The sequence below is a fragment of the Oncorhynchus clarkii genome, chromosome 12, assembly GCF_045791955.1.
Source record: "Oncorhynchus clarkii lewisi isolate Uvic-CL-2024 chromosome 12, UVic_Ocla_1.0, whole genome shotgun sequence".
NCBI lineage: Eukaryota > Metazoa > Chordata > Actinopteri > Salmoniformes > Salmonidae > Oncorhynchus > Oncorhynchus clarkii.
The window spans coordinates 32,414,882-32,530,509 of NC_092158.1; the positions used below are offsets into that span (position 1 = coordinate 32,414,882).

At 43.8% G+C, this 115,628-nt stretch overlaps 1 protein-coding gene across 2 annotated transcripts; it reads left to right on the top strand.

The window, feature by feature from the left end:
• The first annotated feature begins 38,021 nt into the window (after positions 1 to 38,021).
• LOC139423080 (nuclear receptor-interacting protein 1-like) lies at positions 38,022 to 99,014 on the top strand. Of its 2 annotated transcripts, none has more exons than XM_071174710.1 (2): positions 38,022 to 38,254; positions 92,378 to 99,014. In XM_071174710.1, exon 2 carries the CDS (start codon positions 92,847 to 92,849, stop codon positions 96,699 to 96,701), a length of 3,855 nt encoding a protein of 1,284 aa, XP_071030811.1. In that variant the 5' UTR covers positions 38,022 to 38,254; positions 92,378 to 92,846; the 3' UTR covers positions 96,702 to 99,014. The 2 variants fall into 2 exon arrangements, with proteins under 2 accessions (XP_071030811.1, XP_071030812.1); XM_071174711.1 differs by lacking the exon at positions 38,022 to 38,254 and adding an exon at positions 71,145 to 71,588.
• The last annotated feature ends 16,614 nt before the right edge of the window (positions 99,015 to 115,628 follow it).

Below are 115,628 nucleotides of genomic sequence, written 5' to 3' on the forward strand. Positions count from 1 at the left end.
GTCTATTGACACACCCATGTGTCAATCTAAGTAACATACTAAAAACATCCCCATCAATATCTGTCAGTTTAAGTTAGAGATATCAGTTTTGCATGGGCTGCGTCTCAATCCACGGCATCCGCCTGTCTTTCGCATCTGCAGGGGAAGGTGGCCGAGCTACAGAGGTGTTTGCCAGACCTTGAAACATCCCGAAAATTGGTCTTCTTACGAAAACATCTGTAGCGTCTGAACAGTGTGGAATACAAACTATTATGGAAAGGGGAGACTCTCAGAAACACAATGGTCTCCGTTTTGCTCTACGACTCCCACAAGTGTCACGGGACTCGTCTGAGGGAAACCCATACAAACTAATAGAAGTATGGAGGTAGTTTTGTGCTTTCTTATATCTCCTAGATAAAGGACAGACTCTTCTAAATATGATTTCTTATGATTTAGTTTTTTACCATTCATGAATTTGTATTATTCAATGCATTTCTATGGGCTATAGTAAGTAGCAAAGGACAAATGCAATATTTTAACAAATCATTTTCAAATATATATTTTTTATATACCTAAAGGGGTCCTAAAATTCCAAATCAAATAGCTCAATTATCCAGGGTATGACCATCTTAAAACAATTCCATATGCTTAGACTTTTAGAGGTTAATGAATTATGATGACTTATCTCGCCATTACCATTTCAAAGTGGTGGTTGTATCCTGTTTGTGATCGTCCACACAGGCTATTCCTGTGTGCAGGAGGTATAGCCATCACGGCTAAAGGTCAGGGTTAGAAAAAGAAAACTGGGAACCAAGCCAATCATTTATTCTGAGATAAAGTCATTCACACTTTAGTCGTTTACCAGATGCTCTTATCCAGAGCGACTTACAGTAGCAAGTAGGGTTAAGTGCCTTGCTCAAGGGCATATCAACAGATTTTTCACCTAGTCGCTCAGGGATTCAAACCAGCAACCTTTCAGTTACTGGCACACAGTGCTTAAGTGCTATGCTACCTCCCACCCTTATTGATGTCAATCCCCAATTACTGGAAATCTGTCTGGACATTTAACCGATCGCTGGGGCTGTGCATATACTCAGTATTTCAAAAGTAAAGGTTTTGGTCATCAACACAGCAAGGTCAGTAATAGATCTTTGTGCATTTCACTTTTATGATGTTCTGTCCTACCCTGTAAAGTCCTCACACATGTTCTCTATGCATGGGCGATTTTAATTTATTTAAATGTCTCTTTACTATAGTTATGTATAATATTGTATTCATTATATATTTATGGAGCTTAACCATGTGACTTGTTTACCCCGGTTAACCCCTGACACTTGATCAAATCCTCTCATACTATATAGAAGATAGTATGTTTGTCAATCTTGTTGTTTTCCTCAGCTCTCATTTATTCACTGGTATTATTGATCGAGCAGTAGGAACTACAGCAGTACAGTAGGTTAGATTAGTAGGGGCTGACAATGCTGTCCAGATGGTAGTAGAGGTGAATCACAGGACACTGGTAGTTGCCTGGCTGGTGTTGGCCTACCCTTGAGCAAGGAGAACCTAGCAGTTGGTTAACAGTGCACAGGGTGTTTAGGACCAACACACAACACAACACACTGTCTTGAGAGATGACTTGCTGTATGTTAAAGCAAATAGTGCAATGTAAACCAATTTCCCAAACATCTCGTCGATGGTGATTTAGCAGGACTTATTTTCCCATAAACAAAAAAATATGTCAGTTTGAAATCCCATCTCCATGAAGTTGACAATGCATACGCAATCACACACAAACACACACACATACATACACACAGCGAGTTTTGGACTGTTAATGCACGTAATTAGACATTGCGTAACTGACATCTGGAACTTGCTGACACTCTTGTAATTTTCAGCAAATGCAGCAACTCTTGAGGCATCCTATACATCAAGGGGCTTGTGCTGCTAACCTGGCAAGGCAACGCTGTTTTAGCTGCTGCCTTCTTTAGCGTCAGATATTTCACAGCTCAAAGAGTCTGGGAAGTTTTTAATGTGACTGTAATGTCTGCTCTGTGTCTCTGGCGTTCTCTGGGCTTTGAACACACTGGGGTATCAGACACATCAGTGCCATCACGATGTTGTCATGAGGAACGCACACAGGCACACAGCTTTAAATAACACTAGCAGACTAACGTGTTCAAGGAGCCTGCCATGAAAGGATGACAGAGGTATCAAAGGTTGTTGAGTAAATGTTGCTCCCGTGTTCTTTTTTTTAGTGGCACATGTAGACATAGACTGTAGTGCATAGAGAGGAAGAGGGGGGAAAGGCAGAAAAATAGAGCTAGTAGGCAGTAGAGAAATAGAGAGAAGAAAATTGAGCGATTGAGAGACACAAAGGGAGACAAATGCTGTAGATGAAGGATAGACAATTGAAAGGGGGACAGAGAAGGAGTGAGCTAGAGAGGAAGAGAGAGAAAGACTGGGATAAGAAAGCAGTGAGAGACAGGCAGGGTGTGGTGGATGAGAACGTGTGAGAGACAGGCAGGGAGAGGGGGATGAGAAGGTGTGAGAGATGGGCAGGGAGAGGGGGATGAGAAGGTGTGAGAGACGGGCAGGGAGAGGGGGTTGAGAAGGAGTGAGAGACAGGCAGGGAGAGGGGGATGAGAAGCAGTGAGACATAGGCAGGGAGAGGGGGATGAGAAGCAGTGAGACATAGGCAGGGAGAGGTCGATGAGAAGCAGTGAGAGATAGGCAGGGAGAGGGGGATGAGAAGCAGTGAGAGATAGGCAGGGAGAGGGGGATGAGAAGCAGTGAGAGATAGGCAGGGATAGGGGGATGAGAAGCAGTGAGAGATAGGCAGGGAGAGGGGGATGAGAAGCAGTGAGAGATAGGCAGGGAGATGGGGATGAGAAGCAGTGAGAGATAGGCAGGGAGAGGGGATGAGAAGCAGTGAGAGATATGCAGGAAGAGGGGGATGAGAAGCAGTGAGAGATAGGCAGGGAGAGGGGGATGAGAAGCAGTGAGAGATAGGCAGGGAGAGGGGGATGAGAAGCAGTGAGAGAGGCAGGGAGAGGGGGATGAGAAGCAGTGAGAGATAGGCAGGGAGAGGGGATGAGAAGCAGTGAGAGATATGCAGGAAGAGGGGGATGAGAAGCAGTGAGAGATAGGCAGGGAGAGGGGGAAGAGAAGCAGTGAGAGATAGGCAGGGAGAGGGGGATGAGAACCAGTGAGAGATAGGCAGGGAGAGGGGGATGAGAAGCAGTGAGAGATAGGCAGGGAGAGGGGGATGAGAAGCAGTGAGAGATAGGCAGGGAGAGGGGGATGAGAAGCAGTGAGAGATAGGCAGGGAGAGGGGGATGAGAAGCAGTGAGAGATAGGCAGGGAGAGGGGGATGAGAAGCAGTGAGAGATAGGCAGGGAGAGGGGGATGAGAAGCAGTGAGAGATATGCAGGTAGAGGGGGATGAGAAGCAGTGAGAGATTGGCTGGGAGAAGGGGATGAGAAGGATAGACTAACTGTCTGAAGGACAAAGCTAGTGACCCGCGGATCATTTAGAGGATTGCCTTTCAGTTTCACAGCAAGGTCAGGCTGCTTATTTTACCTCAGTGTTTTCACTAATCTGCTTTTTGTCTGACGCACACAAACACACACGCAGCAGGCCTTGCACACACTGTAGACACAAACACTGTATACACTCACCCACACTCACTGAAACTAAGCCTGTCTCCTACTGTTTTAAAACAATAAGAGCCTTGGTAATATGCATTGTATCTATAAACATTAGAATGAGGCTGTGCAACTACATGAGCATAATAGTGCAGTACATGGCACTTGCCATGATTTTCAGTTGAGTCCCACACACCACTTTCTCAATTCTAATGGGTATAATAATATTTTCAGGGTTTCTTTTTTTAACATTATTACATTATTGTTACACATCTGACTTGAGGTGTTTGTATAATAATACAATGAGTTTAAAAAAAAAGTACCATCATGGCTAGCTAGCAGGAGACACTACATTTCTGTCAACACATTTAGTGATGATGATCAGGGAGGCTGCTGCTAAGCACTAGCATTCCCTCAGGGCCTAACGGTGGTGCTGCTGGAGGATTCGTTATTTGTACTACTGGGCTTTAGGCTCACTCTCCCTCTCTCTCTCTGTCACTCTGATTTTTGTTTCTCTGTCGCTCTTCCTGTCTCAGTTTCTCTCTTTTTCTCTCTCTAGGTTGCTGTTTCTCTCTCTCTCCTGCTTTTTCACTCAGCCCTGAATTAAAACCCTACAGAGAGAGATTAGCATGATATCCGTCCTACAGTCCGTACAGTCCTTACAGTATGGGCACGTATTATTATTTTACAGTAGGGCCAAATCTCTCCCGGAGCACAGTTAGTTATTTGAACCCAATATGTGTGTCCCATGCTGATCTGATAATGACTGAGCAGGGTCAATAGTAGTGATGGGGAGGAAGAACCGATACAGTTACATATCGCAATATTATTTTGGACTAGCTAGTGCTAGTCGGATGTACCTGCGCACAAACTCCGGTATTTTTAATCCAGTATCTTCTTTGTAAATATCCAATACATTAAAAACTCAAAAATTATATTTGGAGAATAGCAAAAACAAGCAAAAATTACCCCAGCCATTATTGGTTGATATAGCTTAATTTACCTCAGTCAACCTACATACTGTACACATAGCCAATAAGCTATACAATTAGCCGCTACACATTAACTCACATTAACTCAGCACTAGGATATTTATCTTTTTTAACAATACAAAACATACACATACAAAACAACAACACACAGACACACACAAACCTCCACAACATCACCCCAGCCCAGACCCACCTCCTCACACACTCATCTCCAGCGCCCATAACACTCTCTGCCATATGGCTTCAAACTGCACCATTTTGTTACACTCTGTCACCCACGCACTTTCAACATTTAGATAATAAAGCATTTGACCTTTGCATTGTGTTAACGATGCAGGATTGATTTCCAGTTTTTAAGTATACGTTTTTTCAAGATGATTGACGAGTAAAGTCCAACCCATCGGGTAGCTCCCGAGTGGTTCAGCAGTCTAAGTCACTGCATCTCAGTGCAAGTGGTGTCACTACAGTCCCTGGTTCAAACCCAGGCTGTATCACATCTGGCTGTGATTGGGAGTCCCATAGGGTGGCGCACAATTGGCCCAGCGTCATCCGGAGTAGGCCGTCATTGTAAATAAGAATTTGTTCTTAACTGACTTGCCAAGTTCAGTAAAGGTTAAATAAATAAAATATCTCATTGCACCCTAATATCCCATATAAAATATTAGCCAATCAACATTGACATCAACTGTGAATGGTCCAGGTGCACCAAAAAAAAGTTTCAAGGGAAGCCAGTTTGGATTTGGCATCACTCCTATCACAGAGATATATTTCATTGAGAGAAACAATTTGAATTGTGTTGTTGTCCTCCGGTGGCTAGCTAGCTAAAATTGATGCTTTCCTAAGTTAGCCATGGATGGAGATGGGGATTTGGAATTGTGGTTTAATTTAATTCACCGTACTAGCCAAAGATTATAACGGCGATTCTGATTCAACCATAAGAAGCATTGTACCCCTGGATTGAGAGGATGGAATTTCAATATGTAGCTAGATGTAGATGGTTAATGTTAACTAGCTAACGCTGCCCATGAAAGGAAGTTAGGCTAGCGAGCAAGCATTTTAGCCTAGGACAAAAAAATAAAAGTGTGTACAGACTCATAGACCAAAAAAATTAAAAATAAATAAATGTCATCAATATGAAAGAGAGGAGGATGGCATGGCGTTTATCTAAAAGTAGGGTGAGTCAACATGTTTTTTCTACTTGCATGAACACAAACACACAAAAAAATCAGAACCATGGTCACATCATACTTAGCTTACATTGATTGGACTAAATCGTTTTTGGCATCTTTTAGTTGTCACTGTATTAGAGTAAGCATAGTTGATTTGATGATGTTGAAATGTTAAAGTTGAAATGGTGCAGGATTTTTTTTAATATATATTTTTTATTTAACCTTTATTTTCCCAGTTAGGCTAGTTAAGAACAAGTTCTCATTTGCAACTGTGACCTGGCCAAGATAAAGCATAGCAATTCGACACATACAACAACACAGAGTTACACATGGAATAAACAAAATATACAGTCAATAATACAGTAGAAAAAAATTAAACAAAATAATCTATATACAGTGAGTACAAATGAGGTAAGATAAGGGAGTTAAGGCAATAAATAGGCAATGGTGGTGAAGTACTTACAATATAGCAATTAAACACTGGAATGGTAGATGTGCAGAAGATGAATGTGCAAGTAGAGATACTGGGGTGCAAAGGAGCAAGATAAATAGCTGCTCTGACAGCTGGTGCTTAAAGCTAGTGAGGGAGATATGAGTCTCCAGCTTCAGTAATTTTTGCAGTTTGTTCCAGTCATTGGCAGCAGAGAACTGGAAGGAAAGGTGACCAACGGAGGAATTGGCTTTGGGGGTGACCAGTGAGATTTACCTGTTGGAGCGCATGCTACGAGTGGGTGCTGCTATGGTGACCAGTGAGCTGAGATAAGGCGGGGCTTTACCTAGCAGAGACTAGTAGATAACCTGTAGCCAGTGGGCTTGGCAACGAGTATGAAGCGAGGGCCAACTAACGAGAGCGTACAGGTTGCAGTGGTGGGTAGTAAATGGGGCTTTGGTGACAAAACGGATGGCACTGTGATAGACTGCATCCAATTTGTTGAGTAGAGTGTTGTAGGCTATTTTATAGATGACGAAGTCGAGGATCGGTAGGATGGTCAGTTTTATGAGGGTATGTTTGGCAGTATGAGTGAAGGATGCTTTGTTGCGGAATAGGAAGCCGATTCTAGATTTAATTTTGGATTGGAGATGCTGAATGTGAGTCTGGAGGGAGAGTTTACAGTCTAACCAGACACCTAGGTATTTGTAGTTGTCCGCGTATTCTAAGTCAGAGTCATCCAGAGTAGTGATGCTGGACGGGCGGGCAGGTGCGGGCAGTGATCGATTGAATAGCATGCATTTAGTTTTACTTGCATTTAAGAGCAGTTGGAGGCCACGGAAGGAGAGTTGTATGGCATTGAAGCTTGTATGGAGGTTAGTTGGACACAGTGTCCAAAGAGTGGCCAGAAGTATACAGAATGGTGTTGTCTGCGTAGAGGTGGATCTGAGAATCACCAGCAGCAAGAGCGACATCATTGATGTATACAGAGAAGAGAGTCGGCCCGAGAATTGAACCCTGTGGCACCCCCATAGAATAGTGGAGGCAGCTCCTGTTTTCTTTGCGACTTGCAGTAGTAACACCCTGCGGTTCTAAATCAGTAGTTGTTTAGTAGTCTGAAAATGTCGGAAACATTAACTTTCTTGACCATGCTGTAGGTCATGTAACTGTTTGTTACATGCAATATGCTTTGTGGACTTCACAGGACAGAGGTTGGTTTTATGATGAAACAAAGGTGTGATTGAATTTATTCTGCCACTGTGTCTTCTTATTGTCTCGGCCTTAGACATATATCACGGTCACAAGGCAAATTAACTAACAGGTTATAGGGCACACAACGCAATTATAATAACACATATGTTGTAATATGGCTTTTTTTCTGGCTTGGCTTCCCCAGTGATTCTCCAGAGATTTTATCCACACACCGCTACTGTCACGCCCTGATCTGTTTCACCTGTCTTTGTGATTGTCTCCACCCACCTCCAGGTGTCTCCTGTTTTCCCCATTAGTCCCCGATGTATTTAACCCTGTGTTTTTTGTCTCTCTGTGCCAGTTCGTCTTGTTTTGCCAAGTCAACCAGCAGTTCTCCTATTTTTCCCAGTCTCAGTTTTTTCCTAGCCCTCCTGGCTTTGACTTTTGCCTGCCCTGACGCTGAATGCACCAGCCTGACCACTCTGCCTGTTCTGACCTCGAGCCTGCCTATCCCCTGGCACTGTTTGGACTCGGACCTGATTTATGAACTCTCGCCTGTCCCGACCTGCCTTTTGCCTACCCATCTTGATATAATAAATATTGGAGCTCAACCATCTGCCTCCTGTGTCTGCATTTGGGTCTCGCCTTGTGCACTTATAGCTGCTGCTTCTGTCAGCCAACTTTATAACTCCGCCCATAACTTTTGGACTTTATTACATTCCCAGAAGGCATGGATTATTGAGTCACTGTTAGTTTTACACTTAAGAACAACTTTGCCATTGTGCCGTAGAATTTGTGAATTTTGTCTCTTATGTCATGAGACTAAATTAGTATATACTAGATTAAACATACATTTTTGTTAACTGTAAAATTATTATTATTAATTATGTTCCAACATTCCCTCCATCTTGTGCCAATATCAGTTATTTTTAAGCCTTGGTGTAATGTTTGTCGTCAGAAGGAGACCAAGGGGCAGCGTGGTAAGTGTTCATGATTCTTTAATTACTCAGAACACCAAGCAAAAAGAATAATAAGAATAACGAACGTCATGTTCTGCAGGCTTCACAGAGCTAACAAAAAACAAAATCCCACAAACACCAAAAGGAGAATGACAACTTATATGTGATCCCCAATCAGAGACAATGATAAACAGCTGCCTCTGATTGGGAACCACACTCGGCAAAAAAAAAAAAGAAATAGAAAACATAGAAATAAAGAAACTAGAATGCCCACCCTAGTCACACCCTGGCCTAACCAAAATAGATACTAAAAGACTCTATGGCCAGGGCGTGACACTTGGTTCCAGTAGTTTGTTTTTTCTAAGAGATTGTCAGTTGGATAGGCTCTCTGAAAGGTTTTGTATATCTTACTTATATGAATATCCTTTTCTGACTGAAATAGGATTCCTTCAAGATTGCTCTGATTTCATGATATGAAACTTTTATGTTGCATGTATTTGAAAATATCTACATTGGTCAGTCCAAAATTGTTTTTTAATTCTCTCATGGAAATATATGTATTTCCTATTACAAAGTAATTTATGGTTTCTGAGCCTTTAGTTCTCCATGTGGGCCAATTTATCAGTGAATTCTGAAAAGCTATCCAAGGATTGTTCTACAGGGTTGTGTTTATAGGGAAAGATATTGGTTCTAGTAGAATACATTTTATTTTTTTCCATATTGTTGTGTTCTTAACTATGAAGTTGTTCATTTTCTTAGCTTTATCCTTTGAAAATAGACACGTGAAAAGATTCTAGGGATGAGCATGCGCATCTTAAATATGTACCCATTATTCCTCTTTAGTGCATTTGTTACGAATCCCTTTTGGCCCGACAGTCTAGGGGGGATGGTAGTGAGACCCATAACATAACTCATGTAAATTATAATTGTGACAAAGTAAGTGTGAACGAAATAACCACGACAACCGAAATAATACCGTCAAACTCAGGGTTTCTTTATAAACACACGGTAATGGGGGGAGCAGGAAAAGGGGCTGAGCTGGACCCAAGGAAAGAAACAATAAGTATTCAAAACACCCCTAAGCTAGACTAGCCTATTTCAACAACAGCTAACTAACTAACCAAAAATACAGTGGGTGGTCCGCCCAGTTCTAACTAGTGTATTTAACAAAGGTCACCTACGGGTAGTGTATGCCCATGGGCGACTTGTCTTGGTTTCCCCCTTTTCCCACCAGCAACAAACACCATAACCAAAACAATACTCACAGGAGATGACAAAGTGATTTGGAGGTGCTCAAACAAAAGAAGAGGTTAAGACGCAAAGAGAGAGATCTACATACATGGCATTTACAAAGAGATTGAGCTACTGAAATCTATATAGAACAGAGATCTACCAACATGGCATTACAAAGAGATTGAGCTCTAGAGCAAACAAATGATGGGGTTTTTAAACCATGGGGAAGGAACTGTGATAGGGTAGGAAACAGGAGGAGGTGTGTCTTCTGATTGATGGGTTGATTGTTGACTGATTGGGGAGTGATGATTTTCACCTGTGAGGGGAGACGGAGAGAAAATAAACACACACAGGATACACACACACACACAGGATAATGGTATCCGTAACACTCCCACCCTTAAAAGAGCAACCCTAGGGGGGATTGCGATCACAGTATTAATGAATACTCACAACAACAAAGTTACAACCTTGCAAAACATACAAAAATTATTACACACGAGACAAAGCATCCGCAAGCACATTATCAGAACCCTTTTTGTGGCGGATCTCCAAATTATAATTTTGTACAATCAGCGCCCAACGCATAAGGCGCTGGTTCTGGTTGTACATTCGGTGGAGAAAAACTAAGGGGTTATGGTCAGTATACACAATCACTGGTAGGGCACTGGAACCAATGTATACTTCAAAGTATTGCAGAGCCAACAACAAAGCAAGAGCTTCTTGTTCTATTGTCTCATAGTTTGTTTGACATTTATTAAATTTACGGGAAAAATAACAAACAGGATGATCTACTCCACTCTTGTCCTGCTGCAGTAGAACAGCACCAGCACCTCTGGCACTAGCATCTACCTCAAGCTTGAACAGTTGTTCAAAATCCGGAGCAGCAAGTACAGGGGTACTACATAAGAGTGCTTTCGCTGATTCAAAAGCTCTCTTACAATCAGGGGACCACACAAATGGTCTTGCCGGACTGAGCAAATCAGTCAATGGAGCAACTACCGCAGAGAAATTTTTACAGAAGCTACGGTAGTAACCAACCATCCCTAAAAAGCGGCGTAGCTCTCGTCTAGTGGTAGGTGCAGGGAATGCAGTTATAGCCAAGACCTTGGCATCAACAGGGCGCACCTGTCCATGGCCAACCTTTTTACCGAGATAGGTAACCGTAGCCTTCCCAAACTCGCACTTTGCCAAATTCAGGGTTAGAGAAGCAGCTGCCAACCGTTCACATACTATCCTTAGCAAGTCAACATGATCTGACCACTCAGACGAATAAATCACTAGGTCATCAAGGTATGCACTACAATTAGGAACGCCAGCTAATACGGAGTTAACCAGTCGTTGGAAAGTGGCTGGTGAAATTTCGCATCCCAAAAGCCAGGAAACAGGAGGAGGTGTGTCTTCTGATTGATGGGTTGATTGTTGACTGATTGGGGAGTGATGATTTTCACCTGTGAGGGGAGACGGAGAGAAAATAAACACACACAGGATACACACACACACACAGGATAATGGTATCCGTAACACTCCCACCCTTAAAAGAGCAACCCTAGGGGGGATTGCGATCACAGTATTAATGAATACTCACAACAACAAAGTTACAACCTTGCAAAACATACAAAAATTATTACACACGAGACAAAGCATCCGCAAGCACATTATCAGAACCCTTTTTGTGGCGGATCTCCAAATTATAATTTTGTACAATCAGCGCCCAACGCATAAGGCGCTGGTTCTGGTTGTACATTCGGTGGAGAAAAACTAAGGGGTTATGGTCAGTATACACAATCACTGGTAGGGCACTGGAACCAATGTATACTTCAAAGTATTGCAGAGCCAACAACAAAGCAAGAGCTTCTTGTTCTATTGTCTCATAGTTTGTTTGACATTTATTAAATTTACGGGAAAAATAACAAACAGGATGATCTACTCCACTCTTGTCCTGCTGCAGTAGAACAGCACCAGCACCTCTGGCACTAGCATCTACCTCAAGCTTGAACAGTTGTTCAAAATCCGGAGCAGCAAGTACAGGGGTACTACATAAGAGTGCTTTCGCTGATTCAAAAGCTCTCTTACAATCAGGGGACCACAAAAAATGGTCTTGCCGGACTGAGCAAATCAGTCAATGGAGCAACTACCGCAGAGAAATTTTTACAGAAGCTACGGTAGTAGCCAACCATCCCTAAAAAGCGGCGTAGCTCTCGTCTAGTGGTAGGTGCAGGGAATGCAGTTATAGCCAAGACCTTGGCATCAACAGGGCGCACCTGTCCATGGCCAACCTTTTTACCGAGATAGGTAACCGTAGCCTTCCCAAACTCGCACTTTGCCAAATTCAGGGTTAGAGAAGCAGCTGCCAACCGTTCACATACTATCCTTAGCAAGTCAACATGATCTGACCACTCAGACGAATAAATCACTAGGTCATCAAGGTATGCACTACAATTAGGAACGCCAGCTAATACGGAGTTAACCAGTCGTTGGAAAGTGGCTGGTGAAATTTCGCATCCCAAAAGCCATGACTGAGTACTGTAGGAAGTTGTCTGGGGTCACAAAGGCAGAAATCTCTGAAGCACGTGAAGTTATCGGAACCTGCCAGTAACCTTTTAAGAGGGCCAACTTAGTTACATACTTAGCAGCACCAATAGTATCGATACAGTCATCCAGTCTGGGTAACGGGAACGAATCTGGCATTGTGACAGAATTTACCTTTCGATAATCCGTACATAACCTGGACGTACCATCAGGTTTAGGAACCAGAATGCAAGGAGAACTCCAAGGGCTTGAACTTGGCTTAGCCAGGTCATTCTCCAACAAATATTTCACCTCATCCCTCATTATCTTCCTCTTGGAAGCGTTGATACGATATGGGTGTTGCTTGATAGGTGTAGCATTTCCAACATTAATGTCATGTTCCAACACATTTGTGCGAGTAGGAACGTCATTAAAGAGACATGGAAAACTGTGTAGTAGCCTCACAATATCATTAGCCTGTCCATCCGTTAAATGAACCAGACCTGACTGGATAGACAGCAGCATTTCTGAGTTGGGCAATCTAACACACTGCTGCTGAGTATTGCGCAACTCCAAGCCATCAACATCATCAATTTGACAGTCCACTATCATCTCAGTAGTAGCAGAGGAGACAGCAGTACCTTCCTCTGTTTTTGAACTAACTGTGTGATGGGTCGGGTGTGGTATGCTTTCAACATGTTAATGTGACACACACGAGATTGGCGTTTTCTATCAGGAGTTTGAAGCACATAGTCAGTTTCACTTATTTTCTTTTCAATTAAATAAGGACCAGAGAAACGAGCTGACAGTGAAGATCCTGGAACAGGTAATAACACCAGTACTTGGTCACCTGGCTGTAGTGGACGAGAAACAGCCTCTTTATCATAGTGTCTTTTCATGCTCCTCTGTGAGGAAGACAGAGCTTCCTTTGCGAGAGCACAAGCTTGGTGTAGGCGCTCACGAAAGCGACTAACATAGTCCAACACATTCTCATCTCTGGTACACAACTCTTGGGACAAGAACTGTTCTTTAAGGACTTTCATTGGTCCTCTCACTGTGTGACCAAACACTAGTTCAGCCGGGCTGAAACCTAGGGACTCCTGCACAGTTTCACGAGCAGCAAACAAAACTAGAGGAACTCCCTCATCCCAATCTTTCTCAGATTCCAAACAATATTTACGTAGCATAGACTTCAGTGTCTGATGCCATCTTTCAAGCGCACCCTGAGACTCTGGGTGATAGGAGCTTGATACACGGTGCGTAATTGATAAGGATTTCAACACCTGCTTGAAGAGCTTGGATAGGAAATTGGTACCTTGATCGCTTTGTACCACCTTAGGTAACCCGAATGTCGTGAATAATTTAGGAATAGCCTCGGGGTATCTTGTAGCCATACAGATTATCATTAACAAAAACTGGTTACCCGATTTTGTCTTCGGTAACGTTCCGACACAATCAACCACCACATGCTCAAATGGTTCACCTATGACAGGTATGGGACAAAGAGGAGCGGGAGGAATAACCTGATTTGGTTTTCCTGTTATCTGACATGTGTGGCATGTCCGACAGAACTGAGCCACATCTTGTTTTAAACCCGGCCAAAAGAAATGTCGAAGGATCCGATCATACGTCTTTGTAATTCCTAAATGACCAGACCACTGGTGATCATGAGCAAGGGATAACACATTTTGTCGAAAGGCTGTAGGAATCACTATTTGGTAAACAGCATTCCAATCTCCACCCGCGTCAACATGGGATTTCCATTTACGCATGAGGAGATTACCATCAATGAAGTAAGACACGTTCTTCTTCACATCTTCCAATGAGACAACACTAGTAAAACATTTAGCAAGTTTGTCGTCAACCTTTTGGTTAGCAATCAGCTGCTCACGAGTGACTGGTAACTGTATTGCATCAGCAATAAGTTCAACGTTCTTTGATTCTTTCCTGGGCTGTTTGTCAGAGGTGATCAACTTCTCAGAGGTATCACACAATCCATCCTCTTGATCATCCTCTTTGAACAGAACAGTGTTCAACAAATCTATCACGTCACCCTCTTGTAGTGTCCAAGCACGAGTGACAGCACAAGCGGGGAACACATGTGGATAACTCTGTGCCAACTCATTCGAGAGAGAGTGGTCACTTTTATCCAATACTTCCAATACGGGTACTACCTTTCCTCCGGCAATATCGTTACCCATTATAAAGGTCACACCTTTCACTGGCAACTTAGGACGTACCCCCACTCTGAATATTCCACTGATTAACTCAGAGTGTACTTTCACAAAGTGCAATGGCACTGGGACAAAACCCATTTCAATACCCTGCACTAACACACTGGAACCACAGTATGTATCGTCAGATAAGGGCAACACATCAGACAATATAAACGACTGCGCCGCACCAGTATCTCTAAGGATTTTAACCGGACGCTGAGACGCTTCGTCATTCGTTAGGGACACAAACCCCCTCGAAAATGAATGGTTCATAACTGCGGTCGGGGACTGAGACTTTCAAACTGCAGTTACCCTGAGGCACCTGTTTTGTTGCAGACCTCACAACCGTACGAATTAGACCAACACCTGTTGGTGGCTTGGCACGAAGAGGCATCCCTTGTTTGCGTTTAAGCAGGAAGCAATCATTAATCATATGTCCTACTTTATGACAATAGAAACAGGGACGCTCATTCTTCTGGCGTGCTTGATATACTACTGCTGGCCGACTAGGGCTAAAGGTAGGAAACTCAGTGGCTCTACTCTCAGTTTGAGCTGAAAACACACTCTTGTGCGTCAACAAACTCGTCTGCCAACACAGACGCTTCTGCCAGGGAGGATACTTTCTGTTCGTTTAGGTAAACTACAATGCGTTCGGCTAAGCATTTTTTAAACTCTTCCAACAAGATTAACTCCCGGAGAGAGTTGAAATCAGTTACCTTACTAGCAGCATGCCATTTATCAAACAGATTTCCCTTGTCTCTAGCAAATTCCACATAAGTCTTACTAGAAGACTTTCTATGAGACCTAAATCTTTGTCGGTATGCCTCAGGCACAAGCTCATAGGCACGAAGAACAGTAGCTTTGACTACTTCATAATTCAAACTGTCCTCTAGAGGTAGCGCTGACAAAACCTCTTGGGCTTTACCAGTTAATTTACACTGAAGTAATAGGCACCATACCTCTTCAGGCCACTTCAATGCTACACGCTCAAATACACAAAAATAGGAGTCAACCTCCGACTCTCTGAACAAAGGTACTAAGGCAATCTGCCTACTAATGTCAAACGTGTTTGAGGACACAGCTGGTGAGGACGACTCACTAACAGTGACAGCAGGAACGAAGGCTAGCCTCGCTGTCTCTGCCTCCAGTTCCATCTGGCGCATTTTAAACGTCATCTGCCTCGTTCTCGTTCTTTTTCTGCCTCAATTTTACACATCTCCAAATCTAAATGCCGCTGTTCTTTTTCTGCCTCAATTTTACCCATCTCCAAATCTAAATGCCGCTGTTCTCGTTCTTTTTCTGCCTCAATTTTACACATCTCCAACTGGAGAGTCTCTCGCCTAATTTGGGCTCTCTCTTCCACCTCTAGTTGGAACTGTGCTAAACGGACATCCCTCCTGGCATCACCGTTTGACAGTGGGGAGAGTGGTTCAAAATGGGACAATGTGGCTGGTGTTTTAGCCTCGCCCTCATTCTCAGATACCAATGGGCTTACAGGAGCAGCAACATCCCCTACAGGGGTAGTATGCTCAGGCAGCGGTAACACAAGCACCTGCTCTTCCAACAATACATTTGACACCAGCTTTTTAACCTCCGACTTAACTACATTCTGTGGAATCGATACTGAATAATGGTCAGCCAAGGTCATTAAATCAACTCTACGACATTTGTCAAAAACCTCCCACGAAGGGTTATCCAAAAAGGATTTCAAATCAAAAGTAGCCATCTTACACTACTTCACAAGAGCCAACGAAAATAGCAAACACTAATGCTACTTCAGCTATGACGCGCAACACTGAACTATACCACTATCAACAATCTACATGAGCGGTATGGGTGTCAGTAAAGACAGATCCCGGATGAGGCTCCACTTATGTTACGAATCCCTTTTGGCCCGACAGTCTAGGGAGGATGGTAGTGAGACCCGTAACATAACTCATGTAAATTATAATTGTGACAAAGTAAGTGTGAACGAAATAACCACGACAACCGAAATAATACCGTCAAACTCAGGGTTTCTTTATAAACACACGGTAATGGGGGGAGCAGGAAAAGGGGCTGAGCTGGACCCAAGGAAAGAAACAATAAGTATTCAAAACACCCCTAAGCTAGACTAGCCTATTTCAACAACAGCTAACTAACTAACCAAAAATACAGTGGGTGGTCCGCCCAGTTCTAACTAGTGTATTTAACAAAGTTCACCTACGGGTAGTGTATGCCCATGGGCGACTTGTCTTGGTTTCCCCCTTTTCCCACCAGCAACAAACAAACACCATAACCAAAACAATACTCACAGGAGATGACAAAGTGATTTGGAGGTGCTCAAACAAAAGAAGAGGTTAAGACGCAAAGAGAGAGATCTACATACATGGCATTTACAAAGAGATTGAGCTACTGAAATCTATATAGAACAGAGATCTACCAACATGGCATTACAAAGAGATTGCACTCTAGAGCAAACAAATGTTGGGGTTTTTAAACCATGGGGAAGGAACTGTGATAGGGTAGGAAACAGGAGGAGGTGTGTCTTCTGATTGATGGGTTGATTGTTGACTGATTGGGGAGTGATGATTTTCACCTGTGAGGGGAGACGGAGAGAAAATAAACACACACAGGATACACACACACACACAGGATAATGGTATCCGTAACAGCATTTAACTATGTCACAAGTAAAAGCCCTGGGTGGCAAGTTGATACAATTCCAAGTCTTGAAGGTTAAAACCACTCTCAGACTTAGGAAGATGTAAAATATTCAATTTGATTCTATGTGTTTTATTTGCCCATACCATTAAAAAAAGTCTTATGACGGAGTAGACTTTTTTTAAAGAATGTCTTCGTGGGGTAATTGGTATTACCAGGAATGAATATGAAAACTTTGGGAGCCATGCAATTCTGAGGTTTATTCTACATGTAAGATTAATGGAATGATTGTTCCATTTAATTAGATCTGCTTTTCATATTGTTGAGTAATGGAATAAAGTTACTATTATACATTTGTTGTTTGTTGTCACTTATTAAGCATCCTAAGTATTTGATCTTTTTTGTGCCCACTTAAAGGTTTGCTGTAGATCATGAGTTATTGTTTTTTTCTCCTATTGCCATTATTTTGTTTTATATCCTGAGATTTTAGAGTATTCTGAAAATAAAAAACAGGGTATTGAGTTTTCAATATTGGTCAAGTATATCAGGAGATTGTCAGCATATAAATGTAGTGTATATTCATGTTTACCAACGCTGATACGTGTTACGTTTGGTTCCTGCCTAATTCTTTCTGCAAGCGGTTCAATTGCCAGTGCAAACAGGAGGAGGGAGAGGGGACATCCCTGTCTTGTGCCCATTCCTAAAGTAATTCCATCAGATAATGTTATTATTTGTGTATATTTTTGCTTTAGGACATTTATATAATATTTTTTATTACATTTATTATTTCTGCTGGAATGTTGAAAGGCTATTCAAGATGGTCAAATGCCTTTTCGGCATCAACAACCATTATTGATCAAATTATATCTTGTTTTTTAGCATATTGTATTAAATTGAAACATGTCCTTGTATTTGTTTGTAAGTGTTTATTTTTATTAAACCCTGTTTGATTGATATGTATCAAGTCTGGTAAGACTTGGTGGGACTAGGAAGCACTGGTGGGACTAGGAGTCTGGTGGGACTATGAAGCACTGAATTGAGTGACGTGTTGTCATTTGTGTAAATAGAGCTGCTACAAAAATGTTAAATATAGGAAAGCCATCCATTCCAGTGTCTAATATTTATTTCTGGGTGATCTCTGTTTTTAGTGATTATTTTTTGTCTGCTGATAATTGCTTCAGGGTTGTTGAGTCTAAGAAGGCCGTAGGATCAGTCTGACTGTTGTCTAATTCTAACTTATATTGATTTTCATAGAAGCTTTTAAAATGGTAATTCATCACATTGTTGTTTCTAATTAACACATTGATATCTTTATCTTAAAAAAATATAACTGATTTGGCATGTACTTGTTTTGTGAGGGCTGAGAGATGTTTTCGAGGTTTATTTGTCATTAAGTAGTATTCTTTATTTGAGTTTAACCTGTAGTTGTTGGCTCTCTGTATTGAATACTCAGGGAGAAAAAGGTGTAGATTCACTTGTAGAGCACAGCAGGTGTTTATTTCGTCTTCGCAGGAGGCAGGAATCGTGGTAACAGGCAGGCAAAGGTTATACACATGTAGGCAAACAGGTAGGTGAATCAAAACTAGGACTGAAGGCTATAACTGGTTCTCACAAATGAGCTAGTAAAAAGTTAAGTAGAGTCAAAAATGAACAATGCCTCACAAAGGCACGAACAGAATGAACTGAACTAAATAAGGAGCTGATGAGACCATGTGAGTAACTAACACAGGTGAAATCATTGAACAAAAAATGAATGACAGGGCTACATTCACGAACACAAAGAAACAGGGCTACGTTCAAGAACCCAACCAAACAGAACACAAGGTTGACTAAGAAAATAAATACAGAACCTTACACTCTCCAAAAATAAAATATCATATTCCTGCTTATGTTCAGATATTGTACTTATTTTTTATGGGCTTGTGAGGGAGATATGAGTCTCCAGCTTCAGTAATTTTTGCAGTTTGTTCCAGTCATTGGCAGCAGAGAACTGTAAGGAAAGGCGGCCAAATGTGGTGTTGGCTTTGGGGATGACCAGTGAGATATACCTGCTGGAGCGCGTGCCACGGGTGGGTGTTGTTACCGTGACCAGTGAGCTGAGATAAGGCAGAGCTTTACCTAGCAAAGATTTATAGATGACCTGGAGCCGACAAGAGCATATAGGTCGCAGTGGTGGGTGGTGTATGGGGCTTTGGTGACAAAACGGATGGCACTGTGATAGACTGCATCCAGTTTGCTGAGTAGAGTGTTAAGCCAAGCTTGTCCCAATCTCCCATCCTTGCCCACCCAAGCTTGTCCCTACCTCACATCCTTTAAAAAAATGTTTAACCTTAATTTAACTAGGCAAGTCAGTTAAGAACAAATTCTTATTTACAATGATGGCCTACCGGGGAACAGTGGTTTAACTGCCTTGTTCAGGGGCAGAATGACACATTTTACCTTCGTGATTTGATCCAGCAACCTTTCGGTTACTGGCCCAACGCTCTAACCACTAGGCTACTTGCTGCCCCAATTCCTTCACCACCATTAACCAACCAAGCCACGCTTGTGCCAATCTCCCATCTTTTCCCACCATCCCTATCTCTCAGACACACTCACCCATCCATCTATTGACTTACTCATCCATTCTCATTCCTTCCCACCCAACATATGCATTCACACACCCCTTCTCTCCCTCCCACCCTCCTACACATATTCATATTCACCATCCCTCACTCTTCCTTCACACTCCCATTCATATACACAAACACACACACACACACACACACCTACACTCCCACACGCACACATCCATTGAACAGTTATTGACATACATGCTATATTTTACCCTTTGAATGATCTTTTCAGTGTCCATGTAGCCTATTGGCATCAGCTACTTCTATCGTTACTTCATAGAGAAGAACAGTTATTTGGGGAAAGTAGAGTATAGATTGTATTGGGGGAGGTGGAAAGGATATTGTCTTAATTTATGATAAGCTGGTCTTAGGCATCAATGTATGTAGCCTAGTGAGCTCATCGTTTCTTCCTACTTTGTCCTATTCTCACAACAGGGGGCTCTCCTCCTTCAAATGGGAAGGTTTCTTGTAGCTTGATTAGGGCTTCATTGGCTGTTATGAACTCCATCCTTTGCGTTTTCTTCCATACCGCAGCACAGCCTGGAAGCGGAGCTGAGACTTGATCCTCTTTTCCTCCAGCGACTGTCTGATCGGAATGTATTCCTTGCGTCTCTCTCTCAGCTTAGCAGAGGTCCTGGAGGAATCTAATGGACCGGCCGTGGATTTTGATCTTCTTTCCCCCCTGTGCCCTCAGAATGTTTATTTTGGTCTGATAGTTCCACAGTTTAAAGATTACCATGCGTGGGTATTTAGCATTCTTCTGTTTCACGTCAATCCTATGGCATCATTCCAGATCATCTAGTGATATATCCACATCAAGTTCCTCTGATATCAGTTTGACCACGTGGCTGGAAAGGTGTCCTTTTTCTCATCTTCCGGCAAGGACAATATTCTTATGTTGCTTCGTCTCCTTCTGTTTTCTTGCTGGTCCAATTAATCTTCTAAAGTTTGCAACTTCGTTTCCAAAAGGCGCATTTTGTTATCTTGTTTGTTCATGCACACGCCTTGTTTGTGGGTGTCTAACGTGATAGCCTCTATTTTCTTTTGAGTGAATCTGCTTTTGTATTAACAGATTGTAGCAGTTTGTTTGTTTTGGTGTGCATTGAGAGAATTTTAGCTATGTTTTCGCTATTGTTCACATTTGCATCTCCAAGTTACTCCTTGTCTTTTCCTCTGGGGGAAGCCATGGCTTGTTGGATTCGTGTCTCTACACCCGCTTTACCAACTGATTTGTTCGCTGTTGTACATAACAAATCTCTCACACTCTCCCATTTGTTTGTGGATATGTTGATTTATCGATTTTAGAGGCTTAATTTAAACTATGTTGTCTGATTTCTACTCACTCCCCATGCGTCCTATTGGTACGCGCATGCACCTCTTCTGATAAGTATTTTATTAACAAAAGTTAAACAAATATGTTTGCTTTACAGAACTTTTTGTTGCAGTTTTACTGCTAATTTCCTGAAATTCTACATATTTTGCCATGACTTATGTCATGTGGATATGATATCTTAGTCAGAGGGACTAACAAAATCAATGGGGCCTCCTGGAGGTCAGGGCACATGGGCACCTGCCCTGCATGCCTGACTGGTCATTTGCCCATGATTACCACAAGTTTAGCTAGCTGGCTAGACTAACTAGACTCATTTACCAATCACCAATCTAAATTTGTTGTACTGACATGGGCTAATTGGGTGACTGTCAGTGAATGACATATAACAAGAGGAAAACTGCTGATGCACAGCCAAGTTTTGAAATTGCACCTTGTGTATTCTACTCTCAACAGTAAAAAAACATTGTCACCAAAAATTACGAGGTCCGGAATTCAGTGTCCTCATATGTGGCTACAGCCCTGAATAGAATGTTAACATCCCCGTTTGAACTGGTGGAGGAGGGATGGGTGGAGAAGTGGATGGGTAGGTGGGTGGATGGAGGAGGGATGTGGCCCCAGCTAGTCAGCCAGGGCTGGGGAGCCAACAGTGTTGTCTTTGGGTGCTCGCTCTACTGTGTCTGTGTGTTTGTCCCATTCAGGCAGCAGGAGGAGGGAGGGAAGGAAGGGTGAGGTGCCTCTGTCCCTGACATTTGACTCCCCTGTGCTCAACCCCCTCCCCTCCCTCACCCCTTCCTCTCATTAAAGGCCTCAGTCAAACCAAGTAGAAGGTAAAACCAAAAACATCTCTCTGAATGAATCAAAGGTCTTCGAAAGCCAAGTCAACAAACAGATCACTGACCATCTCGAATCCCACCGTACCTTCTCCGCTGTGCAATCTGGTTTCCGAGCCGGTCACGGGTGCACCTCAGCCACGCTCAAGGTACTAAACGATATCATAACCGCCATCGATAAAAGACAGTACTGTGCAGCCGTCTTCATCGATCTGGCCAAGGCTTTCGACTCTGTCAATCACCATATTCTTATCGGCAGACTCAGTAGCCTGGGTTTTTCTAATGACTGCCTTGCCTGGTTCACCAACTACTTTGCAGACAGAGTTCAGTGTGTCAAATCGGAGTGCATGTTGTCCGGTCCTCTGGCAGTCTCTATGGGGGTGCCACAGGGTTCAATTCTCAGGCCGACTCTGTTCTCTGTATATATTAATGATGTTGCTCTTGCTGCGGGCAATTCCCTGATCCACCTCTACACAGACGACACCATTCTGTATACTTCTGGCCCTTCCTTGGACATTGTGCTATCTAACCTCCAAACGAGCTTCAATGCCATACAACACTCCTTCCGTGGCCTCCAACTGCTCTTAAACGCTCGTAAAACCAAATGCATGCTTTTCAACCGTTCGCTGCCTGCACCCGCACGCCCGACTAGCATCACCACCCTGGATGGTTCCGACCTAGAATATGTGGACATCTATAAGTACCTAGGTGTCTGTCTAGACTGTAAACTCTCCTTCCAGACTCATATCAAACATCTCCAATCCAAAATCAAATCTAGAGTCGGCTTTCTATTCCGCAACAAAGCCTCCTTCATTCACGCCGCCAAACTTACCCTTGTTCTCAACTAGCCTACCTGGTTAAATAAAGGTGAAATAAAATAAAAAATTAATTAAAATAAAATAGTTATTTTCACTGTATTTGCTCTTTCTGTGTGTTATGTGCCCACCTGGAGCATTAGCAAGATATGTCCAATCAATTCACTCTTACAGTCAATTCTAACATTTAAAAAAATGACAACATGTTGTTGAAAAATAGGTTGAAGTACAGACATGTTGGCAATTCTAGTAGTTCAATAAAACATAATTTTTAAGCAAATTCAAAGATTTTTCATCCACTTGACTTGAAGACAGATGGCTTCATCCACTTGACTTGATTTGGCAGTGTATACATTAATGGTATATCTATAGCTCATTATACTTGCAAATGGACCGGGTAAGGGCCATAAAGCACAAGGTGAAAGAGTAATTAGATCACCCAAATATAAGTAATAAAACCTCACACACAAGACAGCATGTCACTATGTATCACTAAGAAAACTCCCATTATATGTGTAAACTGATAGGGTAGCATTTATAGCTGTGTTATCTGTGTTATGGGGTTAGGTAGATGCTGGTGCTACGTAACCAGGTCCATGTACTATAATATGTACTTACCGCTCGCACAGTGGCCTACTTGCATACACGCAAGCACACACACACACACACACACACAGGAGGAGAGAGAGAGGGTCGTGTGATCTTTGGTAAACAAGGCCAGGTAAAAGGGAGGGAAAAACACAACAGGAAATATGCCTTGGTTTTAGTTCTGTGGTTCCCGTAATAAACTGGGGTGTCAGTATCAGACCCAACTCAGCTAATAAGATGGCTGCCATTCAAGGCTAACAAAGGAGAAAGAGAGAGAGAGAGAGAGAGGGAAAGAAGAGAGAGAGAGAGACAGCAAGGGGGCACTGAAAAAACATTGTGTGTTGTGTTGGCAGGCATTCCAGTCAAATCCCTTGGCAGTTCAGAGATGGTGTGAGGCCCCGCCTTTGCCATCTGATATTCAAATGTAGGGGAAACCGGAGCAGAGCTCCTCCCAGACCACCCGCAGAACTGCCAGGGATTAGTCAAATAGCACCAAGTAGGTCAACAAGATGCAGGGGCCACTGCACGTACAGGGGGACAGACAGGCAGTGCAACTCACCCAAAATGCAGGCTGGTCTAGGCCAGCTGGAGTCACTCCTCACTTCTCACACACACACACGCGTTCATGCACACTCACACACACACAATGCATGCTCCTACACTCAGTCCCACACTCACATGGTTAGGCAGTGACCTGTTTTTCTCATTTTGACAGTGATCCAGAAACAGCTCTAAAATTCCTCTTGATTTGTGAAAGCAGTAGATATGGGTTAAGCACTGGATGTGATGTGTAGAAAAGCATTGGGAGATGTGAACATTCCCTCTGCTATCAGCAGTTTCAAATTATGACAGAACACTCTGCTTCTCCGAGGCAAAGGAAAACGTCAATGAGTACACTGAATTCACTTTTATACTATACTTAATATTCAACAAGAAATCAATAGGGTTTATACAGTATGTGTTTAACAATTTAGTCTGTTGATTAGCAGCTTTTCTATTGGTGGTTGTTTATGTTGATTTTTCACTGCTCATGTATGTGCATCAGACAAGAATATCAATCACATTTTCTTCACAAGCTTTATTTCAGGTACAGAAAGAAAATGGTTTCATGCTAGATGGCCTTGGTGTTTTACATAAACTAGAGTGCTTTGTGTTGCCTTTCCTTTCCATGCCAATACCACAGGGGAAGAGGTGTACAATGAGAAATGAGACATCAGTCCCAAACATCATAATATCCCTCACAGAGCAGCGTGTGGAGTGCAGATCCCTTCATAGAGATCAGTAACCCTCAGAAGAAATACAACATGGAAAAACACCCATCACACTGTCACGAACCTCGCCGAGGTTGGTGCCTCTTCCTGTTCGGGCGGTGCTCGGCGGTCGTCGTCGCCGGCCTATTAGCTGCCATCGATTCCCTTTCCGTTTGTTTTGGGTTATTGGTTAATTGGGTACACCTGTTTTGTATTAGGATTTGTTTGTAGGGTATTTAAGGGCACTAGGCCCGCTGGGTATTTGTGCGGGCTTGTTTTTGTTACTCTGTGTTTTGTTGGTGTGATTTTTTATTGTATTTATTCTCCGGACTGTTTAGTCCTGTTGTTGTTTTGGACTAGCAACGTATTTACGCCCTGTGTGTTGGCGTGACTGTTTTTGTTGCGCTGGGGAATAAATGTGAGGAAAACGACTGAACCCTGCTCTCTGCGCCTGATTCCACCCACCACACCTAGTAGATCGTAACAGAAGCCCGCACCTACCTGAAATGGAGTCAGCAGGAGCAGCGACCACTCCTCTCCCCACTATGGAGGAGCGCGTTCATCACCATACAGCTGTCCTCCATCGGATTGGTACCGCGATGGACCAGATGATGGAGAGGATGGAACGATGGGAGCGGAGTGGTCTCCCGACATCTACCCCAGCTCCCCCACTCCCGACACCACCTACTCCACCTACATCGTCCTCTGGGTCCGGCGCACTACGTCTCTCCCCCCCGAGGGAGTACGATGGAGCGGCTGCTGGGTGCCAGGGATTTTTGCTCCAGTTGGAGCTCTACCTGGCTACCGTGCGTCCGGCTCCCTCGGGTGAGGAGAGTGTGAGCCTCCTCGTCTCCTGTTTAACGGGCAGGGCCCTGGACTGGGCTAACGCAGTCTGGAACAGTCCAGACTCAGCTCGGGACAACTACCTGGAATTCACTCGCCGTTTCCGAGCAGTGTTTGATCATCCACCAGAGGGTAAAGCGGCGGGTGAGCGACTGTTCCACCTCAGACAGGAGACGAGGAGCGCGCAGGACTTCGCGTTGGAGTTTAGGACCCTAGCTGCTGGTGCTGGGTGGAATGACAGGGCCCTGATGGACCATTACCGGTGTAGTCTCCGGGAGGACGTCCGCCGGGAGCTGGCTTGCAGGGACACAACTCTCTCCCTGGATGAACTAATAGACATGTCTATTCGATTGGACAACCTGCTAGCTGCCCGCGGGCGTTCAGAAGGGGTCCTGTTAATTCCACCGTCCAGCTCTCCCACTCCCACTCCGATGGAGTTGGGAGGAGCTGCATCTAGGGGGATCAGAGGGGGCTCCTCCTGCTCCTATTGTGGACGGAGAGGACACACTTCGGACCGGTGTTGGAGGAGTCCCTCTGGGAGTCGAGATGGTCGGCAGAGCGCTCCTCGGCCACCCCAGGTGAGTAAGCACCAAACTCACCCAGAGCTCCCTGTTGGCCACATGTTTTTGTTAATTTTTTTCCCTGCATTTTTCCCCTCTCTTCAGCATAAGGCGCTAGTCGATTCAGGCGCAGCTGTGAGCTTTATGGATCGTGGACTCGCCCGTAAATTGGGTATTCCGTTAGTGCAGATAGACCCACCTGTCCCCGTGCACTCCTTAGATAGCCGACCGCTAGGGTCAGGGCTGGTCAGGGAGGCCACGATTCCGCTGGACATGGTAACGCAGGGGAATCATAGGGAGAGGATCAGTTTCTACCTTATTGATTCACCTGGGTTTCCGGTGGTGTTGGGGGTTCCCTGGCTGGCTATTCACAATCCCCTTATTTCCTGGAAACAGGGGGCTCTTAAGGGGTGGTCAGACGAGTGTTCAGAGAGGTGTTTAGGAGTTTCCATCGGTGCCACGACGGTGGAGAGTCCAGACCAGGTTTCCACCGTGCGCATTCCCCCAGAATATGCCGATTTGGCTATCGCTTTTAGTAAGAGGAAAGCGACCAAATTACCACCCCATCGACGGTGGGATTGCGTGATAAACCTCCTGGAGAACGCTGCACTTCCCCGGAGTCATGTGTACCCACTGTCACAGGAGGAGACGTTGGCTATGGAAACATATGTCACGGAAGCTCTGAGACAGGGGTACATTCGGCCCTCCATGTCACCCGTCTCCTCGAGTTTCTTTTTTGTGAGGAAAAAGGAGGGAGGTCTGCGTCCGTGCATTGATTATCGAGGTCTCAATTCGATCACAGTGGGTTTTAGTTATCCGCTACCTCTCATCGCTACGGCGGTGGAATCATTCCACGGAGCGCGTTTCTTCACAAAACTGGACCTCAGGAGCGCGTATAATCTGGTGCGTATTCGGGGAGGAGACGAGTGGAAAACAGCATTTAGTACCACATCAGGCCACTATGAGTACCTCGTCATGCCGTATGGGTTGAAAAATGCTCCAGCCGTCTTTCAATCCTTTGTAGATGAGATTCTCAGGGACTTGCACGGGCAGGGTGTGGTAGTCTATATTGATGACATCTTGATTTATTCTGCCACACGCGCCGCGCATGTTTCCCTGGTGCGCAAGGTTCTTGGGCGACTGCTGGAGCATGACCTATACGTCAAGGCTGAGAAATGTGTGTTTTCCAAACCAGCCGTTTCCTTCCTGGGTTATCGCATTTCCAGCTCGGGGATGATGATGGAGTGTGACCGCGTTAATGCCGTGCGTAATTGGCCGACTCCGACCACGGTAAAGGAGGTGCAGCGGTTTTTAGGGTTTGCCAATTACTACCGGAGGTTTATCCGGGGTTTTGGCCAAGTAGCGGCGCCCATTACCTCACTGCTGAAGGGAGGGCCGGTGCGTTTGCGGTGGTCAGCAGAGGCTGATGGAGCCTTCAACCAGTTGAAGGCACTGTTCACTGGGGCTCCCGTGTTGGCGCATCCGGACCCTTCGTTAGCCTTCATAGTGGAGGTGGATGCGTCCGAGGCTGGGGTTGGAGCCGTGCTGTCTCAGCGCTCGGGTACGCCACCGAAGCTCCGTCCCTGCGCTTTCTTTTCTAAGAAGCTGGGTCCGGCAGAGCGGAACTATGATGTGGGGGACCGGGAGTTACTAGCTATGGTAAAGGCCCTGAAGGTGTGGAGACACTGGCTAGAGGGGGCTAAACACCCTTTTCTCATCTGGACTGATCACCGTAATCTGGAGTATATTCGTGCAGCGAGGAGACTGAATCCGCGCCAGGCTAGGTGGGCCATGTTCTTTACACGTTTTAGATTTACGATCTCTTACAGACCAGGTTCCCTCAACACTAAGGCCGACGCGCTGTCCCGTCTCTATGACACTGAGGACCGGTCTATCGAACCCACTCCCATCCTTCCTGCTTCTCGGCTGGTGGCCCCAGTGGTATGGGAGGTGGACACGGACATCGAGCGGGCGTTGAGGGTTGAACCTGCGCCCGCACAGTGTCCGACTGGCAGAAGTTACGTACCGCTTGGTGTTCGTGATAAGTTGATTCGGTGGGCTCACACACTACCGTCTGCGGGTCATCCGGGGATCGATAGGACAGTGCGGGGTCTTAGAGGGAAATACTGGTGGCCCACCTTAGCTAGGGATGTGAGGCTCTATGTCTCTTCCTGTTCGGTATGCGCCCAGAGTAAGGCTCCTAGGCACCTTCCTAGAGGGAAGTTACAGCCCCTCCCGATTCCACAACGGCCATGGTCCCATCTCTCGGTAGATTTCCTTACTGATCTTCCCCCTTCTCAGGGGAACACTACCGTTCTGGTCGTTGTGGATCGGTTCTCTAAGTCCTGCCGTCTCCTTCCATTGCCTGGTCTCCCTACGGCCCTACAGACTGCAGAGGCTCTTTTTACCCACGTCTTCCGGCACTATGGGGTCCCAGAGGATATCGTCTCCGATCGGGGTCCCCAGTTCACATCTCGGGTTTGGAAGGCGTTTATGGAGCGTCTGGGGATCTCGGTCAGCCTTACCTCTGGTTATCACCCCGAAAGTAATGGGCAGGTGGAGAGAGTAAACCAGGAAGTGGGCAGGTTTCTGAGGTCGTATTGCCAGGACCGGCCAGGAGAATGGGCAAGGTACGTCCCATGGGCAGAGTTAGCCCAGAATTCTCTTCGGCATTCGTCCACGAATATGTCGCCATTCGAATGTGTACTGGGTTACCAGCCGGTCCTGGCTCCGTGGCATCAGAGTCAGACCGAGGCTCCTGCGGTGGAGGAGTGGGTACAGCGCTCTAGAGAGACCTGGCGGGCAGTCCAGGATTCTCTCAGGCAGGCCAGTGAACGGCAGAAGAGAGACGCTGACCGCCACCGCAGTGAGGCCCCGGTGTTCGCACCAGGGGACAGGGTCTGGCTCTCGACCCGAAACCTGTCCCTCCGCCTGCCCTGCCGGAAGCTGGGGCCGCAGTGTGTGGGGCCATTTAAAGTCCTGAGGAGGATAAACGAGGTGTGTTATAGATTGCAACTTCCCTCTTATTATCGTATTAACCCCTCGTTTCATGTGTCTCTCCTCAGGCCGGTGGTAGCTGGTCCCCTACAAGACAGTGAGGTACCGGAGGTCCCTCCACCCCCTCTGGACATCGAGGGGTCCCCGGCGTACACAGTACGAGCTATTCTGGACTCGAGACGCCGGGTGAGGGGCCTGCAGTACCTCGTGGACTGGGAGGGGTACGGTCCGGAGGAGAGGTGCTGGGTACCGGGGAGGGACATTTTAGATCCTTCCCTCTTGAGGGATTTCCATCGCCTCCACCCGGATCGCCCTGCGCCTCGTCCTCCGGGTCGTCCTCGAGGCCGGGGTCGGCGCGCTGCGGGAGCCGCGCGTCAGGGGGGGGGTACTGTCACGAACCTCGCCGAGGTTGGTGCCTCTTCCTGTTCGGGCGGTGCTCGGCGGTCGTCGTCGCCGGCCTATTAGCTGCCATCGATTCCCTTTCCGTTTGTTTTGGGTTATTGGTTAATTGGGTACACCTGTTTTGTATTAGGATTTGTTTGTAGGGTATTTAAGGGCACTAGGCCCGCTGGGTATTTGTGCGGGCTTGTTTTTGTTACTCTGTGTTTTGTTGGTGTGATTTTTTATTGTATTTATTCTCCGGACTGTTTAGTCCTGTTGTTGTTTTGGACTAGCAACGTATTTACGCCCTGTGTGTTGGCGTGACTGTTTTTGTTGCGCTGGGGAATAAATGTGAGGAAAACGACTGAACCCTGCTCTCTGCGCCTGATTCCACCCACCACACCTAGTAGATCGTAACACACACAGAGAATGGATCCGTGAGCCTTGACGTACCATGAACTTAGAATGTAGCGAGAAATGTCATATTTCTAAGTATAAAGCTGTGGTAAATAACTCCACATCAATGTGTTAAAAATATATTTGAAAACAGATTTTATCATTTAAAAAAATCACACATGCTTCTATGTTCCAAAGTTATTTTTATGTACTTGACCTGCCACCATAGCAAGCTTGGATTCCAAGACCTGTGTTATTACACATTCCAGGAACAACTGATAGGGATTCTTGTGGGAAAAGAATGAGGTTATGGTCATGATGCAAAGTCAAGGCTGACCTTTGTGTTGCTCCCCACCATCTTAGATAATAAGTCTAGCATAGATAGTATATTTTCCCTTTCAGATATGCAGTCAACTAGAGGAGAAATATCTAATGTCCTCACATCCTCCCCTTTTCCTTACCAGAGAAAGATAAAAGAGGTGACACAAGTGTCAAATAGCTGTCCATCAACTAGGATTAATTTGTGCAAATTGGTAAATCCAGCATGTTTGCATGAGTGCTTATATTCCATTATTTAACACTTACACCATAATGACAGTAGCAGCAGTTGATGGACTTCCGTATTTTTTATTTGCCTTATATACTTTACATAGATCCTCAATTATGTTGGACTCATTGTTAATTAATCCATTCTACCATAGATGCCAGTCAGGGTATTTATTAAAAAAGATTTCCTTCAAGGAGGGAGAAGTCAAATATTCAGAACTTCTAGAAAATGTTAGATGGTTGTGAAGAATCTCTGCTAGTCACAGTGTTATATCATCTGTGTGTATTTACTATTTTTCCTGTCCTTTGTTTGGTGCACCAATAAAGTCAGTTTAACTTGTTAACGAGTAATCCTCTCCTTGTGAGACCTAGAACCGTAGAAATTGGGTGAGTAGACAGTACACAACTTTTAAGGTCAGTATTTGATGGAAGCCAAACAAATTATGTTGGTTGAACTTTTCAAATTGGGAAAATATTGAAAACGTTTGATATTGATACAGTCAATCAGTCTACAGTCAGTAAGGTTGAATTCCAGACAATTTTCAATAAAGTCTCCATAATGTTCTAGTCGATTAAGATTGTAAATTTGATCAAAACAGAACCTCAATATATTCTATTTCCACACCTCAAGTTTAAAGGTCAAAGTACAGCTCTATCCATTCTATTTATATACATGGGATGTCACTATCATTCTTTACTAATTTGAGTCCAAAGGTTACAGTATATTGTGACTTTCAAGAGTCCTTCTCCTATCCCAGTTTGCACCTGCCTGCCCCTCCCTCCACTCCAAACCGTAGGAGACGTTCTGGCTGAAATTGGGGAGTAGAGACAATCAGGCATCTGAATTTCAACTCTCCTCTGTTTGCAATACTGGATTCAGGAGACCAGCGGTGGAGCACCACATACCTTTTGTGTAAAGGTGGTTTTAGACCCCATCATAGCACTGAGACTGCACATGTGAAGGTGGTAAATTACCTTTTAATGGCATCAGACCGAGGCTTTGCTTCTGTCCTCGTGCTCCTAGACCTTAGTGCTGCTTTTGATACCATCGATCACCACATTCTTTTGGAGAGATTGAAAACACAAATTGGTCTACACGGACAAGTTCTAGTCTGGTTTAGATCTTATCTGTCGGAAAGATATAGGTTTGTCTCTGTGAATGGTTTGTCTTCTGACAAATCAACTGTAAATTTCGGTGTTTCTCAAGGTTCCGTTTTAAGACCACTATTGTTTTCACTATATATTTTACCTCTTGGGGATGTCATTCGAAAACATAATGTTAACTTTCACTGCTATGAAGATGACACACAGCTGTACATTTCAATGAAACATGGTGAAGCCCCAAAATTGCCCTCGCTAGAAGCCTGTGTTTCAGACATAAGGAAGTGGATGGCTGCAAACTTTCTACTTTTAAACTCGGACAAAACAGAGATGTTTGTTCTAGGTCCCAAGAAATAAAGAGATCTTCTGTTGAATCTGACAATTAATCTTAATGGTTGTACAGTCGTCTCAAATAAAACTGTGAAGGACATTGGCGTTACTCTGGACCCTGATCTCTCTTTTGACGAATATATCAAGACTGTTTCAAGGACAGCTTTTTTCCATCTACGAACATTGCAAAAATCAGAAACTTTCTGTCCAAAAAATGATGCAGAGAAATTAATCCATGCTTTTGTTACTTCTAGATTAGACTACTGCAATGCTCTACTTTCCGGCTACTGGAGAATGCACTAAATAAACTTCAGTTAGTGCTAAATACGGCTGCTAGAATCCTGACTAGAACCAAAAAATGTGATCATATTACTCCAGTGCTAGCCTCCCTACACTGGCTTCCTGTCAAGGCAAGGGCTGATTTCAAGGTTTTACTGCTAACCTACAAAGCATTACATGGGCTTGCTCCTACCTATCTCTCTGATTTAGTCCTGCCGTACATACCTACGCGTACGCTACGGTCACAAGACGCAGGCCTCCTAATTGTCCCTAGAATTTCTACGCAAACAGTTGGAGGCAGGGCTTTCTCCTATAGAGCTCCATTTTTATGGAATGGTCTGCCTACCCATGTGAGAGACGCAAACTTGGTCTCAACCTTTCAGTCTTTACTGAATACTCATCTCTTCAGTGGGTCATATGATTGAGTGTAGTCTGGCCCAGGAGTGTGAAGGTGAACAGAAAGGCTCTGGAGCAACGAACCGCCCTTGCTGTCTCTGCCTGGCCGGTTTCCCTCTTTCCACTGGGATTCTCTGCCTCTAACCCTATTACAGGGGCTGAGTCACTGGCTTACTGGTGCTCTTTCATGCCATCCCTAGGAGGGGTGCGTCACTTGAGTGGGTTGAATCACTGATGTGATCTTCCTGTCTGGGTTGGTGCCCCCCCTTGGGTTGTGCCGTGGCGGAGATCTTTGTGGGCTATACTCGGCCTTGTCTCAGGATGGTAAGTTGGTGGTTGAAGATATCCCTCTAGTGGTGTGGGGGCTGTGCTTTGGCAAAATGGGTGGGGTTATATCCTTACTGTTTGGCCCTGTCCGGGGGTATCATCGGATGGGGCCACAGTTTCTCCTGACCCCTCCTGTCTCAGCCTCCAGTATTTATGCTGCAGTAGTTTATGTGTCGGGGGCTAGGGTCAGTTTGTTATATCTGGAGTACTTCTCCTGTCTTATCTGGTGTCCTGTCTGAATCTAAGTATGCTCTCTCTAATTCTCTCTTTTTTCTCTCTCTCGGAGGACCTGAGCAATTGGACAATGCCCCAGGACTACCTGGCATGATGACTCATTGCAGTCCCCAGTCCACCTGGCCGTGCTGCTGCTCCAGCTTCAACTTTTCTGCCTGTGATTATTATTATTTGACAATGCTGGTCATTAATGAACATTTGAACATCTTGGCCATATTCTGTTATAATCTCCACCCGGCACAGCCAGAAGAGGACTGACCACCCCTCATAGCCTGGTTCCTCTCTAGGTTTCTTCCTAGGTTTTGGCCTTTCTAGGGAGTTTTTCCTAGCCACGGTGCTTCTACACCTGCATTGCTTGCTGTTTGGGGTTTTAGGCTGGGTTTCTGTACAGCACTTTGAGATGTCAGCTGATGTACGAAGGGCTATATAAATACATTTGATTTTATTTGATTTAATTCCTGGATGATAAAAAAATCTAATCTCCTGTGTATCTCATCCAGAGATTCGGATGCTAATCTGCCCCAGTAACCACTCACTGATCCCTTGCTCAAGTGGAAGGTTAATCACAGTTGAATGGCTATTTTCAAGTATTTAATGTAGGAATTTAGGTAGCCTAGCATTTAAGAGCGTTGGACCAGTAGGTGAAAAATCTGTCGATGTCCTTTGAGCAAGGCACTTAACCCGAATTGCTCCTGTAAATCGCTCTGGATAAGAGCATCTGCTAAATTACTAAAATGTTATAATGATGAGAAATTCCACAATTAGACATGGAAAACAACCGTGCTAGTTACCTTTATGAAACAATTTGTCATTTTAACACTGATAGTTTGGCTTCTTGTGGGGTTTTCTTATAATATAATGTTTCCTTTAAGTTTTAATTAGTTGATGAGTAAGCACTTTGTTAGAGAAAGATTAATAACATTCTACACAAGAATACCAATTATCTTTGTGATTTCCACGTTTTATTTTTATTGTATTTTTTATATTAATCTATTATTGTTTTGTATCACATCAGCTATTCAGGATTCTTGCATTGCTTTATTTGGTATCACAGTTATTTTGGTAATGTCCCATGATACAAAATCTAAACCTAACACTTTTGAGTGTTCTGCATGACAGAGCAAGCAAGTGTGTTGGGTGTTAACAAAATTGTAACTAGTGTGTCCTGTAAAACATCAGAGTGCATTTACAAATGGCTCTTAAATGCCTTTTTAATCAGCCCCCTTAAACATCCCATACTTTCTCCTTTTTTCTGTCTTTTGATGTTTGCCACACTCCCACTAACGTCACGGTTATCCTTATGACTGCCCTGATCGACTTCACCCTCACCACTTCCACAGTAGAATGTATCAAACAAAGCATCATGTCTATTACCAGAGACTTTGTTTTGTGTGTGATTATTTTCCAGTATTACTCTGTTTACCAGCAGACTTCTTAATATGGCCACAAAAACAGTTGGGTCAAAGTTGGTGGTTCTTTGAACCACATTTCTGTGAAAAGCTTTGGGGCAGAGGTCAGGGGAGTTCTGGTGGGGGAAGGAATGAAAGGGAGGATATTATGTCTCCATTCATGTGGCATTTGAGGTCAAAGTTCAAAGATGAAAGGTCACTTAAGTTCAGACAGAGGTTACGAGATACTGTTTAAATTGCTGAGGCAGTTTGCTGCCCCTAACCTAAAGTCTGCCCTCTCAGTGGTCAGGAAGAATATTCTAGATGTATTGTGCACATTTAGTTAGACAATTAATTTGCATACATCTTTATTCACATAAGGATATCAAAGTTACGCCTGTTTCAAGTGTAGTATCTAGTCAGACAGTGCTAGCCATCAACTGAGTGAATACAAGGTTGATATGAGTGCCAGTTTGGACTGAACTTTAATCTATGAGGCCTACATTAACCTCAGTTACACTGTAAAATGCAAACTAAAGGTAAGACATGTCGTGAACAATGACCTTGTAAAGTGCTATACAATTTACCTCAGTGACAAGTTGAGTGTCAGTTCTGTATATAAAACTGACATTTAATTTAATTGCTGTATAACCACTATGGTGAGGTTACATTTGGTTATGAGGCATAGTATCCATTGGTTACCTAAATGCTGAAGCTTTGTCTGTGTGTGTGTGTGTGTGTGTGTGTGTGTGTGTGTGTGTGTGTGTGTGTGTGTGTGTGTGTGTGTGTGTGTGTGTGTGTGTGTGTGTGTGTGTGTGTGTGTGTGTGTGTGTGTGTGTGTGTGTTTGCACATGCACATGTGTGTGTGCTCGTGTGTATGTATGTATGTATGTATGTACAGTATGTACACTACTGGTCAACATTTTTAGAACACCTACTCATTCCAGGGTTTTTCTAAATGTTTTACTATTTTCTACATTGTGGGAACTCCTTTAAGACTGTTGGAAAAGCATCCCAGGTGAAGCTGGTTGAGAGAATGCCAAGTATAAATATAAAATATATTTTGATTTGTTTAACACTTTTTTGGTTACTGGTAGTGTATGTGTGTGTCCTGTTTTAAAAAAGCCAATAACATGGAATGATAAAGATAGTAAAAGATCAGTGAGGAGGGAGAAAACTGCACTGCCCATCACACCTGCCCACCCTCAACAACCCCCCGTCTGAAAATAAAAATAAAATATTTTCTCTGGAAGAAGGGCTGTGCATAAGAGAAGTAGGTTATGTTGTTGTGTTTTTATTCATGACAGAACACGGAGATGTTCCCCAGGTTCTCTGAGACATTTTGTTCAAGGCTAGATGAGATAGAAGACTGTCTGTGGGCCATCACAGTAGATACCACAGAGATTGTCACGACATGCCACAAAAAAAGGAACTAAGGCTAAGTAATAGTAGAAATTCACAAAGTACCATAATAAATCGCCTGTGCAAATTCTTTTATTTTTTGATTGGAATATTTCCATTCAATTTCACTTGATGTCATCCTATAATGTGATTCTTTGTAGCTCAGTTGGCAGAGCATGGTGCTCGTAATGTAGGGTAGTGGGTTTGATTCCTGTGACCCCCCATACGTAAAATGAATGCACACATGACTGTAAGTCGCTTTGGATAAAAGGGTCTGCTAAATTGCATATACAGTACATTTGGAAAGTATTCAGACACCTGAATACATTTTGTTACGTTACAGCGGTCTAAGGCACTGCATCTCAGAGCTAGAGGCGTCACTACAGACACCTTGGTTCAAATCCAGGCTGTATCACAACTGGCCGTGATTGGGAGTCCCATAGGGTTGAGCACAATTTACCCAGCGTTTGGCTGGTGTAGGCCGTCATTGTAAATAAGAACTTGTTCTTAACTGACTTGCCTAGTTAAATGAAGGTTAAAAAAATAATTATAAAATGGCTCAAATAATTTTTTCCCTTCATCAATCTACACACAATACCCCATAATGACAAAGCGAAAAAACATATTTGTAGAATATTTTGCTAATTAATTAAAAATTAAAAACAGAAATACCTTATTTACATAACTATTCAGACCCTTTGCTTTGAGACTCGAAATTCATCATCCTTGAGATGTTTCTACAACTTGATTGGAGTCCATCTGTGGTAAATTCAATTGATTGGACATCATTTGGAAAAGGCACTCACCTGTCCATATAAGGTCCTAGAGCTAGTGCATGTCAGAGAAAAAACCAAGCCACGAGGACTTGTCTTGTCTCGGAATTGTGTTCCGAGACAAGATTGTGTCGAGGCACTGATCTGGGGAAGGGTACCAAAAAATGTCTGCAGCATTAAAGGTCCCCAAGAACACAGTGGCAACCATTATTCTTAAATGGAAGAAGTTTGGAACCACTAAGACTCTTCCTACATCTGGCTGCTCGTCAAAACTGAGCAATTCAGTGAGAAGGGCCTTGGTCTGGGAGGTGACCAAGAACCCGATGGTCACTCTGACAGGGCTCCATAGATCCTCTGTGGAGATGGGAGAACCTTCCAGAAGGACAACCATCTCTACAGCACTCCACCAATCGGGCCTTTATGGTACAGTGGCCAGACAGAAGCCACTCCTCAGTAAAAAGCACATGACAGCCCACTTGGAGTTTGCCAAAAGGCACCTAAAGGACTCTCAGACCATGAGAAACAAGATTTTCTGGTCTGATGAAACCAAGATTGAACTCTTCGGCCTGAATGCAAAGTATCACGTCTGGAGAAAACCTAGCAACATCCCGAAGGTGAAGCATGGTGGTGGTGTGGGGATGATTTTCAGCAGCAGGGACTGGGAGACAAGCCAGGTTCGAGGGAAAGATTAACAGAAAAACGTACAAAGAGATCCTTGATGAAAACCTGCTCCAGAGCGCTCAAAATCTCAGACTGGGGTGAAGGTTCACCTTCCAACAGGACAACGACCCTAAGCACACAGCCAAGACAACGCAGGAGTGGCTTCAGGAGAAGTCTCTGAATGTCCTTGAGTGGCCCAGACAGAGCTCGGACTTGAACCCGATCGAACGTCTCTGGAGACACCTGAAAATAGCTGTGCAGCGACACTCCCCAACCATCCTGACAGAGCTTGAGAGAATCTGTAGAAAAGAATGGGAGAAACTCCCCAAATACAGGTGTGTGAAGCTTGTAGCGTCATACCCAAGAAAATCTGTTTTTGCGTTGTCATTGTGGAGTATTGAGTGTAGATTGATGAGGGGGAAAAACGATTTAATCCTTTTTAGAATAAGGCTGTAACGTAACAAACTGTGGAAAAAGTCAAGGTGTCTGAATACTTTCCGAATGCACTGTATATCCTTTCTGTCCTTCAGGGTTTGTAAGTAAACCCAGTTTATAGAAAGTTAATTAATTGATATTATTTGAAATTAGCCATGTGTATACTAGGGCTCCCGAGTGGCTCAGCATCTCGGCGTCACTACAGACCCTGGTTCAATTCCAGGCTGTATCACAATCTGCCGTGATTGGGAGTCCCATAGGGCGGGCACAATTGCCCCAGCGTTGTCCAGGTTAGGGTTTGGCCGTCATTGTAATTAATTTGTTAATAACTGACTAGCCTAGTTAAATAAAGTGTAAATAAAAAAGTATGAACTAATATAAAAAATATTATAATTATGCAACGTTTGAGTTGTATTGTATTTATAAGTAGTTTATAATGAAGTCTAATGATACAGTACATTTGGAAAGGAGCAGGAATAGGTTGCTAAAGCCACTGCTCCTTTAAGGGTGGTGTCAGCAGCAGAGAGTAGGAGTGTCGCCTCTGCTGAGTTCTCGGGAGCAAGGGGATTCCGAGAATAAACAATTCGTCAGACTCGACTACAGGTCGCAGAGCCTGATTACTTCGATCCAAATCGTTTTGAAACAAATCTACCGTTTGATATTCATTTTTCATCATCAATGCGCGTTAGAGAAATGCGACCTTTTTACTGAGACTATCGGATGGATTTCCTCCTGTCGAATAATGATGCGGCTTTTCGGTTGAGTGGGGTCCACTGCCAGCCAGCGGTGTAGACAAACCCAAGCAGGTAGGTAGCTACGTGCCGAGCTAAATGTACAGAATAGGCTGTGAAATTATTATGAGTCTGTAAAATCCGCAAGCACACAAACGGGATGTGTGTCATGGATTTAACATGTTTACACGATGTTTTCATGGATTGAATGATGTTTATCTCTCGAGCCCGAGTCTATGGGCGCATACTGGTTATAGCGGTGTGGACGCTGCGTAAAGAAATCGGAATAAATCAGCCAGTGCTGTGGTGGTAGTGTCGTTTCCATTTTGTTAAATGGCATCAACGATACATTACAGCCAGTTTGAGTTGATTTCCTTCTCACCGCCCCCCCCCCCCCCCCCCCACCCCCCCTCCAAAAAAACGAATCACCGCACGTAGACATTTTATATTTAATATTTGCCATAGCAAGAGCCTATGTTTTTGTCGCCAAAATCTAATGCCACAAACATGAATCATTTAGCTTGCTCGTGCTGGCTACTTTGTTATTCCGTATTTTTGTCACATTCTTGCATTGTCGTTACAGTGTTGTTACAATGTGAAATTGTTGTTACAGTGTTTGTTGTTACGGTGTTACAATTGTTGCACTGTCCTCGCTGTAGTCTAGTTTACGTATAAAAATTATACAAAATGATAGGCCACAGATATCTGTTCAGTTTAACCTGCATTAAAATGCTGCATAGGACTAGTAGCCTACTAAGTAACCAGGTGTATAGCCATTACCTACTGATACAGATAATGAAAAGTATTTCTATGAACATTAGTAAATAGGCCCAGTAGGCTATTGATATTATGACTGTATGACTGTCAGCATCAGCTTGGCTCTTTCGTAATGTGCTCCATTGTATCCAAATTAGTCATAATTTCAAAGTTTTGTGTGGTGGAGTCTAGCATTTTAAATGCATTATAATGCTTCATATTTAAACTGGATTCACTCTTGCTGATGATTCTCAATGAATATTTTGTGCTTCCTTATTCCTTGTCAAAAGTGACACAAATGTTTGGCATTGCATGCCTCAAATGTTAATTCAGCATTGGTACACTGCCTGGAATAATGGACAATAGCAAAATGTACTCACTTTATTTTTAGAGGATTATTTGATATTCAGTTCATAAACCAGACTGTACATTGTGGATTTCTACACAGCATGTACTGGTGTCATCGTATTACTACTGCTTAATTATTTTATTATTATTGGTGGAGTTGTTATCTACATGTTAGATCATCTTTATTTTGCTATGGTTTAATTCACAATCTAAGTAGTAGGCTAATGACAATTGACAGGTAGACTGGATTTGAACTATTCCAGGGTTTGGAACAGTGACTGGTTTGGAGTAATCATCACAAGATGTCATCTTGTTTCTTTTGACCATGGGATCAGTGGAGAGACAAAAGGTCAGGGGCTGAAGGTTGGCCGGGGGGAGTCACAGGGGAGCGAGAGGGCAGGAACACACTGTTAGTTCAGGTGTGCTTAGCCTTAGCCACCCTGGCTAAACTTCCCTCCAACAACAAAGCTGTTTACTTATCATGATTTGGAACACATCAGCACATTCATATGTGTACTAAATGTACATTTACAGCAAACTTGGGTGGATTAGTCAAACATAGGCCTGAGCTTTGTTGAAGTGAACTTGTCTGACTTTTGAAAAGTTTAAATACTCTGTCTGTCTGGGGTTCTGGCTTTTAGTCCTCCTTTTGTGAAGTGTTTAAGCTGCTTAATTATTTGACCTGATCTTGTACAGGATGTTCAAGGGTAACTGCGTATAGTGCTCTGTACTGTACTGGAGCCATAGATAACTAAAACCTCCACATTTAACATAGCCTTTCTCTTGAATAATCTGTCTTCAATAATGTGGTGCACATGCCAGCCATCTTCCTCCTTTACTGAGCTAGAGTACTGTACTTTACACAACTTGTTTTGTTGTTGCTATGGGTTGTCTAAGGAGCCACTGATGATGACTGATGTGCAGTATCCCACCACAGAATCAGAAGATATGTAAATGACAAATATGCAAATTATGTTAGGTCTGCTGAACGGTCACAATACTGGACTCTGGACCCTGGTCTGACAGATCAAGGGTCTGTCTTCTCAGGACAATACATTCATCTGCATTCATGAGCGCTACTTTCAGAACTACTGGCTAAAAAGTATGCAAAGTACTGGAGAATCTCTTTAATGCACTGTCTTTGCTATAGTTTATGTATTCAAATAACACAGAAGAAATATACCCCAATTGGTATATTAAGGGTCAAAGAAATATGCAATTGTAGAGGAAGGTGTTTATAGGCCTATACTGTTAGAGTGTGTGTGCATATGCGTGTGTGCATACATCCATTCCTGTGTGTGTGTTTGTGTTGTGTGCTGAGCCACTGAAACGAGCTAGCTGTGTTTGGATTACACTCAGTCTCATGTGTCAGGACAGTGTAAGGTCATTTGTCAACTATCTGCATACTGTAAACTACTGGGTATGACAGGTGTCATAGTGTGTCCATGATAGGTCTGTGTAGGCCTTATGAACGTGTGGTCGGAGTCAAGCATTTACTATCAGGCCTTTAGGTTGTTGTAGATTAAATCATAATGCTGATTGTGTTGCAATGACTAACCTCTTAACTGTACAATACTATAGTACGGTCATTCAGTGGCTACTCATTAGACATGTTGCTTGGGTAAAATACACTCTGATCTCTAACAGTAGGCCTAGATGGTGAATTAGTGGAGTTGAAATACATTGTCATGTCGATCATGCTTTCACACCATCACTCCAACTCTCCTAGGCTGTCTTTTCCAATCTGGGAGAGGGCGGTAGGGAGGAAGAGAACCAAAGTCAATGGGACTCATTTTGATGACACGGCAGGAGCAGCTAAATGCGTCTTTATTGCTGTGGCTCCTGAAGGCAGGCAGGCAGGGTGGAATGATGAAATGGAGGGATGAAAGATGGAAGGAGGCTAGAGCAGGCAGGAGGCAGCCCCGCTCCCCCCACCTCACCCCCCCCCCCCCCCCCCCCCCCCCCCCCCCCCCGCACCCTGGCCTTGGAGCACTGACAGGGCCTCTCAATTATCCACACACATTGATTGTTACTGATTGCGATTGCAGTACATTATTTATCACTCCCAAAGTGATCCACAGAGAGAGGGAGAGATGCAGGTCAGATAAATGAAGCATGTAACCCACACGAAAACGTTGCACCCCATTTCAGAAACAACAGCTGTGGAACCTAACTGTGCCGATCAATAAAGCAGGGACAACGAGAGAGCAGAACAGTGCTACGTTGTACTATTAAACACATACTTTTGCCTTACTACTGCTGAAATGTGGATATAAAGCCCAAACCTACAGGGTGATGTGAGTAGACCTAACTGTCTCCTTGGGTTGGTTAGTGTGGTCACAACAGAGGAGTAGGGTAGAGTTGACTTTCTCTCCCTGCTCCTGAAGTAGAGATGGTGGCCTCAGGCTGTGGAGGTACAGCAGAAAGCAGAAAGCTTATCCTATGTGTGTGGCTGCTGCAGCAGGGAGAAGGTCTCTTCACTTCTTACTTTATCACAAACAGGCCAATTTTACTGGCCAGGTAGAGTGTGGGTGCACTGCAAATTAAACAGGATCAGACACTCATGAATACAATAGAATACACTAGTTGTAACTGTAGTTGTTTTGGAGCAAATTAGGGTTAAGTGCTTTGCTCAAGAGCACATCGACAGATTTTTCAACTTGTCAGCTCGGGTATTCAAACCAGCGACCTTTCAGTTATTGGTCCAGCACTCTAACCGCTAGGCTACCTGCTGCAACACAGAAGAGCACAGCTAGGAGGTTAAAGGTTAGCACAACAAGTCACAAAGTCCGATTAGGATGTCAGAAACACCACAGGATTCTTGCGGCCTTAGGGGAGTGTTACTCAACTGTCTTATTTTAACCAGGTTATGTGCAGGGACTGAGAGCAGAGCAGATTTCAGAGCTTGGGGAGAGAGAAGCTGTCCAGGCTAAGTGAAAATGCCACTCATTGCTGACGAGTCCCTGGCCTTGTGAAGGTTAGTGGCTTGTCTTTGTAAGCTGAGGGATTGATGCATGAGTCTGTCTGGCGAAGAATTCAAAGTCCAAGGCCATCGCAGGCAGGCAGGCAGGCGCAGTCCCAGCACAGCGCTCCCTCCCAGCCAGCCTATCACAGGGGCCCTGTCCTTCCCAACTTCTTAGCAGCCTGTCCTTTTGGGACCTTGAAGCAGCCCAGGCAAGGACACAGCGTCTGGTGCAGTAAGCCTGTGCAGGGGGAGGCTTTACGTAACGCTGCCTGCCCGGCTTGCCTCTGCTTTAAACATGGGCATATGTGACTTCCTGACACCACGTAAAGTAGCACAGAGCAGCACACGTCCCCCCGGCCCCCAGCCTAGCCCCCTGGATAAGGAGGGGGCAGAGAGATCCCGGTAACTTTATATCTTTCTCTTTTAAAAGCTTTCGTTTGAAATTAAATTTCCCAAGTAATTAACTAAAGAGGAGTTTTCAGAGTTGATTAATGAATGATTGATATATTGCACAGGAAGACAGGAGAGGAAAGGAGGGGGTGGAGGGGTGCATATACTATATGTGCTGTGGGATTGTGTCTGATTTATTTCCCTCAAGAAGGGCTGCGTTCGGGAAAATTGAAATGGTGTAAAACGTTATCCCTTGGGTAGTTAGCTGTAATACTCCAAGACCAAGAAAGAGCACCGACCAGAGAGTTCATAGTGCACAGTGTGGCGGTCAATATATGTCAACCCACGCTCACACATACACAGACACGCACACCTTGTTGTCTGACACTATAGGCAGACTGAAATCTGAGTCATAAGACTTTGCAAGTGAGATGAAAGAACAGAGCTAGGGTCAAGTTCAAAGGGAGTAGGATAATGATGACATCACAGTGACTGTGTGTCTGTTTGTGGTAGTAAGAGCTGCTAGCTGGGATTCCCCCAGTCAGTCGGTGCTTCTTTCAGACACACATCCTTTATCGTTTTAGTGCTGTGGAAACAACCTGATCCATTTTGTGTACTGTACTCCCCAACACCTCCACACCACCAACTGTAATTGTATAACTTTTGTGAGCTCTTTTAGGCTTTTAGTGATGATGCAAGCTGTTGCTGGGCAACAGGGGACCTTGTGCAGGTGGCTGTGCTGTGGGGAGTTTGAGGAGATCTACAGTATAGCCTACTGCACAGACATGCACTGAGAGATAAATGGACTATGGCATAAAACCAGCGAGAATTTTAGCTTCTAAGTAAAACAAAAGAATCCTAAATGGTTTATTCACCTACTGACTGCATACCAGTAAATGCGTTATTACATTTTGGAGTGATACTTTATACATGACAAATGTAACATGTTGCCCCTTGCTTTTCAGACAAGAGTTCATATGACGTTACAATATCTTGCCTGAACATGCATAGCCTCTCACACATTGATGAATAGTATTTTTCAAGACAAATAACATTTTATTGGTCGCATACACATTCACTGAGTATACCAAACATTAGGAACACCTTCCTAATATTGAGTTGCATCCCATTTTGCCTTCAGAACAGCCTCAATTTGTCAGGGCATGGACTCTACAAGGTGTCGAAAGCATTCAACAGGGATGCTGGCCCATGTTGACTCCAATGCTTCCTGCAGTTGTGTCAAGTTGGCTGGATGTCCTTTGGGATACTGTTGAACATGAAAAACACAGCAGCGTTGCAGTTCTTCACACAAACCGGTGCGCCTGGCACCTACTACCAGTGGTGTAAAGTACTTAAGTAAAAATACTTTAAAGCACTACTTAAGTATTTTTTTTTTGGGGGGGGGGGGGTATCTGTACTTTACTTCACTATTTATATTTTTGCCAACTTTTACTTTTGCTTCTCTATATTCCTAAAGAAAATAATTAACGTTTAACTCCATACATTTTCCCTGATACCCAAAAGTACTCATTACATTTTGATAGGAAAATGGTCCAATTCACACACTTATCAAGAGAACATCCCTGGTCATCCCTACTGCCTCTGATCTTGCGGACTCACTAAATACAAATGCTTTGTTTTTAAATTATATCTGAGTGTTGGAGTGTGCCCCTGGCTATCCGTCAATAAAACAGAAAAAAAGAAAATGGTGCTGTCTGGTTTGCTTAATATAAGGAATTTGAAATGGTTTATACTTTTCCTTTTGATACTTAAGTATATTTAAAACCAAATACTTTTAGACTTTCTCAAGTAGTATTTTACTGGATGACTTTCACTTTTACTTGAGACATTTTCCATTAAGATATATTTACTTTTACTCAAGTATGACAATGATGTACTTTTCCCACCACTGCCTACTACCATACCCCATTCAAAGGCACTTAATTAAATATTTTCTCTTGCCCATTCACTCTCTGAAAGGCACCCTTACACAATCCATGTCCCAATTGTCTCAAGGCTTTAAGTTGTCTCCTCCCCTTCATCTACACTGATTGAAGTGGATTTATTAAGTGACATCAATAAGGAATCATAACTTTCACCTGGATTCACCTGGTAGGTACATTCATTAGTAGAGTAGTGATACTAATGCAGTCGTTGTGTGCATCCCAATCAAGGTCTGCTTCTCTGCCTGCCCTGTGCAGCGTGAGAGAGAGAGGCCATTTGAGAGAGGAGAGAAGGTGTCTGCAGGCAAGCGCTATGACCTATTACTTAGTGAGAATGGACTGGTGACCAGAAGATTGCTGGCTCATACTCTGCTGTTCTCCTTAACCTGGATTCGGCCAGTAAATATCTAGCAGCCCCCCCCCCCCCCCCCCTCTTCTGAAAAGTACAATTTTTCAGAAGGAGATGTAATCATGTGACACACTTCACCCAACATTAACATGACTAAGAGGGGGCGGGGGGTGACTGACTGACTGTAGCATGCAAGCAGAGCATGCAGCTGTGGGTGTTGTCCCCCTGTTGGCCAATCAAACCAGTCAACGGTTGAACATGGTGGAGGTCAACTTGTTAGAGCCAGGCATCCCCTAGTCTCTACCCCTCGGGTGACTCCTGTCATGATCTGAGCTGGAGCAAACAAAATGAAGCCCCACTAGTCCCGCCTGAGCCCTGGGCCCTGCATGCATTATTGTAATGGCAGCCAATGGCAGGTCAGGCAGGTTTAGTCAACATCTCGATCACTGATCCCAGGGCATGTCAGTTTGAAGGTCAGTCTGTGACTAAAGTGATTCATGTCCTTGCAGGATTCATGTTATTACAGTTGTCTTGAGTCAGTCCTCTCAGCTACTGCAGCTGTCCCACTCTTTAAACTGTACCTGCTCCTGCCATACTTCCGCTTTCTTAGATGCTGACTGCTTTTCAGAGTATTTTTACTCAGTCATTATAGTATTTTTGCCCTTCTGATGTATTTGCCATATGTGCTGCCTAGTGAATGGAGCAACCTGATCTCTGTGTTAACACCACATTAACACGTCCCAATGAAACTCTACGATTTCCATGAAGTGTGTAATGATACATTAGGCAGCAATCTCTCACTCAGTATTTCTCCTCTCTTTCATTCTCTCTCTCTCTCTTTCTCTCTCTCTCCGCCTCCCTCTCTTTCCCCTCTACCCTTTTCTCTATCTACACAAATGTAGTTAGTTTGAGGTTATAGGACTTTGGCTCAAGGGTTAATTAGATGTTAAGTTCTTTTTATGGAATAAAGTAGGCTTTATGAGCTCAACGCATATACAAAGTGGACGGAAAATCTGTATTTTCTAAGGTAATACTTGAGTGATAACAGAACTGGGTAACATAAAAGGGGTATTTTCAGTATGTAACCTAGGTGTTTTTCATACAGACAGACAGTCAGACATACATTTTAATAGAAGGGTTAACATGTAGGGTTAGTAGCCCATGAGTAACCCTCAGCTTGTATACCTTGTTAGCATGTCAAGATATGGCAGTAGCGCTGCACAAACACACAGCAGCTTGTGCAACTGTATTTACAGTGGGGCAAAATAGTATTTAGTCAGCCACCAATTGTGCAAGTTCTCCCACTTAAAAATATGAGAGATGCCTGTAATTTTCATCATAGGTACACTTCAACTATGACAGACAAAATGAGAAAAAAAATCCAGAAAATCACATTGTAGTATTTTTAATTAATTAATTAATTAATTAGCAAATTATGGTGGAAAATAAGTATTTGGTCAAAAACAAAAGTTTATCTCAATACTTTGTTATATACCCTTTGTTGGCAATGACAGAGGTCAAATGTTTTCTGTAAGTCTTCACAAGGTTTTCACACACTGTTGCTGGTATTTTGGCCCATTCCTCCATGCAGATCTCCTCTAGAGCAGTGATGTTTTGGGGCTGTTGCTGGGCAACACAGACTTTCAACTCCCTCCAAAGATTTTCTATGGGGTTGAGATCTGGAGACTGGCTAGGCCACTCCAGGACCTTGAAATGCTTCTTACGGAGCCACTCCTTCGTTGCCCGGGCTGTGTGTTTGGGATCATTGTCATGCTGAAAGACCCAGCCACGTTTCATCTTCAATGCCCTTGCTGATGGAAGGAGGTTTTCACTCAAAATCTCATGATACATGGCCCCATTCATTCTTTCCTTTACACAAATCAATCGTCCTGGTCCCTTTGCAGAAAAACAGCCCCAAAGCATGATGTTTCCACCCCCATGCTTCACAGTAGGTATGGTGTTCTTTGGATGCAACGCAGCATTCTTCGCATGGTTCTGGGATTTTGCTCACCGTTCTTGTGATCATTTTGACCCCACGGGGTGAGATCTTGCGTGGAGCCTCAGATCGAGGGAGATTATCAGTGGTCTTGTATGTCTTCCATTTCCTAATAATTGCTCCCACAGTTGATTTCTTCAAACCAAGCTGCTTACCTATTGCAGATTCAGTCTTGCCAGCCTGGTGCAGGTCTACAATTTTGTTTCTGGTGTCCTTTGACAGCTCTTTGGTCTTGGCCATAGTGGAGTTTGGAGTGTGACTGTTTGAGGTTGTGGACAGGTGTCTTTTATACTGATAACAAGTTCAAACAGGTGCCATTAATACAGGTAACGAGTGGAGGACAGAGGAGCCTCTTAAAGAAGAAGTTACAGGTCTGTGAGAGCCAGAAATCTTGCTTGTTTGTAGGTGACCAAATACTTATTTTTCACCATAATTTGCAAACAAATTCATAAAAAATCCTACAATGTGATTTTCTGGATTTTTTCCCGTATTTTGTCTGTCATAGTTGAAGTGTACCTATGATGAAAATTACAGGCCTCTCTCATCTTTTTAAGTGGGAGAACTTGCATAATTGGAGGCTGACTAAATACCTTTTTGCCCCACTGTACATGTCAGGGAATGGATCTAGCATTTGAGTAGCTAACGCACATCTCAAGTATGTTTAAATCAGGGACGTGCTCAGGCGAAAATATTAATCAAGTGCCAAATAAAGCGGCTTAGACTTTAATGAATGAAATAGTTAACCAATAGCTAGCTACCCGTGCTATCTGCAATGACCCTTTTTGCACTAACTCTTTTGACTCATCACATACGCTGCTGCTACTGTTTATTATCTATCCTGTTGCCTAGTCACTTTATCCCTACCTGTATGTCCATATCTACCTCAATTACCTGGTACGCCTGCTCATCGTCTCGGTACTGGTGCAGTGTGTACATAGCCAAGTTAGTGTTACTCATTGTGTTTTGATTCCTTGTGTTATTATCATTTTTTTCTTCTATTATTTCTGTTTTTTTCTCTCTGCATTGTTGTGAAGGGCCCGTAAAGTAAGTTAGTATACACCTGTTGTTTAACCAAGCATGTGATAAATAAAATATCATTTCATTTGATCCGTTACTGATGCTAATGTACAGCTTTTGTAACATGGTTTGTCTATACCAGAGCTGTTCTATGTCGGTCCTGGTTTTTGTTTCTACCTGGAAGTTAATTGCAATCACCTGGTGTCCCAGGTCTGAATTAGTCCCTTATTAGGAGAGGACGAAAAACAGAAGTGTTTTGGCTCTCCTGGACCGACATTGAACAGTCCTGGTCTGCACGCACGCACACACACACACACACACACACACACACACACACACACACACACACACACACACACACACACACACACGTGCTTGTGTCTTTATGTGGTTTAGCAAAGCCAGGCCTCTCTCTCTCTCTCTCTTTCTCTCTCCTTCTCTCTGTGTAAGCCACCTGCCGTTCCATTCAGCAGCATTGACCTTGGTGATTATGAGATCAGGCCTGACCTACACCCCAAAAACAGGTTTAGATTGTTCCACTTACTAACTTTTCCTAGGGAATGTCAACCATCAGAGGCCACATCAACCTATCTGACACACATTCACCCACAAGAGAATAAGGCCATGTTCCTCTGTTCTCACCTGCTGACGTTGCTCATTCACATCAGTTGTGGGTGTCTTGTGTTTTTGTCCAGTGTTTTGAGCCAGGATAGGCCAAGCGTAGGGAAAAGTGAAGCAGTAGCAGGGTTCATGATGATGACTGTGTCTCTGAGGCTACATCAGGTCTGTGTATTAGCAGCAGCAGCACAGTAGGTCACCATTAACACGCAGATGCTTAGCACTCTGCTGCTGAAAGTTTAGCGCTGGGTCAACCTGCTCTCTTTGCTTTTAAAGTAGAATGTCAGGCAACGGCTAATGCTATTCAGTTCACATGCAACCACATAGCAAATGCGCTGCTGCTTCCACCGGTGTTACTCGGGTGCTAGTCCACACTGGGATGAGACATGGGCTGAACTAGGGATTCTAACATATAGCTAGCTAGCTTACCCACCACTGGGTAAAATCAATATGTTTGACGAGTTATCGCTGAGTGCTTTGTGAAAACGAATGATCACGTTAGCAGATAATTGTGTTGTTGCTTGGTACTCTAATTGCCTTTATAGCAACATGCATGTGTCTCTGGCTGACATTCGTTCTGCCTCACATTATACCAGTCCTGGATTCTCTTAACCGTTATCAATTCAAACAGTGTCAGTTTTGTTTCTTAGACCGTTGAAGTGCCTTGAACTTTGTTGTTGTTTTTAAATATGTTTTATTGCGTTACAGACGTTAAGTAACATGCAATCCCTCATGCACTAGTGCCTGTTGGGTAGTGTCCCAATTGGCACCCTATTCCCTATTTAGTGCACTGCTTTTTGTTTTCAAAAGCCGTGTGGCTCAGTTGGTAGAGCAGGGTGCTTGCATTGCCGGGGTTGTGGGTTTGATTCCCATGGGATCTAGTACCCAAAAAAATTATGACAAAAAATGTCAAATGTAGATCATCCTCAGGAACAAGAGGAGTTGTTGTCATGTTATCTGCTGCTGTTGTCACTACAGCTAACTGAAAACCATGGCTAATTCAGGGGAGAACTCATGCATGACTGAATGCTGGTTAATGAAGAATTGTGTAATGGTGGTGATACCATGAGCTAAAGTGTCAGGTATTACATTGAGGGGCTAGAAATGCTACTAATTATTCTTGTCCGATGGCATGTCATACCTACCTGTACGGGTGTTAATAAATTAGTAAAAAAGCACTGTTTTAAATAAGGCAAAGGATCCCATTTAACATTCTGAGTAACAGATGAGCAAATGTTCACCTCCGAGCTGAGTAGGGATGGGGTGGGATGGGTGTGTGTGTGTGCATGCATACGTTCATGCATGCATGTGAATGCAGTAGACTGGCTGGTGTTTGTGCCCTGGGAGCAGTAGGTAGTTGTTTAATGAAGGCGTGGGAGGATTGCTCTTCCTACTGTACATACAGGCCAGGCCAAGCTGATAAGGGTCAACTCTGCTTCAAAGGCCACAGGAGCGAGGTCTCACAAACACTAGCGCTCATGAGGGTAGTCTCTTGTCTCTTTCTTTCTTTGTCTCTCTCTCTACCCCCCTCTCCTTGTCTCCCTCCCCCACCTCTTTGCGCTCTCTCTCTCTGTCTCCCTTGATCATACTCTGCAGAACTCCTAGCACAGTCTCAGGGAGAAAAAGAAAGAAAGAAAAGTGGGTCAGGGCGACCTATTTTTTCCCACAGTTCACGGAGGCAGAGAGTGGCAGAGTTATCATCAGTTAGACTGTAGAGGAGGGAGGAGAGCCGAGCAGAGCCTGATAGGGAGGCAGGGCCCTGGCTGTCACGAGACACAGGCAGAGGCAGCCACTCAGAACTGGGTCAGCAGCAGAGGCTATGTCTTGTAAACGGCTTGTCATACAGGGTAGAAAAGCTGCAAATGAACCATAGATTATACGCCCCAAGCTGAGCGCTGAGGTCTCTCCTCACCATTCCTCAGCCCTACATCACACAGAGACACACACCACCACACACACACACATATACACTACACACCCTACAGAGAAACACACACACACGGATGGCCTACAGTAGTGTATGAGTCTGTGAAGTACTGCCACCTCCTTCCTATAAGCTCCTCTGTTCTCCCCTTCATCTCTAGTAATAGCATTTGATTACTGCAGTCAAAACTGACAAGCTCAAAGCCAAGCCAGTCAAGCCACACACACTCAGAAGAAATGAAGCTCTTTGCATTCTCTTCTTCTGACCTCAGCTTGTTATTTGTCTAAAAATATCCCAGATTTCTCCCAGAATACTTCCCCCCTAATCACATTCAGGTAAGGGTATTTACAGTGCAGTTGTCCGTGTTCAGTGGTAGCTAGCTCCTGGTGGATGGGTGATGGGACAATACTAATGCCTACTCCACCTGAAACGATAACCATGCATATCGTTTGTATTTCCAAACAACTGTCATCTGATTCTGGATTCCCCTGTTATGTAATAACTGATAGGTCAAGCAGCACACTCTTAAAAATAAATGTGCTATCTAGAAGGGTTATTAGGCTGCCCCCTTAGGAGAAACCTTTGAAGAACCCTTTTTGGTTCCAGGTAGAACCTTTTTGGGTTCCATGTAGAACCCCTTTGTGTTCCGTGTAGAACCCATTCCACAGAGGGTTCTACATGGAACCCAAATTAATTATCCCTGGAACCAAAAAGGTTCTACCTTGAACCAAAAAGTGTTATCCTATGGGGACAGCCAAAGAACCCTTTTGGAACACTTTTTTCTAAGAGCGTAGCATGTGTATGTATGTATACTATCAGTCAGTGTGTAAGCTAAGCCTTCGTCTGATGTCATCATCTTACATCCAAGGCAATCTCCATTCTCCATCGAGGAGCTAAATTATGAAGGCCATTGATGCTATGGGAGATTGACTACTGAGCAACACCAGCCCATGCTGATTCCTCTCGCATCCTCATTAGTGTTGGAAGATATTACGATAGTATCCTCTATCGGCAATGATTGCCAGCCATCGACAATGATTGACAGCCATTGTTGATTGTGACGAGGTTGTGATGTGACAGATGATGGTTTAGCCTATTTGAACTTCACTGGCGCCATAGTCGGATACAAGAGACATTCCGATTAATTTGCCTATTCCTATTTGCTATAGCCTATTTTAATAAATATGTTAAATACAGAATGCAAGAGGGGAATGTAGGCCAGAGAGAGAGAGAGAGAGAGAATTCCACCAAAGCAGCACAATGTCGGATGCGTAGGCCTCATACCCTAAACCTATTCATTTTTTTAATATAGGCTATATTACGGACACTCCTTAACTATCGCGCGTCTAGCAGTAAAAAAAAACGTATATTCCCTTCTATCTCCATTCGATAGGCAATGAATAGTACTTTGAGCTAGGCTACGCTTTCATAATTTCATGCATGTATGGCTTTCTCCCGATCAAACAATGAATGAATCCAACAGAGTTCCATCTCAAAAAGTTATTTGAATAGCCTAAAAATGTAAGGTAGCCAGAGGACTATTAATGAGAGAGGACATACAATATCAATAGCCAATAGAAAAATCGAATGACAAGTTTAAATTAGTTTCAGCTTATTAAGAAAGAAATTATCTGTGTGGGGCGGAGAAATCTCTCCATGCGAGGTTGAAAACCAAATGGCCCATCCAATCATAAAAGCTTTAAGAGAAGTAAAAGTTATGAACAGTAGCCTATTTCCCAAATATTCGAATAGCCTAAGAGTGTCCGTCCGAAAGTTGCCACTTTCAAAAATAACAAGAAGGAAAGTCAGAGTCTAAACTCAATTATAGCTTTATGAGACATTGAACAAACGATAATAAGAGTGGAGGATTAGGCAAATAAACTATTATTATCCAGTTCAGAAGACGGTAGATTTTGCTTCTATCCAGCCCATGCTTTATAACCTAACTCGGCAAGACAGCCTGTTCCTCATTAGTTGACTGTCACTTTGCTTGGTGATGTGCTCGCCAAACAGACACAGACAGACACACTCAAACCTGTTTCATGCTAAAGCTCCACCAGAAAGGAATATTAGAAAAGATTTGCCTGCACTTAGCCTCTGTCCAAGCTTTCAACAACATTATCTTTCGTCATGATTCGTCCAGTTGAAATGCGATTTTTGAGCTATAGCCTAACAGTGATTTTTAGCTGTTTTATTTAAAACATTTCACAGGGGAAAAAAGGTTGGCGAATAGGGGGGCGATACCATCAATATCACAATGTTTTATAAGTACATAATCATGATAGGACAAAGGTTGACATCGCCCAAACCTAATACCCATTTAAACCCTGTGAAATACACCACAGTCACTATAAGTTATTGGTATTGACTTCAGCACAAATGTATTAATTCACTTGGAATTGTTTATGTCTCCAAAAAGACAAAGCAGGATAAGCAGGGGTTGACTTGACAAAATGTTTTCTTAGAAAATAATTGCCTGACTTTGCTGAGCTGGAACCTTGGAATTGAAATCAGGGCTTATCCTTGGATTGGATTTGTTTATGGGCCAATTCAATGTTCAGACAGTCCGGTAGCTCTCATTCATATTTCACTATGTGGAACAGAACTGCTTGTAATGAATCTCCTAGGCATTATAGAAGAGAGGTTCCACACCCCAGTCTGATTTTAGGCTTCTCGTCCTCCACAGTTTGAGAATACTTTTGTCATATTGAAATTTGTGATTATTATCATATTAATAAACACAGAGCTAATTTCTCCACTGTTTGTAACTGTTGATAACCGTCCTAGGATAGCTAGTGGTAATTAGATGTTTCACTAACAGCAACCTCATTACGCAGTGGCACTAACAACACAACATAGAGTCATGTCCTGAGGTGGGGAGCTATACATGGAGTGTGTAGTGTAGGATTAGCTCTTAACTCTCTCTCTCTCACATGCACACACACACACACACTGCTCTATGAAGTAGTCTCGCCTCCCTTTGCTTGTTATTCCTAGCCTCTGAACTTGTCTCGGTAAGAGAGCACCTTCCACTAATTGAGGAGTCTGTTTGTTGCTCATGTCACCAAACAAGAGTCCCTGAGGACACTCATATGTCACTGTGTGTCTGTCTACATGTGTTGTGTGTGTGTGTCATGTGCGTGGCATTTGTGTGTTTTTCTATATTTGTGTGAAGGTGAAACATACTGAGCAGTAAACCAGTTAGATCCAGAGCTGGGCCTGGCCTGGTCTCTCCAGCCAGTACCAGAGCAGTGTTTAGTGAGGGGGCTACAGCCGCCATGGTGCCTCTAGCAAATGGTTTCCAGCAGGCCTGCCTGCGTATGACATGTGATAACATTACAGTCATGAAAGGTCAGGCATGAAGGGAGCTGCAGGGGAGAGGGCTGGGCCGGTGGTGCGGGGGGGGCTAGGCCTGTCTCTCTCTGCTGCTCCCCCTAGTACACCCCTCAACACAGACCTGGCACACACACACACGCACATTGACACACAGACACTGATACACGCACACACACAACACTGAGATTCCTGGAAGTTGTATTAGCTTTAAAGGCGAAAAGTCCACCCCGCATTTCCTTCTAGTTCACATATTGAAACAGCATCTCTTGGTGCAGTGTAAATATTAGCTCTATTCCATGAAGCTGGCTGACCTGCACTGTGCATCATGTTGAAAGGGAGCAGTGCTCTGCCTCTGTGTGCTTTACAGTGGCTTAGGTTGAGTTTCCAACCCAGGTGAAAGTAGCAGTAATGAATGGCTAGTATGACAGTACAGAATGAGAGGAGGACTTGGTTCAGTGAACCTTGGTGTAGGGATGTGTACAGTTGTTTGAATATCCGAACGGACGTTAGTATTCAAATACTTTTTATTTTGTATTTAACCTTTATTTAACTAGGCAAGTCAGTTAAATAACAAATTCTTATTTACAATGAAAGCCTACTGGGGAACAGTGGGTTAACTGCCTTGTTCAGGGGCAGAACGACAGATTTTTACCTTGTCAGCTCGAGGATTCAATCTAGCAACCGTTTCGGTTACTGGACCAACTCTCTAACCACTAGGCCACCTGCCGCACTAATACTAGTGTGAGTTTTCATTTCTGCGGGCCAAAAAATGTATAGGCTTATTTTAACACTGAAAATACTTTTTGTAAATTAAAATAAAATATTAATGTGGTGTTATTACGTACAAGGATATACCATGATCAATTTAATAAATAAAACTTTCCAATGTAGTTTTTAGGAATTGTGCCCCCCATAAAAAAGACTTGGAGCTCTCTGGTAGTCTTCATGTGTGAAGCTTGTTGTTTATGTTGGCCAATCAAAGCAGCTCAATTTGTAGCAAGTGTAGTGAGAGTTTACTAACGCAATGCAAGATGGAATAACATTACAGAATTAAAAGTTAGCTAAAGGAGTAGGCTACAATGAGCAACCAACAGGTAGGCTGTTGGCATAAAATATGGCCTCAATTAGCCTACCTAGCAAACTTCTCTTGGCTACTCCAGTCAAGATAGGCACTGTTATATGGTACGATAAATAACACAGTGGCTGTTACAAGTTAGGTAGCCTTGGCTGTCTGCCTCCCTCTGCTCGCTCCCATCTCACTGGCACCTCCCCAGCTGCACTAATAGAGCGCAAGCCTCAGCCTCACCCTCGCACAGCAGTGCTCAATATCCGGATACCCGCCAAAAATGTATGATACTATTCTAATAGTGAAATTATTTAAAATCCCTACCATGGTGTTGTTTACCCATGTAAATGTCACATTTCTTCACCATGACCTAGCCTTCCTGCCAGTCACCAAGGTTTGCCTGTTCATATCGACTGCCAACTGTTTAGAGGCTTCTCCCCTTTCTAGTTAGTTAGAGAGGCAACCTCTTCAGCTGATGATTCAACACAAAGCTGTCAGATATCTAAAAGAGAGAGCAATGGGATGTTTGTTGGGAGAACCAGTACAGCGTCCTTGTGCCAACAGCCCGGAAGTGAAGGGGGGAAAACATTCTGGGATTTCCTGGTATGTACCCAGCTAACAACAAATGTTCCCACAACTTTAGAGGACGTTCCCTTAAGAGCTGTCAGATATCTAAAAGAGAGAGCAATATGATGTTTGATGGGAGAACAAGTACAGAGTCCTTGTGCCAACAGCCCGGAAGTGAAGGGGGGAAAACAGTCTGGGATTTCCTGGTATGTACCCAGCTAACAACAAATGTTCCCACAACTTTAGAGAATGTTCCCTTAAGAGTGTCATTAGGTCAAGGTTTTCATAGGAATATTCCTGTGATGTGCAAGTAATGTTTCCAAGAGACTATTCCCTTAATGTCAAATAGAACTTACCCAGAACCAGGTTGCCATGTTTTCAGATCATAAGATATTAATTCATGTGGGGGCAGCAGGTAGCCTAGTGGTTAGAGCATTGGACTAGTAAACAAAAGGTTGCAAGATCAAGTCCCTGAGCTGACAATGTAAAAATCGGGCATTCTGCCTCTGAACAAGGCAGTTAACCCACTGTTCCTAGGCTGTCATTGAAAGTAAGAATTTGTTCTTAACTGACTTGCCTACTGAAATAAATGTGTCCTGTTTTCTCTGGGTTTGGAGAATTTTCCATCAACGTCCCACCAAACATGGTTGCCATGTTCTCAGAACATAAGATATGAATGGTTTAAACACGTTTCATTGGAATGTTGCAAGAACATTTGTGTCCAAAGAAAAATGCATGACAAGATGTCTTGTTACTCTTGCCGAGCCAACCGTGATTGATGAACCACGGATCCATTCATAGCTCTTAGTCTATTGGCAAGGGATAATCACACACAGCACTTTTAACATACACATCTTCAACACACTTTGACATACATGATTGCATTGTGCATGTTCATTTATACAGTAATTATTATTCAACATGTCCACACAAAGGATGTGAACTCACAACCTCCTGGTTATGTTACCCCAATCTTCCTGCTACGTCACCATGTCCGTGTCAGGTCTAAACTAATCTGACTATTCTCTAATCATTGATTTTATTTACTTATTTAAGCAATTGAAGGGCTTCCTGTATAGTTGTCTAATGTTGGTGGGGCATATTAAGTTGTTTTCATGATACTCCTGAATGACTATTATCAATAAAATATTTTTAACAGAGCTGAGATTTACTTCAAAGTGCATTCACAATATTGTTTAGACCTAACATGTTGTTTCAGATCTACACAAGTGCCTAGGTAGGAGGGTTTGGGTTTCATCTGGACAGGGCCTAACTATACTAACCCAATAAGCACATGCCCTAGAGATATCCCTTATTGGGACAGCGGTTAGGGCATTTGATGTTGGTGGCCTGGGTTGGAGACCTGCTAGGGAAGTCATCCTATTCTCAAATTCTATTGCACATTATACCGAAACTTAGGTACACTATATATACAAAAGTACGTGGACACTCCTTCAAATTAGGGGATTTTGCTGTTTCAGCCACACCCATTGCTGACAGGTGTATAAAATCGAGCACACAGCCTTGCAATCTCCATACACAAACATTGACAGTAGAATGGCCTTACTGAAGTGCTCAGTGACATTCAATGTGGCACCATCATAGGAAATATTTGTCCAGGTAAAAATGTATTTGAACCCGCTTATCACGATCTGACATAACGGTAGCCTACTTTTTGGGCTTTACATTGGAGATTTGCAATTTTTTCATGGTTTTAAGGTCGATTGCATTTTGAACAAAGAGCCATTTGGGAGCCAAATGAGCTAGGTCTGTTATGTGAATGGATCCAAATGAGTTGGCTAACCAAAAAGCCCATAACTAATTCACTAGCCACAAAGTCAGATTCCACAGCCATGCTCTGCCTCACGAATGACGTCATCCCTTTCTTAAAGAGAGAGCGCACACTTTTATAAAAGAAGAGCTTGCTTCTTCTATGCAAATGTTGTTGATCAGTACAATAAAATAATATTTTCTCCTAACAGTTTTCAATAAAATAAGTCCTAAATGGAAGGGATTGTTTGTCATTTGTAGCCCCATGAAATCAGCTAAAACAAGCTTAACATGCAGCGTTTATCAACTTACTTATTTGACACCCTTAGATATACTTTACACTGAGTGTACAACACATTAGGAACACCTGCTCTTTCCATGATATAGACTGACCAGGTGAATCCAGGTGAAAGCTATAATCCCTTATTGATGTCACTTGTTAAATCCACCTTAAGTCCATGACTTTGTTTTTACCAATCTAACTACAGAACAATATAATGGTAATAATTTATTTGAATGATAAATCTCTATTGCACCTATTATACAGGTGAATGAATATTAAATCAAATCAAAAAAAATTTGTCACACACACATGGTTAGCAGATGTTAATGCAAGTGTAGCGAAATGCTTGTGCTTCTAGTTCCGACAATGCAGTAATAACCAACAAGAAATCTAACCTAACAATTTCACAACAACTACCTTATACACACAAGTGTAAAGGAATGAAGAATATGTACCTAAAATATATATGAAAGAGTGATAGTACAGAACAGCATAGGCAAGATGCAGTAGATGGTATCGAGTACAGTATATACATATGAGATGAGTAATGTAGGGTATGTAAACATTATATGAAGTGGCATTGTTTAAAGTGTTAAGTGATACATTTTTTACATACATTTTTACATTATTAAAGCGACTGGAGTTGAGTCAGTATGTTGGCAGCAGCCACTCAATGTTAGTGGTGGCTGTTTAACAGTCTGATGGCCTTGAGATAGAAGCTGTTTTTCAGTCTCTCGGTCCCTGCTTTGATGCATCTGTACTGACCTCGCCTTCTGCATGATAGCGGGGTGAACAGACAGTGGCTCGGGTGGTTGTTGTCCTTGATGATCTTTATGGCCTTCCTGTGACATCGGGTGGTGTAGGTGTCCTGGAGGGCAGGTAGTTTGCCCCCGGTGATGCGTTGTGCAGACCTCACTACCCCCTGGAGAGCCTTACGGTTGTGGGCGGAGCAGTTGCCGTACCAGGCGGTAATACAGCCCCACAGGATGCTCTCGATTGCGCATCTGTAAAAGTTTGTGAGTGCTTTTGGTGACAAGCCGAATTTCTTCAGTCTTCAGAGGTTGAAGAGGCGCTGCTGCGCCTTCTTCACCACGCTGTCTGTGTCGGTGGACCAATTCAGTTTGTCCGTGATGTGTACGCCGAGGAACTTAAAACGTACTACCCTCTCCACTACTGTCCCGTCGATGTGGATAGGGGGGTGCTCCCTCTGCTGTTTCCTGAATCCACGATCATCTACTTTGTTTTGTTGACGTTGAGTGTGAGGTTATTTTCCTGACACCACACTCCGAGGGCCCTCACCTCCTCCCTGTAGACCGTCTCGTCGTTGTTGGTAATCAAGCCTACCACTGTAGTGTCGTCTGCAAACTTGATGACTGAGTTGGAGGCGTGCATGGCCACGCAGTTGTCGGTGAACAGGGAGTACAGGAGAGGGCTCAGAACGCACCCTTGTGTGGCCCCAGTGTTGAGGATCAGCGGGGTGGAGATGTTGTTACCTACCCTCACTACCTGGGGCGGCCCGTCAGACATCCTGGTCCACGACGGGGCTGGTTTTCTTTTTGTAATCCGTGATTGACTGTAGACCCTGCCACATACCTCTCATGTCTGAGCCGTTGAATTGTGACTCCACTTTGTCTCTATACTGACGCTTAGCTTGTTTGACTGCCTTGCGGAGGGAAGAGCTACACTCTTTTTATTTGGTCATGTTTCCGGTCACCTTGCCCTGATTAAAAGCAGTGGTTTGCGCTTTCAGTTTTGCGCGAATGCTTCCATGAATCCAGGTTTTCTGGTTTGGGAATGTTTTAATAGTTGCTGTGGGTAAGACATTGCCAATGCACTTGCTAATTAACTAATTTTACCAGCCCTGGTTGCACAATCTATATGCTGATAGAATTTAGGGAGTCTTGTTTTCAGATTAGCCTTAAAATCCCCAGCTACAATGAATGCAACCTCGGGATATGTGGTTTCCATTTTACATAGAGTCAAATGAAGTTTGTTCAGGGCCATCGATGTGTCTGCTTGGGGGGGAATAAACGCAGCTGTGATTAGAATCAAAGAAAATTCTATTGGTAGATAATGCGGTCGACATTTGATTGTGAGGAATTCTAAGTCAGGTGAACAGAAGGACTTGAGTTCCTGTATGTTGTTATGATCACACCACGTCTCGTTAATCATAAGGCATTACACCCCCGCCCTTCTTCTTACCAGAGAGATGCTTGTTTCTGTCGGCGTGATGCGTGAAGAATCCAGGTGGCTGTACCGACTCCGATAGCGCGTCTCGAGTGAGCCATGTTTCCATGAAGCAAAGAACATTACAGTCTCTTATGTCTCTCTGGAATGCTACCCTTGCTCGGATTTCATCTACCTTGAGACTGGACATTGGCGAGTAGTATGCTCGGTAGCGGTGCGTGATGTGCCCGTCCCCGGAGCCTGACCAGAAGACCGCTTCGCCTGCCCCTTTTACGGCATCGTTGTTTATGGTTCGCTGGCTGGGAATCGATCCATTGTCCTGGGTGGTGGGCAAAACAGAGGATCCGCTTCGGGAAAGTCGTATTCCTGGTCGTAATGTTGGTGAGTTGACGTTGCTCTTATATCCAATAGCTCCTCCCGTATGTAATAAAATCTAAGATTACCTGGGGTACCAATGTAAGAAATGACACGTAAAAAAACAAAATACTGCATAGTTTCCTAGGAACGCGAAGCGAGGCGGCCAACTCTGTCAGCGCCGGATATATTATTTAATAGGAGTGCGTGCATGCATTGAAAAATTCTATGCATACACGCAAGTGACATCAGTAAGGGATAGGGTTGCACATTTTGGGGAATATTCAGAGGTGGAAACTTTCCGTGGGAATTAACGGGAATATATGGGATTTAACTGGAATATGTGAAAATTAATGGAAATATAAGCAAATTAATATTAATACCATTTAAATGTAAATGTTTTTTGCATTGGATATATTTACCATATCATATGGAGACAGAAACATAAACCTTTACCTTATCATAAGTAGACATAATTGCAAATGATTAAATCCTTCCAATAGAAAAAAATGTAATATTATTTTTCAGAATTTAACTTTAATTAAATGAGTTGACTCTTCACATGGGATAATTTCACTGAACAACAAAACGGAATATTGAATGATCCCCAATGATCCATCGCATCTCCCAAAAACATTTTCAGCATACATCTGTAAAATGATAGTCTAGAAACTAAAGCTTTGGTTGTCTTCCTCTCAGGCTTCCATGTCTTCTCCCTGGACCTCCTCAATGTCCACCTCTTGAACATCAGACTCTGAGGCCTCATCTTCAGTCACTTTCCAACCTTGTTGAGGATGGCTCGTTGTCAGGCTCAAAAAGCCTCAAATTTGCCCGGATGGCGACCAATTTTTCAACCCTTGTATTTGTCAGCCTGGTGCGTGCTTTGGTGTGTGTTCCCAAACAAGGACCAGTTGCGCTCTAAGGTGGCTGATTTTGGTGGGATTTGGACGATGATGGAGGCAACAGGGAAAAGAGCCTCAGGTCCACAAAGTTCCTTCCACCAGGTAGCTGATGAGATATGTTGGCATGACTGCCATATTGCATCTACATCCTAAAGCCCTTGCTTGGAAGTGTACTTCGCCAGATTGCCAAGAACCTTGCCCTCATCCAGGCCAAGGTGGCGAGACACGGTATTGATGACACCATAGGCCTTGTTGATCTCTGCACCAGACAGGATGCTCTTGCCAGCATACCTGGGGTCCAACATGTACGCTGTGGTGTGTCTGGTCGTCAGGGAGTCTTCACGCTTTTTGATGTATTTCAGAACTGCAGTTTCCTCTGCTTGGAGCAACAGTGAAGTGGGCAGGGCAGTATGGATTTCTTCTCTTACATCTGCAAGCAGAGTCTGAACATCGGACAGGATAGCATTGTCTCCCTCAATCCGTGCAATGGCTACTGCTATAGATTTCAGGAGTTTCAGGCTGCTTACCACTCTCTCCCAAAATGTATTATCCAGGAGGATCGTCTTGATGGGGCTGTTCGGCAGACTGTGATATATCCATTTCTTGGAGAGACTCCTTCCCCCCAGGGCAGCATCAATGTGGTGTTCTTATTCTCACTTTGCTTGGTGAGGTAGATTGATGCGATAACTTAATGACCCTTCACATACCTAACCATTTCCTTGGCTCTCTTGTAGAGTGCATCCATTGTTTTCAGTGCCATGATGTCCTTGAGGAGCAGATTCAATGCATGAGAAGCACAGCCAATGGGTGTGATGTGAGGGTAGGACTCCTCCACTTTAGACCAAGCAGGCTTCATGTTCGCAGCATTGTCTATCACCAGTGCAAATATCTTCTGTGGTCCAAGATCATTGATGACTGCCTTCAGCTCATCTGCAATGTAGAGACCGGTGTGTCTGTTGTCCCTTGTGTCTGTGCTCTTGTAGAATACTGGTTGGGGGATGGATATGATGTAGTTAATTATTCCTTGCCCACGAACATTCAACCACCCATCAGAGATGATTACAATACAGTCTGCTTTCTCTATGATTTGCTTGACCTTTACTTGTACTCCCTATCCAGCAAATGAGTAGATAAAGCATGTCTGGTTGGAGGGGTGTATGCTGGGCGAAGAACATTCAGAAATCTCTTCCGATACACATTGCCTGTGAGCATCAGAGGTGAACCAGTTGCATACACAGCTCGACCAAGACATTCATCAGCATTTATCTGACTACGTTCCTCCATTGAGTCAAAAAAACGTCTGATTTCAGGAGGACCATGAGCTGTTGCTATCGATAAGGTGTCTGATTCATTATTTTCACCTCAAATATAAGTAGATTGACTTTTGCCAGAGGTTTCTTGTTGTGAGCCCTGAGGGAACTTTATGCACTTGGCCAGATGATTCTGCATCTTTGTTACATTCTTCACATATGATTTGGCACAGTATTTGCAAATGTACACAGCTTTTCCTTCTACGTGCCTGTGGCATTTTCCTGTAAAGATTAGAAGAAAAAAATTTGTAAAACAAATACAATTCCATGTACAAATAAATAGCTAAGCAGTTAGATTAAACAACTCCTTTGTAATAAATGTTTTAAAATGAAACATATATGGAAACAGGTGAATTGACACTCCTCGGTTAGCAGGCTCAAGCAAGCTAAAACCCACATGGTAGCAAAAACTAACTAGCAGAAATTGTTAACAAGTTAAAAATGATTTAAACACACTTTGCTGTAGGCTACTATTTACTAGTTAACAAAAAATAATGTATGTCATATAAAATATATTCACCCCACCCAGTATTGTAATAAAACCTTACCAGAAAGCATGTAGTCCTTAGCTCAGACACATATAGTAGTGTGGGCTCAATAGCATCTCATTAGTGTACAAGATCTTGAGAATCAGCTGTACATGTGATGGAAGAGTTCACTGTGCATGCAGAGGGTTGCAATTCCATTGAATTGGGGATAGTTTAACCAAAATATGCCACAAGACCTAGAATTGCCTTATGTGTATCCCACAAAAAAGTTTCACTGTTATAAGCTAACATTTTTGATGAATTTAAGCAAAATTCCCCAAATTCCTGGGCTTAACTTCCCATGGAAAATCTCCGGAAATATTCCTGGTGTTCCTAATGTTTTGTACACTCAGTGTACAGTATGTCTAAGGGTGTCAAATAAGTTGAAAAGCCTGTATGTTAAAAGCACTGGGTGTGTGTGTGAGAGTATCCCTAACTTTGGCAACAGACAAAAAGAGCTGGGAATCAGTGGATCAGTGGTTCACCAATCAGGGTGTTGATGGGCTTGGCAACAGTAACAGGGCATGATGTGTAATGTAACACATTTTGGGGGGGAATGTTTCCTTGGCACCATCAGGCGACGCCCTGACAAATGATACACATAAATGTTCTTGCAAAGTTCCCATGAAACGTGTCAAGAACATTAATATCTTATATTCTGGGAACATGGCAACCATGTTCTGTGTATGTTTAGTGACGTGTTGTTGGAATATCAAATCAAAATCTAATTAAATGAATAAGTCACATGCTAATTAAAGAACAGGTGTAGACTAACAGTGAAATGCTTACTTCCCAACAATGCAGGAAAAAAGAGAAATTATAGAAAAATAGAAAAATCATAACACAAGTAATAAATACACAATGATTAATGATAACTTTGCTATAGAAACGGGGTACCAGTACCGAGTCGATGTGCAGGGGTACGATGTAATTGTACATATAGGTAGGGATAAAGTGACTAGGCAACAGGATAAATAATAAACAGTAACAGCAGCATATGTGACGAGTCAAAAGAGTTAGTGTAAAAAGGGTCAACGCAAATAGTTAAAGTGGAACTGACAGCGGTTTAATTACTTTGTAATATATGAAACAAGCAGACAATCATAATTTCAAAATTCCCATTTTATTCTACCAACCCAACTTTATAAGAGGTTTTAAAAATAGGTTCTATTTGACTCAAAATGTAATAACGTACAGCAAAGCCTTGTTGGCAGAATAGATGGATGCAGTTCAATCCATGATTAATATTAAATCACCAATAGTCCCAAAAATATTGCCATCAGGTTGTAAATCACAGCTGGCCTGGAACATTGTTTGCTTCCTCCACCCATTCGGAATGCATTCAGATGTATTTTGTGGCTTTTGACGATAGCTTGCGAATTATCTACATTTGCGCTGTTGCTACTTTCTGTAAACACACTCCAGTTCAAAGTGAATGATGGCAGTCCCGTGTGGCAAATGACTTATTTGCATAAATAAATTGCTCTGATTTGCTATGGTGCAGCGTTCTGCGTAGACTCCAGTCCTGGATGAGACAGATGTTTTTATTCGGTTTTATTTACTGCAGTGTCTATTAATTGTCCAAACACACGGCCAATTTCCCACTCTGTATTGATATAGAATTGTCACAAATGTCTGACTGTACGTCATTCCCAAACATTCTATGAATTCATGAAAAATGACCATATCTAAGGCCTTCCTTCAGAAAATGTTTTTTTAAAAGGTGTCCTATTGTCATGCCCTGACCTTAGAGAGCCTGTTAATTTCTCTATTTGGTTAGGTCAGGGTGTGATTTGAGTGGGCATTCTAGTTTTCTATTTCTTTGTTGGCCGGGTATGGTTCCCAATCAGAGGCAGCTGACTATCGTTGTCTCTGATTGGGAATCATACTTAGGCAGCTTTTTCCCACCTTTAGTTGTGGGATCTTGTTTTCTGTTTAGTTACTGTTGCCTGAGAGAACTGTGCGTTCTCTTTTTCTATTTTGTTAGAGTGTTTTGTGAAGTAAAATCATGAACACTTTCCACGCTGCGTCTTGGTCTACTCTTTCTACCAACAACGAGAGCCGTTACACCTATTCTTTCTGGGGGTGTATATGAACATATTTTAATAAGATTTCATGTGGCTAAAACGCTGTCAGTTCCAATTTAAATAGTTAACCAATAGCTACCCTGGCTAACTATTTAGCAGTCTTATGGCTTGGGGGTAGAAGTTGCTCAGGGTCCTGATGGTTGGTTCCAGATTTGTTGCATCAGTACCACTTTTTTCACCTTTATTTAACCAGGTAGGCTAGTTGAGAATAAGTTCTCATTTACAACTGCGACCTGGCCAATATAAAGCAAAACAGTGTGACACAAACAACAACACAGAGTTACACATGGAATAAACAAACATACAGTCAATAATACAATAGAATAAATCTATATACAGTGTGTGCAAATGAGGTAGGATAAGGGAGGTAAGGGCAATAAATAGGCCATAGTGGCAAAATAATTACAATATAGCAATTTAACACTGGAGTGATAGATGTGCAGAAGATGAGTGTGCTGGTAGAAATACTGGGGTGCAAAGGAGCAAAATAAATAAAATAAATAACAGTATGGGGATGAGGTAGTTGGATGGGCTACGTACAGGTCGAATCTCTGAGCTGCTCTGACAGCTGGTGCTTAAAGCTAGTGAGGGAGATATGAGTCTCCAGCTTCAGTGATTTTTGCAGTTCGTTCCAGTCATTGGCAGCAGAGAACTGGAAGGAAAGGCGGCCAAATGATGAATTGGCTTTGGGGGTGACCAGTGAGATATACCTGCTTGAGCGCGTGCTACGGGTGGGTGCTGCTATGGTGACCAGTGAGCTGAGATAAGGCGGGGCTTTACCTAGCAAAGACTTATAGGTTACCTGGAGCCAGTGGGTTTGGCGACAAATATGAAGCGAGGGCCAGCCAACAAGAGCATACAGGTCGCAGTGGTGGGTAGTGTATGGGGCTTTGGTGACAAAACGGATGGCACTGTGATAGACTGCATCCAATTTGCTGAGTAGAGTGTTGAAAGCTATTTTGTAAATGACATCGCCGAAGTCAAGGATCAGCAGGATAGTCAGTTTTTTTCTAGATTTATTTGGAGATGCTTAATGTGAGTCTGGAAGGAGAGTTTACAGTCTAACTAGACACCTAGGTGTCCAAAAATACCGATTACCGATTGTTATGATCGGCCATTCCGATTAATCGGTCGACCTCTAGTCCAGAGTATTGATGCTGGACGAGCGGGCAGCTGTGGACAGCAATCGGTTAAAGCATGCATTTAGTTTTACTTGCATTTAAGAACAGTTGGAGGCCACTGAATGAGAGTTGTATGGCATTGAAGCTTGTCTGGAGGTTGGTTAACACAGTGTCCAAATAAGGGCCGTAAGTATACAGAATGGTGTCGTCTGCGTAGAGGTGGATCAGAGAATCACCAGCAGCAAGAGCAACATCGTTGATGTATACAGAGAAAAGAGTCGGCCAAGGATTGAACCCTGTGGCACCCCCATAGAGACTGCCAGAGGTCCATACAACAGGCCCTCCGATATAGCACACTAAACACTGTCTGAGAAGTAGTTGGTGAACCAGGAGAGGCAATTATTTGAGAAATCAGGGCTGTTGAGTCTGTCGATTTTTATTTTTTATTTCACCTTTATTTAACTAGGCAAGTCAGTTAAGAACAAATTCTTATTTTCAATGACGGCCTAGGAACAGTGAATGACAGATTTGTACCTCAGCTCGGGGGTTTGAACTTGCAACCTTCCGGTTACTAGTCCAACGCTCTTACCACTAAGAATGTGGTGATTGGCAGAGTTGAAAGCCTTGGCCAGGTCGATGAATACAGCTGCACGGTATTGTCTCTTATCGATGGCGGTTATGATATCGTTTAGGGCCTTGAGCGTGGCTGAGGTGCACCCATGGCCAGCTCGGAAACCAGATTGCATAGCAGAGAAGGTACGTGGGATTTGAAATGGTCGATGATCTGTTTGTTAACTTGGCTTTCGAAGATCTTAGAAAGGCAGGGTAGGATGGATATAGGTCTGTAGCAGTTTGGGTCTAGAGTGTCTCCCCCTTTGAAGAGGGGGATGACCGCGGCAGCTTTCCAATCTTTGGGGATCGCAGGCGATACGAAAGAGAGGTTGAACAGGCTAGTAATAGGGGTTGCAACAATTTCGGCAGATCATTTTAGAAAGAGAGGGTCCTGATTGTCTAGCCCGGCTGATTTGTAGGGGTCCAGATTTTGCAGCTCTTTCAGAACATCAGCTATCTGTATTTAGGTGAAGGAGAATTGGGGAAGGCTTGGGCAAGTTTCTGTGGGGGGTGCAGGGCTGTTGACCGGGGTAGGGGTAGCCAGGTGGAAAGCATGGCCAGCCGTAGAAGAATGCTTATTAGTGCAGTGGGCAGCTGGGAGGAGGTGCTCTTATTCTCCATTGACTTTGCAGTGTCCCGGAACTTTTTTGAGTTTGTGCTATGCAAATTTCTGTTTGAAAAAGCTAGCCTTAGCTTTCCTAACTGCCTGTGTATATTGGTTCCTAACTTCCCTGAAAAGTTGCATATCGCGGGGGCTATTCGATGCAAATATAGTACACCACAGGATGTTTTTGTACTGGTCAAGGGCAGTCAGGTCTGGAGTGAACCAAGGGCTGTATCTTTTCCTGGTTCTACATTTTTTGAATGGGGCATGCTTATTTAAGAGCGTATGGAAAGCACTTTTAAAGAGTAACCAGGCATCCTCTACTGATGGAATGAGGTCAATATCCTCCAGGATACCTCGGGCCAGGTCTATTAGAAATGCCTGCTTGCTGAAGTGTTCTAGGGAGCATTTGACAGAGAGAGGTGGTCGTTTGACCGCAGACCCATTGCGGATGCAGGCAATGAGGCAGTGATTGCTGAGATCCTGGTTGTATTTGGAGGGCAGGTTGGTTAGGATGATATCTATGAGGGTGTCTGTGTTTACAGATTTGGGGTTGCACCTGGTAGGTTGCACCTGGTCATTGATCATTTGTGTGAGATTCAGGGCATCAAGCTTAGATTGTAGGATGGCCGGGGTGTCCCAGTTTAGGTCACCTAACAGCCTTGGGCTCTGAAGATATATGCGGAGCAATCAATTCACAAATGGTGTCCAGGGCACAGCTGGGGGCAGAAGTTGGTCTATAGCAAGCGGCAACAGTGAGAGACTTGTTTTAGGAAAGGTGGATTTTTAAAAGTAGAAGCTCAAATTGTTTGGGCACAGACCTGGATAGTAAGACAGAACTCTGCAGGCTATCTCTGCAGTAGATTTCAACTCCGCCCCCTTTGGAAGTTCTATCTTGTCGGAAAATGTTATAGTTAGGCATGGAAAATTCAGGGTTTTTGGTGGTCTTCCTAAGCCAGGATTCAAACACGGACACCACTTGCCATGCAGTAGGTGAGAGAACAGTCTATGACTTGGGTGGCTGGAATATTTGCCAATTTTTAAGGCCTTCCACTGACACCGCCTGGTATAGAGGTCCTGGATGGCAGAGAAGTTGATCCCTTTGATGTACTGGGTCATTTGCACTACCCTCTGTAGCACCTTGTTGTCGGATGGCAAGCATTTGCTTTACTAAGCAGTGATGCAGCCAGTCAAGATGCTCTCAATGGTGCTGCTGTATAACTTTTTGAGGATCTGAGAACCATGCAGAATGTTTTCAGCATTCTAAGGGGGGAGAGGTGTTGTTGAGCCCTCTTCACAACTGTTTTGGTGTGTTTTGGACCATGATAATTCATTAGTGAATTCATTACCTGCTCAACTACAGCCTCATCATTGTGGATGGAGACATGCTCGGCCCTCCTTTTCCTGTAGTCCACAATCAGCTCCTTTGTCTCACTGACGTTGAAGGAGAGGTTGTTGTCCTGGCACCACACTGCCAGGTCTCTGACCTCCTCCCTTTAGGTCATCTCATCGTCGTCCGTGTCAGGCCTACCACCGTTGTGTCGTCTGTAAACTTAATGATGGAGTTGGAGTCATGTGCTGCCACGCAGTTGTGGGTGAACAAGGAGTACAGGAGGGGACTAGGCACACACCCCTGAGGGGCCCCCGTGTTGAGGGTCAGCGTGGCAAATGTGTTGTTGCTACCATCACCACCTGGGGGTGGCCCGTTAGGAAGTCCAGGATCCATATACAAAGAGAGGTGTTTAATCCCAAGGTCCTTAGCTTAGTGATAAGCTTGGAGGGCACTATGGTGTAGAATGCTGAGGTGTAGTCAATGAACAGCATTATCATGCAGCTGTTAATTTTGTCCAGGTGGTAAAGGGCAGTGTAGAGGGAATTAGAGATTACATCATCTGTGGATCTGTTGTGGCGGTATGCGACTTGGAGTGGCGCCAGCGTATCTGGGATGATGGTGTGGATGTGCGCCATGACCAGCCTTTCGGAACATTTCGTGGCTACAGATGTAAGTGCTACGGGGTGATAGTCATTTAGACCGGTTACCTTGGTGTTCTTGGGCACAGTGACTATGATGGTCTGCTTGAAACATGTAGGTATTACAGACTGGGTCAGGGAGAGGTTGAAAATGGCAGTGAAGACACTTGCCAGCTGGTCAGAGCATGCTCTGAGTATGGGTCCTAGTAATCCCCCTGGACCTGCAGCCCTGTGAATGTTAACCTGTTTAAAGGTCTGACTCACATCGGCTACTGAGAGCGTGATCACACAGTCGTCCGGAACAGCTGGTGTTCTCATGCATGGGTCAGCTCATCTGGTAGGCTCCCTTCACTGGACCGATAGCTGCTGGGTTTCCCTTTGTAATCCATGATAGTTTGCAAGCACTGCCACATCCGATGAGCGTCAGAGCCAGTGTAGTAGGACCCGATCTTAGTCCTGTATTGACGCTTTGCCTGTTTGATGGAGGGTGTAGCGGGATTTCTTATAAGCATCCGAATTAGTGTCCCACTCCTTGATAGCAGCAGCTTTAGCTCAGTGTGGATGTTTCCTGTAATCCAGGGCTTCTGGTTGGGATATGCACGTACGGTCACTGTGGGGATGATGTTGCCGATGCATTTATTAACGAAGCCGATGACTGATGTGATAAACTCCTCAATGCCATCGGATGAATCCCAGAACATATTACCAGTCTGTGCTAGCGAAACACTCCTGTAGCTTAGCATCCGCTTCATTGGCCACTTTGAAAGCATCTCTGTGTGTGGAGTAAGGGTGATATAGAGCTATTTCACCTCTTGTTGCACAGATGATATGCTGGTAGCAATTAGGTAAAGCAGAGTTCAGTTTTCCTGCATTAAAATCACCGGCCACTAGGAGCGCCGCCTCTGGGTGAGCATTTTTTTGTTTGCTTATGGCCCTATACAGCTCGGTTGGTGCGGTCTTAGTGCCAGCTTCGGTTTGTGTTGGTAAATAGACAGCTACGAAAAATACAGATGAAAACTCTTGGTTAATAGTGTGGTCTACAGTTTATCATGAGGTATTCTAGCTCAGGCAAGCAGAACCCTCAGACAACTGGACATAGGAATGTTCTTGCAATGTTCTCATGAAACGTCTAGAACCTTAATGTCTTATATTCTGAGAACATGACAACCATGTTTTCTGTATGTTTCATGTGATGTTGATGAAATATTCTAGTTACCTTCAGTGGATAGAATGTTCCCCTAACTAACACAAAACTAGACACTCAAACATTAGCGGAATGTTACATTACATTACAAAAATGTTCTCTCTCCCTAGAATTGTTAGCTGGGTAAATAACACCTCAAGTGGACCCCTGCTCTGTCCTGGGTCAACCAGCCAGCTAGTTATCTTACTGCGCACGCACACACACACACACGCACACACGCACACACGCACACACGCACACACACACACACACACACACACACACACACACACACACACACACACACACACACACACAGTGTATTCCAAAAACACTCCTCTCCTGAAATGGCATTGGTGCTCCAGCCAGTAGAATGAGGAGGAGGGAGGTTTAAAAATATATCCACACAACCAGGCCGTTCAGACATTTTGATATTCTGTCTCTATCTTGGTCCGATCGGGAGGTCTTGATAAATCTCTTCCCACCGTGGGGACAGATAAGAGCAGCGCAGATTGAATAAAAAATAGCTAGGGAGAGATGGAGGGAACAAGAGAGAGAGGGGTACAGAGGAGGTCTGAGATGTCTTTTAAGTTTGTTTTGTCTTGCAGATCCAGTTCAAGGACGCCCGCAGGCGAGGCAGCGGCAGCTCTCTCTCTTGCCGTGCCAACGATGCCACTCAAGGTCATATGAGCCAGCCCTGTGATATTAAACAGGAGGGGGGAGGGGTGACAGCAAGGGAGAATGAGGGGGGGCATAGAAAAACATCGCCCAACCAACAACTCCCTTCCCTTTCTACTGAGTAGCAAGGAGAAACAACCTTTAACTCACTCCACCATTCAATTTCCCAACATTTGGTTTTAACGTGAGTTTTGTTGGAGTGGGAGTGTGACTGAGCTGGTTTGGTGATCATGAGTAACCTTGCCTGAGACCTGAACAGTTGCATTGGCACCATGAGTCACTGCCAAGGCTTTGGCATGGTGGCCTATTACGCTCTTCTGGCATACACTGCAGGAGTCTCAGGTTTGAACCTTGTTGATCACAGGGGCACAGGGCATTTTAAGGGCTGTAATGAGTGTCTTATTCTCTCTCGCCTCAGAGCCCAGAGATGATTGGATAACTACTTATCCAACTGTTGTTGTTGCCAGCAACACACACACACAGACAGAGCTATTTGAGTGTGATAAATCAGGTGATGGAGGGATAGTACAGAAAAGGTCTTAAAGGTTCGATGCAGACATTTTTATCTCAATATCAAATAATTTCCCTTGCACTGCGCTGCTTTGTAACCTTTTGCTTAGTTGTTTCGGTGGAGTGTCCCTTGTCATCTCTTCTGTAATTAAAGTAGTCCCACAGTTCGCTTCTGCAGCTGCTGGTGTGGAGGTATGTTTTCGTTTGAAGAAGCCATTATGTCTGCATTTCTCTCTCTCGCATGCTTCTCAAAGGTGGCTCACGCTGTGTCAGTTGCATGTGCAAGCGTAGCCTGGCTAGCTACTGCCCACTTGAAAAGATTCAGATAAATTACTAGACAGACTCGATCCTCTCAATTTGTATATGACATGAGACACATTTGACAGTAGAACTGAAAGTAATACAAATTCCAGTACCAAACCGTTTTTTATGTACTAGTATCAGCAAAGCACCAACGCTTTTGTATACTGTGCAACACTGAAAGAGGCCTCTTCATTGTATCCTTGCCATTATGGTGTCTGTGACAGCATTGAAGCTATCTCCATTTTGAAGTAGTCCATTTTCATCTTCACGATTGCCTGATCGCTCCTGATGACCCAGTTGGACATGAATCTAACAGGGTCACCAGGAGGGATCAGCCAATGAAGTTGGAAGTCCCACCCAGTTGACTACATTAAAATGGTGGAAGCCCTCATTGGCGCTGCCCATGCTAAGACTGCCTTTTGACCACTAGAGGCCTCTATCATTCTCTAAGGTAACAATTACTGTAAGCACCTTACTGTGATTGTTTTAAATGAAAATGGTCACAAAGAAACAAAAATAGCTTCTTAGCAAATAGTATCTGGGAATGGTCTGTCTGGGAATGGTCTGAATGGGGAGGGGAAAACTGAAAACTAGTTGTTATCGGCAGAGAGGTTTGGAACTCTCTTTCTTATTGGTCTATTAACTACACTGAACAAAACATAAACGCAACATGTAAAGTGTTGGTCCCATGTTTCATGACCTGAAATAAAAGATCCCATAAATGTTCCATACACACAAAAAATATATTTATCTAGAATTTTGTGCACAAATTTGTTTACATCCCTGTTCATTAGCATTTCATCCTTTGTCAAGATAAGGAGCTGAGGAGTATTTCTGTCTGTAATAAATCCCTTTTGTGGGGGGGGGGGGGAACTCATTCTGATTGGCTGGGGCTGCCTCTGCAGTTGGTTGGCCTGGCTCCCAAGTGGTTTGGTCTATGCCCTCCCAGGCCCATCCATGGCTGTGCCCCGGCCAAGTCATGTGAAATCCATAGATTAGGGCCTAATTAATTTATTTCAATTAACTGATTATATGAACTGTAACTCAGCAACATTTTTGAAATTGTTACATTTTGCTTTTATATTTTTGTTTAGTATGATTTACCACCTGGTAGACCAAAACTAAGCTCTTACACTAAAAGTGCATTATAATAATTTTCACAATTTCACAGTATTATTCCTACCTTATAGTGTGGAAATATATATATAACACAGGAAAATCTAGTTTTAGGCTGTGCTGTGCATTTAAAGTTCTTTAAAGATCCAATGGTTGTGGTCTCCAAATCCTCATCTGTTGACTTGTGTAGGCTGGTAGGAGTTAGAATACTGAAGGGATAACCCATTCATTCTGCTCTGGACAAACTGGAGCTGCTAACAAAAGAAAGTCAACAGGGTGCCTATTCTTGCTTCAAGAAACCTTCTGATGTTTTACTGAAGACTAGGCTGTTTCTCTTTTTAGAAGAAGCATTATACCAAAACTGAGTAAATCAACCTTGTCTACACAGACTAACTACAGAATGGTGCTTGAGGGGATGGCTGCTGTTTTACGGGCTCCTAAACAATTATGCTATTCTGTGTGTTTTTTCGTGTTGTTGTAATCTTTTTTCTGCCACCATCTCCTATGACCGAAAAGAGCTTCTGGACATCAGAACAGCGATTACTCACCTCGGACTGAATTTAAAAAATGTATTCAGAATCAGAGGCGAATCAGAGGTGAATGGATAATCCCCCTTTACCATCTGTCCTACTGGCGAACGTGCATTCACTGGAGAATAAACTGGATGAGCTCTGTTTGAGACGATCCAACCAATGGGGCATTAAAAACTGTAATATCTTATGTTTCACCGAGTCGTGGCTGAACGAGGTCATAAATAATATACAGTTGGCTGTGTTTTACGAGCATCGGCAAAACAGAACTGTAACCTCCTGTAAGACTGGGGTGGCGGTCTGTGTCTATTTGTCAACTTAAGCTGGTGTGCGATTTCTAATATTAAAGAAGTCTGAAGGTTTTGCTCGCCTGAGGTAGAGTACCTCTTGATAAGCTGTAGACCACACTATTTACCAAGAGAGTTTTCATCTGAATTTGTTGTATTTGTCTATTTACCTCCACAAACCGATGCAGGCACTAAGACCACACTCAACAAGCTATATAAGGCCATAAGCAAACAAGAGAATGCTCACGCAGAAGCGACACTCCTAGTGGCTGTGGACTTAAAACTAAATCCGTTTTACATCATTTCTACCAGCGTGTCACATGTGCAACCAGACGGGAAAAAAACTCTAGACCACCTATACTCCACACATAGAGACGCGTACAGGCTCTCCCTTGCCTTCCATTTGGCTACTCTGACCTTAATTCCATCCTCCTGATTCCTGATTACAAGCAAAAACTCAAGCATGAACTACCAGTGACACGCTCAATACGGAAGTGGTCTGATGACACGGATGCTAAGCTACAGGACTGTTTTGCTAGCACAGACTGGAATACGTTCCGGGATTCATCCGATGGCATGGAGAAGTATACCACATAAATCACTGGCTTCATCAATAAGTGCATCTACGACTTCGTCCCCACAGTGACCGTACTACGTACACTACCATTCAAAAGTTTGGGGCCACTTAGAAATGTTGTTGTTATTGAAAGAAAATCACATTTTTGTCCATTAAATAACATCAAATTGATCAGAAATACAGTGTAGACATTGTTAATGTCGTAAATGACTATTGTAGCTGGAAACGGCAGATTTCTTATGGAATATCTACATAGGCGTACAGAGGCCCATTATCAGCAACCATCACTCCTGTGTTCCAATGGCACGGTGTGTTAGCTAATCCAATTTTATCATTTTAAAAGACTAATTGATGATTAGAAAACACTTTTGCAATTGTGTTAGCACAGCTGAAAACTGTTGTGCTCATTAAAGAAGCAATAACACTGTCCTTCTTTAGACTAGCTGAATATCTGGAGCATCAGCATTTGTGTGTTTGATTACATGATCAAAACGGCCAGTAACAAAGAACTTTCTTCTGAAACTCATCAGTCTATTCTTGTTTTGAGAAATGAAGGCTATTCCATGTGAGAAATTGCCAAGAAATTGAAGATCTCGTACAACGCTGTGTACTACTCACTTCACAGAAGAGCGCAAACTGGCTCTAACCAGAATAGAAAGAGGAGTGGGAGGCCCCGGTGCACAACTGAGCAAGAGGACAAGTACATAAGAATGTCTAGTTTGAGAAACAGACGCCTCACAAGTCCTCAACTGGCAGCTTCATTAAATAGTACTCGCAAAACACCAGTCTCAACATCAACAGTAAAGAGGCGACTCCAGGATGCTGGGCTTTTCGCTACAGTCACGAGTTTCAAGATATTAATTATGAAGTAGATTGTTTTAGTTTTTTGGCACCTGCCCCCTGAAAGGTCTGTGCACGGACCTAATCGCTAGTTGAGTCATACCAAAGACTTGAGAAATGGGATCCGATGCCTCTACTTGGCACTCAGCATTAAGGAGATGGATTGATTGTAAGGCCCTACTTACATCAAGCTGCCTCACTCTACAGAAACAGTAGATAGGCTCCTGCCCTATGGGCCATTCTGGTTCGGACAAGGCTACTTAGACAAGAAGACGGAAACAAATCTTCGGTAACACTTGGTGTATATAGTCCCCAATAGATGTTTTATAGATGTTTAACTAGTTAACTTAACAAATGCTGCTACTTTTCAAACTAGCTAAACATGCTGAAACCGAACCACAAACAACCTCCCCCATCTCAGTCAGTCTCACTTGTTCGATTTAGATATTTTTTGTTGTTGATAAAACAGAAAACAATTTAGAGAAAACAATCAATAAGAACAATGGTGGTTGGCCAGGGCATAAATCTTGCTGCTTCCTGTTTGGCAGGAAGTACTCATTGTATAATTTCTGCTGATTACTTCTTCCATTACTCAAAACAGATGTATTGGGAGATGATGAGATATCCAATTAGGGGCTGTTTGTCAGCCATTTGATATCTGGTGTACTTCGAGACACAATGTTAAGTCCTCTATCTCGCTGTCTGTCTGTCTCTCTGTCTGTCTGGTGGGGCTTCCTCAGAACTTCCACACCAGCATGGCTGATTAGACAGATGGTTTAGTGTGGATAAATTGTGGGACAGCTACCATTAAATTTAGAACACCCTATGATTATCCTCAACCAAGGGAGAAAGCTTTGGGAAACTTGCTGTTCTTTCTTTCTTTCTTTCTTTCTTTCTTTCTAGACAAGTCTCCTTCTACCTCTCCTTTATCATTTCATCACATCTGCAGGCTATTGATAGAGAGGAGACATTGTCATTGACAAATCTCCCAGGGAGAGAGAGAAAGAGAGGGGGGGGGACTCTTTGAAATGTCAAACTCAGACCCAGTGGAAAGGCTGTCAGTGAGCTCTGATAATGTCCAGTGTTAGTAAGAGAGAATGGCATAGGTGGTGGTTTGATATTAAACGTAATGTAACGCAAATAGTGACTTCAAAACCCTTCCTGACCCATTCCTCCTCCTTCTCACGTTAGAGGTCAGACACACCGAGAAAACTGACGGCCGATAGGTACTTAGCACAGTAGGAAGCCTTCTTTCAATTGCTAGAACAAAAGACGTACCTGCTGCGTACCGCCCTGATACCGATGAACCTTCCATTTCTACTTGTAAAATTGGCCTGCACGTCAGTGGCCGACAACTTGACTTTGAGCCAATCAAAGAGCACAAACCTCCACGAGGGGTGGCCGACCGGAGTGATGAGAAAAAGTACAAAAAGAGGCTGTAACCCACCCCCTTTTCATCATAATTGTTCTAACTAAAACAATAAACATGCATAATACATCTTACTTTTCTAGACCACGTTTTTAAACAAACATTACAATAATTCACTGTGGTAATTTAATGATAATTCTTCTTCCGGTGTTCTCTGCATTGTGCATCGCATAAAGAGTGAAGAAATGCAAGATACAAATCAATACATAATAGTAAATAAGGTTATCCAAACAATAATTATATCCCTAGAGCAGTAAAATAATATACATACATATGCATACATACATACACTACCGTTCACAAGTTTGGGGTCTCTTAGAAACGTCCTTGTTTTTTAAAGAAAAACATTTTTTTTGTCCATTAAAATAACATAAAATGTATCAGAAATAGGGTGTAGATATTGTTAATGTTGTAAATGACTATTGTACCTGGAAAATGATTATTTTTAATGGAATATCTACATGGGCGTACGGAGGCCCATTATCAGCAACCATCACTCCTGTGTTCCAATGGCACGTTGTGCTAGCTAATCGAAGTTGATCATTTTAAAAGGCTGATTGATCATTAGAAAACCCCTTTGCAATTATGTTAGCACAGCTAAAAACTGTTGTCCTGATTAAAGAATAGCAATACAACTGGCCTTCTTTAGACTAGTTGAGTATCTGGAGCGTCAGCATTTGTGGGTTCGATTACAGACTCAAAATGGCCAGAAACAAAGAACTTTCTTCTGAAACCCGTCAGTCTATTGTTTTGAGAAATGAAGGCTATTCCATGTGAGAAATTGCCAAGAAACTGAAGATCCCATACAACGTGTACTACTCCCTTCACAGAACAGCGCAAACTGTCTCTAACTAGAATAGAAAGAGGAGAGGGAGGCCCCGGTGCACAACTGAGCAAGAGGACAAGTACATTAGAATGTCTAGTTTGAGAAACAGACGTCTCACAAGGCCTCAACTGGCAGCTTCATTAAATAGTACCCATGTAAAACACCAGTCTCAACGTCAACAGTGAACTTTTGAATGGTTGTGTACATACATACATACGTACGTAACATGACATAACATATACAGATAAATAAATACTGATAAAGGAAACACATATAATTGTATGTGTGGGGTACAGAAATAAGGTAGTCATTAAAAAACAAACATTTTAAACAGTATTATTATACACAGATTAAGTCCATGCAACTTATTATGTGACTTGTTAAACACATTTCTACTACTGAATTTTTTTAGCCTTGCCTTAACAAAGGGGTTGAGTACTTATTGACTATAAATTTCAGCTTTTCATTTTTAATTAATTTGTAAAAATTTCAAAAACATAATTCCAAATTGACATTATGGGGTATTGTCTATAGGCCAGTGACAGAAACATTTATATTTAATCCATTTGAAATTCAGGCTGTAACACAACATAATTTGGAAAAAGTCAAGGGGTGTGAATACTTTCTGAAAGCACTGTATGTCCTCCATTGCCTCCCTCCCTCGATCCCTCTCTCTCCCCTGCTCTCTCCGGCTCTGCTGTGCTAGGCTGTATGTGTGTGTCTGTGTGCGTATGTTTGAGGGTGACAGCTGCCTAATTGGGCATTCTCCCCTTGTTGGAGCGGCTGCCTCTCTTCTCTCCTCCAGCCTGGGCCGGGGCTGCTGACGAATGGCAGCGGATTACAGATGAGGACACGGTGACCCCCCCGACCTTGCCGCACTGTTGCGCGGGAGGGAGGAGATTTAGGAAAGGAGAAGGGGCGTGGGGTGGGGGGAGGAGCGAACTGCATCGGGTCACCGGAGGATGAGGACAGGGGAAGGTGGGGACTGCCAGGTGGCTGCGCGGCTGATGACAGAGTGTCACATGACAGGGGCCCCATGTCAGTATGTCAAGGGCACAAGCCTTGTGGCACGAACACTGCGGCATTTTCCCCTTCTTTTATTTATTTATTCACACTCTGGTTGGGGTATTGGTCAGTTGGGCAGCAGCAGCAGTAGCACAGACGATGGCAGATCCCTGAGTGTGAAGAATTTACATTTCTACCCCTACTCCCTTCCATCCCCTTCCCCTCCGCCCCACCCCCCTGCTATGCGTGTTAGACTACCAAGGTGAGGTTGCGTCCTCTTGTTAAGAGCGATTAATGGCACTCGTTATGTACATAATGAAATATCCCTGCTGATGCGTAGGGTGGCGTTCTTCTCTCCTATCTGTGCTCCACGGCTGGCCTGTCTCTGTGTGCACACACACTGGGACCGAGGACGCACTGCTCCTACCTCCACATAGAGAGACAGACAGACACACTAGAGGAACTGTTTGATACTGTGGAGACAGATAAAGAGACAGAGAATGAGACCCCCCTCATAAACCATCTCTGTCAATTCATGGTTGTCGAGTTTGTGCCCTTCATTTGAAATGTACACAACACCACGAAGCAGTGTTCGTGAAGTGTGTTCAGAGAGAGAGAGAGAAAGAGAGATAAAGAGGCATGGTTTGCCAAAGGTTCCATTTTGACTGTAGGTGTAAATTTAGCTCTAATCGTGTTGTGCTGCGAGTTATTTTATAACTGTTCTCCTGCTGCAGCTTTTTTATGCTGACCTCGTTTTAGTAGGGCCAGACACTTCTGGGTTGTTATAGGTTTTATTTTGACCTCATTGTGTGAGTGGATGAGTGTGTGAGTGTGTGTGTGTATTTGTGTTTGTGTGTGTTTGTGTGGGTGTGCTATTCAGTGCCTGAGTCAAGCTGTGCGAGCTCTTTAATCCCACGGCCCGGTGCACGTAGGCCTGATTAGTGGCAGCAGCTATCTGTGCAGAAGACAGCACGCTCTCCTTTAGCGTTTGGTCAGGTCTGGGGCACAGGGGGATGTCAAGTCATGAGAAAGGTGAGCGAGGAAGGAGAAAGAGAGAGGACGAACAGAGGGAGGGAAGGAGAGAGAGAAGAAGGAGAAGAGGGATGAGAATGAGGGAGGGCAGTATAGGGCCTGATTAATATTCTGCAGAGCGCTCCTGCCAGTAGAGCACATTGATTACTACACTTTACCTGTATCAGCCTTCACAGCTAAGGATGACATGGTAGGGGAGAATTATGTGTGTCTGTGTTCACCTCACAATCAGAGAAGACTTGTGTTAGATAGCCTACAGTGCATTGCTTAGGATAGCATTCACTACAGACTGCTACTGAATTATTCATTTTCTATTCACTTCCTGAATTAAAACGGAAATGAGCCCTAACCCTGATCAGGGCCGTATGGAAGGTTGTGTAGCTACTAGCTAGCTAGCAGAAGTACTGTAGTATAATAGCACTGAAGTGTATGTGGTTTAGCTCAAGCTGTAGCACAAGCAGGGCCGGCGTTGTTGGCTGGCCTTAGGGGGCCTGGCCCGCCGTACCGTACCTCCTTGCCCGTCCAAATAAAATATTTAAATATTTATCATTTATTTGACTGAGACGCTCTCCAACAGAAGGATTCATCAATCTCAGTTAAACCATCCGATTGAGCGAAACAGCTCCCCTCTATGGGAATAATATGCAGACCTAAGCTTGTCGCCTGCCTTCGCCCCTTTGGGACAAATACTCTTATTGTTAGGGCGGAGACATGAGCATCTCGTCATTATATACAGATCTTTGGTTCCAGCCTCTTGCGAATTGGAAAGGAAAGTTTGCTCGTGCACAGTGCACTGTCGGGATGCTAGATTGTCCTAAAGTAAATTGATATTTGGCCAAAATTATATAATTACTCCTGTCTAAATGAAATCATTCAAAATACTTCATCAAGGAGCATGACTTAGCCACAGAGGATCATTAGCAAAAAAAAATGTTTTGCTGTGGATTGTTTCAAATCACAAGTGTGTTTGGGAAGCCCGCAATTTGGGTAGTGCATGTGGTAATAGGTCTAGCTGATTGAGGTGCGGCTGTCAGTGAAAAGCATATAAAATATGTGTGAAGAGAATGTGTCTTGAGTGTAATTTAAAATGTTGCATCTAGAAGAAGGGTGTGTGGTGAAGATATGGTGTCTCTCTCCAGAATGCATGCGTATGTAGGAAAGTGCCCATTTGGCAATGTCTGATTCTGATTGTCTTAACTCACCACGTACACCACACATTTTTTCTTCGCCTCATACAAGTCAACGAAGTCAGTTTTTTAGCATCCACTGCGAATGATAGTTCCACAGCATTTGAATCTTTCCAACACTTCTAGCCTCGATGATCACCAAGCCGGGTGAAAGAGCTAAATATCATGATCTGATATGATCACATATCCAGTGGAAATGCCATAAAAAACAGCTCTGTCCTGAGCTCAGGGGCCAGGACATTTTCAGGGCACAGAATAGGCTAGTTGATACAATGTTATAAGTTCGCAAGAGACAGCATCAGGCCGGACCAAGTGATGATTTGATACAATGTTGCACTTCACTAGCAGTAGCTCAAGTCAAGACAGATAAAAGAGAGGCAGACAGGTAGAATAAAGAGATGAATGTGATTGAAAGAACCAGAATTTTCATCAGGATATTTTCTACTGTTTTTATTCATCAGCTTTAGGCCTATGTATTTTACTTAGTTGACGATGAACGTTATAGGCTTACTGCTGCGTCTCTGACTTCTATGCTCTCATTTCTTTAGCCTCTAATGGATCACACTGTATCAGTTTGTCCATATGGCAGAGGCTAGTGCTCTCAGCATACAGTGCCTTGCGAAAGTATTCGGCCCCCTTGAACTTTGCGACCTTTTGCCACATTTCAGGCTTCAAACATAAAGATATAAAACTGTATTTTTTTGTGAAGAATCAACAACAAGTGGGACACAATCATGAAGTGGAACGACATTTATTGGATATTTCAAACTTTTTTAACAAATCAAAAACTGAAAAATTGGGCGTGCAAAATTATTCAGCCCCCTTAAGTTAATACTTTGTAGCGCCACCTTTTGCTGCGATTACAGCTGTAAGTCGCTTGGGGTAAGTCTCTATCAGTTTTGCACATCGAGAGACTGACATTTTTTCCCATTCCTCCTTGCAAAACAGCTCGAGCTCAGTGAGGTTGGATGGAGAGCATTTGTGAACAGCAGTTTTCAGTTCTTTCCACAGATTCTCGATTGGATTCAGGTCTGGACTTTGACTTGGCCATTCTAACAACAGGATATGTTTATTTTTGAACCATTCCATTGTAGATTTTGCTTTATGTTTTGGATCATTGTCTTGTTGGAAGACAAATCTCCGTCCCAGTCTCAGGTCTTTTGCAGACTCCATCAGGTTTTCTTCCAGAATGGTCCTGTATTTGGCTCCATCCATCTTCCCATCAATTTTAACCATCTTCCCTGTCCCTGCTGAAGAAAAGCAGGCCCAAACCTTGATGCTGCCACCACCATGTTTGACAGTGGGGATGGTGTGTTCAGCTGTGTTGCTTTTACGCCAAACATAACGTTTTGCATTGTTGCCAAAAAGTTCAATTTTGGTTTCATCTGACCAGAGCACCTTCTTCCACATGTTTGGTGTGGCTTGTGGCAAACTTTAACCGGCACTTTTTATGGATATCTTTAAGAAATGGCTTTCTTCTTGTCACTCTTCCATAAAGGCCAGATTTGTGCAATATACGACTGATTGTTGTCCTATGGACAGAGTCTCCCACCTCAGCTGTAGATCTCTGCAGTTCATCCAGAGTGATCATGGGCCTCTTGGCTGCATCTCTGATCAGTCTTCTCCTTGTATGAGCTGAAAGTTCAGAGGGACGGCCAGGTCTTGGTAGATTTGCTGTGGTCTGATACTCCTTCCATTTCAATATTATCGCTTGCACAGTGCTCCTTGGGATGTTTAAAGCTTGGGAAATCTTTTTGTATCCAAATCCGGCTTTAACCTCTCTGATCTCCCCATCCCGGATCCGGTATCAGGAATACAGACTCAAGCTCATTACCATAACGCAACGTTAACTATTCATGAAAATCGCAAATGAAATGAAATAAATATGCCATCTCTCAAGCTTAGCCTTTTGTAAACAACACTGTCATCTCAGATTTTCAAAATATGCTTCTCAACCATAGGAAAACAATAATTTGTGTAAAAGTAGCTAGCTAGCGTAGCATTTAGCGTTAGCATTAGCGTTAGCATCCAGCACGCAACATTTCAACAAAAACATAAAAGCCTTCAAATAAAATCATTTACCTTTGAAGAACTTCTGATGTTTTCAACGAGGATACTCTCAGTTAGATAGCAGATGCTCAGTTTTTCCAAAAAGATTCTTTGTGTATTAGAAATAGCTCCGTTTTATACATCACATTTGGCTACCAAAAAAACCCGAAAATTCAGTCCTCAAAACGCGAACTTTTTTCCAAATTAACTCCATAATATCGACTGAAAACATGGCAAACGTTGTTTAGAATCAATCCTCAAGGTGTTTTTCACATATCTCTTCATTGATATATCGTTCTTGGAAGCATGGTTTCTCCCCTCAATCAAATGGAAAAGTACAAGCAGCTGGCAATTGCGCACCGAATTCCACGCAGGACACCAGGCGGACACTTGGAAAATGTAGTCTCTTATGGTCAATCTTCCAATGATATGCCTACAAATACGTCACAATGCTGCTAACACCTTGGGGGAACGACAGAAAGTGTAGGCTCATACCTTGCGCAATCACAGCCATATAAGGAGACAATGGAAAACAGAGCTTCAGAAATTCTGCTCATTTCCTGGTTGACGCATCATCTTGGTTTCGCCTGTAGAATGAGTTCTGGGGCACTTACAGACAATATCTTTGCAGATTCTGAAACTTCAGTGTTTTATTTTAAAAACTGTCAAGAATATTCATAGTCGAGCATCTTTTCGTGACAAAATATCGCGCTTAAACGGGAACGTTTTTTATCCAAAAATGAAATAGCGCCCCTAGAGATCAAAGAGGTTAAACTTATTCACAACAGTATCTCGGACCTGCCTGATGTGTTCCTTGTTCTTCATGATGCTCTCTGCTCTTTTAACGGACCTCTGAGACTATCACAGTGCAGGTGCATTTATACGGAGACTTGATTACACACAGGTGGATTGTATTTATCATCATTAGTCATTTAGGTCAACATTGGATCATTCAGAGATCCTCACTGAACTTCTGGAGAGAGTTTGCTGCACTGAAAGTAAAGGGGCTGAATAATTTTGCACGCCCAATTTTTTAGTTTTTGTTTGTTAAAAAAGTTTGAAATATCCAATAAATGTCGTTCCACTTCATAATTGTGTCCCACTTGTTGTTGATTCTTCACAAAAAAATACAGTTTTATATCTTTATGTTTGAAGCCTGAAATGTGGCAAAAGGTCGCAAAGTTCAAGGGGGCCGAATACTTTCGCAAGGCACTGTAGTTTCATTTTAACTTTGAGATTTTTATCATTTTACTTCAGATTTTCATGATTAACCACGAGACAATGATTTTGAGAAACAAAAAAGTTATTATTGAAATGAAACTGTTCCAAGAAAATGCGCATATAGAAATAATCATAACTGCCAAGCAGATCGGTAGAAATGGTAGGATAAATAGTAAGCTTCCCCAAACTTGAAACTCACAAGCTGCCTATGGTCTACTATTACAGCCATTTCAAATATTGCGTGCACACAAAGGAGGTCCTGTGAAAAAACGTGCCCCCCTATGGAATTCAAAGGCCCATCCAACTGATTCGTTCTGGCACCGGGTCTGAGCACAAGGAGTACTGGATCTAGCTTAGAGCTCCAGGGGTATGTGTAGTCCTAATCGTGTTGAGGTGTCCTGGGATGTTTATTGGCATATGTTGGCTTCTGGCCTGACAACTAGATTGGTGCTGCTGCTGTGTTGCCTGCCTGCTCGAAAATGTCTTCCAAAAGGTAATGCATAATTGCTGTTTCCTTTAGTGGGTTAAGTGCACTGTTTAATTGTGTTTAATTGTGTGACTCTGAATGAGATGATGAGATGATGTTCTTAGTTGTATCAAGAAACAGAAAAAGTAGAGTGGTGGAAAGATTAATGATATAGCCCATTGTACCCAAATCATGCCCCACCCTGCCATTCCCAGAGCTCACTGTGGGCAGAAACATTAGAATGATTGAAAGACTCCTGGCGAAGTAGGTCACTGGAGGCATTATGAAGTGTGGAACGATGGGCGAGAATGCAAAGATGTTCCCTCTTTTTTTGTCACTTAGTCCTCTGTCACAGGATGGCTTTCCTATTCACAAAGCATCCCATAATTACTCATTTTATAATCAGCAGACTACTCCTTTAAACTAATAAAGACCTATCCTGCTGACTCCCACAGAGAGAGAGAGGGAGCTGTTTAGGATAGAAGCCAAGGATATTATGGAATTTGTTCATTAAAGGCCAGGGTTTTTTAGCATGGTTTAGTAGCCAATGTTCTGGGCAGCAGCAGCAGCCTGACACAGGGAGGGACAGATGATTTCAATGGGAAAGTGGCCTATTTACCTCAGCCATTATCATCATGATCGCCAGCCCAGTGGTCTGGTTCAATACATTCAAAGGGCTTCTAGATGACTAGATGTGTCCTTTGGCTTCATGGCCCTGGGCTAATCAGCTGTTCTGGCTTCCAGTTCCTCCAACCTCAATCACCCTCAGCTGAGGCCGCTTCCCATGGAAAATGGCTTGTTGCTTTGGGATGGGGATTTTTTTGTGCGTACTTTGAATAGACCATGTTAGCGTAAGATTAGCATGGAGGCCCAATAGGAATGAATTGGTATAGATTGGTAGCGGCCACAGCTCATTAAGATATGGGAATGTGTGCGTGTGTGTTTTAATCAACACACTAATTCCCCAGCCCTCTCTCTCTCAGGAAATTGCCCTTGGGTGGGTCTTCCACCGCCACACAAATATTTACTATGGACACAAACATTTTGATAGCCTTGCTGTTCTATTGTGGACCCAGGGCCATGCAGGCCATCCATGCAGGCCAGGGTACAGTGGGGAAAGAGTGATATCATCCAGGGTCATCTGGATTTGGCTGTGTCCTCCCCTCTGATCATCCTGCCAGTCTGCTAGGCTCTGAATCGCTAAGATGACTCATCAATGTGCATGAATTATTTTCTGTTGTCCCACTGAGAACTCTTTGTACTGATGTGTACAGAAGTTAAACCTCCCTCTCCTCTCGTCAAGGCCTGACACTGACATAGGCCAGGAACTGTAACTGGGGAACTCTGTTCGCTTCATGTTTAGTCAGACAGTGATGTTAGTGTTAGGTCATCACGCAATGTTCATATTCACATGTTAGACTGGGGAGTATGGCTGTTTCAACAGGATGGTGTGTGTTTAGAGTGTGGACGAAGTACATCTTTGTGGTTTTGAGTCCCACGGTAATGTCGGTGCGTTTTGGAATTCTAACACCTTTTAAACATTGTTTGAGCTACAGATTGCTAGGTTGTTGCATTGGATTTGTCTATGTCTCCTAGAGGTCAACCGATTATGATTTTTTAACGCCGATACCGATTAGTGGAGGCCCAAAAAAGCTGATACCGATTAATAGGCTGATTTTATTTATTTATTTGTAATAATGACAATTACAACAATACTGAATGAACACTTATTTTAACTTAATATAATACATCAATAAAATCCATTTAGCCTCAAATAAATAATGAAACATGTTCAATTTGATTTAAATAATGCAAAAACAAAGTGTTGGAGAAGTAAAAGTGCAATATGTGCCATGTAAGGAAGCTAACGTTTAAGTTCCTTGCTCAGAACATGAGAACATATGAAAGCTGGTGGTTCCTTTTAACATGAGTCTTCAATATTCCCAGGTAAGAAGTTTTAGGTTGTAGTTATTATAGGAATTATAGGACTATTTCCCTCTATACCATTTGTATTTCATTAACCTTTGACTATTGGATGTTCTTATAGGCACTTTAGTATTCCCAGTGTAACAGTATAGCTTCCGTCCCTCTCCTCCCTGGGCTCGAACCAAGAACACAACGACAACAGCCACCCTCTAAGCAGCGTTACCCATGCAGAGCAAGTGGTGTTTGAAACGCTATTTGCGCGCGCTAACTAGCTAGCCTTTTCACTTCGGTTACACCAGCCTCATCTCGGGAGTTGATAGGCTTGAAGTCATAAACAGCGCAATGCTTGACACACAACAAAGAGCTGCTGGCAAAACACACGAAAGTGCTGTTTGAATGAATGTTTACACGCCTGCTTCTGCCTACCACCGCTCAGTCAGATACTTAGATACTTGTATGCTCAGTCAGATTATATGCAACACAGGACACGCTAGATAATATCTAGTAATATCATCAACCATGTGTAGTTAACTAAAGATTATGATTGATTGATTTTTTTTTATAAGATAAGTTTAATGCTAGCTTGCAACTTACCTTGGCTTACTGCATTCGCATAACAGGCCTTGTGGAGTGCAACGGTCGTTATTGCGTTGGACTAGTTAACTGTAAGGTTGCAAGATTGGCTACCCCGAACTGACAAGGTGAAAATCTGTCGTTCTGCCCCTGAACGAGGCAGTTAACCCACCGTTCCTGAAAATAAGAATGTGTTCTTAACTGACTTGCCTAGTTAAATAAAGATTAAATAAAGGTGTAAAAAAAATATATATATATTGGCAAAATCGGTGTCCAAAAATACCGATTTCCGATTGTAATGAAAACTTGAAATCGGCCCTAATTAATCGGCCATTCCGATTAATCGGTCGACCGCTAATGTCTTCTGCATCTGCTGATACAAACCATTTGCTAGAGCGGTGTTTGTGAGCTAGGGCGGAAACAGAAACAGTTCTTCTCACATAAATGTCTGTAAAGTCTGAGCTAATTGAGATTCAAACTATTATGACCTCACTGTGAAAAACTTGAGACTCTCAGGAACACATGTTTTGCTTCTATGACTATGACACTCACAAGCCACACAAGTCGTTAGAAGGGAAGAGATTCTTCTACATAGAAGATCATAGGAAATCATTGTGTCTATAATACTCTAATAAGCTCACATAGTTGCTGTCACAAACTATAAACTTCACACAGTTGTCACTAACTATATTATATATTAATTACACACTGGGCAAACAAATTATATAGTTACAGCATTCTTTTTAAATACATTTTTTATCATGTTTTTGCTATGTGGACCTTATTTGTTTATTGACATTTGTCAATAAATCTCATGAATGCAACTGTTTTGTGTCAAATAGTTTTGTCTTCTACTTGTAGCTCTGGTTGTCCTTAAAAGAAAATGGTAAAACTCTTCCATGTGATGCAAGCAGATTAATAAAAGTGAATTTCAATGTTTTCACTGTGGGAGGCCTGGGACCAATGGAGTTCCTTTTTTCTTTAGTGTGTGTGCGTGTGTGTGCGTGTGTGCGTGTGTGCGTGTGTGTGTGTGTGTGTGTGTGTGTGTGTGTGTGTGTGTGTGTGTGTGTGTGTGTGTGTGTGTGTGTGTGTGTGTGTGTGTGTGTGAGAGAGAGTGAGAGTGAGAGTGAGAGTGAGAGAGCATGTGGGAGTGTGTGCACTATGCATGAGTTGTTTGGTCAATGCGGCCTTAGAATTGGGTCAGAGTGCCCTAGTTCTTGTGTGTGTGTGTCCGTGTGCGTGCGTGCGTGTTTTCCTTGTTACTTGGTCCTGATTTACTTATCTCTAACATAGTCTTTGGTTGTGGTCTCACGCTGTTCAGTAGCATGTTATTCTCTTGTTTACCTCTGCCAAGGTTAGACAGAGCTTTTAATTTGACTTTCCCACTGTGTGTAAGTTCACTTGTGTTCCCAGTTTGAACAATTGCATTTGGTCAGGTTGGCTTTTTGTCTTATTTAATCATGTCAGGCCCGGGCCATATTGAATTTACAAATGGCCGTCACGCTGCATGTGTAAGTGAGGTACCCTGTTGAGTATGTGCAGCAGGCTGGCCTGCAGATTACATGATATAATAGTGTTTAGGCATCGCCTCTCCTTTTAAATTCCTTTAACCTTGACTCCCCTTTAATGCAGGGAGAACACATCTGCCAGGCTAGTGTCAGACGTTAGTGATACACACCGCTCGGGCTGCATTGTCACTTTTTATTAACGCCCAGAGCTTTGCATGGACACCAGCTGTTGCGTCAAGTGGAAAGCCTGGGCGGTGTGAATGACCTTGACTTTAACTGCCTGCTCCTGTGGCTCTTCCCCTTTTTAATTCTTTTGTTTTGACTCATACATTTTAAATGGCTTAAATGGATTACCATTCCTGACAATGAAGGTCATTTAGGAAACTCTCATTTTGAGGAGGGTGGGGAGGGGGATGAGTGAGGGGGATGAGTGAGGGGGATTGAAGGTCAGACTTGGATATCTAATCCCTGACATCTGCATCGGGTCGTATTCATTCCAGTTTTCTGGTTATTCCACAGATGAAATGGCTGATGTGCACTGACCTTCCTGTTCCTAGTGCTTCTAGAGAAACGGAGGAGAGGAGAGGAGAGGAGAGGAGAGGAGAGGAGAGAGCAGTACAGGGGAGGAGAAAGGAGGAGAGGAAAGCAGAAAGTAGAGGAGGAGAGCGACCAGTCAGTCGGGGGGATGATAAAGCTCTCGTCTCCATAGCTATCTTCCCTTTCGCCCATGGCCACTGTAGTAAAAATCACTTTAGAATGCGTTTAGGTGTCATTGCGTGACATTGTCAAAGATAATGGATAATCACCACGGTAACTGGAGTCGGTGGAGGGTGGCTCATTGGCCCTCTGGTGTCTCACCATGGAGATGGGGAGAGGGGTCATGTTTTGGGGGCCAGGAATGATATGACATGTTAACAGATGCGTAAGGTCATTTTCAATATATACACCAGGCGAGATAATGTAATAGTAATACACACGCCCGTATCGCCTGTGCTGCTGAAAGCAGAGGGGGGTCTGGGCTTTAGGGGCTAGGCTTAGATGACAGGCTCCATATATTAAGGTCATTTATTTGTTCACAGTGCACAGTGCTGCCCCTGCAATTCCAGGCCTTTTTTTTTACCTCTGTCATGGCTGCTGTCAAGGGCCCAGTCCTTCACAGTTCCCACCAACCCCACCTATCCACAGACAGAACAGGGCACCTACCTACACTTAAATTTACGTTATGAACACAGTCCACTTTAGGGTCCTTGTAACCCTTTATTACATTTTATTTCCAGTTGATTATTATATTTTGATGGGTTATAGACAAGCTCAATGTCAAGCCTAAAATACCTTGCCACCAGCCGAGAATATATCCGGTTTTGAACATGCTGAAAGTATGTAGGCCAGAATGCCAGTTCATTTTCAGGGTCTTTCACATTTGTAGAATTTTTTCCATGGTTTGAGTCTCAAGCACACACACACACACTGTCTCGACAACTAATCTTGTGCTGACACACAATTCAGTCCCATTCAAAATACCATTTTCCCTAACCCCTAAACCTAACTCTAACCCTAACCTGAACCGGAAAATCTAACCTTAACCTAAACCTATCCCTAGCTCCTAATCCTAACTCTAAAACTAACCCTAGCTCCTAAACCTAATTCTAACCCTAATGCTAATTCTAACCTTAACCCTAAACCCCCAAGAAATTGCATTTGACCTTGCGGGGATTATTAAAATGTCCCCAGTTGGTCAAATGTTTATTTGTTTACTATTCCAGTATAGTTAAACCCTGCCACATATACACACACATACACATAGGTCTCTAACTAAGTGACTATGTTAACTTGACAGTACACATGTATTTAAGTGTTTACTGCTCCTACCAAAAGCATTCATTGTGTTCCTTTTTTAATTGAGTTAAGCCCTCGGGTCGGCCAGCATGGCGGGAAAATAGACTTAATCCTGCCATCTAAGATTAGCAGGACAGCAGACGTCAGATGGTCTGTCGCTCCAGTCCAGGGGGTGAGCAGGTTGGCTTTTGTTGTGGTCAGATTTGGGTCAACAGCATAAAGCTGGCCTTGAACTGTAATCGACGCTGATTGGCCAATCTCAATTAAGTCATTTCTGATCTTGGCCATTCGTGTTCCTTGGCCAGACGTGTTCCCAGACGTGTTCCTTAAATCCTTGAGTTACAGGCTGGGGTTCCTTTGCTTTTCTTGTTCCACCCTAGTATTTAATTGCAGGCTGTCGGTTGGGCTAGCTGATCAACTGTTATCCCACAACTAATTCCCAATTATTTTCAAGGTTGCACTTTGGTGGACTTTATAGTTGTGCCAACCTGTGGACCTGGGCCATCCCATGAGATGGATTTCACTCAGATTATAGACAGCCTACTGTTCTGTTGTTGATCCTAGCTGCTTCATTACGCATATTAATATATAGGTTAGACTGATTGCATCATCACTGACCTCCAGTCATTATGATGGGCTATACTGTCCTGTACCACGGTTAGTCTGCATCATCACTGACCTCCATAATTAAGGGATAAGGCTAAATCCTATCTGTCCTTTCGTTGCGACCCATAATATTTAGGTTAGACAGCATTATCTATGACCTTCATCAAAATCAAGGGCCTCATTGTAATCAAGAGGTTCACTATACTGACTCCTGTCGTTGTGACCCTGTATGTCGTCCATCCGGCGAGTCACACCGAAGGTGGGGAGAGACGTTGGAAGTCAGGGAGAGACGTTGGGAGTCAGGCAGGCAAGCAGGAAGGCAGCTGAGGTGGCGGTAGAAACTCTGTATTAATTAACCCTGATGGGCCACGGCTCTGACTGTGTGACGTGGCCCGTAACCATGGAGACCAGCCTGACAGGGTTCACACTTCGGGTCTCTTAGGACATTGCCATGTCAACTGACAACAGTGGTCCGTTGCCTGAGTGTCAGTGTCTTGCCCTCCTGACAGTGGCACAGCCACAGTGTGACAGGTGCACCGGATCCACACACACACACACACACACACACACACACACACACACACACACACACACACACACACACACAAATAAACAAACACAAAAACACACACACCTGGCAGCTCGACCGAGCCATATCCTGTCTCTTCTCTGTGGAGGCCAGTGTCAGTACTGAGGAAACCTGTGCTGGCTTTGTACATAATAACCGGGCTCATGTCAAGTCAATGTAGTTCTGGTTTTGTGGAATACCTTCAGCTCTCATGTCATTGACAATGATAGCTGAAGTGCGGGTCCATATCTTGTCCAGACAGGGATCAACTGAGGCAGGTGGTGATAAGGCCAGTGCTCTCCATAGGCACCAGGGCAGCCAGGACTTTACCCAGGTGGGAGAGCACTGAGCCACTATACCCTCTGCGGCACTGGTGTGTGTGTGTGTGCGTGTGCGTGTGTGTGTGTGTGTGTGAGAGAGTGAGAAAACGGAGGCAGGGTAGTGTGAGGTGCTCAAGTGCAGGAGGAGTGGTAGTAGGGAGGGAGGAGGGATAATCCACTCAAATGACAAGCTGTATAAGAAATGATTCACAGCTCTCACAGGCCCTTCACTTTTGAATGAAAGCAGAGACGCATTGCAACGAGGGCCTTACAGCTTGAAGACCAATGTTTAGGTAGTGGTAGTGGGGTAGTGGGCTTGAATTTAAAAATGTGAATAAAATCTGACCCTAATCTACATTTGTCGTCATCGATTCAGTTTAAATAAAAAAATTAGGGGTTACCATGTGCAGTCAAATTGAAATGTTGCCAAGTAACAGGCATGGTGGACAAGGTGTTGAAATGAATGTGATGTAGTGCTGCAAGTCCCTGCTTCTCACGCTGTTACTCTCTCTCTCCCAATCTCTCACTTTCTCCCTCTTTCTCGCTCTCTCTTCCCTCTCTCTCTTTCTCTTCCCCCTCTCTCTCTATGTCTCTCTCTCTCTTCTCTCTGCTCACATAGGTCCCCCCTCTGAGATCAAGTGAGCGGAAAGGCACCACGGAGTGAACCGCCCCCAGGCTTCCTGACAGACAGACATCCGAAACATCCGCAACCACGGAATGCATCAAAATCACTGTGGTGGTGAAACCCGCTGACTCCTCGTTCCTCGCCGTTCGCTGCATAAGCTTGGACCCGGGCATTCTGGGAGCATTCTGAGGCACACAGGAATGCCAGTAACGGCTGGGTGAGAGCCCCTAAATGGCTCCGGTCATGGCCACAGTTTCTTTGTGTTAGTGTAATTTTCCACTTTGGAGAAGGGAATACTGTACATTGAGCCAGTGGAATCCAGAACCTGTAAAATACTCTAGAACCTGCCCATGTGCATCCTCACCTCTTGTCAATATCTGGAAGTTCTGAACCTGATGACCTAGTGGACCTTGTTATTCCCAGTAGCAGTCCTGAACCATACGAGGGGATCCTAGTATTGAACATGACTCATGGGGAGGAGCCTGGCCCTGAGACACACACGGATTCAGCTGTTCTAACTTATCTGGAAGGTTTACTGATGCATCCCGTGGCGGCTGGGCCTGGGGCCACGGCAACCCGGAGATCGGAGGCTCCCAACGGGCACGGCAACCAGATGGAACAGGTCAACAAGGCGGCCCGGCCCTTCCAGCTGCCCAGCCACAGTCCTGCTATTGCCGCTGTTCAGAAGGCTGGCAATGGGAACAGTCCCACACTGCACCATGGGGCCTCCCAGAACCTGAAGAAGGCCCGGCTGCTCCGCTCAGGGCCCTGGAACGAGCCTGGGGCCCAGAGGCTAAGCTCCCCCCCTGTGGAGCTGAACGGCCAGGGAGGAGGAGGAGGCGGCCTGCAAAACGGGGCCCTGGAGGGCTCTCCTCACGCTGGGGAGAGCACACTGCTTGCCTCCCTACTCCAGTCATTCAGCTCCAGACTGCAGAGTGTGGCCATGTCGCAGCAGTCCACCAAACCCCCCAGCGAGCACTCCCCGTCCACCGATCCCCCTCCTCCTGCAGACAAGGAGCAGCTCCCCTGCTACGGAATGGCCTCCAGCCGCCTCAAGGGCTTGATGAGGAAGACCAAGCTGCAGAACCACAGCAGCACGCCTTACAGCCGGCGAGGCCACAGCCAAGGCCACAGCCAGGAAAGGTCGTGTGAGTCCCCCCGCTCAGTGCAGAGCAGCACGCCTCCCTCCGCCCCCACTGTTGCTGCTGCTGCCACTGATGCTGTGTCCTGTGCTGAACGGCTCAAAGCTGTGGCCAACCTGGTGAAGATCCGCTCCAGCCCTGCCCCCTCTCCCAAGCCCAGTGTGGCCTGCAGTCAGCTGGCCCTTCTGCTGTCCAGTGAGGCCCACCTGCAGCAGTATTCCCGGGAGCACGCCCTCAAGGCCCAGCTCTCTGGACGCTCGGCCAGCGAGAGGCTGGCCGCCATGGCAACGCAACAGACCCAGGACAAGAGACCACCCAGCACAGAAGATGCTCCGCCCACCAGCGCCACCACCACCACCCTAGACGTGCTAAGCTCCTTAACCTCCCAAAACGGGACAACGACAGCAACACTCCCCCGACTGGCACTAAACTCCAGCTCCAGCCAGCAGAGCCCCTCTTCTCTGCTGCCAGTCCACAGCTCACCACACCCAACCCCCCCTCCTCTGTCCCTCACCCCCAACACCCAGACCCAACCCCAAACCCCCACTAGGGAGAAACGGGGATTTGATTTGCGCGCCACCAGGCCCCCCCAGACCTGCAGCAGCCTGCTCCTGCTGCTCCTCAACAACCACAACAACCAGAAACAGCTGACTAAGAACGGGCACCTTGAGGACGACTGCGGGGTCCTGCCTGCCAGCCGCGGCTCCTCAGTCACTTCTGACAGTGAGTGCTCTGTCCAGGAGAAAAGCCTGGCCAAGAGAGAGGAGAGCTGCAGCGATGCAGAGATCTCCTTCTCCAGCTGCTCGCCTATTGACCTCTCTATGAGGAGCAGGGCTAGCACCAGAGCTCCAGAGACCAGGCCTAAAGCCACCTCCTCCTCCACGTCTGCTTCTTCTTCTGCTGTTTTCTCCTCTGCCCCCACTGTCTTTTCCTCTTCCACTACCGCTTTCTCTTCCTCCTCTACTGTTCACTCCTCTTCCTCCTCTTCCACCACTTTCTGTTCCTCCTCGTCCTCGTCCTTAGACAAACTTACTGAGTCCCTTCTAAACAAGTGGAAGCCGGATCCCTCCGGGCCGAAGGTCACCCAGGTTAAGAAGGAGCTTGAAATGAGCCCAGACCTTAAATCCCAGCCCAAGGTCACTCTCATGCAGCTCCTTCTGGAGCGCAGGAATAACGACAAGGTAAACAAAATTGTGGTTAATCCAGATTTGCAGCATGACGCAACTCTGTCCAGTCTGTCACGGGTCCCACTTAAATCACTGGCCCCCTGGGAAGAAGTTAGGATACAGAGCCCTCTGGACAGACCAGGCCCAGCCCTTCCCATGTACTCTCTCAGCCGAGACCCCAGCAGCACCTCGTCCCCGTTCTCCTACCCCTCTCCCTATGTCCAGTCTAGCCCTCTGGATCTATGTAAGTCCAAACCCTTCCCTGTTGAGAAAGCTGCAACTGAGCCGGCGTTCAGCGCCAGCAAACTGTTACAGAACCTGGCCCAATGCGGCACCGCCTCACCCTCCCCGCCCATGGTTCCCAGCAAAGTACCCTGCCAGGATCTGGAGATGGGTGGTGGCAGGCCTCTGGCCCTGCTGGAGAGGCTCAACGCCCCCATCCAGAGGAACACAACATGTACCCCCCTCTCAGACGGGCCCTCAGGCAGCGGCACACCGTCGTTCAGCCGTTGGGGGGAAGTGTCGCCCCCAGCATCCCAGATCGAGAATCTTCTAGAGCGTCGCACAGTGCTGCAGCTCCTGCTGGGAGCAGGTTCCTCCTCTACGTCCTCCGTGGCCTCAGCCACCCACAGAGACTGGTCTGGTGGGAGGGGCAGTGTGGAGACGGCGGCAGGGGGCTGCTATGAGAAGCCCCCTGGCACTTCTGTCATCTGTGACAACTCCAACGGGCCTACGGCAGCAGACGTCAAGGTCAAAACTGAACCGGGGGAGGAGGGCCTGGACCTCTTGTCCTCTGCTGTGTGTGAGGATGTGACGAGCCAAAAGAGACGGGGAGGAGGAGCAGGGTATAACTACAGGCACAACCCATTCTCTGAACCCCAGCAGGACCTAAAAACAGAGCCCCGGCCCACAGAAGTCATTGCTAAATATGGCCTCCTGAGCCAGCTCTTAAAACAGCAGAGCGCTACCTACTACACCAGCGCTGCACAACTGCAAACAGATCGCCGGCCCAGCCCTGTCCATGTAAAGGAGGAGCAGAGAGACTACCACCACCAGGGGCCCAGCCCTAAAAAGATACGTCTCTGCACGGAGCTGGCTGAGAGCCTGAACAATGGCAGCCCTCAGCGGGCAGTGGTGGACAGTGGAGGCAGCTACAGCTACAGCAGCCTGGTTCACAGCCTGGTCCATAAGCAGATACAGGAGGAGCCTGAATACCACAAGGCCCTGAGGGGCCCTAAAGTGGAAGAGACCCCAGCCAGGAGCCCCAGCAGTGAAGCTCTCCTCCCTAGGGAGAGCCGGGGCTTCAATGTGCTCAAACAGCTGCTCTTGTCTGACAACTGTCTGAAGGAGCTGTCCCAGCATCCCCGGGGGGGACCCAGCCCCTCTGTCCTGCAGGCCAACGGTAAAGCCAATGGGAGCGTCCTTAACCTCAATCAGCCGGGCTACAATCACCACAACCTCCTCAACCTCCCTACCATGCCCTGGCACCACCCCAACCCCCATAACTCCCTCAGTTCAGGGCCTCCCACCCACCTCAGACCGCAGCCAACAACCCCCCCAACAGGGGACAGCAGCCAACGCTCCCCCTGGGGGCGCCACACTGCCCTCCCACCCCACCAGGACTCGCCCAAACGGGACCCCACTCCAGTGAAACGGGAGCCGGAGAGTCCAGGGCGGTGGGCAGGTCGGGACAGGGAGGAGGAGGGCTCTGATTCGAGCCCAGACTCCCCCCGGCTGACCCGCTCCAACCCCATCCTATACTACATGTTGCAGAAAGGCAGCGCTCAGCTGAGGAGGGAGGGGAGGGACCAGGCAGAGGGGACCCAGGGGTCAGTGCCAGGGGGGGTGAGGGTGAAGGAGGAGCCGGGTACTAACAGCAATGATGCCTACAACCACAGACTGAGCTCCACCACCACCTCCACCCAGCACTCCTCCCTGTCCCCTCCCTACAACAACGACAAGCACAGTCACAAGAACTATAGGCTGAGTGACTCATCTGATAAATGGTAGTTTTATGACCGAATGACTTTTATGAACTAAAACATAAAAAAGACACAAGGGGGAAAAGATCGCAATGCTTCTTCTTTTTCTTCCTTTTTTACTGACTTGCCAAATTCATTTGTAGTTTAATGAGAAGAAGTAACAGAAAGTAATGCAGGAGTGAGGATTTTGAAAGAGAAGAACAGAGAAAATGAGTTCAAGGCATTCGTTTCATTATTGTATCTAGATGGCTCAGGTTACAGGATGGGTGGTACGATATAGCTCTACTTCAACAGAATGTCAAATTATGTGCACCAAAATAATCGTCAAATTTGAACGTTGCCCACTGGTGATTTCCATACAGTATGTATTTCACATTCTCAAATGATTGAAAGAAGGCACCATTCATTTTACTCCAATGATTTGTGCCTGTATTGCACACATATCACTATTCTGTGTCCTCTTTGTTGCTACTCGTAAAACATTGATGAAGAACATTTCCAGCTACATTTATTATTGATGACTCCAAAAATGTTAGCGCTCAGTTCACTGCATATTTATTTATTTTTTAGATTAACAGAGAACATCACTTTTAGATCAGACTCTAAATAAAGTCATACCGGGGCAAGCACAGCAGTACATTAAAATGTACACGTTAGATACATTTTTAAAGGAAAACCTTGTGAACAATGTTAATCAAATCCTCTAAAGGTACCTAGAGTTCCATTCTGTTTGAATGCTCTGTATTGGTTGCTACTGTAACTTCTCCTCAAGTGTGATTTAATTTTTTGATCATCAGTGAGTCAGCTGTCAACTGATAGACTGGGCTCATGTGGTCACAACGCATTGCATTTTGCTTTTTATCTGGAATGAACTTGTTGGGGCTTCGTTTTGACAGTGCAAATGCAAGGTAACATTGTCTTAATAGATGGTAATACAACGGGTAATACAGATATTACTAAATAGTAGTAGTAGAGGGTGTTTTAAAACCTTGCCGAGTCTACCTGTGGGGTATACAGGTTCGGCGCAACAGTTAAAAGACTGCAGTGTCTGCATTACTGTTACATTCCAAATTAATTCTAAATTAACACAGCTCTCTCACACATACTTCATCTTGATTTTGAAATATAAATTCATATTCTGAAATAAATAATACAGTCTCATTTGATATTGTACCCCTGAGTTTGCACTGTCAAAGTTTAGCTCTTGGTGACCTTAAAAATAATATGTTTATGGCATGTAATGAAAAACTGTCAGTGTTGTTATCCGTTGAGAATTTGACAGTTTGTGAAGCTTATTTTGTGTTTATTGATTCTCGTGCTTTATGGACACCATTTACTTTTTTTGCGGTTTCTTAGCTCATATTAAAATGTCTAAATATTTGCATGGAAATAAAGAGAAAACCGCAGGTACATTTGAAAGCAGCAGGACATGACGTGAACCTGCCACCCAAGAATCATTGAGATATTTTTGGTGTCTTTTGAGGGCTTATCTGATGTCTAGCTCCTTATTTTGATTGTACTGTTTCTGGTTTCAGTTTCACACACTGCTGTCATGCATTTAGTCTTACATGTGCTATTTTTTTATACATATACATATGAAGTACATATGAAGTAGATGTTTCTTCTATTATTAAAACATTTTCACAATGGTTAAACATATTTGTGTAAATAGTACTTTCATTATGAAAGATAACTATTTTGTATTGTTGAAGAAAAATATATGACCCTAGTTTTTAATGCCCTGAAAAATGTAAATATGAATTCAATGCCTATTAATGTACATACATACAAATGGCAGAGGATACTATGCCCGTTTTTTGTTTGGTTTGTTCTTTGCATGTGTCTATGTGGTAAATGATAATCTATCTTGCGCCGTGTTGTGTAATACTGTCTGACTCTCCTCACTGCTGCCTGTTGCATGCAGACGCATGGGAACTACCTGTGTATCCCTACTGGTGATGGGGCAAAATGTCAAGTCTTAAAATAGGTATTTTTATCACAGAGAGAGGGTCATTTAGAACATGAACAGTCCCTAAATAACCACAGACTGCTGAGCAAGTGGAGAAAATGTGTGAAAATAAAACGTGCATTGAATATTTTTGTGATTTTATTTTCTGTTACTGGTTGACGACAGAGCTCGGATGGACGGCGCTTGAGGGTTTTAGCGGATGAATGAAGTACAATCATCATTGTGCATCGTGCATCTGAAACATGCATTTGTAGAAAAAAGATGTGTTTCGTTTTTCCATGTGACAACCTGAAACATTATTTCATTTTTTATGTTTGAATTTTTTTGGTGTTCATTTGCACTGATATCTCCAAAATAAAGTACTAAAATGCTTGACTGAGTTATGCTCCTGTTTCACCTTCCCTAACTATAATATATTATTATATTAATACTGTATTTCATATTATTTATTTAATGGTTTATTCCTCACACATTGAATGGTTCTTATTTATTTGTTTTAAATTTCTCTATATTCCCACGCACATAAGGTCAGTGTCAGTGCGAGTCAGTTGCTGTTCAGTTTCCTCATTCATAGTCTATTCTGAGTAATGTGGACGTGATCTATTTTCTGAGTTCAGAGAACTTTGATTCTGAGTTCTTTGCCAGATCTTCACAAAGGCAGGAAAGGCATTGAAAAGAGTGAGGACAGGAGTGGAGGTCAGCAGATGTGCCCTAGATGCATGCATCATGGTATACCCTTTGAAGCTGAATCCACATCACATTTCTTCCTTAGACTAAAATAGATCACATTATATTATCGCCATAAAACCTGAAATCCTGTTTTCAGACATTTCATGAAGCAGCAGCTCTGCTCAGGGACAGAAAACAGCCCTTAGTGAAAGAGAAGGAAGAGAAAGAGGAGAGAGATTTTTTAAAGGTGCAAGGAAGTTGACCTCAAGCCTTCTTTGTCCCTGGGTCCTGAATGTTGAAGTCCACTAGGTGAACAGTCAGGTTTTTGTCCGTCTGCAGACAGTGCACTTTTGAAATCCTGCTTGGTTTTCTAAGCAGCCCTAGCCTGACTAGCTTCCCCTTTATTTAATCCTCCCCATGACTGACTGCACTCTCTAAACTCTCAGTAACCTTTCCCCTGGGTGAACTTCTCCCTCCCAAGATCCTTATCAAGGCCTGAACTTCCAATAACCCCTCCATTTCCTCCCACTGCCATAACAGCGGTGAGCATAAAGGAGGCAAATCACAAGTTTAAACCGAGGTCAAGGTGTAAAACTTGACAATCGGCTGTTTGTCTGTGCTTCCCCCTTTGATTTCCTGACCTCAGCATGGGGCCAGCAGGATGTGAACGCAGCACAGCAGGTCACCAATGATAAAACTGAGTCAAACAAGGCCTTTTGATGTCAAGAGAACTTGTCTTTTCTCATAGGCTTGTCAGAGGCCTCAAAAACAAGTTCCCGGTGTCATTTAAAAAAGCTCACAGCGTGAAATAGCTCACAATCGATGATTGTGATTGACGGTGAACTTCTTCAAGCTTATAACACATGCCGTAATTATCCTCACAGCATGAAAATTATCAATGGTCAATTGCTTCAATTCTGCTTCCAGGTTATCTGTGTTTCTTAGGTGGATAACGTCAGTGCCTGATTGAAATTGACACTGTAAACATTAATAAATAAGTATTATCACTTTCAAATATATTATCGACTCTTTTGCGCTTCTGTCATGGCTGGCTACCTAGCTAGTGTCGGGTAACTTTAGAAACTGTGGTAAAAGGCGAGAGTTGGCTGTTTATGCATTAGCATAGTGATTGCTGCATTAGCCGGCAGTTTGTTAGCTAGTTGTGTAGATGGCTGCGTTCGTGCATATCTCTCACCCTCTCTCACACTTGAATTACAGTGCCTTCCACATTTTGTTGTGTTACAGCCTGAATTCAGAATGAAAAAAAAAAATGTTCTACCCCATAATGACAAAGTGAAAACATGTATTTAGACATTTTTGCAAATGTATTGTAAATTAAATACAGAAATATGTCATTTATACACCCCTGAATCAATAATTTGTAGAACTCTTTGGCAGTGATTACAGCTGTGAGTTTTTCTGGGTAAGTCTCTAAGAGCTTTCCACACCTGGATTGTGCAACAGTTGCATATTATTGTTTTCAAAATTCTTCAAGCTCTGTCAAATTGGTTGTTGATCATTGCTAGACAACCATTTTCAGGTCTTGACAAAGATTTTCAAGCAGATATAAGTCAAAACTGTAACTCTGCCACTGAGAAACATTCAACTCATCTCCCAGTGTCTGGTGGGAAGCAGACTGAACCAGGATTTCCTATAGGATTTCACCTGTCCTTAAATCCTAAAGGAAAATGTTTATTTTTTATTCTGAAAAACTCCCCAGTCCTTAACAATTACGAGCATACCCATAACATGATGTAGCCACCACTATGCTTGAACTCAGTAATGTAATTTAGGAATTTGTAGCATTGGATTTGCCCCAAAAACGTAACACGGTATTCATGGCAAAAAGTGAACTGCTTTGCCAAAAAATGTTGTGCCTTGTTGCAAACAGGAGCCTGTTTTGGAATATTTGTATTCTGTACAGGCTTCCTTTTGTTTGCTCTGTCAATTTGGTTAATATTGTGGAGTAACTACAGTGTTGTTGAGCCATCCTCAGTTTTCTCCCATCACACCCATTAAACTCTGTGACTGTTTTAAAGTCACCATTGGCCTTATGGTGAAATCCCTGAGCGGTTTCCTTTCTCTCCAGCAACTGAGTTAGAAAGGATGCCTGTAGCAGCATACCACCCAGCATCACACTGCTGGCTTGCCTTGGAAGCTACTGTAAGCAGGGTTGGTCCTGGTTGGTACTGATTGGTCCCTGGATGGGAGACCAGATGCTGCTGGAAGTGGTGTTGGAGGGCCAGTAGGAGGCACTCTTTCCTCTGGTCTAAAAAATAATATCCCAGGGCAGTGATGGGGGACATTGCACTGTGTTGGGTGCTGTCTTTCAGATGGGACATTAAACAGGATTTCTGACTCTCTGTGGTCACTAAAGATCCCATGGCACTTATTGTAAGAGATGGGGTGCTAACCCTGGTGTCCAGTCAAAATTCCCAGTCTGGCCCTCATACCATCATGGCCCGCTTCCAATTGGTTCCTTCATCCCCCTGTAACTATTCCCCAGGTCGTTGCTGTAAATGAGAATGTGTTCTCAGTCAACTTACCTGGTAAAATAAGGGATAAATAGAAGTAGTGAGGGTGTGTATTCATACACCATCCAAAGTGTAATTAATAACTTCACCATGCTCAAAGGGATATTCAATGTCTGCTATTTTATTTTTACCCATCTACCAATATGTACCCTTCTTTGAGAGACATTGAAAAACCTCCCTGGTCTTTGTGGTTGAATCTGTGTTTGAAATTCACTGCTCGGCTGAGGGACCTAATTGTATGTGTGAGGTACAGAGATGAGGTAGTTGTTCAAAAACAATGTTAAACACTATTATTGCACACAGAGTTAGTCCATGCAATTTATTATATGACTTGTTAAGCACATGTTTTACTCCTGAACTTATTTATTCTTGCCATAACAAAGGGGTTGAATACTTATTGATTCAAGACATTTCAGCTTTAAAATGTTTATTAATTTAGAATAACATAATTCCACTTTGACATTATGGGGTATTGTGTGTAGGCCAGTGACAAAAAAAATCTAAATTTAATCAATGTTAAATTCAGGCTGTAAAACAACAAAATGTGGAATGGTGTCAAGGGGTATGAATACTGTACTTTCTGAAGGCAGTGTAGCTAGCTAGCTAGCATAATAAACTGTCAGCTGGTTGAGATTACTTGGGTAACACTTTATTTGGAAAGACCATCTGTAGATCAGTAACATTTCAACTATCTACTAACCCTAGCTCTAACACTAACCTTAACCCTTATTCTAACCCTAAACATAACCCTTACCCTAGCCATAACACAAACCTTAACACTTACCATAACCCTTATTCTGAACGTAACCCTAAACATAACCTAGGAAAGAATGGTGCTGGAGGGGATGGCAGGAGGGGATGGTTGCCGTATTACAGGCTCCTAACCAACTGTGCTATTGCGTTAGTTTTTTCGCATTGTTTGTAACTTATTTTTGTACTTATTTTGTACATAATGTTGCTGCTACCGTCTCTTTTGACCGAAAATAACTTCTGTAACATCAGAACAGCGATTACTCACCTCGAACTGTACAAAGATTTTTTTGTTAATGAGTCCGACGCGAAGGATATACTGCCTTCTCGGGAATGGGCGCAAATCCCTGTCATTTGCACGAAGAAAAGACAGAGAAAAGGGGGCGGATGTCGGCCTTCTGAGAATTTGTAGGCAAGTGAGTAAACCTCCACTACCATCTGTTCTATTGGCCAACGTGCAATCATTGGAAAATAAATGGATGATATACGATCAAGACAATCCTACCAATGGAACATTAAATACTGTAAAATCTTATGTTTCACCGAGTCGTGGCTGAATGACGACACGGATAATATAGAGCTGGTGAGAGTCTCCATGCATCGGCAGGACAGAGAAGCTACATCTGGTAAGACGAGGGGTGGGGTGTGTGTCTATTTGTCAATAACAGCTGGTGCACGATGTCTAATATTAAAGAAGTCTCGAGGTATTGCTCGCCTGAGATAGAGTACCTTATGATGAGCTGTAGACCACACTATCTACCAAGAAAGTTCTCATCAATATTATTTATAGTCGTCTATTTACCACCACAAACCGATTCTGGCACTAATCCGGCCACTTATAAGAAATCCTGCTACACCGTCAGACGAACAGACAAAGCATCAATACAGGATTGATATTGAATCCTACTACACCAGCTCTGACGCTCGTCGGATGTGGCAGGGCTTGAAAACTATTACAGACTACATACAAAGAGACACCCAGCTATGAGCTGCCCAGTGACGCGAGTCTACCAGATGAGCTAAATGCATTTATGCTCGCTTCAAGGCAAGCAACACTGAAGCATTCATGAGAGCAGCAGCTGTTCCAGACAACTGTGTGATCAAGATCTCCGTAGCCGATGTGAGCAAGACCATTAAACAGGCCAACATTCACAAACCTGCGGGGCCAGACGGATTACCAGGACGTGTACACAAAGCATGCACAGACCAACTGGCAAGTGTCTTCACTTTTTTTTTTCTTGAATTTTACCCCTTTTTCTCCCCAATTTCGTAGTATCCAATTGTTGTAGTAGCTACTATCTTGTCTCATCGCTACAACTCCCGTACGGGCTCGGGAGAGACGAAGGTTGAAAGTCATGCGTCCTCCGATACACAACCAACCAAGCCGCTGCTTCTTTAACACAGCGCACATCCAACCCGGAAGCCAGCCGCACCAATGCGCCAGAGGAAACACCGTGCACCTGGCCACCTTGGCTAGCGTACACTGCGCCCAGCCCGCCACAGGAGTCGCTGGTGCGCGATGAGACAAGGACACCCCTACCGACCAAGCCCTCCCTAACCCGGGCGACGCTAGGCCAATTGTGCGTCGCCCCACGGACCTCCCGGTCGCGGCCGGTTACGACAGAGCCTGGGCGCGAACCCAGGACTCTGATGGCACAGCTGGCGCTGCAGTACAGCGCCCTTAACCACTGCGCCACCCGGGAGGCCCTTCACTGACATTTTCAACCTCTCCATGACCGATTCTGTATTACTTACATGTTTCAAGCAGACCACCATAGTACCTGTGCTCAAGGGAGCGAAGGTAACTTGCCAAAATGATTACCGCCCACATAACACTCACGTCGGTAGCCATGAAGTTCTTTGAAAGGCTGGTCATGGCTCACATCAACAGCATCATCCCAGATACCCTAGACCCACTCCAATTCGCATACCGCCCCAACAGATCCACAGATGACGCAATTTCAATCGCACTCCACACTGCCCTTTCCCACCTGGACAAAAGGAACACCTATGTCAGAATGCTATTCATTGACTACAGCTCAGAGTTCAACAACGTAGTGCCCGCAAAGCTCATCACTAAGCTAAGGACCCTGGGACCCTGGTACTAAACACCTCCCTCTGCAACTGGATCCTGGACTTCCTGACAGGCCCCAAGGTGGTAAGAACAGTCTGCCACACTGATCCTCAACATTGGGGCCTCTCAAGGGTGCGTGCTTAGTCCCTTCCTGTACTCCCTGTTCACCCACGACTGTGTGGCCAAAAACGACTCCAACACAATCATTAAGTTTGTTGATGACACAACGGTGGTAGGCCTGATTACGGACAACGATGAGACAGCCTATAGGGAGGAGGTCAAAGACCTGGCAGTGTGGTGCCAGGACAACAACATCTCCTTCAATATGAGCAAGACAAATGAGCTGATCATGGACTACAGGAAAAGGCGGGCTGAACATGCCCCCATTAACATCAATGGGGCTGTAGTGGAGTGGGTCGAGTTTTAAGTTCCTTGGTGTCCACATCACCAACAAACTATCATGGTCCAAACACACCAAGACAGTTGTGAAGAGGGCACCTTTTCCCCCTCAGGAGATTTGGCATGGGTCCCCAGATCCTCAAAAGGTTCTACAGCTGCACCATCGAGCGCATCCTGACCGGTTGCATCACCTCCTGGTATGGCAATTGATCAGCATTTGACCGTGAAGAGCAACAGAGGGTAGTGCGTATGGCCCAGTATATCACTGGAACCAAGCTTTTGGGGTCCCAAACATTTGTGTGTTGAAAATTCCTAACCACTTGTAAAGTCTATTTGCATAGACTTCAAACAGACATACAGTTGAAGTCAGAAGTTTACATAGGTTGGAGTCATTAAAACCAGGTTTTCAACCAATCCACACATTTCTTGTCAGCAAACTACAGTTTTGGCAAGTCGGTTAGGACATCTACTTTGTGCATGACACAAGTAATTTTTCCAACAATTGTTTACAGACAGATTATTCCTTTGTAATTCACTGTATCACAATTCCAGTGGAAGTCAGAAGTTTACATACACTAAGTTGACTGTGACTTTAACCATCTTGGAAAATTCCCGAAAAAATTATGTCATGGCTTTAGAAGGTTCTGTAAGGTTCATTGACATAATTTGGTGGTGTACCTGTGGATGTATTTCAAGGCCTACCTTCAAAATCAGTGCCTCTTTGCTCTACTTCCGGCGCCGACAGAGATGGCCACCTCATTTCGCGTTCTTAGGAAACTATGCAGTATTTTGTTTTTTTAATGTATTTTTTATTTTTATGTATAGAACTTCATTGGACTCCACATATCCTGAGGCTGCATTTATTGTAGCTGGGGATTTTAACAAGGCTAATCTGAAAACAAGGCTCCCTAAACCATCAGCATATCAAATGCGTGACCCGGGCTGGCAAAATTCTGGATCATTGTTACTCTAAATTCTGAAACGCATACAAAGCCCTCCCTCGCCCTCCTTTTGGCAAATCTGACCACGACTCCATTTTGTTGCTCCCAGCCTATAGACAGAAACTAAAACAGGAAATGCCCGTGCTCAGGTCTGTTCAACGCTGGTCCGACCAATCTGATTCCATGCTTCAAGATTGCTTCGATCACGTGGACTGGGATATGTTCCGGATAGCGTCGAACAACAACATTGATGTATACGCTGATTCAGTGAGCGAGTTTGTTAGCAAGTGCATCGGTAATGTTGTACCCACGGCGCCAATTTAAACCTTCTCCAACCAGAAAGCGTGGATTGATGGCAGCATTCGTGAAAAACTGAAATCGCGAACCACTGCTTTTAATCAGGGCAAGGCGACCGGAAACATGACCGAATACAAAGAGTGTAGCTATTTCCTCCGCAAGGCAATCAAACGAGCTAAGCGTTAGTATGGAGACAAGGTAGAGTCGCAATTAAACGGCTCAGATACGAGAGGTATGTGGCAGGGTCTACAGTCAATTACGGACTACAAAAAGAAAACCAGACAAACTTCTTTGCTCGCTTTGAGGACAATACAGTGCCACTGACACAGTCCGCTACCAAAACCTAAAGGCTCTCCTTCGCCGCAGCCGACGTGAGTAAAACATTTAAACGTGTTAACCCTCACAGGGCTGCCGGCCCAGACGGCATCCCTAGCCGCATCCTCAGAGCATGCGCAGAACAGCTGGCTGGTGTGTTTCTGGACATATTCAATCAATCCCTATACTGGCCTGCTGTTCCCACATGCTTCAAGAGGGCCAGCATTGTTCCTGTTCCCAAGAAAGCCAAGGTAACTGAGCTAAATGACTATCACCTCGTAGCACTCACTTCCGTCATCATGATGTGCTTTGAGACACTAGTCAAGGATCATATAACCTCCACCCTACCTGACACCCTAGACCCACTCTAATTTGCTTACCGCCCCAATAGGTCCACAGACGACGCAATCACAATCACACTGCACACTGCACACTGCCCTAACCCATCTGGACAAGAGGAACAGTATCTCCACCCCGCTGATCCTCAACACTGGGGCCCCACAAGGGTGCGTTCTCAGCCCTCTCCTGTGCTCCCTGTTCACCCATGACCTTGTGGCCATGCACGCCTCCAACTCAATCATCAAGTTTGCAGACGACACTACAGTGGTAGGGGAAAAAGCCCCTCATCAACCACAGTAGGCTGAATAAATTTGGCTTGTCACCAAAAACACTCACAAACTTTTACAGATGCACAATCGAGAGCATCCTGTCGGGCTGTATCACCGCCTGTTACGGCAACTGCTCCACCCACAACCGTAAGGCTCTCCAGAGGGTAGTGAGGTCTGCACAATGCATCACTGGAGGCAAACTACCTGCCCTCCAGGACACCTACACCACCTGATGTCACAGGAAGGCCAAAAAGATCATCAAGAACAACAACCACCCGAGCCACTGCCTGTTCATCCAGAAGGCGAGGTCAGTACATACTGGCTCAAATCTCTACCCACTTTAATAATAAAATATTTGATGTAATAAATGTACTACTAGTCACTTTAAACCACATATGTCAGAGTCAAGGCCCGCGGGCCACATCCGGCCCGCAAGAAGGTTTTTTACGGCCCCTGGGATGATCTTGATTTATTATTAGAACCGGCCCGCAGCAAGCCGGCAGCCCGCAGATCTTTTACACGCACCAATACTACATTTCCCACAATGCAAAGGTGACGCACCGAGCAGTAGGCTGCTTCATTTCAATATTTATTGGCACAGCAGTCGTCAGCATCACAGTAAAATTAACTTTCAGATACCCATCAAAAATGGCAAAACGGAAGGTGGATACTGAGAACCGGGGGTTTCAAACAAGGTGGGAGTCGGAGTATATGTTCACGAAGGTAGCTGGAAAACCTGTGTGTCTTCTGTGTGGAGAAAGTGTGGCGGTACTGAAAGAGTATAATCTGAGACGACATTATGAAACGAAACACGCGGACAAAAACAAGAATATGGACAAATCACAAGGCCAGGCTGCTGTCAAGGCCAGTTTTATTTTGGCAGAAGAGATCGCTAAATCAGCCCGGCCATTTACGGAGGGGGATTTCATCAAAAACTGCATGATTAAAGTTTGTGACGAAGTTTGCCCAGAAAAAAGGCAACTCTTTTTAAATGTGAGTCTGAGCAGAAACACCATTGCCGAGAGAGTAGACCAGTTGTCCATCAATCTAAAAGAGCAGCTTGTGAAAAAGGGAAAAGATTTTATTGCATATTCCTTGGCTGTGGATGAGAGCACCGACATTTCTGACATTGCCCAGTTGTCAATTTTCATCCGCGGAGTGGACTCCAACCTAAGCGTGACAGAGGAGTTTTTGGCTTTACGTCCTATGCATGGCACAACTACGGGGCATGATTTGTATGAAGAGGTGTCAAGATGTGTAAATGAGATGGAGCTGCCTTGGGAAAAACTCGTGGGTTTGACAACCGACGGAGCACCTGCGATGTGTGGACACAGGAGCGGACTGGTGGCGAAGATACGGGAAAAGATGCAAGAGGAAAACGCGACAGGTGAGCTGACAGCTTATCATTGTATCATACACCAGGAAGCGTTGTGCGGTAAAGCCTTGAAAATGGAGCATGTAATGAGCATCATCACGCGCACAGTTAACTTTATCAGAGCCAAAGGTTTGAATCACCGCCAGTTCAAGGCATTTCTGACGGAGTTAGAAACGGAGCATGGTGATTTGCCTTATCACACAGAGGTGCGATGGCTAAGCCAGGGAAAGGTGCTTCAAAGATGTTTCGAGCTTCGTGAGGAGATTTGTCTGTTCTTGGACAGCAAAGGGAAAGACACAACACAACTCCGAGACGAAATGTTTCTGTGTGAAATGGCTTTTCTGTGTGACATTACGAGTCATCTGAATGCAATAAACTTGCAGCTGCAGGGTCGGGATCGTGTCATCTCTGATATGTACAGTACAGTGAAGGCATTTAAAACCAAACTGACTCTGTGGGAGACGCAGATGCGGAAAGAAAATTTGAGCCACTTTCCCAGCTGCCAGACCATGAAAGAGAAGCTCTCTACCAGTGCGTTCCCGAGCACACAGTTGGCTGATAAAATAGGTATGCTTGCCGCTGACTTTCGACGCCGATTTGCTGACTTTGAAGCACAAAAAAGCAGGTTGGAACTGCTCGGTAACCCATTTGCTGTTGACGTGGAAAGCTCACCACCAAACCTCCAAATGGAGTTGATTGACCTCCAATGCAATGATGCACTGAGGGCAAAATATGCGGCAGTGGGTGCTGCGGAGTTCGCCCGTTTCCTCCCCGGCACAATGCCCCAGCTGCGCATCCAGGCTGCTCAAACGTTGTCTATGTTTGGCAGCACATACCTGTGTGAACAACTGTTTTCTTTGATGAACCTGAACAAAACATCACACAGAAGTCGACTTACTGCTGAACACCTCCACTCAATTCTGAGGATTTCTTCAGCTCAGAGCCTTACCCCGAACATTGATGAACTTGTGGAAAAGATGGGACACCACCAAGTATCACCCTCAACCTCAAACAAGTGAACATTACTGTGCAATCACATATTTAGAGTTTTTACTCAGTTCAAGTTTAAAAGTTAAAATTTAATATTTGTTTTCACTGCATGTTACTTCTCCTTAAACAAAGTGTTGTTTTTGATTAATAGATTTTTGCACTTTATTTTTTTGTATTTCAATCCAATTATATTTTAAAAATATTTCAGTTGAGTGGATGATAGAAAATTGCTATTATTGTTTTTTCTTTGAAGTAAATTTAGCCCACTTTTGCTAAAATAGAAAATATAGTCTACTGATGGTGCCTTGAATACCGGTTTCTTTCATTTAATGTTCATGTTATGGGGATATTTATATAAAGGAAATTTGTCTTTTGTGTCTGTTGAAAATTAAAGATTACTGACAGAGCCATAAGAAAATATTGCTTTATTTATCTGATCATATTGTAATATATTTGTTAGGTTTTCAGTAGGTTCAATTAGGTTCACTAGACTATATGCGTCATTTAAAAATTTTTCAATGAACATTCGAACAGTCCGGCCCTCGTCTTGTAGCTGATTTTTTTATTTGGCCCTCCGTCCATTTGACTTTGACACCCCTGCTTTAAACAATGCCACTTTATATAACGTTTACATACCCTACATTACTCATCTCATATGTATATACTGTACTCTATACCATCTACTGCATCTTGCCTATGCCGTTCGGTCATCGCTCATCCATATATTTATATGTACATATTCTTATTAATTCCTTTACACTTGTGTGTAAAAGGTAGTTGTGAAATTGTTACATTACTTGTTAAATATTACTGCATGGTCGGAACTAGAAGCACAAGCATTTCTCTACACTGGCATTAACATCTGCTGACCATGTGTATTTGAACAATAACATTTGATTTGATTTGACATCATGTGATAATCAAAACAAATCAACCAAGACCTCATAAAAAAATTGTAGATCTCCACAAGTCTTGTTCATCCTTGGGAGAAATTTCCAATGCCTGAAGGTACCACGTTCATCTGTACAAACAATAGCACACAAGTATAAACACCATGGGACCTCGCAGTCATCATATCGCTCAGGAAGGAGAGACATTCTGTCTCCCAGAACAACAGCAAAGGACCTTGTGAAGATGCTGGAGAAAAAGGGTACAAAAGTATCTATATCCACAGTAAAACTAGCCCTATATCGACATAACCTGAAATGCCGCTCAGCTAGGAAGAAGCCACTGCTCCAAAAACCACCATAAAAAAGCCAGACTACAGTTTGCAACTGCACATGGGGACAAAGATTGTACTTTTTGGAGAAATGTCCTCTGGTCTGATGAAACAAAAATAGAACTGTTTGGGCATAATGACCACCGTTTTGTTTGGAGGGAAAAGGGGGAGGCTTGCAAGCCGAAGAACACCACCCCAACCGTGGAGCACGGAGGTGGCATTATCATGTTGTGGAGGTGCTTTGCTGCAGGAGGGACTGGTGCACTTCACAAAATAGATGTCATCATGAGGTAGGAAAATTACGTGGATGTATTGAAGCAACATTACAAGACATCAGACAGGAAGTTAAAGCTTGGTTGCAAATGGGTCTTCCAAATGGACAATGACCCCAAGCATACTTTCAAAGTTGTGGCAAAATGGCATCAGGACAACAAAGTCAAGGTATTGGAGTGGCCATTACAAAGCCCTGACCTCAATCCTATAGAAAATTTGTGAGCAGAATGAAAAAGTGTGTGCGAGAAAGGAGGCCTACAAACCTGACACCAGCACTGTCAGGATGAATGGGCCAAAATTCACCCAACTTATTGTGGGAAGCTTGTGGAAGGCTACCCGAAACATTTGACCCAGGTTAAACAATTTAAAGGCAATGCTACCAAATACTAATTGAGTGTATGTAAACTTCTGACCCACTAGGAATGTGATGAAAGAAATAAAAGCTGAAATAAATAATTTTCTCTACTATTATTCTGACATTTCACATAATTAAAATAAAGTGGTGGTCCTAACTGACCTAAAACAGGGAATGTTTACTCGGATTAAATGTCAGGAATTGTGAAAAACTGAGTTGAAATGTATTTGGCTAAGGTGTATGTAAACTTCCGACTTCAACTGTACGTACCCCACCAGACATGCCATTATGGGTTTCTTCACTGTACCCAAACCAGAAAAACATTTAATGTGTCACTCAGTTATGTACAGAGCCATGTCATCAACCACTAGAGTTTACTTGGGTAAAAAATCTAATTTGGCTTTAAAAAAATAGAAAAAAGCATCCCTCCTCTTTCTAAAGATCAAATTTAACTGTACTGCATATAAAAATAATACTTTTTCATATATTATTACGTTCTATGTTGACCCCAGGAAGAGTAGCTGCTGCATTTCCAGTAGCTAATGGGGATCCTAATAATCTAAATTAAACTGCATTAGGAACATTGGGGCTAGTTGTGGTCATATAGCTAGCTAGTCATGTGATGCACAGAATGGCAGCTTGCTAGCTCAATACATTTGGGTATCAAGATCAGAGGCATCATGCCAACATGCGGCACAGGGGAACATGCCCCCTCAGATTAGTCATGTTAATATATATATATATATATATATTCAAAAAACAATTGGTTGTTGTTTCTCTGTAGCCACCTAGCAATTTTATGAACTTGGCTTTAGCTAGCCTAGATAGGTTTCCAGTCTCCCAACCACATAATCAGCTACAAAGAAGCCATTTCAGGCTATCAATCAAGTTAGAGTAGTTAGCTTGTCTAATGTTTGGTTGACTTTAGAAGAGCAAGAAATTGCTAAATGTACTGATTAAGATTCACATTCCTTTCAATATTTTACCCTGATTTTAGCATAGATGCAGAGAGGGTTGGCTAGATTCTTAACAAAATAATAATCACCAGTCACGAGGATAAAGACAGCTCAAGACGTATGCTTAGATATGTAGAACAATAAACATATTTTTGTCATAGAATGAAGCATAATGATTATGGCTCTAGATAGCAGGAAATAAACAGTTTCAGGTGTTTGAAAAATGATTTATTCTCCAACTACCCAACGGGGCCCCTCCGAACCATCTTTACATATAGTGGGGCAAAAAAGTATTTAGTCAGCCACCAATTGTGCAAGTTCTCCCACTTAAAAAGATGAGAGAGGCCTGTAATTTTCATCATAGGTACACTTCAACTATGACAGACAAAATGAGAAAAAAAATCCAGAAAATCACATTGTAGGATTTTTTATGAATTTATTTGCAAATTATGGTGGAAAATAAGTATTTGGTCAATAACAAAAGTTTATCTCAATACTTTGTTATATACCCTTTGTTGGCAATGACAGAGGTCAAACGTTTTCTGTAAGTCTTCACAAGGTTTTCACACACTGTTGCTGGTATTTTGGCCCATTCCTCCATGCAGATCTCCTCTAGAGCAGTGATGTTTTGGGGCTGTTGCTGGGCAGCACGGACTTTCAACTCCCTCCAAAGATTTTCTATGGGGTTGAGATCTGGAGACTGGCTAGGCCACTCCAGGACCTTGAAATGCTTCTTACGAAGCCACTCCTTCGTTGCCCGGGCGGTGTGTTTGGGATCATTGTCATGCTGAAAGACCCAGCCACATTTCATCTTCAATGCCCTTGCTGATGGAAGGAGGTTTTCACTCAAAATCTCACGATACATGGCCCCATTCATTATTTCCTTTACACGGATCCGTCGTCCTGGTCCCTTTGCAGAAAAACAGCCCCAAAGAATGATGTTTCCACCCCCATGCTTCACAGTAGGTATGGTGTTCTTTGGATGCAACTCAGCATTCTTTGTCCTCCAAACACGACGAGTTGAGTTTTTACCAAAAAGTTATATTTTGGTTTAATCTGACCATATGACATTCTCCCAATCTTCTTCTGGATCATCCAAATGCTCTCTAGCAAACTTCAGATGGGCCTGGACATGTACTGGCTTAAGCAGGGGGACACGTCTGGCACTGCAGGATTTGAGTCCATGGCGGCGTAGTATGTTACTGATGGTAGGCTTTGTTACTTTGGTCCCAGCTCTCTGCAGGTCATTCACTAGGGAGATTATCAGTGGTCTTGTATGTCTTCCATTTCCTAGTAATTGCTCCCACAGTTGATTTCTTCAAACCAAGCTGCTTACCTATTGCAGATTCAGTCTTGCCAGCCTGGTGCAGGTCTACAATTCTGGTGTCCTTTGACAGCTCTTTGGTCTTGGCCATAGTGGAGTTTGGAGTGTGACTGTTTGAGGTTGTGGACAGGTGTCTTTTATACTGATAACAGGTTCAAACAGGTGCCATTAATACAGGTAACGAGTGGAGGACAGAGGAGCCTCTTAAAGAAGAAGTTACAGGTCTGTGAGAGCCCAAAATCTTGCTTGTTTGTAGGTGACCAAATACTTATTTTCCACCATAATTTGCAAATAAATTCATTAAAAATCCTACAATGTGATTTTCTGGATTTTTTCCCTCATTTTGTCTGTCATAGTTGAAGTGTACCTATGATGAAAATTACAGGCCTCTCTCATCTTTTTAAGTGGGAGAACTTGCACAATTGGTGGCTGACTAAGTACTTTTTTGCCCCACTGTAATTTGTGCCCCCTCTGATTTTTGGGATGCATGACACCCCTGATCAATATAACATATTTGAACAATGTAAAATCAAAATAACTGATAGTGGAGATGTGGCTGAGGGAAGTGAGAGGAAAGAGATCCGCAGCCACGTGCTCAGCCATCTACAGAGTCAGTGTTCACACCTTGCTAACGGGCTTGCTGCTAAATCACTATGCTGACGCATAAACAGCTACAGCAACTCTCGCCATTCCATCCAGTTGTTTTGTGCCCTATAGAAACGCAAAACAATCAATAATATATTTTAAAGGGGATCATTACTTTTTTATCCACGTTTGAAGGGTCAATTTCAATCAGGCACTGACATTGTCCACCTAAGAAGCACAGATAACCTAGAAACAGAATTGAAGCAGAAGTGCAAGAAAATAATTGACCTGTGAAAATTCTAACGCTGTGAGCTTTTTCACGCTTTGACGTCACAATCAGAGTCAATCAGAAGCGCGAAAATAATCACAATAATACGATTTTTCACATGGCATCCGACATTGGTAGCATTGTTCACTTGAAATTCTAAAGTTTGTCAAGGATCTGCAGATCTTTCCACTAATGAGGGTAATTCAAATGTACAAAAGTTCACAAAAGTTTATTTTTTTTAAACAACTTTTATTGGGATGATGGTCATTGAAACTATTGTTTTTATTTTCTGTCCTATTTTATCAAATCCTTTTGTTTACTCACATGGGGGCCATGCACTGCCAACACTTGTCTTTAGTTGTCATGGTGATTGTTCTAATGCATCCCCCCACAGATGTTCAGTCATCCCTGCTTATACTAGTATTTGATCTTTGAGCACATGGTTTGACCTGCCGTGTTATGTACTGTAAACACACACAACACCTCCCTATGGAGGAGTGCAATTAACATTTTATGGGTAATGTGACCTCCTTTGAAAGAGGTGTGTCAGGCGCTCCTTGTCCTGATGAGAACCTCACAATTAGAAGTAAAAGAGTAAAAAAAAAGAGTAAACATACTAAGAAGCCTTAAAGCATTTTTTATTTGATACAATAGTTAAGCTCTTTGAAATTAGATGGTTTTAATACTTCAATGACTGGATGAAATTTGAAAGTAAAAGTAAACTTGAAGAGAACCAACATAAAATCAAATAAAAAATAGAATCAACTAACCGGGGGAGGAAAATCCTGTTCTTAGAGAAAGAGGTCACATTTGTTAATTTTCCTGCCCTAACCTGTTTCCCCAATGGGGCCTTAGCTTTTGAAGATGTACCTCTTGTGAAGTCTGGAGCCTTAACCCCCAAAGGTCATAACCTCTGAACCTCATCTCAGCCTGACCGCCCTCTGTCTCTTGGCAGCCCAGGATCAAGTGTTGCCCCGCAGCTGTGAGCCGGGCCCCCCTCCGCTTCACAATTCCATTCTTCAAAGGGCCTCCGTAAATATAACAACTGGCAGCA

Bases quoted from the DNA above. Each gene is read 5' to 3' on its own strand.
- LOC139423080 (XM_071174710.1), top strand. From the start codon at position 92,847: ATGACTCATGGGGAGGAGCCTGGCCCTGAGACACACACGGATTCAGCT.